At 40.2% G+C, this 117,847-nt stretch overlaps 2 protein-coding genes and 1 pseudogene across 3 annotated transcripts; all 3 read left to right on the forward strand.

The window, feature by feature from the left end:
- Positions 1-6,799: 6,799 nt before the first annotated feature.
- LOC118853088 (malignant T-cell-amplified sequence 1) lies at positions 6,800-7,681 on the forward strand. Its single transcript, XM_036762999.1, has one exon. The coding sequence runs from the start codon at positions 7,058-7,060 to the stop codon at positions 7,601-7,603; it is 546 nt and encodes a 181-aa protein (XP_036618894.1). The 5' UTR covers positions 6,800-7,057; the 3' UTR covers positions 7,604-7,681.
- A 16,385-nt stretch (positions 7,682-24,066) lies between these two features.
- On the forward strand, positions 24,067-27,449 carry LOC118854621 (annotated as a pseudogene).
- Positions 27,450-43,334: 15,885 nt separating this feature from the next.
- On the forward strand, positions 43,335-106,499 carry METAP1 (methionyl aminopeptidase 1). Of its 2 annotated transcripts, none has more exons than XM_036763311.1 (11): positions 43,335-43,519; positions 73,347-73,398; positions 83,326-83,438; positions 84,860-84,920; positions 87,858-87,949; positions 89,897-89,980; positions 93,081-93,219; positions 94,188-94,319; positions 96,440-96,583; positions 101,917-101,982; positions 106,135-106,499. In XM_036763311.1, the coding sequence occupies exons 1-11, from the start codon at positions 43,406-43,408 to the stop codon at positions 106,296-106,298; spliced, it is 1,161 nt and encodes a 386-aa protein (XP_036619206.1). In that variant the 5' UTR covers positions 43,335-43,405; the 3' UTR covers positions 106,299-106,499. The 2 variants fall into 2 exon arrangements, with proteins under 2 accessions (XP_036619206.1, XP_036619207.1); XM_036763312.1 differs by having other exon boundaries at positions 83,329-83,438.
- The last annotated feature ends 11,348 nt before the right edge of the window (positions 106,500-117,847 follow it).

The raw sequence follows: 117,847 nt of genomic DNA on the forward strand, positions 1-117,847 counted from the left end.
GAAAGTGAGGCTGCGGCGGGAGGGGGTCTCCTCCGTCTTGCGTTCTTCCTCTGCGTTAGAGCCGCCGGTGCGCCGCCGGCCCCCGGCTCCCCCGGCTTCCCATCATCCCCGTGGGCTCAGCTCACAGGAAGAAACCTCATTGGCTGGGCGCCTCCGCCAGGCTCCCGGGCGGCCTTCACTTGGCGTCGGTGGTTCCTCCCGGCACCCCGGTCCTCACGGCCGCTTTCATTCTCTTATCTATTTATTATGAACGCAAAGGAGCAGCGGGGACGGGCGGCCGGCGCGGGCGCGCGGGGCGGAGACGCCGCTAGCGCCGGCGCCTCCCGGCCATGCCTGCCCAGAGCGGGCTCTAGCAGCGGGGGCGGGAGTCGGCCTTCGGAGGCCCGTCTCTCGGTGCTCGCTGTCCGGCCGCGTCAGGCGCCTGAGGCCAGTCCCCCCCCCCAGAGCAGCACCCGGCGGCCCTGGTCACCCAGCGCCGGACTGACGGCCCGGGCTGGCGGGGCCTGGCTAACAATGAGCCTGGGCCTCCGGCCAGTCACTGCCTCGCGGGGGCCTCGGCTTTTCCCGCCTGCGGCCTCAAAGATGCTTTACCTCACAAGGGCGCTGGGCTGGGCTGGGGTGGGGGGGCCGCCCCCGGGGCAGCAGCCGCGGCCTCGCCCAACCACCTCTGGGAGGGTTAGGTACTCATGAACCCCCCCAACGATTAAAAAAAAAAAAAAACCCTGCCTAACCTCTCCCTCCCCCCAGGTAAGTCCCCCTCCGGTCAAAGGTCAGTTTCACTGTAACAGATCGTGGGGTTTTAAAGATCGTCGGCACCCTGAAAGTTGCCCCCAGCCCCGGCTTATCTCCCCCCTTTACCCCGGTCCCCAGGCTGAATTTTCGGTACCTAGACTGTTCCAGGTGGGTGCTATTACACATGGTCTGTTTATTAATAGGTACAGAAAAAGAAATCTGATAACGTGCTACCAAGAGGGGGCCTTTTGAGGAACAACCTGCCTTGCCACTGTTTCCCATGCTTTTAAGAACGTTGTCTCGGAAAATTATAACTCTGGCATATACCTGGCTGCTGTTACTGAAGCTGATGTCCGAGGCTGTGTCATACCTATTGTTGAGTGCATGATGGAAGCTGAATTGGCTTACACATAATTGGGGCTGTCCGTGAGCCCCAAAGTCATAGTCTTTTGATATTTAGATTGACTTTGAATATCAAAGGTAATGGATATATCAGACTTCCATTTTGTACAGATACATTAGATGAGTTCAGACAAAATAAAAGAGGGTAAAAAGATTTCTGTTTATAGAAGATACCATTCTTGCTTAAAATAGTAAATAACCTTTGATCTTACTAGTATTTTCTTTTTGATAGTGGCCACCATCAGACTATCTTCATGCAAAACACATAAGGCTGTTTTCATAATACCAGACTTTATTGCAGGAACCAGAGGAAGAGTGAAGCAAAAATGGAAATTCCCTACCTACTACCCATAAAATTGAAATCAGTTCATATAATAAAGGTTCTTACAAAGACTTCCCCTGTTGTTAATCATATCTTTCCTTGAATCCAGATCCTATTTCCATTATGAAAAAAAAAATTGAATTCTTGACAAAAGAGATCAATTTCTAATCACTCCAGCGTCTTCCTGGTATTTATGTATATACTCTCTACAGCTGGCTTTGTTTAGATTGGTTTTTTCAGTGTATTTTTAGTCTCATCTTTAATATTTTTAAAATGATTTCAGTGGATTGTAAAGTTTGTCAAAAAGCAGTTCATGCCTGTTTCTTTTGTTCCCCTAGTAGCATCTTCCTTGTCATCTCTGTTAGAGGGGATATTCAACACCTATGTTGATTTACCAATTCTCTGTTGGTATGTCCAGATAAAAACATGATAAAAGGTTAGGCATTCCTAGGAGCCTTGACTAAGTGCTCACAATTTGTTAGATTGTACCTGCTACCGTGTTGTTCCTTAGAAGTAAAGATAATGCTTATCCTGGAGGTAATTTCCAAGGATTTTCTGAGGGAATATCCAGTATTTCCAACTAGATCTTTCTTACTCCTTTTATATATATGACTCCCTCCTTTTATATAAAATAGTTGTGAACAATTTCAAAAACAATAATAGTAGACGAGTTAGAATGTTGCAGCTGAAAGGAATCTAAGATCGTTCACCTAGATCAGTTTATTAATCTATCCCAAACATCTTTAAATTCATCTAGAAGAGGAAGGAGTGATCCCAAAGAGTCAGCATGGCATCATCAAAAACAGGTCATGCCAGACTAACCTCATTTCCTTTTTTTGTCAGGGTTATTAAGCTGTTAAAATACGGCAGTGCTGTAGTTATAGTTTATTTAGGTTTTAAAAGCAAAGGATTTGGCATGCTATTCTTGTGGAAAAGATGGAGAGGTGTAAGCTATATGACAACATACTGAAGAGTTTATAGCTGGTTGATGGCTGAACCCAGAGAGTCAGCATTAATACCTTTATGTCATCTCAGGAGGAAATCTTCAATGGTATGCCCCAGGCATTTCATCAACATTTTGGATAAAGATAAGGTTGACATGTTTGTCAAATTCATAGCTAACACACATTGGGTGACATTCAGGATTCTGAAGGACCCTAATGGGCTAGAACACTGGGTTAAACCTTTTTTCAAGTTTTTTTTTTATTTAGATTTTTTTATCTTTACAACACTCAGCTCCACAAGTTTTTGAGTTCCAAATTTTCTTCCCTCCCTGACTGGGTTAAATCTTATGATATGAAACTTAATAGGAATAAATGTAAAGTCTTACATGTGTTGAAAAAGTGTCACAAATTGTAGATTCAATTGATAGCAGTTAACAATAACGTATGGCAGTCATGAAGCATGAATGCATGAAGAGAGGCATGTGAATAAGTAGGTGATTGTTCCACGTACTTTGCCCTGTTCAGATCACCTGTGTAGGGATTGTGTTCAGTTCTGGGCATGACATTTTAGGAAGGACATATCATAGGGTCATACCTAAAAGAGCTGGAGATGACTCAGTCCAGTCCCCTTATTTTACATATGAGGAAACTGAGGATCAGAGAAGATAAGTGACTTGCCCAACTTCACAGGGGTAGTAAGCCCCAGAGCTCTTGGCTGAACTTAAGAACCTCTACTCCGGGTGCCATCTTTTCCTCCCTTCGTCATTCTGCTTCCATTAATAAACTGTTGAGGGTCCAGAAGAAGGACAACTAAGATAGCGAAGGTAATTTGAAAAAAGGTAGGGATGTCTGCTTGGATAAGAGAAGACAGGGTAAGGGCATAATAACTATTGAGGCTGTCATGTGGAAAGATTAGTCAGGTATGTTGTAAAGGGGATTGTTTTTATTTCCAGATATGAGTTGGATCAGTGGTGGCTGAGGTTGAGGTCCCTTCAAGTTGTGAAATTCTTTGCCTTTAAATTCAACAACTAAGTGCCTACTAAATGCAGTGCTTAACAGATGCATACATTATCCTAAGCAGTGACAAGAAACAAAATGTTATTTCTTATGAAGGTCTTATATTTATCTGGAGATAGCCCATTTGAGAGTTATATATATTCTTTGGCTCTCTAGTTCAACTCACACCAAAGAAACCCAACATTAAGTAAATAAAAGATAACCAAGTGGGAGAGAACACAGCAACTAGGAATCTCAGAAAGGGCTTTGCACATCAATGGCACCAGATGTGAAGAAGAATGACATTTCAGACACAGAAGAACTTGTACAAAGGCATGAGAACAGACCTGGAATGTCAAGTTTGGGGTAAAATTGGGCAGAGTTTATAAAGGGAGAGAAACATGAAATTGGGGTGGGGGGACACAGTGAGGTTATGTAAGTGCCTGGCAAGAGTTTGCATGTTATTCTAGAAGCAAGGGCTTTAGAAAAATTACTTTTGCCAGCTATGTTGTAAATGTATTGGAAAGGAGGGAGACTAGGCACTTGGAGACCAAGAAGGAATCTGTTGTAATACTCTGACCAAGAGCTGATGAAGCCCTGAATGAGTTCCATGGCCTTGCAAGTGAAGAGATGGGACAGAGTCAACGGATGTTACAGAGGGGTCAGAAGAGTCTTGGATGACTGAGTTGAAAACCTGGATGACTACAAATGTTATGGTATCCTCAACAGAAACAGGGAAGTGTCAAAGAAGAGTTTAAAAGAAAATGTGAAAATCTGAATTGTAAGCTATTTTTGACAATTATTTACCCAAACAAAGTAAGCTTTCTCTCTGAGATAGGTTTAAGAAAATATGCTCTAATTAAAAATAACCTTTTAACCTAGGAAATGCAATTTGGATATAAATGTTTTTCTTTAGTCATAATTACACTATAGTATAATATTCGGTGAGTCACAGAATTTGACTGGAAGGAATTTTGGTGGCCAATCTAAACACCAAAGGAATCCCTACTAAAACATCTAGGAGGAGTCTTTACTGGAAGACCTACAATGATAGGGACCCCAGGACCTCCAGAGGCAGCCCATTCTGCTTTTAGACAGCTAATTGTCAGGAAATCTTTCCTAATACCAATTCTATGTTGGTTTCTTTCCAGTTTCCACACGTTGCATCTGATCCAACACTCTGAAACCAAACAACAGATTTGATAACCTCCCCTACATGATAGCCCTTCAGATACTTGAACCTCCCCTCTCCCCAATCATGTGCCCCCTGAGTCTTCCAAGCCAGACATCCCCATTTATTTCAGCTAGTCCTCATGCGACAAGAACACCAGCCTTTCACCACTCTGACCTCATTTTTATATTTTCCAGCTTGGTGACCAGAAACAAAGTCAAGCTATCACCTCTCTACTCCTGGAAGCTGTGCCTTTCTTAATTGGCTACTATTGTCACATTGCTGACATATTAAGCTTGCAATCCAGATTTGAATAGAATACCTAGAATTTTTTCTAGTCATTCATAAAAAAATATTAAGCAGCACAGAGCCAAGCTGTCCCTGGAGGTACTCCACTGGATACCTTCTGCTCTATTGATATTGAACCAGCTACTCTTGCCATCCATCCAATCAGTTTTGAGTTCATCTAATTGTATTATAGTCTAATCTGAATTTCTCTATCTCGTCTTTAAGAATAATGTTAGAGGTTTTATCAAAGTATGCTATTAAAAAAAGTTTTGCTAAGGATTGAGGTAAGCTGTATACTAAGAAAATTTAAGATCATTGCCCTCATCTAGTAAGGAAGTGGGAGTTAGTCTGTTATAATCTGTTCTTGATGAAGCCATCCTGGCTCTTTGTAACAAATCACCACTTTCTAAATATTTGACAGGTATCTTTTTAATGATCCTTTCTATAATTTTCCCTGAAAATTTGATGTCAAACTCACCAGCCAATAGTTTGCATACTTCTTTTTGAAAACTGGGACACTTGCCCTTCTCCAGTTTTGTGGTACTTATTCCATATTCCATGTTATTTCATACATCCCTGGCAGTGACTGCTCAGCAGTCCCATCTGCCAGATTTTTCTGGACCTTTGGGTGTGGTTCATCTGGGCCAGGTACTTTGAACTCATGGGCAGTGAGGTGCTGTTCTTACTCCTTATTTTGTGTATCAGCTCCCTATAAGTCATTTTTGTTCTGTCATTTCCAGTACAAAAGTCATTCTCCCTAGCAGAGAGAACAAACAAAATAGGAATGGGAATATTTCTCCTTTCTGTTGAGTGTTATTTCATCCACCCCAAGCAAAAGTTCTTGATCTTTTCAGTCTCTTTTTTTCTTCCCAATACCGTTTTCAAAAAGAAAAGAAAAAACCTTTCAGTTGTCTTAGCTTTCCTCATCAGTCTTAGTTCATTCTGAGTTTTAGCATTCCTGAAACTTTTTTCCAAACTGTGCCACACACTCTTATACTCCTCCTTTCCTCTTTTGTACATTTCTTAAGTTGGTTGGTGAGTTTCCTGTATGTTTATGTGTCTCTTGAGACATCTCATTTTTCCTCTTCATTGCAATATATTCCCTCTGTCTTCTGAATTGCATTCTTAAGCATCTCCCATTCTACCTGGTAGTAGCATTTTACTGTATGGAATCCTGTGTTAAATCTGCTTTCTACCTGTCAGACTATATCCAGATTTCCTCTCCTTTATCCTGACTCTGGGAAGAAGTGGTCGCTACCATTCTTGAGGGCTTCCGTCAGTGATTGAAGCCTTGGTTTCAGTACTGGGCTTATTCTTGTTTTTTGTCTCCTGTGTCCACTGCTAAGAGTAGAAGAATCTTCCGTGTTTGTAGTTATTCTCTATAGTAATTGATTTGGGTATGTACATGGGCTGTCTTCTCCCTTCCACCCTTTTTATTTAATTTGCTTGAAGAGACAAATTATATAATTACAACCTTTTTTTATGGCTTTTCTTCCTGACATCTAAAATGCAGCCACACTAGATGTGTTTTCTGCGTAGGATTCTCCCTCTCCCTTCCCCCGCATTTGCACGGACCGGCTCCCTCTCCCCGCCCCCATCCCGGAGGATCCCGCAACTCCTGGGCTCATATGGCAAGCCTTTCCCTCGCACACCGCCCCCACGTGGCTTGTTGGGACCGAGCTCCTGGCTCGGACTGGCTGCCTTATAACGAACGCCTAATAAATGCTTGCTTAACTGACTGGCATCAAGAAGGAAAGGTCGTTTGTTTGTCTAATTGAGAACTAAAAATGTTCCGTGTAATTTCTTGGCTATCTTTCAGGTGGTCGGTCTGCAGAAAGACTCAAAGTGAAAGTGCGCAGGCGCAGAGCCCTGGCTGTGGCGCGCGCGCGCGCGTGTAGTACTTAAAGCCGTAAAGGACTTCTCTACGTACGCCTGGGCTGAGAGCGCAGCCGTAAAGCGTGCTCCTGCACGCCGGCTAAGGAGGCGGGCGGGAGAGCGCGGCGTTTGGGGCTTCTCTCAGACCGGGCTTGGCTGAGACCAAGCGCCTAATGCGGGCGGCCTGACTGACTGACCGAGGAGGCCGCACAGTCCGTGGTCCCTTCCTCTGTGAGAGACTTGTGTCGGCCTCCGCGTGCCCCGGCGGGCCGTGCGCCCATCCCCGCCCGCCTCCCGCGCCACCCCGGCCCCGGCCCGCGTGCAACCATGTTTAAGAAGTTCGATGAGAAAGAGAACGTGTCCAACTGCATCCAGCTGAAGACGTCCGTCATCAAGGGCATCAAGAACCAGCTGCTGGAGCAGTTCCCGGGCATCGAGCCGTGGCTCAATCAGATCATGCCCAAGAAGGACCCGGTGAAGATCGTGCGCTGCCACGAGCACATCGAGATCCTGACGGTGAACGGCGAGCTGCTCTTCTTCCGGCAGCGCGAGGGCCCCTTCTACCCCACGCTGCGGCTGCTGCACAAGTACCCCTTCATCCTGCCGCACCAGCGCGTGGACAAGGGCGCCATCAAGTTCGTGCTGAGCGGCGCCAACATCATGTGCCCCGGGCTGACCTCGCCCGGCGCCCAGCTCTACCCGGCCGCCGCCGACACCGTGGTGGCCATAATGGCCGAGGGCAAGCAGCACGCGCTGTGCGTGGGCGTCATGAAGCTGGCGGCCGAGGATATCGAGAGGGTCAACAAGGGCATCGGCATCGAGAACATCCACTACCTCAACGACGGTCTGTGGCACATGAAGACCTACAAGTGAGGACAGGGCCGAGGAGAGGCGGGGTAGAACGAGGAATGGTGGTGATGATGATGATAATAAAGGAGATCTGGCCGAGGACTGGCGTCCTTCATCCTTCCTGAGGGACCCCCCCGGGAGAGCGCGCCGCCCCACCCCGCCCTCACCTGACAAGTGAGGCCCAAACTGGATGGGGATGGGATCTGCACCCCAAAAGGGAAAGCCCCGGGGATGGGAATCTGAACCCCCAAAAGGAAAAGCTCCCGGGATGGGATCTGCACCCCCAAAAGAAAAAGCCCCCGGGATGGGAATCTGAACCCCCAAAAGAAAAAGGCAGTGTCTTTAGGATCTGGACCCCCAAAAAGGAAGAGCCCCCCAGGGATGGGATCTGAACCTCCAAAAGGAAAAGACCATGTCTTTGGGATCTGGATCCCAAGAGGAAAAAAATGGTCTCTTGGGAGTTCATATCCCATCCCCACCAAAATGACCCAGGGTGCTGCCCGTGTATGTGCAGTGGGGAAGTGGACCTCCAACACTTAAGAGTTGTGTGACCCTGGGTCAATCGCTGAACTTACGTCTGCCTCATTTTCCTCATCTGTAAAATGAGGGGGGTGGGGCTGATAATCAGAGTGCATACCTACCAGGGTTGTGGTGAGGATGAAATGGAATGACAAGTAAAGCTTTGCAAACCTGCAAGTGCTACTATTATTTCCACCTGTGGCAGAGTGAAGATTTTTTTTTTAATCTCTTGCCCTCTTGACTTAAATCCAATGTTCCTTCCATTACACCAGGCTGCCTCCCTTGTAATCTATTTGCTACAGTAGAGATAAAAGCTAATGTTAGTTCCTAGTGTCAAATCTGAATTTTGAGTTTAATTACTACCAACCAATAAATGTAAATTTTCTCCCTTCTCACATATTTATTAAACTGTCAATAGTCTCATTATGAAATTGGCAGATCCACTGAAACCCTGGTAAAATTTATTATTTATACATAACTGTATAGGTTTTTGTTAACCACAATTAGGGCTATTAGCCTCCCGAAGTTTACATTCTAGCCAGAATATAAGAATACATGTTTAAAGTTAAGTAGAAAGATACAGAAATAGATGCATAAGTCTGACGTGAGTGCTATAGGAATTAATGAAAAGAGATCAGTATAGATTAGATACCACTTTGGGGAAATGTCTCACAAAGGAAATGGGATTTGAATTAAACTTTGAAGAATGTGTATGATACGGATGGGGAAGGAAGAATGTTCTGCAGTGCCAGGTAAAGACAGGAAATTCAAAAGCAGAAATTGTATACAGTTTCAAGGTGGAAATCTGATATATACACATACATATATACATGTGCATGTGTGTAAATATACATTGTGTATTACAGGTAATATTTTTTGCTGCTATGAAAAGTATCGGGGCCAATTTAGATTTCTATGAAACATCAACTCACTTATGGCTCTGATTTAAAATCTACAGAGGTATTTTTCCTCCCAACAAGGCAGATTATAACTTATCCTGAATGACTTGACCATATACTCCCATAAATTCATCAGAGTGTGTTCTCCTGCCTCCCTTACAGGTGCTTGCTTGCCCAAACATGATCACCTCATCTTTTTTATTTGATCTTAAGATCATAAAATTAAAACAAGAAGGAACCTTAGCGATCATCAAGTCTAGGTCCTTCAAAGCCCTCAAGCTCTAGCAGAAAGAGTGGGTTCAGTCTTGAAGGCTTCTCATAATAATATGTCTCCCCAGCCCCACTCCCCACCAAGTAACAAAGGTCCAATGTTCATATTAACACCAACATTTTTATGTTAGCAAAGAGCTAGAAACAACTGAGTGCCCATCAGTTGGGGAATAAATAACTTTTTTAAAAGGTCATAAATGTAATGGAATATCAGTAAAAAATGACAAATACGAAGAATTTGGAGAAAGATGGAAAGGTTAGCATAAACTGAAGGCAAAGAAAGTAAGCAATAGATGGGATGAATTTTAAAAGTCACCAAAAAGAAGTTAAATTCTACATAATAGAAAAAACAAGAGAATCGTCTGGAGAAGACATACTAAATCCTATTTCTTCATTTCAGAGAGATGGACAGAGAACAAAACAAAGTACTTACATTACATTGTCAAACAAGATGTATGTATTTGGTGTTTTTTTGTAATAAGAGAGGGTTTCAATCTTGGATGGGGAGTAGTAAATGATCTAAAAGACAAAAAAGTATAAAAACTTTGAAAAATCTCTTAACAGTCTACTAAGCGTTCTCAAACACCTACCAGCTGCCAGACACTGTGTTAAGCTCTGGTGGGGATAAAAAGATAAAAGTAAATCTGATTCATTGCCCTCTCCCAGAAATATTTATTGGGACCATTGGAATCCTGCTCACATCTTTTGGGGGCCCCTAAACCTCCAAGCTGCAAGTTTTCAAAGCATGTCCATGAAACAGACTTACTAAAGGCATATGAAGGTAAGAAAAGGGCATCTGAACACCTTTAGCAATACACAAGTTATAACTATTACCCATACTTCACTGAGAGAATGTGAAGCAGTCACCAGTGGACAGGTCTGGGTGTTGTAGCCTACGAAGAGTACTAGCACTGTATAAAATTTCCTGATCCAAGGTGTTTTTTTTCCCTTTTCCTGCCCATCCTTCCCTTGTTCTTTGCTTATCTCTTTCCCAGACGATAAGGGTGAATGAGTCTCATGGCTTGGAATTACCTGATTTTCTTTTTTAAATAACTTTTTATTGGTCTTCTGATTTTTTTTTATATTATCATAGTTTATTTTTTCCCAATACCTCTCCCTTTCCCCTCCCAGAGAGTCATTACATGTAATAAATGATATTTTAAAAATTCCCACCAAAAGGGAAAAAAATTAGCATAAGTGTTTTAATACATTGAAAAAGTCTGAAAACATACAATGTGCAACACCTGTGGACTTCCCACTTCTACGAAGGGATGGGTCGAAAGTATCCTCCCATCTCTTCATTTTGAGTCATGCTTGATATTTATAATTTTATTATGTTCATTTTTGATTTGTGTGTGTGATGGTTCTTTACATTTGTGTTATTGTAGAGCCATTGTGTATATTGTTTTCTTGGCGCTGCTTACTCCATTGTTAATATACATTCAACACATACATCATTTCTTACAGCATAGAATGTAATACTCTATTACATTCATATATCACAATTTGGTAGTCATTCCCCAGTCAATGGCCATCTGCCTAGTTTCCAAATCTTTGTAATCAAGAGAAGTGCTACTACAAATATTTTGATATATATATGGACTTTGTTCTTATCAACAGCTTCCCTAAGGCATAAGCCCAGTAATGGAGTCTCTAGTTCAAAGGATATGAACATTTTAGACATTTTATTTGCCTAATTCTAAATTGCTTTCCAGAATGGTTGTACCATTTCACAGCTCCTCCAACAATGCCTAAATCATTCCCCATTCAATATTACTAACCATTTTTTGTCAATATTGAAAATTTACAGGGCATAAATGAAAACCTCAAGATTGTTTTGATTTGCATTTCTCATTAATTTCTGATTTGGAGCATTCTTTCATGTGATTCTGAATACTTTGAAATTCTTTTGAGATCACCTGGTTTCCTGTTCAGAATTTCTGAAAGTTTATTCCCCTACTTTTTAATTTGTTTGGATATTTGCAATGTCTAATGCAGTTTCTAAAATGTAATGTTATCTGTGTTTTATTACATTTTCACTTGTTAAATATTTCCCATCTCATCTTCATAACCTTGATTTTCACCTAATTAAAATCCCATCTTCTATAGGAAGGCTTCCTCAACTTTTCTTAATTCTAGTGCCTTCCCTCTTGTATATTTGCTGTTTTGACTTCAGGATAAACAGGTTGTTTGTACACATTTGTTTGCTTGTAGTCTCCCCGACCTGATTGTAAGCTCTTTTAGGGCATGGACTGTCTTTTGCCTCTTTTTGTATCCCTAGCCTTAGCACAATGCTTGGCACATAGGGGATGCTTAATAAATGTTTATTGACTGAATACCTGCCTGCTTACTACAGGAACTTTATTTCTTTCAAAGGATTATAAATTTAAAATTGCAAAGAACCTTAGGAGTAATTCAGTCCAAGCCCCTCATGTTAGAGATGAGAAAACTGAGACCCAGTTTTAAATTATAAGTTTCTATAAAGTTTCTGTACTAAGCAGGACCATCCAACCGAAAAAGAAAAAATTTTTATTATTATGAACTTGACAACAAGTATGAACATTTCTTTGTACAAAGAACAGAAAAAGAGGATTATACATGACACTGTATATTGTGTACCACTTGGATTTTTAAAATGCGTAAAAGTTAAATTTAACTCGGTTCAAACAATGCCATGCACTCTTCTGGGTATTTTTTAAGATGTTTCACTAATATTCTTTTTTTTTTTCTGACACCACTACTCTCCCAAAACACCATATATCCAAAAAACAAAAAATGAGGCCCACTCTTATAACAAATAGGTATAGGCCTTGTCTGAAATGTATATCTCATTTTACACCTCTAGTCTACTATTTCTCTGCCAAGAGGTAGAAGGCATGCTTTATAATTAGTCTTCTGAAGTCATGAGATTGGTCATAGTTCAAGTCTTTCACAGTTGTTTTCCTTTACAATGTTGTAGCTGTATATATTGTGGCCCTGATTCTTCTCCATTCACTCTGCATCCATACGTACAAGTCCTCCCAAATTTCTCCAAAACCCTTCTTTTTGTCATTTTTACATCTCAATGATATTTCTTCTCACCTTGTTGCTGGTTCTTTGCTACAACAAAAAATGATGCTATAAATATTTTTGTGTAAATGTATCCTTTCCCTCTCCCTATTAGTGGTTATCCCTGGGTATGCAACTTTACTGACCTTTTGGTTAGAGTTGCAAACTAATTTCCAGAATGGCTGATTGATAGTTTCTATCATTAGTGGGCCTGTCCTCCTGTAGCCATGCTAACAATTGTCCCCAAATTTGTCATCTTTTCCAATCTAATAGGTTCTAAGTGGAATCTCTAAGCCCTTCATCCTACTTATGATGACTCTGGGGCCCAGAGACTTGCCCAGGGTCACAGGATAATTAACATATTGAACCCAGGTCCTCTGAAATTAAATCCAGTGCTTTTCCCTCACCCTGGCTTTTTCCTTTCCGTTTGCATACTTAACTAATGGTTCACCAGTCTTTTTTTAAAAATTTATTTCATTTTTATTATGGATTTAAACAGCAACAAACATAAACATGTCAATATACAAATGAAAACAAAAAAGGGATTATATATTAAACTGGGAACTTCCATTATTTAAAGTTTGGGCTTCCCCCCCTCCCCCACTGTGTGTAATTTGCATTTTTAAATATAATTCAAACTTCACAGTACAGTTCCAACACTTCCTGGCTTGTCTGTATCCTCTTCTGTTTTCTTTGGCTTACTTTTTAAATGATGCCTTGACACTTTTCTTCCTTTCTTTTTTTTTTTTTTGGTGTATTTGTCACTACTCTTCCTAACTCTTCTGCTCCCCCTCCAAAAAAAAGAAAAATAAAAGCTTTCCCTTGTAACAAATAAGGACTCTGAGACCCAAAGGTGTTAAATGACTTGCCATGATCACACAATAATTACCGAGCAAGAACTGAAACCAGAGCTAAATCCAGTTCTCTTTACTCTCCCTGGCTTTTTTCCATCTACTTACAAACATAGTAGAATTTCCATAATCTTGAAATAAACTTTGTTTGACCCTTCTGGATCACCTAGCACATGTTCCACATCTCTTCTGCCTGCTTCAGCAAACTTCTGGGAGGAGAAATTTCCCTAATGCCTCCACTTTGTCCTTACTCTCTGCTCATTTCTTTCCACCCCTACAACTCTTTTAAATTATTTTCAAAAAGGTCATCAGTGACCTGGTCACCAGATAAAATTGCCTTCTTTCAGTTGCTAACTACCTTAACCTACTCTCTCTAGCATTTGACACTGTCGATTACTCTCTCCTGCTGGAAAATCTTTTCCCTGGGCTTCAGAAACACAATATGCTCCTGGTTTCCTCCAAACTTTTAAACTGCTCCTTATCTTATTCCAAGCCTTTCAATGTGAGTCATGTCCAAGATTCAGTTCTTTGCTTTCTTCTGTGTCTTTACTTGCTTTACATTTTTTTTTTTACCATCTACACTGTCTTTATATTTTCAACTACCACCTCTACGCAAATGACTTCCAGATCTGTGTCTTAAGGTCTTACCTCTATTCTGAACTCCAGACAAATATCTTTTTGCCTGTTCCACCTCAGATTCCACATATTTAAAACCTAGAGCAGTAGCAAAACACTCAAATAGAAACAGGGGCCTCTAAACTGTACATAAGGATCTCTGAAGGCCACACTGACTTAGTTTTAAAATGCAATGTTATTTGTGCTTTATTATACTTTTATTTCTTTTATTAAATCATTCCCAAATACATTTTAATCTGGTTGGGGCACCACTCTGGAGTGTTGCTGGCTGTGTGTTTTATGCCTCTGGTCTAGCTCACAAACCCATAGGATAGGTATGGAACAAGGAGTTGAGGATAATCACCAATTTATAGTAGCCTACTACTTCACTGAGATCATTAACATAAGCTTCCCTAACTTCCCTCCCCCATTCCTCACACTTTCCCTAATGCCTCCACCTGATCCCTATTCACTTTCTTCTCAGTTCCTTGGAACAAACTTCCATCTCTCATTCCATCCCATCCCATAATTCCATCAAATCACAAAAGAAAAGGTAGCCCTACTTCTCAGGTCAGCTCCTCTACCCACAATGTTGATCTTTACCTAACTAAAAAAAGAAGCACATCTTCTGCAGGAAACCTTTCCCAACACCTCTTAATTCTAGTGCCTTCCTTTTCTTATTCATTTCCTATGTTTGTACATATTTGTTTGCTTGTTCTCTCTCCCATTAGATTATGAGTTCCTTGAGGGCAAGGAATGTCTTTTGCCTCTTTTTTTATCCCCAGGGCTTAGCAAAATTCCTGGCAAACAGTGGGTACTTAACAAATGATTATTGACTAAGTGAACCAGTTTATCTTTTCCCCAAACCCAGAACCTCTTCTCATTTCACTTTCTCTATCAATAGTACCACCAAAAGTCCAACCTCCCATATTTAAATCCTTGGGATTATCTTTGACTCTTTTCATCATTCTCAAATTGTATCAGTTTCCAAGTTCTGTAAATGCAACTTCCATATTATCTTGAACATCAGTCCTTTTTCTGTGCCCAGTACCAGCACCATACATAGCCTGGGCTTTCATTACCACCTGCTTGGTTTAACCACTGAGACAGTCTTCTTCACTCTCTTTCCCACCAATCTATCTGTCATACCGCTGCCAACACAATCTTCCTCACCTGAACATACCATACCTTTGCTCAAAAATCTTTAGTGCTGGGGCAATTAAATGGCACAGTGGATAGAGTGCTGGGCTTCGAATCAGGAAGACCTATCTTCATGAGTTCAAATCCAGCCTCAAACACTTTCTAGCTGTGTGACCTCAGGTAAGTCACTTAACTTTGTTAGCCTCAGTTCCTCATCTGTAAAATGACCTAGAGAAGGAAATGGCAAACCACTCCAGTACCTTTGCATTCTACACTCCAGCTAGACCCGACCATTCTCCCCTTCAAATACGTCTTGCCCTTTCTCAAGTCTGTACATTTGGCTACTCTATTTTTTATTCCTGGAATGTTCTCCTGCCCCCTCTTTTACTTGTTAAATTTCTACCTCTCCCTTAAAACTCTATTAAAATGCCATTTCCTCTAAGAGGCCATTATATCATTAGAAAAATAATAAAAGTCCTCTAGAAGAATCTTCAAATAGACCCTAGCAGGGCTATGGTGACATTTGATCTTCACCTCAAGAAGTGAAGTATTTTTTTTTATTTTTTTTGAGGGGGGAAGGCAGGGCAATTGGGGTTAAGTGCACAGCTAGTAAGTGTCAAGTGTCTGAGGCCAGATTTGAACTCAGGTCCTCCTGACTCCAGGGCTGGTACTCTACTCACTGCACCATCTAGCTGCCCCAGAGAAGTATTTTATACTACAGTTATTAGTGCTTTTGATATTTCCCTTGCCATACTGAGGGCTCCATGGGGGCAGGGTATGTATTACCTAAATAGATCTCTCTGGCACCTAGCACAGTCCTCTACACAGGATAGAATAATGCCTGTTTGTTAAATGGATGAATGAGTAGATCAGGGTTAACCTGAAAGGAATGTTAACTGCTGTCTTTTAGAACTGCTCTAGTATCAGGATTTACTTTACAGATTTGTTAATGAATAGTAGCCCCATATTCAACACAATATTCTAACAAAATTATCGTTCGTGTTAATTAGGATAGGACTACTGTGTAATTTTTACTAGAATCCATTAAAATCTCATAACCCCAAGAGACTTGTAAATTGCTATGCTATAATGGAACTTTAAAAAATTAGAATGTAATCTGGAACACCTATGGAATTTCTCATAATGAGATTTTAGGTACGTGCATTACTAGGATGTATAAATAGGAAGGCAGCATATTGGAACAATATAGTCATCTATTCTAATTAGCATTGGCTATATAGCCTTGGTAAGATATCACATCCAGGGTTAAGCTCTCACAACTGACAGCCGCTGGAGAACTTGGGGAAGATTCAGATGAGTGCCACAAAGGTGATGAAAGAATTGGGAAATACGACCAATGAACAGAGGCTAAAAGAAGAGATTATTTAGTTGGGAGGAAAGAAAACCAATAATAATAATAATAACCAAAAATAATAAATAGTAATAAAGAAAACCAATAATAATCTTCCAAGCAACGAGGAAGGCTTTCATAGATGGAAATCATATGTTCTTATACTCCACTGAAGACGTATTAGAAAAAGTCATCTTAAACTTGGAAGTGAAGGATTTAGCTTAGATTTGAAGAAGAATTTTCTGACCGTTACGGTTAAAACTCCAGAACATGGTCCTGGGGAGTTGGCTGAAGACTTCGCTTTGTTGGCTCATTGTCAACCCTTCCCTTAAAATAGGATCAAGTTTTGTCTGCCTAAGTGGCCTTAGCTTCGCCCTCCCTGTGAGCCTGGGATAGATCTGATGACTCATCAAAGTTATTTTCAAAGGAGTGACATGATTTTAGATTCTCCACCCCCTTGCAAACTTGTTGGGAAAATCCTTTATTTACTACTACCCACAGAGATCTGCTATGAATTGAGTGTACTGTGATCTGTATATGTCTCTCCATTGAGGGGACTACTGAAGCCAGATTTATACTGATATCCATCTTCAGGATCAAGTTAGTCTGTCTGCCCTTCCAGGTAGAGCCAAAGATGTTTTGTCACCAGATTTCTAATGAATCTAATTGTATTTAAGCAAAGCCTGTTGACTACACTGATATTCTGTTGTTGCTCTGGACGTGTAATTTCATCATCAGTATAGGAAATCCTGGTGTGGAAACTCTCTCCGCCGATACATGTTGGCACCTAATCTGTAACCCAGAATCTTAGAGAGTTGTCTTGCTCTGAAAGATCCCATGACTTCCCTTTGGTTACACATCTGGGATTTGCAATAAAGCAGGCCTTAAATAAGACAACCCTCCCATATTGTATTAGTAGATATTTAATATATAAATCCCTGTCACATAATTTTTTCCTGCTTTAAGTAAAACAATCCAACAAGCATTTACTTCTGCTATCCAAATGACAGTGATCTATTTTATCACTCCAAGCAAGTGTTCCTTAACTCTCTTCAGCCCCTTGATGATATCATTCCTCCAAAATAAAAAGAAGCAAGTCCACATTTTATGTTGAAAGTTAAACACATCTCTTAAAATCCTGGAAGTGACAAAAGCTGACAGGTTAAGTCCGTCCAAACTGCTCTGGCAAAGCAGTAACCTAAGGGAGAGAGGTACTTAAGAAGAGAGAAGGGAGGCTTCTCATCTCCTGAAGAATTCCTCTGGGACTTCTACAAGGTTGGGACTCTTTACTGTAAGGCACGGCTGTCCAACCTTAGGTTATCTTAGGGCCGTATTAAAATAAAATAATTATTCAAGGGCTGCACCCAGAATAAAAAATACAGTACACTAACAGAAAGTGGGAGAATGCGTGTCATCAATACGACAGGCTCAAAATGTGAAAGCAAACACAAAACAACAAAGTGACAACACAACAGTATAAAGGTAGGTGCATACTGACTAGTCTGCATCGTACAGACCGAACGCATCCTACAGATCGATTGAAAATTCTGTGCGATAGTTCTGTCAGTAATACTACTTAAAAACACCAAAGAAAATTAACATCAATGAGATTATTTATTAGTGATGGAATTAAAAATCTAATACGTATTCCATGCAAATTGTTGTTTTATTTTTTCTCTTGTGAAAATTAAAACCCATAGGCAGGCCACATAAAATCGCACTGCAGGCCGCATGCAGCCTGTGGGCCATATTTTGGACAGCCCTGCTGTAAGGGAAGCTTAATAAATGTCTGACTGGAAAGCAATTTGGAATTATGCTAAGAAAGTGACTAAAATGTCCATACTCTTTGACCCAGAAATCCAATTACTAGGTATTGATGTCAAGGATGTCGATGATAAAAAGCAACTGTCCCACAAGTAAACTATTTGTAATAAGGGTCGCTGGTTCATGTGCAATCTTCTTTTTCTGTTCAATTTCTCTCTCTGTCTCTCTGTCTCTGTCTCTCTCTGTTGTCTCTCTATACACACATATATATGGAAATCCTTGCTTTATTTGGTCCTAAAAATTAACAAAAAAAGGTTCCACATGCACCAAAATATTTCTAGTATTACTTTTTGTAGTATACAGAACTGGGAATTTTAAAAAAAAGCCCATGGATTGGACATTAATGCTAGTGCTTTTCCTCTAAGATGAGCTCTATTGTATATTGTCTATAACTTGTTTGGACACAGTTGTTTGCATGCTTTCTCCTGAATTGGATTTGCTCCATGAGAGCAGGGACTATTTTTTCCCTTTTGTTGTTTCCCCAGGGCTTAGCACAGTGCCTGGCACATAGTAAGTGCTTAATAAATCCTTCTTGATTTGATTGGGGAGTGCCTAACCCACCTGTGGTACACGAATGTAATGAGGTATCACTGCACCATAAAGAACAATTAATATGACAGCTCCAAAGAACCTTGGGAAAATTCATATGAACTAATACAAAGTAAAATAAGCCTAACCAGGAAAAATATACATGATGACTGTAACAATATAAATAGAGAAAAAAACAGCCAAAAAAAATTAAAACTGCTGTCAAATAATGATCAAGCTTGGCCTGAAAGAAGAGATGAGGATATACATTCCTCTCTTCTCTGCAGAGGTAAAGAAATATGAGTGTGAACAGCTACATACAATGTCAATGTTGGTTGATATGTTGGTTGGTTAGTTTTGCTGAACTGGTTTTTTCCTTATTCTCATTAACTTTACTCATCTTTCTCCCTAAACCTTCAGTCTCCCTGCCCTGCTCGCCACACACACCTTCTTTATTACTCCTACTTCCTCATTAGAGGTCAACACACCATCCTCCCAATCCCTCAAGCTCAAAATGTAGAAGTCATCCTCAACTCCTCCCTATCTCTCACCCCTCACATCCAAGCTATTGTCTTTCAACACGTCTTAAATACCCCACCTTTTCTCTGATACTGATACCACTCTAGTGCAGGTCCCCATCAGCTCATGCCTGAATAATTGGAATAGCCTGTTGGAAGGCCTGCCTGCATCAAGTGTCTCTCTACTGCAACCCGTCCTCCATTCAGCCAATAAAATGATTTTCCTAAAGCACAGCTCTAACCAAGTCATTCCCTACTCAATAAACTTCAATGGCTCCCTATTGCCTCCAGAATCAAATACAAAATTCTCTGTTTGGCATTCAAAGCCCTTCATAACTTAGCTCCTTCCTATCTTTCCAGTCTTGCATCTTACTTCTTGCCACAGTGACAGTGACCTTTTTGTTGTTCCATGAAGAAAATACTCCATTTATTAGCTCCAGACATTTTCTCTGGCTGTCCCCGCCCTCCGCCCCAACCCTCCCCCCCCTCTTGCTTGGAATGCTCTCTCTCCTCAAATTCACCTACTGACTTCCCTGGCTTCCTTTAAGTCTTAATTAAAACCTTATCTTGTACAGGAAGCCTTTCCCAACCCCTCTTAATTCTAGTGCTTTCCCTCTATTAATTATTTCCTATTTATCCTTTTTTATGTATATTTGTATATACTTAATATGTATATATTTATTTGCATGTTGTCTCCCCTATTAGGTCCTAAGCTCCTTGAGGGCAGGGACTGCCTCTTGCCTTCTTTTGTATTCACAGTGTTTCACACTAATAAAGGTGCTTGATAAATGTTTATATTGATTAAGTCAGTTAGGATAACTACCGTAAGTAGGACAAGTATCACCAACACACTGAAGGCAAACAAGCATAAGTCCTCCATCAGTTGAAGGAGAAGAACCAGGACACACTGAGAGAAAATCTCCCCAACCCACCACCTGGTAGCTATCTATCTATTTTAGCTGATCATTCCTTCTAAGAACTAAGATCTATTGTGTCTCTGAGGCCAGATAACTGGAAGTGTTACCAGAGGATTTCAATTTCTTCCCCTTTAAACTCTGCCTGCTGAGAAAAATCTTTAGTACCCTCTTAGTACTTCTCTCAAGTCTAACATAATATTTGTTTTATTTAGAGACAGAAGGCTGGCAGACAGAGGGTAGAGTACATTGATAGAAAAACAGTCGTTGTAAATAAAAGAACATTAACTTGCATTGTTCAAATGAGAGTGTACCCAGACAAAGGTATAGCCATTGTAGTCAGGTCCTGGAAAGAGTTGACTTATTGAAAGAAATGTCCATTCCCTTTGATATGAAGGATTCAGGGGAACATGGGAAAACTTATATGAACTGATGCAGGGTGAAGTAGGTAGAACCAGGAAAGAAAGGAAAGGAACAAACATGCATTAATCCCCTACAACATGCTATCTGGGTAGGTGGCTGTGCAGTGGATAGAGCAGCTCCTACAGTCAGGAACACGTGAGGCCAGAAGAATACAGCCCTAGACACTTCCTAGCTATGCGGCCCTGGGCAAGTCACTTCACCTCTGCCTCAGCTTCCTCATTTGTAAAATGAGTCCATGACAGCACCTACCTTGAAGGGTTGTCATGAGGATCAAATGAGATAACATTTGCAAAGCGCTTAGCACAGAGCCTGGTACATAGCAAGTACTATGTAAATGTTAGCTATTATTAAGAGTGCTTTACAAATTTATCTCATTTGATCCTCAAAACAACCCAAGGAGAGGTAGATGCTATTATTGTCCTCATTCTACAGTTGAGGAAGCTGAGGCAAACAGGTTAAGTGACTTGCCCAGGGTCACATAGTGTCTGAGGTCAAATTTGAACTCAGATCTTCCCAACCCCAGGTCCTAACAAACTGCTTAGGAAAAAGAATATCCACAATAACTACAATGTAAATGGAAAGAACAACTAAAAAAATCCTGACTGTGGTGTAATTTTAATAACCAAGCTTGACCCTAAAGAAGGGAAAAGAAAATGTGCCCCACCCTTTCCATATACAGAAAGAGGTAGAACAAGGCATTGCTGTCAAGCTTAGGTGATTATTTGGTTTTAACAATACTACTTTGTTTTTTCTTCCTCCTTATTTGGTTACAAGAGATGACTCACTGGGTAGGAGAGGAAATAAAAGTGATTTGGAAATGAAAGTGATACGAAACAAAAGATATCAATAAGCGTTGAAATATTTTAGAACACTGATTTACTTCAGCAGGATTTAAATAAAAATTTGATAGGAGTTGTATAACAATTTCATACATATTTCACATTCTCAGATTTAAGCTGTTAACTCTTATGACCTGATAGTCAACCAGACAATAGGTTCTGAATTTGGGGGACCAAAACCAGAGTCTGGTGATTTGAGGGGTATAGCAGGTTCATATTTTCTTTAGGGTCCCTTGAAGCTCTGAATCCCCGATTCCAAGGCACAAAGAATCACAAATATTATACATAATATTACTTGCTAAGTACATTTAGAGAGGTATAAAGTAGTTTTATGTGAAGTCCAAGCAGGAAGCAGGGAGCATGGCATAGTGAATAGTTCTGGACTTGGAGGCAGGAAGACCTGGGTTTGAACCTTGTCTTAGACTAGTGTGTGACCCTGGACAAGTCAGTTAGCCTTTCTAAGCCTCAGTTTCTTCATCTGTAAAGTGAGAGAGTTGGACGACAAGATAGCCACTAAGGCCTCTTCCAGCTCTAAAATCTATGCTCCTAATGGAAGGATCTCTAAGAAAAAAACATGCCATTTGGGGATTTTTAAAGGATGGGTAACAGTTCACCAGTAGAAGAGGGGAAGGGACAGGTGTTCCAGACCTAAGGAAGGGCATATACAAAGCCATGGGAGCATAAAGCCCTGTGTACATTCAAGAATAGATGATGCCAAATTAATCTATTTTTGTTTTCTGACGGGAATGGCCAAGATGGTAGTTCAGAGGGAAGCTATTTACGTAGTATGCCTCAATTTCAGCAAAATATTTGAGAAAGTCTCATTAGGTAGATTCCAAAATTGATTGAATGATTAGGAACAATGGTTTTTTAATGATCCTTGATGACTTGAAGGGAGGTCTGTAGTAGAAGCCTCAGAAATTTGTCCTTGGTCCTGTGCTGTTCAATATTTTTATCAATGAAATATAGTTGGCATATTAATTTTTCAGATAAGACTATCACTAAGAAAAATATAACTTAAAACAACACTGAAATTCAACCACACACTCATCAGTTAGAAAAAGATAAGCCTAAAAAAGAAAAATGGTGATTTTGGGATAGACTCTGTGTGGGAGGACAGGCATACTAACACATTCACTCTTGGTGGAACTGTGAAGTGGTTCAACCATTCTGGAAAGCCACTGGTAGCTGTACTTAAAAAAAAAAAGTCGCAACTGTGCATACCCCTGGACCCAGAGATCCTACTATCAGTGTGTACCCAAAAGAGATCAGAAAAAGAACCTGTACATACAAATATAGTCATAGTAGCAATTTGGTTATAGCCAAGAACTGGTGAACAAGGGGATGGCTATCTATTGGAGAATGATGGAACAAATTATGGTCTATCAGGGTGGGAATAGGGATGGAGGTTGGATCTATGCCTTCATTGGTACCCACAGAACTACCCAGATTAGGAAGCTCCCTGTCAACATAGGTCAGTAATATTCCATTTAATGGAATGTTATGGTGCTATAAGAAATGATGAAAATGATGCCTTCAGAGAAAGATGGGAAGACTGATGAATGAGTGGGATCATGAGAACAATTTCTATAAGGATTACGATAGTATCTTTTTTCAAAAATGAAAGACATAAGTACTGTGGTTGATGCAATGACTAATCAACTTCCAAAGACATAATGAAGCATGCCTCCCACTTCTTTTCAGAAAGGGGATAAATTAGAGGTGAAATAAAATATGTATTTTCGGACAATGTTTGACTTTGTTTTGCTTGATTATAAATATTTTTACAAAGGGTGGCTTCTATTCGAAGAGGGGTTGTTAAGGAGGTTAGTGGGTAGTGATGGTGATATAAAAAAATTGAATAAAGAAAAGGGAGCAAATGAATATTTAAAAAATACATAAAAGTCAAGAGAAGGAAGTCCAGAAAGGAACACAGGCAAGTCAGGCAATTTTGTTGGACTGGTGTTAAATTTAATATGTGACTTTTAAAAGAAAACTGTAATAGAGTTGAGTTTCATATATAAGAAAGAATGAAAGAAAAAGTAAAGAAGAAAGAGATGGGAGGGGAGAGAGACAGACAGACAGACAGACAGACAGACTCCATGACTCCCTCAGATCAGCAGAGAACCAAGAGACCAAGAGTCGGGGTAAGGGGAGCTCAGTAGGAGAAGCCGAGTCAAGAGAAAGTGAGAGACACCTGGCTCAGGTCACCTTTGCTAGTCAGGTATGAGGCACACAAACTCCCACATTAAGAAGACATGCTCTGAGGCAGCTTTACTTTTGGGGACAGCTCTCTGGAATTCCCTGTATTTAGGCTTTCTAATCTCTGGCAAATTCTCTGAACTGCTTCTGGTTCTCCCACCTGTCTTGGCCCTTCAGATCTTGGTGGCCTGGAAAGGGGTAGGAACTCCAAGAAGGAACACAGCATGACTTTTGGACTACACCTGCTCTCCTAACTCAAACTTTGCTTCCCTAACCACAGGCAAGGATTAAATCTTTCACTGCAGTTTGGAGATTTTCCTAATTACTAGCACAAGTTGCTTTGCCCAGGACAGAATATGACAGATTGATTGTATGGCAAATTGACAGACCACCAAGTTAGGGGGCTTCAGAGATTCTGGCAATAGGACAACCATTGTTCTCGGGCCTCTAAAAAACCCAGTCAAGTTTGTTATAAATTCCCTTCAGGTCCTGAGGCTACAAATTCCTGGTTTAGGCAGTGCTTAGAGGCAGAAGCCCAGGCCCCAGATGGCACTCAGCACCACTAAGGCTTTTTCATTGACTAAACGGAGAACCTCTCAGAGGTCTGGAACCAATACAACTTGTTTATGGACCTCCAACCCCTGGGATTCTCTGCTGGCCAGACTAAAATGGCTTTTGTGGGGTCATGCCTACTGGAGCTACTCTCTACCTCATGGAATGATGTGAATGATATGAAAGGGTTTCTCCAGGAGTCCAAGATTTTTTACAGCCTTCCTTTGAAGTGAACTTGCTAACTTTCCCAAGTCTTTTCCAGAAGTTTGGGGCCTTACCTTAGAGGTTTTCACAAAAAAAGGGTCAGACCTCTTATGTGACAAAGCAATAGACATTTTATCATGATATGTTCTCATCCATACAAGGAAAGGTCCGGAGGTTGAAATTATACCTCACAGAGTGGAGAAGATGAGGGCAAAGGTAACAGGGAAAGGATATAAGCAGGTAGGTCACCGGAATCTCCAGTACAGTGGTATTCAGGACAAAGCAGAGGAGGAAAAGGGATCAGTGATGGTCTACTAGAGGGGCTGACTTTGGACCTGCCATATCTAGCTCTTCGAGCTTGCAATCATTTCTCCCAAGTGATACATAGGATGGCTCTGGTCATTGTGACCTCTACATCAGGGCAACTTGCTTACTTATAAGGTAAGCAAGGAGTAATCAGTTTTATAGGGAATTAGGGGGATGGTTCTCTATCAGACATAGTTGATTAGCTTCCAATCTCTGATACCACAGGTACAGAGGTGTGTGATGGGCAATGAACAACTTGGGGAGAACAAGCATAAGCTATTAAAGTTTACCCCAAGAGGCAGTAATATTAGGAGATGTATTCAGAGGTCATGGACAAAAGTGATCCTTATGATCCTTATGCCCCTCCAAAAAACTAAAGCCACCCCCCCCTTTTTTTAACCAACACAATAACATTCACTTCAGCAGGCAAAAAGGAGTGTTCTGGAGTATTTCAGGTCCTTTCGCATCTTAAATTAGAATTTGGCATGGGATATCCTTACTTTGGTGGTAGATAAATTTAATCCGATTACTCATCCACCTGCATATATGTATCTACTCTCATAGTCACAGAGCACCCTTTGGCAGTTTCTAAGATTTTCCCAATGCAACTGCTAGGAGCCTGGTACATGACAGGAGAAAGGCAGTACATATGGTGGGTACTATGTCCACCCTTCATTTCAATCACAGAGTCCAGAGCCGAGAAGACATCCATAGAAAGCCCTGCCAACTCCTACCGTTATGCCAGCCCTCTCTACAGTCTGACCCTGACCCACAGTCTCCCTCTTCCTGACTCTAACCACCAGAGGCGCTCAAGAGCTAGGGCAGGTGCTGGTGGTGAAGTTGAATGGCCAACTGCACAAGCTTAGTTGGAACCCTCCAACTCAGCTGCCATGCTTGCCTTGGCTCCTCTTCTTTCTCCTGCTAGTGCAAGGCTTGACTTTGAGAGTAGCAATAGAAAACCCCCTAGACAGGACACTGGCTTTTCCTCTAAGTTGGGCTTTTCTCTAAAGATGCCTTGCTATTTTCTAGAAATTTGTGTTCGTCTTTTTCCCCCCAGTCACGTACATCTCTTCATGACCCCATTTGGGGTTTTCTTGGCGAAGATACTGGAGTGGTTTGCCAGTTCCTTCTTTAGTTCATTTTACAGATAAGGAACTAAGGCAAACAGGGTTATAAGTGACTTGCCCAGGTCACACAGCTAAGGAGTGTCTGAGTCCAGATTTGAACTCAGGACGATGAGTCTTCCTGATTCCGGACCCAGCACTCTATACGATGTCCCTCACTCCATAATAAACAACCCACTTTATCATTTTAAACCTCATCCTCTCTTGCTCCTTCCATCTTCTGACACATACTAAGACCTGGCCCTTTCCAGATGACACTGCCTCCTTGGTCATCCATTCAGGTACTTTCTCTCATACCTCTAATTCATTGGTCCTGGTGGGGGAGATGGAAATCTCCTTGTTCCCCTTTGTCACTACAAGAATCCTCTCTCTACTGCCTCTGCCCAGCAGCCTCTCCTCCTTTGAGGTTTACTCTAAATTTATCACCCAATTCAGATCTTAATAGCCCTTATATACTGAACCCTAAGGCACTGTCACTTCTTTTTCAATGAGTTGGCTGTCTGGCTCACAATATCCCTCTATACCCCAATTTTTGCCATCCTATTAAGGGACTTTGACATACATATTGATGTTCCCTAACTTCTTGCTTCCTCGGTCTACTCAAATCTCATGATTTCATTCTCTATTTCACCTCAGCTACACACAAAGGGATGGTCACATACTTGATCTTGCCATCACTTCCATGATCAAGAATTCTGAGATTCTTTTATCAAATCATAAACATTCATCATCCCATCTTTCCCTATGCCTATTCATCCTAACGATAGTCTTCAATATGACCTACAATCCCTCCACCTCTCAGTATTTTGCCAGCCTATCACCCCTGCTATGGCAGCACTCTCCTTCCCAATTCTGACCCCTCAGTGAACTAGTTCAATTCTCCATCATCCCTTACTTTCACAAGTAACTTGTTTCCTTGTTCTGTCATCAATCATGCCTTGCCAAATACCAACCCTGGATCTTGACGGAGATCACTTGATGGAGAGAAACTGAAAATCTCTTTAAATGACCTAATTTCTATTAAAGACATCTTTACAGTAAAAGAATCAGAGAATGGAGGGACCCAAGAAGAGAAAGATGAAAAGGGAGAATTTGTTAGCATTCTAACGGAACTTTGAGATACATATTGCAGCAACTCCTGACAAACTCAATAAGACTAGAAAAAAGGCTCATGAATGGGTGGAAGAAGCTCAGTTGATGTGGTAGAACAGCCAGTAGAGAAAACTGTAGATGATGAAGAAGAGAATCCTAAAGTCCCTGACAATGAAAATTAAGGAGAAGGAAAGCAAACTAAGACACTAGAGGATGTGTACATGTTAATTCAATCGAAAGTCTCTTGCTGAAGTAACTACATGCTGTATTGAACAACTACATTACGTAGCAGAGTGAATTCTTCATGGGCAAGAAGAGGAAAAACCAGCCCAGGACCATGCTAAAGTTCTAACAAAATTAGCTACTGCAATGTGTAATGAAGTGACCTCCTCATCTAAGAAGTTTTCTTATTTTTTAACTACCATTGGGAGCAACCAGAAGGCCAAACTCCTTAACCCAATTATCAGTAATATTTTGTTAGAGGGTGCCAATAGCACTACATACATCCAGGATGCTTTCCAGCTGTTGCTTCCTGTTCTGCAGATTGCACATATCCAAACCAGTGTTTGGAAGAAGAGCAGTAACAGCTGCCAGGATCCATCATCATGTAAAAGGAAGCCATGGCCATATTCTTATGGCATTTGTGGTTAAGGGGATGTCTTAAAAGAAAACCGTTCCATCAAAGGATACTACAACAGTTTTGCACAGACAGTATTGAAGATAAATGTTTGAAGACATTTCTCTTAATGTATATGGTTGGCAGAGCAGCTTTTTTCCCCAAATAGTAATTATTTTCTTCATATTAATTTATATTGAAACAGCAAGTATATTCAAAATAGTGTTGGCTTAAATATATTTCCATTGACAAAAATAATTCCTGTCCTTTAATTGGTAAATCATACTGTCTCAGGAATTCCCAGGATCCTGAATTCTTTAAATCCTGAACCCAGATAATTTCAAATTTCCCACTCTTCAAGCATTAATTTTTTAAAATTTTAACATCATTTTTATAATAAATTGTCTTTGAAAAGGGACATGGAAAGCACATATCTTGTAAAATTTTCATCTTATATAGTAAGGCAACATGGCATAATGGAAAAGCACCCACTGTACTGAAACAAAGGAAACTTTGGATGAGTCATTTGATTTCTCTGAGTCTCAACTTTCTCATTTGTAAAATAAGGTGATTAGACTAGATTAGAGGTTCTCAACCTCTTTTGTGTCATGAACTCTGCTAGCAGTCTGATGAAGCTTATGGATCCATTCTCAGAAAGTTTTCAAATGCATAAAATAAAATACACTCGAAACCAATTATATCAAAACACAGTTATCAATTTTTTTTTTCAATCCACAGACCCTGATCTAAGACTCCCTAGAACAGGTGAACTCTAAAATGCTATGATAATATACACTGTGCCTAATTATGTACTCAACAGATGTAATCAGATCCGTAATAAAGCCAAGAGCTTTCAGTTTGAGTTTTCCTATAATTTATACCTGAATCTGAAAAATATCAGTAGTATTCCTACAAAAAGTTTTAAAGAGTAAGGAAAATAGAGAACTTCTTTAATACTTGATTTCTTGTTAGATATATGTGTGTGTGTATGTGTGTGTATAAAATTGACATGTAACAAATCAACCTGGTGATATTAAATGATTTTTTAATGAAAGAAGAGATTTTTAGCTATTCAGTTACTTGCCTGAATAAATCAGAATTGATTTGATAAGTGCATGACAACATAGCTTTACCAGACTCTAAGCTCCTTGAAGGTAGGGACTGTGTCTTATTTTGCTTTTTATCCCCAGCATTTAACACAGTACCTTGAAAAAAATAGGTGCATAATAAACATGAATTAAATCAACATCAAGATTAACATTTTTTTTTACCATTCCAATGCTTTATTAACAGTTTGAAAGAAATGAACCCAACAAACCAGAGGCAATGACATGTCCCAGAAGGCCAAAAAAAAAGGGAAATAGATTTTATCTTACCTTTTTCTTTATTTTTTTTTAATCAAATGCATCTTAGCAAAAGTGTTTTAAAAAGAAAGGCTCAAAGTGTGAGTGTCAGCAAGCAGGGAGGGACAAAGAGAGTAACAAGTACTCCCTATACCACAGTATCTGCAAAAAAGTTCTCAAATCAGCTGCTGTTGCCCCAAGGCCTAAGCCTAGGATTTTGGGCCTCCCCAATTCCCAGAATTCCCTTTCTGCCCTTTGAGGCCTCTAAATTTCCACTTATGGCCCTTCCCCCTAACCTTTCCTCTTGTCCCAGCAACTACCATTCCTGGGATTAAGTTTAGAAGGTCCCACTCTCCTCTTCCCATCTATGAGTAAGGAAGTAAAGGGGACAATGAGGAGGGCAGGGATGATCCCCTGCATTCGGGAATTTTAGCTTTACCTTGCTAGGTATGATACAGCACAAAACTGTACCCTGTGCAGGGTGAGGGCACATTGCCTGTGGAGCATCCTACTCATGTGATTCCCCCTGCCTCCAAACCCTTAATCTGGACCTCCTTCTTCCCCCATGGTGCCCAGTTAACATTTGCACATTCCATGGGAGGAAACACAGAAGAGGTGTTTTTCTGGGTAAATTTCCTAAAAAAATAAAAACTTACACAAAAATAGATCCATTTGCAAAATGATTCCTTAGACAAGTGGCTCTGCCTTCCTTTTCCCTGGAGACTTGGAGAGAGAGGGTGGAGGCCTTGCACAGCCATATAATAGCTGTAACTTCAGGTGGGGATGAACTAAGGCAGTGGGTATAAGCAGTGAGGGGGCAAGTGGAGAAGACAGAGGTAGGGAGGGGACAGAAAGCAAGGATGCTCAGTTAAGCCGAGGGTAGGGAGGCTGTCCTGATGCCCTGTCCAGCAATGCCCAGACTCTAGGGCCATTTTTTCCTCAGGTTCCATCTCCATCAAGATCCCACCATCTGCCTCCTTCTGTCCTACTAATCTGTTGCTGAATGGAGATATAGAAGTCATGAAACTGACTGGGTCCACTACAAATCTGTTCTTATTTCAGTAGGCCCTCACCAGAGCAAGTCCATCCTTCCACTGCCTGATTAATTCTCCAAACTCTCTCTTCTCTCCTCAAGCTTTCCCTTCATACCAGGATCACAATTCATGCTTTTTTTTAAAACTGAGGCCCTTCACCAAGAACTCCCTCTTTTCATGTTACATCATCCCTGTCACTCTGTTCCTTCGTTCCAGCCCTCTGTGAGGAGGGGGACCTTTCCCTTGACAAAAGCCTAGGCTTCTCTAGTAGATTGCCTCCATTACCCAGACTCTCTCATCTGCAACTTCTCCTTTACTACCAGCTCTTTCTCTGCTGCTTACAAACCTTCCTAAGTCTCCCCCATCCATAAAAAAGACCTCAGTTGATCCTCCCTTCTCAGCTAAATTCAAAAAAGACACCTCCGCCCTATGCCTCCATTTCCTTTGCTTTTTTCTCACATAAAACCTTGGCAATCTAGCTTCCTACCACATAACTCAACTTTAACTGCTCTCTCCAAGGTTTCCAATGTTCTGCATTTCTTAAATGATTTTCTTAATTCTTAAAAGGCACTAAGAGCCTTTCCTCTCTGTTCATCCTTCTTGACCTCTCTGCAACCTTCGACACAGTTGGCGACCTTTTCCTCCTGGATATGTCCTCTCTCACTTTTGTGACACTGTGCCCTCCTGGTTCTCCTATCTGTTTGACCACCCCTTCTCAGTGCCCTTTACTTATTCATCATCCACAGCAAGCCCACTAACTGTGGGTCTATCCCAAGGCTGATCCAAGTCTTCTTCCCTTTTCTCTGTCATTTTATGATCTCATCAGCTCCCACTGATTAAATGAGCCTCTCTCCACAGATGATTCCCAGATCTACACAACTAGCCCTGGTCTTTCTCCTGAGCTCTAGTCATACATCACCAATTGCCACCTGGATATGCTAGAGGCATCTCAAACTCAACATGTCCAAAAGTGAACTCATTATCTCCTGCCCCTCCTCCCCAATCCCTTAGAAGCATTCCTATTGCTGGCAAGGACACTTAACATCCTTCCAGTCATCTAGGTTCATGACCTTATTTTTATCCATAACTTTCACTCTCACTCATCCTACACATCTAATTAGTTACAAAAACTTATCATTTCTTTATCTACAACATCACTTGGGTCTATTTCTTCTCTTTACTCAAATAGCCTTGTAAGGTAGATTTTAGTGTATGTAAAGTGGATTTTTGTTATTCTTTCTTATAGTTAAGTTCCCAGGATCCATATCAATAACAATCTCTTGTTCCTAAGTGTTAGATGAGTTCTCATGATCATGGTTCAAAACATTTCCAACACACTTGAGCAGTTTTATGTAAAGATAAATAATATAAACATTGTGCTTAAAATTGTAAATATCTACTGCAACTATGCAGTGAGATATAACAGTGAGATGATGTAAACTTGTGAAGCTATTGCTGGCAATATGCCTTCTTTGTCTGTTGCCCTATAAAGCAGGTGGGCACTGGTCAGTGAGTGGGGAACCCTTAGGGTTGAATGCACAAGCTGGAATGCCATGCATGCCTTGATTGGCCCTCATCTAGGCTTGGGGAAAATCTGTGTTTTCTTCAACTGGCTGCCTTTGAGGCTTGAGGGGATTTAGATTGACCCCATAGAGATGCAGAGGTAGTTGGCCCCCCCTTCTTGTTGGCCCCTGCAAGAAGGGTGATGAGGGAATACTGTAGGAGTTGGTGCTCCCATTATCAGCAACCTCTTTGAGAAGACTAGACTAGAATAAAGTCAGATTATTAACCCTTCCAAAGCTGTCTTCCTGCCTGACCGGATCACGAATGAACCTTTTAGAGGCTGGAGTCCAAAAACCTCCAGTGCTTCCCGTGTGTTATCTGTCTTACGAGCCTCTACCCTAGTTCAAAGCCTCATTCACTACCTCTCTCTGGGACTATTGCAGCAACCTTCTAATTGGTCGCTGCTTTAACTCTGTCCATTCCAATGTAGCCTTTGCACAAACGCCAAAACAATTTTCCTAGGATAGATCTCTAACCATATCTCTCCCTTCCCCTATACACCATCTAATAAACTCCTCTCCTTGGCATTTAAGGCCCTCTACACCCTCTTCTCTTCCTACCTTTCCAATGTTCTTTTCCATCGCTTCCCTGTACTGTCCGGCTAGACCGGTGTATGTGCTGTCCTGGACCCAGGACACTCTGTCTCCCATTTCCCTGCTATTGCACAGCCTCCTCCATGCATAGAACGTGCTTTTCTCACCTCTGCCTCCTGCAGGAGCCTTTCGTGTTCCCATCAGCTGCTTCTCCCAGTGTTACTTTGCATCTACTTTGTATGTATCTTATTTATATATATGTGTGTGTGTGTGTGTGTGTGTGTGTGTGTGTGTATGTATGTATGTATGTATAGATATAGATACACATCTATTTGTCTGCAGGTTGTCTCTCTATAGCACCCCCACTGAGTTAGTTCTTTTCCTCAAAAGTCATTTACTCTGTGCTGAGACTTGATTGATTCTGGGATCTTGGGCTCAGGAATCTCCTAGTCACCTCAATACAAAAAAGGCCTGAAGTGGGGCCTAACTGAGGAGCTCCAGTTGGGCTCTGAAGCTTTGGACTGAAGTCCCAGTGGTATGACCCACACCAGAAAGCTATGCTCAATTGAATCAATGCAGGGATCATGTTTAACATCCTTCACTGGCTACAGCTAGATAATTCTGGGCTAAATGCTCTAAGTGGGTCATTTCCTTCCAGCCTCAAACCTAAACTACCAGGGGACTGGTCTAAGGCAGGCCTTCCCTACAACATTCCCCCACTGGAATTAATTACCTGCTGGCCTAAAGGCCTATTTTTGCTTTTTCTTTATATCCCCAGTGTTTACTTAGCACAGTTATTGGCACATAATGATATACTTTTTTGTGTGTGGAATAAGTAAAAGCCATTGAATTTATTAACGCCTTTTGGTCTTTTACACTAAGTATTTCCCAACATGATTTCCACCTCTGAACCCTCTACTGCAACAAAAAAATAACCAAACATATAAGCAAAACCACCAACAAAAATACCCTATCTTATAGTGTATACAACATTCTGCACCAGTGTATTTAAGATAATATACTTAGGATGAAACAGACATCAAATATAATATATAAATACATACATATATATACACACACATACATATATGCATATATATTTATTTAACAAAGATGCAGATAAGGCTTTTTGCATGTTTCCATAGATATTTAAAAAGTTTAATTTACAACTTTTTCATTTGCACATCAAACTGAATAACATTTTAAAAATTAGAATACGTTGTGATATGTAATTTATTAAACTGAGTAAGATATGGGAGTATTGTACAAAGTTTATAAAATTCTGACTACTTAAGAATTTTTTGTCCCAATGTGCTTAGGAAGACACATTACTGTGGCTAAATGCTATTACAGAAATGCTAATTGAATTGCAAATGTTTGTGATTTATCAGGGCATACAATACTCCCCAAATTTCATAAGCAAAAGCATCTGTTATTGCTGTAATCCACCATACTGGAGAACTAAAGAGAGGATTGGGGTTATATGTACATATGTAAGAATATAATGCATGAAATTTATGGTTGCAACCTATATGTGCTTCTCACCCAGTGTTCTTTTAATTACTTCATCATTCAGCTAAAACAAATAGCAAAAACTATTTTTCTGCCATTATCTGGGAATTCACATTTGAAAATCAAAGCACTTGAACCAAGGTCAAGCTATCTCCTCAAAGTAGGTCAGGCAATTACTCAACAAATCTGCAGGTCAGACATTGGCTCTGCATGTAGCATTTTGATTGTTTGTCCTGGCTTTTTATAGCCATGTCTCTTGCAATCTCTAGACTTTGAAAGTTTCTAACATTTTCAGAAAATAGCAGAACAGTCGGTATGGTTTGAAACCTGTACTGTGACTGTGTCCTCGTTTTGTACTGTATCTAAATCATAGGTTCACAGGGTTGATATGGAAGTAACCTTGGGAGGTCATCTTTCATAAGCCCCTCGTTTTACAGAAAATTGAGGCCCAGAGAAATTAAATGATGTGTCCAAAGTTACCAGTTAGTAGCAGAGCCAGGATTCAAACCTAGGTCCGCTGACTCTAGATATACCATGCTTTCCACTGTGTTATGAGAAACCTTTATTAGGAATCTGGAAAGTAGCTGCTTGGTATTTAAAGTCCAGATCAGATTACTTATGTAAGATATATGGATGGCTGCCTTCTAAATATAAAGATAACTTGGCTCATGTGTGGCTTGGAGAGATGTCCAGTCTGGGATCTGGTTCACCCCTCTCTGAGGAGGAGTACAATTTCCTATTATAGGCAATAGAAGGAGGGCTAGTGGCTGGATGCTCACTCCTCTCACCTGTCTCCAAGAGGGTTATTGGGATGGAATGGTTAATGATCCATCATGCTTCAAACTAGCTTGGAGAGGGAAGATACTAGCAGCTGAGGGGAGATTATAAAAGGTGGTAGAAGGTGCTGCTTGAAATACACCTTGAGGGGCAGCTAGGTGGCACAGTGAGTAGAGCACTGGCCTTGAAGTCAGGAGGACCTGAGTTCAAATCCAGCCTCAGACACTTGACACACTAGCTATGTGACCTTGGGCAAGTCACTTAACCCCAATTGCCCTGCCCTCCCCCTGCAAAAAAAAAAATAATAAAAATGATGCTCTCATAGGTCTACACAAAAAAATATGATGAAAAAAATACACCTTGAAGGAAAAGAGAGATTCTATGAGGCAAAATTGAGGGAGAATGTTCCAGATATGTGGGAAAGCCCATGCAAAGGCTCAGAAATGGGAGAGTGAGTGAAAGAAGGCCAGCTTGCCTGGATTATAGAATATGGGCAGGAAAGCAATGTCCAATGAAGATGGAAAGATAGGATGAGCCCAGTTGTGCAAGGCTTTAAAAGCCAAGTACAGGCTTACCAGCACACTGCTAGCTTAAAATAAGGTGGTAATGGTGTGATAACGAGTTGGCTATAAGAGATGTGGAAAAGGAGCTGTGGCAAGGTTTGTCAACTGAGTGAATATGCAGATAAGGAAGAATAAGGAGTTGAGGTAATGTCAAGGTTTTGAACCTGAGAGACTGGAAAGATGGTGATGTCTTTGACAAAAATAGGGAAGTTTGGGGAAAGGGAGCATTTGGGGGGAAAGATGAGTTCAGTTTTATACATGTCGAGTTTGCAACTTTAGAATAATCCTCAATTCTTCTCTCTCCCACATCTCCCATATGACGTGTTAATTATATCTCAATTATATCTCTCCACCTGTTCCCTTCTCTCTCCTCACATGGCCACCACCCCAGTTCAGGCCCTCAATACCTCTTGCCTGGATCATTGCATAATAGCCTCCTAATTGGGGTCAATACTTCCAGTCTGTCCCTTTACAATTATTTTTCCAAAATCATTTGGAATAAGCAATGAGTACCCCATGTGCTTGATTTCTAATTTTGAAATGTGAAAAGAAATCGAGGATGGCTATCAAATTGGGTGGACCCCTTGTGGAAATTTTTATAGGACATGGACTAGAATTGCATAGGATGAGTTGGCATTGCCAAGAGACCATCCTCCTCAAATTCTAACCGAAATCTAACTTTGAAGTCACTCTTCCTGGTTCTCCCAGTCATGGTCAATCATGCAAATTAGAGAGATTCTTAGGATGCAAAAGCTATGTAAATGCATATGTATCACACCAACAACAATTTTCCCATCACTATGGTACCTGTGGAAGATAAAGAGAAGTACCAGGTGACCACTATTGTCCTCGTGAGTTAACTATCTTGTTGGAAATACAAGAGCAACATATAAAATGATTAGCAAACAACATGATGCCACATGTATTTAAGTAAAAATTCATGACAGACTTATAATCCTGTAGAATTCTATAAAGGGCTTATGCCACTCTTTGCATGAAAAGGCTTGGTATCAGTATAAACATATGCTTCAATATGATCCTCCAGTAGTGATGTGGAGTTGCCCTGAGCAGTGCATCTTGTCCCTCTTCAGAGAGTCATGAAGTCTCATTGGTGGAAGGGATCCTAGAGATCATCCAGTCCAACCAATTCCTTCTGCAGCACAATTACATGGTATGAACACTATCCTGGAATGTTCTCTCTTTTCATCTCTGCATCTTGGAACCCTCAGCTCCCTTCAAAGCTCCCGTAAAGAGCCACTTCCTACGAGGGGTATGTCCTGATTCCCCTAGTGGTTAGTGTCTTTCCTCAACAACCTTGAATATGTAACAATTAGAGCTGGCCCCAAAGTGGCCTCAAGAGAGAGGCTCCTATTAGGATCACAGATTTAGGGCTTGAAGGTATTTTAGGCTGTGCCAGGATCACTGTTCTAACCCCTTCCCTAAAGCAGCTTAGGCTAGTTATTCCTTAAAAGGTATTGAGACACTCCTTGAGTCTTCTTGGCTCAGAGTGCTCTGATTGGTGAGGTGATTTGCAGGGTATCACCTTAATTAGAGAGCAGTCACAAAGAGCTTGTGGGACATTCAGAGGTTTAACTGGTGTGTCAGGACAGGTAACGCAGAGAAGCAAACTTAGCTCAGCTGAATCAAGTTAACATCTCCTCAATACCTATCCTAGTTGAGTACCTAGATGGCTCCAGAGAAGAAAGTGAGGTTGGTGACTTTGCACTCACTTAAATCAAATTCACTTGCATGTCATGGCATCACTTCCCTGATGTCGCGGTCCTCTTTGAGAACAAAGGACAAACAACAACAATCCCAGTGAAATATCGTTCTCTTCTTTAGATAAGTAAACCTCTTTTGGTTCATTGTCGTGTGACTTACTGGTGCCTCTTTTTTTTTTTTCATTGAATTTAAACCACCAAGGGACTAGTTCGGTAGCATGCTAGAGCCATCTTGTATTGAATTTAAAGGGCTGATTGTTAAACTGTGAGTTAAACTGATGTGTTAAATTGTAAATACCTTGGAAATCATCAAACTCTAACAATTAGGGCTTCATTTAATGTTTTGTTGATTGTGTAGACTTTAGAAGGTGATAGAGAAAATGTTAGTAATGCTTAAGTAATGCTAAGTAATCCTTAAAAGTGTGTCCTATGTACATTTTCTTTTTGGAGAACTGGTCATTAAATATTTACCAGTACATCCTTGGCCTGGCTTGAGTCAGGCCTAGCCCAGGAGCTATCAAGTTGACCCCCCTCATTTTACAAATGAAAAAACTGAGGCCCACAGAGGTTAAGTGACTTTCCTGGAGCCATACAGATAGTACGGGATGGAGGTAGGATTGGAACCCAGTTCTTAACTCCAAGTTCAGTGCTTTATTCATGGCCCTATGCTGTCTCTTCATTTGAGATCTTTAAGGCCCTTGAGCTAAATGTTCGGTGGAGTCGGGATTTTCAAGGGCAGAAGAGAAGAGGGAAAGCATCCTAAGCAAGTGTTCCTACCACATTAGTCAGAAGGAATTTCTGTTTGGGGACTGAAGCTGAATTGCAAGGGGTTGAGAAGTGAGTAGGAAGCAAAGAAGTGGAGGCAGTAAGTACAGGCAGATTTCTCAGGGCTTTTGATGGCCAGGGTGAGGACAGTTATAGGATGATCGAGGGGATGGTGGACTCAAGTGAAGGTTTGGTTTTGTTGCAGGTTTGGGAAGATTTGTGTAGGAGTCAAATAAAGACCCAATGGATAAGAAGAGATTGAAAAAGTAAGGGAAGTGGGATGATTGAAGAGGCAAGCTGCAGGAGATGGAGATGGAATCAAAGGGCCAGAAGTGGAGGGATCATCCTTGGTATAGAGAAAGGATGAAAATGAGGAGTGACATTGGGGGATCTGAGGCATAAAAATGGGGAGGAGAGGGAGCTCATGGTGGATCACCTCAAGTTTTCCCTTTGAGTATGAGAGTCAATCAAGGAAGAACAAAAGCATTTCTTTGTAGCAGTGAGGGCTGAGCTAAGATCAAATAATAAATTTGTAGCAATCTGTATGGTTGTGTGACTTCCTACAAGGGTGTTCAACAGCACAGAAGCAAGAATGGAGAAGGTGAATGAATGGTGGGAACAATCTAATGTTGGGATTTGGAAAGGGCTGAGAGGGGACATGGTGCAGCCTGGTGGTACAGTGGATAGAGCACTTGGCCTGGAGTCAGGAAGACTCATCCTCATGAGTTCAAATCCAGCCTCAGACACCTCCTAGCTGTGTGACCCCAGCCAAGTCACCTCAACCTGTTTGCCTCAGTTTCCTTATCTGTCAAATGAGCTTGTGAGAAACATGGTTTTGGCGATCACTGGACTTCCTAGGCAGGGCCAAAGTCCTGAAGAAGAACCCTGTGATAATCCCTAGGGAAGGCTGTACAGACCACAGGACTCCCAGAGGAAGACCAAGTGGTAGCCATCCCTTAAATCTGTGGGGATCACAGGGCCTCCTAGGGATCAGACCCTAAGGAAGACCCAAGTGATGGCCCCTTAGGATGGCAGTAAGATCACAAGGCTCCTGAGACAGGGCCGAAAGTCCCATGTGATGTCCCCTTAAGAAGGCCATACAGACCACAAGGTTCCCTAAGGGAATCCAGAGTGGTAGCCCTCTTAAAACCGCAGTGGGGATCACAGGACACCCCAGGACAAGATCCAGGAGTAAGCCTGGCGAGCTTTTGCTGCCTGTTGCTTCCCTTCACTTGACCCTAGGAAAACCCATGTGATTTGCCCATTCACACCCGAAAAACTCAGGACCAGAGTGGGCAGAGGAAGGCATTATTATTATGCTCCCCGGGAGAGTGGGTGTAATGCTCACAGGAACACTCACACTGATACAGCTCCAGGAGCAGGGGTAACCATTCCCTCCACTCCTGCTAGAGTCATGGTTAGTTTACAATCTTTGTTTTTTACATAGTTTTCCTAGGTTATACAGTTTATATAAATAGGATAATAAGGATACAGAAGCAAAAGTGAAGTTAATTAGATTTTCCTTGTCTTAGTTTAGGATTAAACTATATTCTTTTACTTCCCCTACTTTCCCTCTTTAACATATGCAAATGATGCAAATCAGTAGGCCTGGATTCTTGACCAAGACCAGACCCTAGATAAGCTTGAACAGGTTCAAGTGGGTTTGGCCTCTCTAATTCCCCAGACTGCCTTCTCAAAAAGCATGCACATGCGTACAAGCCTCTGACCTCTCACCTGACCGACCTTGAGGCCTGGTCTCTGCTAAAGCTGGGGTGGGGGAGGGCAGGGAAGCACACCTTTAGTTCTGTGGAAACAAAACTCCTCCTCCCATTTCTTACAAGCTGGAGAAGGAAATGGCGAACCACTTCAGTATCTTTGCCAAGAAAATCCTAAAACAGGTCACGAAAAGAGTTGGACATGACTGGAAATGACTAAAAAACTGAGAAAGGAGAAGACAAGGACAAGAGATTCAAAGGTAAAAGATATCATAAGGTTGAATTGGTTCAACTGTTATCGGGATTTCAGGAAGGCAAACCAAGAACAATTCTAGTTGCTCATTCTATGTGACAATACTTCAAATACTTAGAATTTGATTTAGAGTCAGACAACTGGGTTTGAATCCTGTCTTTACAACTTTGGGCAAGTTATTTAGGGCCTCCATTTTCTCACCTACAATATGAGGGCCTGGATTAGATGAACCCTCTCTAAAAGCCCTTCCAGTTCCTGTGATTCTTCCTGAATACAGCTGTGGCATTGTCCTTAAGTTTCTCTTCTCTAGGGTAAACATCCAATCAATCAGTCAATCAATGCTTATCAATCGCTTACTATGTGCCAGGCACTGTGCTGAGCACTGGAGATACAAAAAGAGGCAAAAAACAGTCCCTGCCCTCAAGGCCCCTTATTATCCTCGTCATCCTTTTCTGGACACGTTCAGTCCCTTCCTTTTTGGACAATATGTCGTTTAACCTATAGTGAGCAATACCTAAACAGCCTAGAAAGACAGGCTGGAGACAGACTGTGAAGGGCTTAAATGCCAAACAAATGAGTTTGATATTTTATCTTATAGGCAAGGGGAGGCCACTGAAGCTTCTTGAAAAGAGTCATGTGGTCATTGCTTTGATGAGACAGGATTCAAACCCATCCACCTGACTCAAAATCAAATTCTAAATATTTCAAGCATTGTCATGTAGAATGAGCCCTTTCTAAATGCTCTAGGCGAAGGTAGGTGTCCCTAAATGGTCAGTCTTGAAACTAGTCTCCAAGAATGTCACTACTGGCATGTATCCTTTGCCACAATTCATAAGGAGACCCAGTTAGGAGGCCATCCTCACTGAGAGTCTCCCTCCCCTGCCTTTTAAGATCCCCAGTCAACTGTACTTTCAATACACAAATACACATACCTCACTTGGTGATCATAAGACTTGAGGGAATCAAGAAAAACATCTTGAACCCTTGTTCTATGTTGATAGGATTCCAGGACAGACCACTTTGTGAAAGGGGAGCATAAAACAAAGAGTAGTACTTATTATAGTCTGAAACAACAGCTGGGAGATTATTCCAATCCCTAACATAACCAGAATATTTACAAGCTGTTATCCCACTAGTAGGGAAGAACAAATTATCTCTGAAAAGGACCAATTTTAGACATAGTTAAAGAGTGTAAATTTTTGTCATTTTGATCTTTCTCCTGTTTTGTGGACTCAGACTGAGATATAATTGGAAATAATTCCTTTGAAAGTCAAATGTTACAGCAGAAAAGGCGCTAGATTTGTGGTCAGAGGACCTGTATTGGAATCCTGGCTTTGGCAGCAATTGAGCTATGTTTTCTTTAAGGATGAGTGAATTATGTCAAACAAAAATAGGAGTTAGAAAGGGCATTCCTCCATCAATTGGGGAATGGCTGAACAAGTAGTGGTATATGATTGTAAATTGGATATTATTGTGCTATAAGAAATGACAAGCAGGATGATTTCAGAAAAACCTAGAAAGATTTACATGAACTAATACAAAGTGAAGTGAACAGAACCACAAGAACATTATACACAGTAACAGCAATATTGTACAATGAAGAATGGGGAATGACTTAGCTATTTTCAGCAATACAATGATCCAAGACAATCCCAGAAGACCAATGATGAAAATTCTATCCACCTCCAGAGAAAGAACCGATGTTATCTGAATAGACTGAAGCATACTGTTTGTTTTTTCTTCTCTTTCTTTCTTCCTTTCTGTCTTTCTGCACAAAATGACTAAGATGGAAATGTTTTACATGATTGCAAATGTGTAACCTATATCGGATTGCTTACTGTCTCAAGGAGGGAAGGAGGGAGGGATAGAATTTGGAATCAAAACTTAAAAAAAACAACGATAATGAAATGTTAAAGTTTTTAAAATGTAATTGGGGAAAAAAATGAGACATTATTTTAAAAAAAGGTGGTGGTGGTGGTGGCATTCCTGGCAGAAGAAACAACATGAAAGGGCAGAGGCAGGAAATCATAAAATATGTTTGGTGATCAATCTAGTTTGGCTGGAATACAGGGGAGAAGAGAGGAAACTCTGTGGGATTAGATTGTGAAGGGCTGACTTGGACTTAATTTGATAGTCACACATAGGTAGAGAGGCAGTGTGGAACAATGGGGTAGATGGAGTTATGAAGACTTGGGGTCAAATCCTTCCTCTGACATATTCTGGCTGTGTGACCATGACCAAGTGCCCAAGGCCACGCTTTATAAGTTACAGAAGTATTGCCAATCTGCTTTGTTTCCTTATACAGAGTCCCTCGCCTTGATGAAATTACAGATTTACTCTAAAATGCAGAGACATCAAAGGGTTTGAGGAGAGCGGGAACAGGATCAGAGCTGTGCCGAAGGAAGATTAATTTGGCGGGTGGTGTGTAGAATGAAAGGAAGTAGGGGGCTACTAGATTAAGGGATAAAAGGAGATAATATTTGTAATGCACAATATAAATGCTAAATATTATTTTTAAATCCCAAAGGGTTTAGAGATTGTGAGGGATTGAACTGGGGTGGTACTTGTGGGTTAGAAAGGAGGAGGTAAATATGAATCATTTTAAAGGTCTTATAACTAGAGCAATCTTTTTTTTTCTTTTTCTTAAATATGGGTTGAACCAGATATCGAGAAAAGAAAGTTTTGGCATAGTTGATGCCAAATGTGGAAAGTGGATAGCTGGCCTGGAAATCAGGAATGTTTGTCTTAAAGTCTTGCCTCTGACACATACTGGCTGTATGATCTTGGGCAAGTCGCTTAGCTGAGGCCCCTGGCAAATCTTTAAATGCCTGTTAGATTGAAGGACATTCTGCATGGATAGAAGGAATTTTCTCAACAGCAGGGCTTAGTACAGTACCTGGAACATGGCAGGTGCTTAATAAATGCTTGTTGACTTGAAAGACAATATAATCATAGGTTTTTGGCAAAAAAAAAAGACAAAAGTGGAAAATAAGTCCAGTGCAAAAAACCAAAAGATGATTGGTCTCCTTGCTGTTCTTGAACAAGACAACACTCCACTTCCCAACTCTGGGCATTTTCCCTGGCTGTCCCCCATGCCTGTGACTCTTCCTTTCCATCTCTGCCTAACTTTCAAGTCTCATCTAAAATTCCACCTTCTAGAAGGTATCTTTCCTAATCTAGCCACTTCCCCCTAAGACTAACCCATTTGAGCTGGTCTAATTTGTGTGCATGCAGTTGTTTTATATTGTTTCTCCATTAGACTGTGAACTCCTTTAGAGTCGGACTTTCCCTCCTAGCTTTCTCTGTAGCCCCAGTGCTAAGAGCCTTGCCTGACACACAGTAGATTGTGAACTCCTTGTGAGCTGGGGCTTTTTCCCCTTTCGCTTTTCTCTGTATCCCCAGCGCTTGGCACACAGTAGGAGCTTAATAAATTTGCATGTCGTTTCCCCTCATCAGACTGAGCTCAGAGCGGGCCCTGTTTGTCCTTTGTCTTTCTCTGGATCCCCCCCACGCTGAGCACACCGTAAAGACGGACGACGCTCTAGCAGAGCAGACGGCTTGCTGCCCCGCCCCTCCAACATCTCCAGGGAGGGGGCACACAAACACGTGCTTACGTGAGCCCTCATGCCCCAGAGCAGCCCTTCCGGGGCGGGGCAGATCCCTGGGCAGGTAGCCGAGAGCGGCCCCGGTTCGCCGCGGAGGAAGAGGGGAGGGGAAAGAGGAGGACCTACGGGGCGGGGCCGAGATGGGCGGGGCCTACTGACGCTCCGGCTCAGCCGCGGGCTCCTCCTCCTTCCCCGCCCCCTCCCCCGGCTCGCCTGGGGCTCGGGCTCCGCCCCGCCCCTCGCCGGCTCCTCCTCCCTCCCCTTTCGGCTCTCCAGAGGTTGCTGCTCGAGCTCCGGCCGGGTTTCGCCTCCTTCCCCGCCCCTCCTCGCGCATCCGGCTCCCCTGAGGCTCGGGCCCCGCCTCCGGCACGAGCCCCGCCCCCCGCCGGCCCCTCCTCCTCCGTCCTCGGGCTCGGCTGAGGTTCGGGCCCCGCCCCATCCCCCCACCCCCACCCCCGGGCCCCGCCTCCGAGGGCTCGGCAGAAGCCCCAGCTCGGGCTCCGCCCCCCGCCGGCCCCTCCTCCTCCGTCCTCGGGCTCTGCTGAGGCTTGGCTCCGCGGCGGCCGCGGCGGCAGCGCGGAGCTCGTGTGGCCCGAGCGGCGGCAGCATGGCGGCCGTGGAAAGCCGGGTGTGCGAGACGGCGGGCTGCAGCAGGGAGGCCAAGCTGCAGTGCCCCACCTGCATCAAGCTGGGCATCCAAGGCTCCTATTTCTGTTCTCAGGTCAGCCCCGCGCGGACCTTGGCCCCGCGCGCCGGGCTCCCGAGGGCGGGCGGTGCAGGACCCCGGCCCGCGGAGGCGAGGGCAGGGCGCCGAGGGGCGTGTGGGAGGGAGCGCGTGTGTCCCGGAACAGGGGCGTGCGCGCGCAGCCGCCGCAGACCATGTGGAGCGGGGGGCCCCCTCCTCACCCCCACCCGCACCCCCCGCGGGGAAGGGGCTCGTGGAGCAGGGACCCTTGGGCTGCCCCCGCCCGGGTCACGTGGCCGCCGGCGGAGGCGGGGGTGGGGGTGTGGAGGGAGGGAGGGAAGGGTCGGTCCGCGGCCGCGGGCCTTCCCAGACCCCTTGGGCCAGACGGGCGGCGGCGGGGCGCGCGGTCCCCGCTCCGGCTGAAGTTCGCGGCGGCCAGGCCGAGAATTGCAGGAAGCGGGGCCGGGAATTCCGGCCCAAGCCCGCTCTCCCAGGCCGAGAGCCTTGAGGGACCGGCGGGGACTGCGACCCCTCTCACTCCCCCAACACACACTTTACCGACGGGCAGACTGAGGCCTGGGGGCAGCAGAGCCCGCCCCTCACTGCTGACCCAGCACTCCCTTCTCTGAAGCCTCTGGGCCTCGATCAACTTTTTAAAAAAATTGGGGTGGGTGCGGGGGAGGAAGCCGGGTCTTGTATGCAAAAGCTTCGAATTTAAGTGTAAGGAGATAAGTGCATGAGTCACCTTGCCCCGTCCCTGGAGTTCCCTTTCTTTTCTGCCCAAGGATGGGCTGGTCTGGGCCGGTCTGGGCTTATATAATGGGTGCTGGTGTATTTTAGTAAGTTGTGCCTCGGAGGAGAGCCCAGCACCCGGTGATGTCATTCTGCCCGGTTCTTTGCCCTTTGTCTAAGAACTCCACACTTAGTGTTAACACTTCTTTTTGGGATTGAATAAGCTCAGGGAATTCCTCTTGAGGGCTAGGTGACTTGGCCTTTGTTACACAACTAGAGTCAGAGAAAAGACTTGAATCCAAGTCTTGACACTGAGCTTGGCTCTCAGCTACCACACGGCTATATTCTATTCTTGGGTGCCAAAATATTGACAGAATTCCTGACTTCCGATTTTGATTGCAGTTGAAAGTTTATTGAGGACAAGTACAAAGCTTTAACCTGTACCTTATCAGCAATGAAACCATGAGCTGTGCTGCTCAGGGTTACCCAAGACAGACAGGCATAGTAGAGAGTTCTGACAGACGTGATCTACTGGAGAAGGAAATAGCCAACCACTCCAGTATATTTGCCAAGAAAACCCCATGGACAGTATTATCATGGAGGACAGAAGGGCCTGGCATGCTGTGGTCAATGGGGATCACAAAGAGTCAAGACACAACTGAACAAGAACAAGCAAGCTTTAAAGAATTGGATTAGCAAATCTTGGTTCAACTCCAGTCCCTGACAATTGACAGCTACATGACCATGAGCAAGTCACCCAGCCCCTTTGGGCCTTCCTTCTGTCATTTATGAAATGGTGGGGTTTGGTAATCTTTAGGGTTCTTTCCAGCTCTGAACCTACAGCACTGATCACCCACAAACCCAGAGTCTGACACCCTTTAAAAACATGAACCTCCTGAAAACTATCTCAGATTCAAGATAGATCCTTAAAAGTTCATTTCATGGTACTGTGATCATGAGAGAGAGAGAGAGTGTGTGTGTGTATCACACACGTGTGATGTTATCTACATGTGAATGATCATAGTATAGATACTATATATGTATATGATTCCTGATACCCCTTAAAACAGTGCTGCTCCCCAAAGGTATCCTGTGTTCAAGGAATATTTTCTAAGGTCACTTCCAGCTCTCTATATTAATGATCCTATGATAGGAATATTAAGTAAGCAGTTAATAACTGAGGACTATGGAAATATATTTAAAGTGTTTGGAAAATTATGTAAGGTTTTTTCCAACGTACTGATTTGAAACTGGGGGGAGCTTCACATTTGATTTTTTTTAGTGCTTCTTTGATACTGCTGCTGATATCCCTGACTTGCTAAGTTATTTAGAGTCCACTGGTTAATAAGAGTTTGTTGAATTAAATTGAAAGCACCTTAGTTCAGACATTTGTTACCTCTCTTAGTGCTGGTCTCTCTTCCCTCTGGTGGTCTGCACACAGCAACCATTTTCATCATCCTAGAGCAGAGCTCTGATGATTATCATTGCCCTCTTCAGATTCTCAGTGGTTCCACGTTGTCTATGAAATAAAAGTCCAAGCATGTGTTAGGTTTTTCCACCTCTGTGCTTTTGTTGATGTTCTTCCCTTCACCTAAGCCCCTCTTCTTGTATAAAAATCATAACCCATTTATTTAGGTGACATCATAAGATTTTGAGTTGAAAGGGACTTTAGAGATCATTTAGTCCAGCAGTTCTCAAAGTGTAGTCTGGGGATTTCTAAGACCCTTCTCTGGGCAATCTTTTTTTTTTTTTAATTTTTAGTTTACAACACACGGTTCTACATAATTTTGAGTTCCAAATTTTCTCCCCTCCCTCCCCCCTCCCTCCCGAAGACGGCATGGAATCTTATATAACTACCATGTATAACTTCGCATTGAATTAATTTATACACTAGTCAAGTTGTGGAGAAGAATTATGACCAATGGAATGAGTCATGAGAAAGAAGAAACAGAACCAAAAAAAAACAAACCAAAAACAAAAGAGAAGAAAAAAAGGCGAGCATGAAGTGTGCCTTAATCTGCATTCAAACTTCATAGTTCTTTCTCTGGATGTAGATAGCATTCTCCATTGTGAGTCCTTTGGAGTTGTCTTTGTACCTTGTGTTGCGGAGAAGAGCGAAATCTGTCAGGGTTGGTCCTCACGGAATCCATATATCTGTGGTTGTGCACAATGTTCTCCTGGCTCGGCTCCGCTCACTCAGCATTATGTCGTGTAGGTTTTTCCAGCTTGTTATGAAGTCCGTATCATTCCCATTTCTTATGGCACAATAGTATTCCATTACCTTCATATACCACAGCTTGTTCAGCCATTCCCCAATTGATGGGCATCCCTTTGATTTCCAATTCTTGGCTACCACAAAAAGAGCCACTATAAATATTTTTGTACATGTGGGTCCTTTTCCCGCTTGTGTGATTTCTTTGGGATACAATCCTAGAAGTGGTATTGCTGGGTCAAAGGGTGTGAACATTTTTATGGCCCTTTGGGCATAGTCCCAAATTACTCTCCAAAATGGCTGGATCATCTCACAACTCCACCAGCAATGTAACAATGTTCCAATTTTCCCACATCCTCTCCAGCATTTATCATTTTCCTGTTTTGTTATTTTAGCCAATCTGACAGGAGAGATGTGGTATCTAAGAGTTGTTTTGATTTGCATTTCTCTAATCAGTAGTGATTTAGAGCATTTTTTCATATGCCTATAGATAGCTTTAATTTCTTCCTCTGAAAACTGCCTGTTCATATCCTTTGACCATTTCTCAATTGGGGAATGGCTTGCATTCCTATATATTTGGCTCAGTTCCCTGTATATTTTAGAAATGAGGCCTTTATCAGAGATACTAGTTGTAAAGATTTTCTCCCAATTTTCTGCTTCCCTCCTAATTTTTGTTACATTGACTTTTTTTGTACAAAAACATTTCAATTTAACATAATCAGATCTTAAGGTCAAAACTTTTCACAATGGGGCAGCTAGGTGGCACAGTGAATAGAGCACCAGCCCTGGAGTCGGGAGGACCTGAGTTCAAATCTAGCCTCAGACACTTGAGACACGTACTAGCTGTGTGACCTTGGGCAAGTCACTTAACCCCAATTGCCCTGCCCCCCCCAACCCAACTTTTTATAATACCAGGATGTTTTTTTCTGATATGTAACCATTGGTAGAGCTAATGACATGTCTAAATTAACACTGAGTAGTACAACAAAGATTAGAACCCGGGACTTGTGAATCTAAATTCAACACTTTTTCCACTAGACCATCCTGTATCAGAGCTTTCTTTAAGATACCAACAGATGATGTGCAATCTCTTCTTCCCCCCGCTCCCCCTTCTCCTATAGTACTTAATATAGTAACACTTCACTTATTTGGAATTCAGCGATAGGGTAACCTCACTTATCCTGAGTATAAATGAGAACCAGGAACTAAGTGAAAAATCTCTTTGGGTATCCCCATCCTATCACCAGAGTGAGTATCTGGAGATGGGAGATGAGAGAAGGGAGGCAAATTGAGTAGGGAGTGGGGCATTTTTAGCATGTCCTTAGAATGTCATCCAAAGCCTGCCTCTAATTTTGGTGAATTACTTTTTAGGTGTGAGTGAATGGGAGTAGTTGTAGGTCATGGAAGTAGTTTATGCTGCTGAAATTATTCTGAAAAAGTTTAACACCCTCAGGTCTAGACCAGTTTTTTTTTAATGTTTACCATCCTGTGGCACACTTTTACATATTTTCATTGCCGGTGGGGCAGAGTAAAATCTTCTACTTAGCTGAAACACTCAAGCCCTTACTACTAGAGGAAAAAAGATAGGATCATCTTGACAGCTTTGGATTTTTATTTATTAATTAGGCTTTATAAAAACTGGATCTGTGATTTTATCAGTGCTGGGAATTCCCCTTACCAAATGCAGATCTGCACCTACTTTGCGGTTAATTGTCAGGAGTTGCCTGGTGAGAACTCAGTCACCAAACGTTTATGAAACAACTGCTATGTACCAGGTACTATGCTAAACACTGAGGATTCAGAGGCAGGCTGAATATTACCCTTGCTCTTGGGGAGTTCACAGTCCGATGGAGGCGACAACATGCAAACAACTGTACAGATATTTACAGGACAAATTAGAGATAATCAGCAAGGCAAGGCAGTAGCATTAAGGGGGATCAGGAAAGGATTCTTGAGAAAGTGGAAATTCAGCTGAGACTTGGAAGAAGCAAGGAGGAAGCAATGAGGAGGGAGGGAGTTCCAGGCATGGGGGAAAGCCATTGAAAATGTCTGGAGTCAGGAGATGGGGCAAGACGGTCAGTGTCACTGGATCACAGAGTAAATGGGGGTCTGTAAGGTACAAAAATGGGTGTGTGTGTGTGTGTGTGTGTGTGTGTGATATGATCTGACCTGCATTTTAGGAAGGCCAATTTGATAGATGGGTGAAGGATGGATTGGAAAGGGTAGAGTAAGAAGACCAACCACCAGCCCCTTGCAGCAATCCAGTCATGATGAGGGCCTGCACCAGGGTGTTGTCTGTGTCAGGAGAGAAAGTGAAGTGATAATAGGAAGGTAGAAATGACAGGCCTTATATAAGGGACAGGGAGAAATGGCTTGTTGAGGATGACCTGTAAAATGTAAGGGCAACTGGGAGTTTGGTGGTGCTCTCACTTAGCTAGCATGTGACCAATATGAGACTTGAACCCAGGTCTGAATGACTCAGACCATCTCAGATACTGCTTCTCAATGAATTCTTGATAACAATAGCACACCCCTTCTTGATTCATTTTAATGCTAATAGGAATGCTTTGTTGAGAATTGAGTCTGTTTCATTCTTTGAAAAGTTTTATTTTACAGTGGATTAGAAAACAAACAAACAAAAAAAACCTCCCACCTTTCTTTTGGACCCTGTCTTTTCCCTTGTCTTTCTGGTTCTCTTGCATAGTAAGGAAAAATATTCTTGTTCACACTTAATAGATAGAGTCCCAGGCTCTACAATTACTAATCTTTTTATTCTCTCTTTTGTTTTCTGTTAAGTCTGCCCTGTGCATAAGAAGCATCATGCTATACTGCATGAAGCTAGGCATTTTCCCCTAGGGTATTAATTTGGCAACATCAACTAAGCCCTTCTTGGAACAACTTTTGTTGAAATCCTCTGTTTCCTTGTTATAAGTAATAAATACATTCATGTACATCACTCCTTCTTGGCTGGGGACAGGAGGAGGCTGACAACAGTTAATGAGCACCTACCACACCAGGGAAACAGGTGCTGGGGACACACAAAGGCATGAGAGAGACTGGGCTTGTTATTAAGCTCAGCAGAATGCATGCATAAGTAACAAGTCAGGGTAGCCTAGAATAGTCATAGTTTACACTTGTATCTTTATGGTTTACATAGCACTTCTCTCTACCCCTGGTGTACACAGTGCTGCTACTATTATTCCCATTTTACAGACCAGGAAACTGAAGCCCAGAGCAGTTAAATGACTTGCCTGTCGACAGGGTAGGCACAGATGAGTTGTCCTTTTTTGAGGCGGTGGATTATGCAAAATTTTGAAGTAGTTGTTGTTGTTGTTCAGTCATTTTTAGTCATGTCCAACTCTTTGTGGGCCCATTTGGGGTTTTCTTGGCAAAGAGTGCTTGCTATTTCCTTTTCCAGCTCACTTTACAGATGAGGAAACTGAGGCAAACAGGGTAAGTGACTTGCCCGTGGTCATACAGCGTAAGCGTCTGAAGCTGGATTTGAACTCAGGTCTACTTGACTCCAGGCCTGGAGCTCTGATCCACTCTGCCACCTATCTCAAGATTTTGAAAACAAGGTATATATGTATTAATAGAGAGAAGGAAAGAAGATATTCCCCTTGGAAGGAATGGTGTGTTCCAAGGAAGCCAGGATCAGTTAAGAACTTGGTACCTGTTAGTGGAAATAGAGAGCTTTTCATATTAGGTTTTGCTATGCTAGGCAGTAGTAGTGAGCTACTGTAACTTTTTTAGGCAGGGAAATGACTCGACGGAGGAAAAAAAAAAGTACGCATGGTACTATGGAGGGAAGTGTAGACTGGAGCAGGAAGAGACTAACTAGAGACAAGGTACCATGGAGGGAAGTGTAGACTGGAGCAGGAAGAGACTAACTAGAGACAAGGATGGGAAGATCCTAAAATCAGGCAGTGGCCATGAGGAGAGATTTCCTAGGAAAACTTGGCACGTCTGGGGGAAGAATTAGAAGGAAGGAGAGGAGTAAAAAGTTGGTTTCAAATATGGAAGACCAGGAGAATGGTAGTGTAGGTGGCAGAAAAAGCCTGATGTCTTTCTTAGAAACTTAGTGTGAGAAGAGATGTTGGAGAACATCTAATCCAACCTGCCCCTGAGAGGAAATCCTGGCTTGTGATATTCCGTGGACAGACATCCACTTTGCCCAGAAGACTTTCTGTGCTGGGACACCTTCAGAGGCAACCTATGCCATCTTGGATTACTTCTTATCATTAGGGAAAATTTCCCCTTATATTAAAGTCTAAGTATGCCTCTCCGTTATTATGTAAGACTAAAATATCCTAGATTGAAAGCTAGAAGGGTCATCCACAGTAGTGTCAAACTCAAATAGAAATGATTCCTGCTAGCTGCATATTGACTAGAACATCATAAATAAACACTATCTATATTGTATTATGTGTTTATGTTGTTAAACATTCCAGTTACATTTTAATTTGGTTAGGCCTGGGGACCATGAGCTTGACAACCTCTGATCTAATCCAACTGATAGGAAACTGAAGCCCAAGGAGGTGAAGTAATCTAAGGTCACACAGATAGCAAGGGGCAAGAGCAAGGGTTCAAACCTGGCCTCTCCAATCTCTGATCCAGCACTCTTCCAGCTAAGCCATGCTATTCTGTTGAGCCGAATAGAAAAAAATCTAATGTCTCCTGAACAACTTTTTAAATACTTGAAGACAGTGATTTCTACCCTGAAGACTGTTTCCAAGCCATTTATGTACCCTTGATTCCTGTACCAGATTTTTCTAGAACATGTCTCATCCCTTTATAGTAATGGTCACCCTTCTTTGGATATATGCCCATGCCTTGATCTATAGACAAAACCCATTCTACAAGAACTCCAAAAGGTAAAAGTCTATAATGAAAACCTATCTCCATTCCAGTCATATTATATTGGGAGGTTCCTCCCCCCATTTACAAAGAGGTAGCTTGGGAACACAGTAGAGCTAGGATTGAACTTGGAATCAGGAAGACCTGAATTCAGATCCTGCCTCAATCACATATTAGCTGTGTGGCCCTGGGCAAGTCACTTAACCTCTCTCAGCCCCATTTTTCTCATCTATAAGATAGGCATAATAATTCCTACTTAACAGTTGATGTGAGGATCAAATGAGATAATGTGCAAAGTGCTTTGCAAACCTTAAAGACTATCTATCTATCTCTCTATCTACGTAATATATAAATATATATGCATATGCTGTTATTATAAAAGTATTCCTTTCTCATCCAGATATGCTAAAACAACACATTCCTCAAAATCAATTAATAAATATAACTTTACCTAAAGGAGAAAACAATGGTGAGAGTATTGGGAAGGCAGAATGAGTCAGTCTGCTGCCAAAGGTGAAGGAGAGCATAACACAAAAGAGTAAGGTAAAAACAGAATGAGTATCAAGGCACAGCAGAAGGTTTTGTCATTTCATCAGGCAGACTAGTTGGCAGCAGACTAAGCAATGGAAATACTTAGCAGGTGTTATTTTCTGCTTACATTATGCGTTGTATCTATTCCTCTCTGTATGTGTATGCCTGTTACATGGAGGAATTTGTCTATTATGATGAAAATAAGTCCATATAATAAAAAATAGGCACAGATCAATGTTCATTAAAATGAAAATTCATAAATCTGCTGTCCAGACAGTGAGGGATGGATTTGCCAATATCCTTCCAGCTTGTTTTCTAAACTAATCTTTTAACTGAACTTCCCAGATCTAATGTGGCTCATGATTATTTGTAGAGGGCCCCATGAGACCATGAGATATGAAAAACCATCCAGTCTGCCCAACTGATGGGTTAGTGGCATTACCTTAGTTCAGCTATGAAGAGTCTTGTTGGGGTTTTGATGAGCTGAGTTCAACATAATTGTGTTTTAGGTGTTGAGTTAAGTATCTTCTAGACTGTTGGAAAGTTGGGAGAAGAGAAACCGTGAAGGGCAGTCAGGGATTATTTTATGCCTATTATACTAATAGATGTAGAATATGTATATGCATGCTATATATATTTCATTATATCTATCCTGTCATACTAATAGAGAGATGTAGAAGAATTTTCAAGAAAGTAGGATCTTTTCATCAATAATAAAACAACTTCTCTTTTGAGTACAGGATAGCCTTTATTTAGTGTCAAGTCAACAAGCATTTATTAAGGACCTACTGAGTGCCAAGCATAGTGCTAAATGCTGGACATACAAAGAAAGGCAAAATACAGTCTCTGCTCTCAAGGAGTTCACAATCTAATTAGGGAGACAACATGGTGATATACAAAAATGATATTCAATATCTTGATACACAATCAATCAACATTTACTAAATGCTTGCTGTGTGTTAGACATTGTGCAAAGTGCTGAGAATATAATACAAATAAAAAGAAGGACAATTCCTGCCCTCAAGGGCCTTACAATCAAATGGGGGAAGGTAGCGCTGAAGAGGAGGGAAGCCAGGCAGCTGGTAGGAAATAAGGAGCTGACTATATTGGGCTTCCTCCTTAAGTGGAGGTTTTTGGAGCTCGTGGCTTTGCCCACCACGCAGAAAGGCAGAGGATGCTGATGAAATGTGAGTCCCGAGGATGATTCAGTCTTAGAGGATGATGAGGTTTCTAGAGTGTGATGGAGGAGGCCACACTTTTATGCCCAGGATAGAGTGCTGAGAATCAAAGAGGAGAGGCCCAGGTATTAAGGGGGATTGGGAAAGCCTTCTTGTAGATGATGGAATTTTAGCTCAGACCTGAGGGAAGGAAGCTAGGAGGTAGAGATAAGGAAGGAAAGAATTCCAGGCATGGGGGACAGCCAGTGAAAATTCGCGGAGTCGGAAGATTGGAGTATTTTGTTCAAGAACAGCAAGGAGCCCAGTGTCACCAGATTGCAAAGTTTGTGGAGAGGGAGTAAAGTATAAGGCACTTGCCCCAACCATGACTTGGCCTCTTAGTTCCTTCTCTGAAGGGGTCAAGTGTTGATCCTCTTCCTTCTCCTTTGATATTTCCTGCTTTTCAATGCCCAGTTCAAAAAATCACCTCCTCTATAGAGCCTTGCCCAAAAGCCTAAAATAATCTCCCCTCTCTGAATTCCTATAGCAAAAACTTTAAAAATTCTGATCTCTCATTGTGTAGATGAGAAAATTGACACTCTTAGAGTTAGTGACTTATCCATGGTCATCCCAGTGGAAGGTGGCAGAGCTAAGATTCAGAGAACACAGGTTTTTTCACAACTGATATAGTATTTTTCACAAGGTCTAGTGGAAGATAAAGAACAGGAAATGGGCTATTTGGGAAGCTAAAAAATCTTAAGTTTTCTTCACTATTTTAATGTTAACCAGAATGTCATAACCAAATCTCCAAATTTAAATAATTAACGATTCTTTTAACCTTTTATTACAAATATTGGCTATCTGGAACACATTGTACCTATCTGTAGTTTTATACCTATCACATTTGTTTCTTAGTAATTATTGAAATTCAGGAGGTACCTCATTGTTTTGGACCTATTTTAACCTTCGAGTCCTCTCTGTGTATACACACCTTCACATCAATTAAGCTTACCTATAGAGTTGCCTTCACTTTTCTGTTCCCACCCGCACCTATTTTTCTATATTCCATTCAGGAACCACCTTCTTTGTAAAGATAATCTGCCCTTTTCTCTTGACCAAATATGTCACCCAATAAAGTTGCATTATTTAAGGATTATTTATTGGAGCAGCTAGATGGCTCAGTGAATAGGGCACTGGGAAAGGAATCAGGAAGAGCTGAATTCAAATTCCACCTTAGATACATACTAGCTGTGTGACCCTGGGTAAGTCACTTAACCCTGTTTGTCTCGGTTTCCACATTTATAAAATGAGCTGTAGAAGGAAATGGCTAATCACTCAAGTATCTTTGCCAAGAATACCCTAAATGTGGTCACAAAGAGTCAGAGGTGACTGAACAACAACCGTACTAACGCACAGAAGACGGAGCCTCTTTGGGTTGTAGAAGCACTAAAAAAAGATTCTTTTTCTTGTAATTAGGCCAAAAATATGTATTCCCCCTGGTGTATTGACTGAATTGTATGAAGGAGAAAATCTGCCTTGCTGAAGTCTGGGTTTTTAGGAATTTTTTTTCAAGTCACAAACATAAGTTTGACTTACTTTACAGATAATGTTTTCTAATCAGCCAATCTACAAGCATTTGTTTTTTTTTTTTTTAACTATTGTTTATTTATTTAATAATTTTAGTTTTGAACATTGATTTTCACAAGAGTTTGAATTACAAATTTTCTCCCCATTTCTACCCTCCCCCCCACTCCAAGATGGCATATATTTTGATTACCCCGTTCCCCAGTCAGCCCTCCCTTCTGTCACCCCACTCCCCCTCATTCCCTTTCCCCTTACTGGCTTGTAGGGCAAGATAGATTTCTATGCCTCATTGCCTGTATATATTATTTCCTAGTTGCATGTAAAAACTTTTTGTTTCGAACATCTGCTTTTAAAACTTTGAGTTCCAAATTCTCTCCCTTTTTCTCTCCCCATCCACCCTCCCTAAGAAGGCAAGCAATTCAACATAGGCCATATGTGTATCATTATGCAAAACCCTTCTACAATACTCATGTTGTGAAAGACTAACTATATTTTGCTCCTTCCTATCCCCCTTTATTGAATTTTCTTCCTTGACCCTGTCCCTTTCCAAAAGTGTTTGCTTTTGATTACTTCCCCCAATCTGCCCTCCCTTCTATTGTCCTCTCTTTTGTATCTCCTTCCCCCTTCTTTCCTGTGGGGTAAGCTATGCAATTGAGTGTGTATGTTATTCCCTCCTCAGGTCAAATCCAATGAGAGCAAGATTCACTCATTCCCCCTCACCTGCCCCCTCTTCCCTTCCTACAGAACTGCTTTTTCTTGCCACTTTTATGTGAGATAATTTACCCCATTCTCCCCCTCTGAATATATTCCTCTCATCCCTTAATTTGATTTTATTTTTTTAGATATCATCCCTTCATATTCAACTCACCCTGTGCCCTCTGTCTCTCTATACATGTATATTCCCTTCAGCTACCCTAATACTGAGGTCTCATAAATTATACACATCATCTTTCCATGTAGGAATGTAAACAAAACAGTTCAACTTTAGTAAGTCCCTTATGATTTCTCTTTCTTGTTTACCTTTTCATGCTTCTTTTGATTCTTGTGTTTGAAAGTCAGATTTTCTGTTCAGCTCTGGTCTTTTCACTGAGAAAGCTTGAAAGTCCTCTATTTTATTGAAAGTCCATATTTTGCCTTGGAGCATGATACTCAGTTTTGCTGGGTAGGCGATTCTTGATTTCAATCCCAACTCCTTTGACCTCTGGAATAATCATATTCCAAGCCCTTCCATCCCTTAATGTAGAAGCTGCTAGATCTTGTGTTATCCTGATAGTGTTTCCATAACACTCAAATTGTTTCTTTCTGGCTGCTTGCAGTATTTTCTCCTTGATCTGGGGAGCTCTGGAATTTGGGACTTGGTGCAGTCAGCACAATGTCATCTCTCAGCAAGCACTTGTGGAGGACTTCATCTATAGGGAATCTTTTGATTTGGACTTTGCATTGCCTTTTCCATGATTATGGCAGACACCTGGAGAGTATACATCTCTTTGTATTATGCCTCATTTAATATTAATGATCTGAGAGTAATTAAACTAGGCTATCTCTGTTAGATCATTAAAGGATTCCAACCTAATTTGTATAAATGCATGGGTGGCACCTTGTTGGAGGAGAACCTTTAAGACTTCATTTACTTTACTAAATCATTCTTTTTTTTATAGTCAACAAACAATAAGCATTGGCATCTTGTATTCTGTGTGGCTTTTAGTTACTTTGAAGACATTCAATGTGATCTCCTGTGGAATATTGCTTGAACAAACTTTCTTACTCCCATCTAATACCCTCATCAAGGGTATACTTCATGTATTCATACATTATTATAAAATCATACAGATGAGGAAATAGGCATTTAAGTAAGTAATTATGAGTGAACTTTTGTCACCTTTTTTTGATAGATTTTTTTCATCTATGCCTTTACCATCTTCTCCTTCAGATACCTTGAGAACCAGTCCCTCAATGCCCTCACAATTATGTTGTCTATAGCATAGATTTTATGTACTATTGATCTAGTCCGGCTATTCTTTTCTTTAGTATCACTTAGACTGCCTCTATAAACACATTTGAAACTGTGCTATAAGAATGTAAGTATGGTCCTTTGATGGTGAAAAGAGTTTGTTCTAGAAGTCTTTGCAGATCTTTTCCATTCTTTTTTCTCTTAGTATTTTTCCTTAGAAGCTAATTCTTAAATATTAGTGATGACTGCTCATATAGATGTCTTCTCAAACTTTAATTACATTTGCTTATCTTCTACTATATCTCTCTATTTTATGAGGGAGGAAAAGAAAGGAGTAAGCATTTGGCTAGTAGTAGTAGACATATAGTGTCTACTATGTGTCAGGTACTATACTAACTGCTTTACAAATATTTCTTTGGTCCTCACAACGGATCATATAGCTGTTTCAGTTACAAGGCATATCTTTTTCTTATTTTTTTTCATAGCTTTGTGTTTAGTCTTTACTCTTAAGTTGCTAGGTACACTGTATATTAGTATACATTTCTTAAGTAATAGGTTATTTCTTGGCTGTTAAAATCAGTTAACCAATAAGCATTTATTATTACATTCTGGGCTAGGCATTGTGTTTAGCATTGGGATGTAATGACAGAAATGAAACATCACTTGCCCTCAGGTGTGGGGAAAACACCTTGCCCTCCTAAAAGTACTGGCATTAAATGCCAGAGGAGTTTGTATTTGATCCTAGAGGGAACCACTGTAGTTCATTTTTAACAGAGGAATGTAATGGCTAGACCATTGCTTTAGGACAATTACTTTGCTAGCCGTAAGGAGGCTAGAAGATCAGTTGGGAAACTTTTTCAAATAGTTCATGCAGGTAGTGGTAAAGGCCAGAACTAGGATAGTGGTTGTGTGGTCAGAGAGAAGGGGATAAATGGATCCAGCTTGTACCAGACTCTGGTAGTTAAATTTTCACTGTGAGCCTTACATGTCTGAAATTGGCAAATACTACAAATCAGGGCTTAATTAATTTTTTTTTTTGGTTATCTAGACTTGAGAAAGTGACTGAGAAAATGTTAATGCAGATTAAATCTAAAAGTGTGTTAATCTTTTCCAGGGACCCAGTTGTTAAACATTTACCATTTACCCCTGGAAGTGATAGATGTTACAGAGTTTGAATAGACAAGACTTAGTAACTGATCGTTTTGTGAAGAGTCTAGGATGACTCATAGGCTGCAAACCTGGGTGACTGGAAGGCTGGTGGTTTCTTTGACAGAAATAGGGAAGATTATAGGAGGAGTGGGTTCAGGAGAAAAGACATTGGGTTCTGTTTTGGAGATACTGAGTTTGATATCCTATCTGAAATGTCCAAGAGACAGTGAGATTGGACTGGTATTCAGGACAGATACTAGAGCTGGATGTATAGATCTGAGAGTCACCTGCTTAGACATGATCATTGAACTCATGAGAGTTGATGAGGTCACTGAGTGTGTAGAGAGAAAAAGACCCAGGACAGAGCCCTGAGGTATATCTACACATGAATGGCATGTTTGTTCCTGCAAAAGAATTTCATTTCTGGAATATAGAAAGGAAAAGATGAAATAGTCCTAGCTCACAAGAAATTTACATTCCACTAGGAAATGGAAAATAGGGATGTGAAAAATGCATTTTATTTCTCTTCTATTTTTAAAAATACCTTTTTTTTTTAACCTTTTGGTCTTTACAGTATGGCTTCTGATTTTTTCTTCTCTCCCCCTCTCATTCCCCCAGCATTTGAACTTTCCCTTGTAATGGAGGAAAAACAGTCAAACAAAAACAACCAAAGAGTAAATATGTATGTACCACTCTGCCCCTACCCTTCCTACTTTTCCATCCCAGGAGGGGTATATACTTCATCATCTTTAACAATATATTTGAGAAACAGTCAATTCAGTGATTCAAGGAATTAAGGAGTTTTAATTTGATTTTTTTTTTTCAAATTTTTAGGTAAAATTAAAATATTAGAAAAACAAGCTGGAGTTTGGAGGAATATTGTTGTCCCTATCAAGGCATGCTGTTTGCTGTAGATAAAAGAATTAAACATACCTGTATTTTGTTGGAGACATTTAATTGAGTGTTGAAGAGCCATTCATCCTTCAGTTTTTGTTTTTTAAGGACATGTGACAGTGAAAGGTGGCCTGCAATGTGTCCACACTCTGTCTTGCATTGGTTTGAAAAAACAACTCACCTGTTAAATTTATACAAGCCCTTTGGAAAATAGCATGTTGAGAAATAGATGCTGGCTGCATTGGAGCTTAGTTGTAGGTCATTACTTTAAGGAGCTTCGTCAAGTCCTCCCACCTCATTTAGTTGGACATACAGGGCGGGGTGTTCCTAAAGTATGGACACGTAGGCAGTTGATGGCAATGTGGAGTTATTGCATCGAGTTCATGTGAATCTTGCAAAGTGCATCAACCTTTGCATCACAAATAATGGAAATCATATTGAAGATGTTATTTGTTAATATTCCAATTAAATAAAAATTTCATTCATTTCATTTCTTGAAAATACGCATTTTTGCTGTGTGTCCAGACTTTCGGAACACCCTGTAGTTCTCTTAACCTGTTAGTTATAGTTGTATCAATCATCTTCAAGTCATTACATGAGATGATTTAATTTTGGAAACCTTGAGCCCCATCCTTTTTTCATGTGAGGAATTTTTATTTGATAATAATATCTTATGTGTAGTTGGTATGCAATACGTTGATTTTATCCAGTTCTCCTGCTTGGTGTTTTCTGACAATTCTGTTCAAATCCAATAATGCCCAGAGTTATGAAAACACAACATGGTAATAATGGTCTTTAGCAGCAGTTTCACAGACACCTGCAATCCAGGATGAAGGTAAATCTCCTGAACTTTAATATCAGAGCCAACAATGAGTCCTTCCCCCTCCTTCCAAAGAATAACCCAAAGTTAGATATGAAGAAGACAGGATATCTAGAGTTCAGAATTTGCAACCCTAAAAGGACATTTTAAAATTACTTTTTGTAACATTTTGACAATATGTGGCCTATTTATTATTTAGAGGATCGTTTTCCCTTCTTCGTCTTTCCCCTAAAAAGGGACATTAGGGAGAGCTGCTGTTTTTTTTGTAGCTGATATTGGATGTATTAATATCTAACCCCTCCACTCCTTAGTTTATTAGTGAGTCTTAGAGATTTAGTCATGGACCTACAGCTAATGTCAGAGGTAATGTTTGAATCCAGGTCCTTATGATTTTAAATCATTTTTTCAAGTCATCCTTTTCAGTCTTGTCCTCTGCATGTGAGCTCCCTCCCTGAGGCTCTGAACTCTAGTATGGGAGCTTTCACCTTTATGTTCACCTGCACCAGGCCTATCTTTACATTCCAACCACTTATAAACTGTAGTTTAGTAGCACGTTGCCCTTTTTGGTTCTTCTTTATGTTTTGTCTTCCCTCATTAGAATGTAAGCTTTTTGAAGGCAGAGACTATCTTGTTAGCTTCAGTTTGTATCCTCAGAACTTAACACAGTACCTGCTCCTTAATTCATCCATTCATTCGTTGATTCATTGATTCATGTCCAGCACACTCTACTGCACTGTTCTGTTCTTTGAGTATAATAAAAGGGTATTGTAATGCTTGGGACTTCTTTGTGAATCCTTTTCTCTCCTGTCTAGACCTGTAATTTCATTAGGGCTCAATGTAAATTGGGCAGCTAGGCAGCTCATGGATAGAGCACTGGATTTGGAATCAGGAGCTCATTCTCATGAGTTCAGATCCAGCCTCAAACACTTAGCTGTGTGACCTTGGACAAGTCACTCAACCCTATTTGCTTCAGTTTCTTCATCTGTAAAATGGGCTAGAGAAGGAAATGGCAAATCACTGCAGTATCTTTGCTAAGAAATCCCCAAATGGGGTCACAAAGAGTTGGACACAACTGAAAAATGATTGAAATCAATGTAGATTGTTAACTCTTTTACAATCTTTGTTCTTAGATTGTTGCCTGAGACACTAAATGGTTAGGTTACTTTCTTAGGGTCACCCAGAGGCAAGATTTGAACCTGGGTCTTCCCAAATTTGCAGCCTCTCCTCTCTGTTCACTGTTCTAAGCTGCCTCTCCTTTATGTCTCCAGAGTCTATTCAATGAATTTTCAAGTTATCCAGGAAAGATAAAGTGAATAAACCATTATAGTTCTGGTGTTAGGGTTTTTAATTATATTTTGTTTTTTAGAAATTTGGTAATGCTTGTTCATTCATTTAAAATATTTGACTAACCAGAAAGCCCATTCCTTTAAGCATACCTGAAAATGTGTCATATTTAGTAGGTGCTAGGTTAGAATGACTATTCTTAAAGTGAGAGATACTGCTTTGATGAAAACTCTCTTCTGAAACTCCCTGATTTTATTGCTGAAAACACATTATAACTTAGTTGGCATGGTCTGGAATAGAAGATGTATTGGCAACTCTCTTGAGTTTGGGCTCCTACAATGGCATTTTTTCTTTTCCTTTTTAATTTTACTAATACCTGCCCATTCAGTGTTCATTTCTGTTTGCCTTGAAGAACAAGCCCCCTGGATTTGGAATCCAGAGTGTCAGCTCCAGATTCAGGCTCTGACATTAGCATCTTCACTGTCCATCTCAGTTTCATCAGCAGCAAAATGGGAACAATAACACACCACCTACGTTACTGGATTCTGAAGAAAAGTGTTGTAAACCTGTTATCGTGGCGGCTCTTTGGGAAGGTTGTGCTTGTCTTTTCAACAGTGAAGTCAGAGACCTGGCGTAGAACCTTGGGTCTGCTGCTTCCTGTCTGTGTCCTTGGGGAAAGCACTTCACTCCTATGGCTCCGTTTTGCAAACTGAGGGAGTTGGAGCAGGTGGCCTAAAAAAGCCCCTCCAGCTCTAAATCATCCCATAAGTCCCTCAGGAGAGGGTCAGGGACTCACCCGTGTCTCATAAACAGTAAGGGGCAAGGCTGGGCTTGAACTCCCAGATCTTCTGACTTCTAAGTCCATTATTCTTTCCCTTGTGTTTGGCCACCTCTCGGTGCTCTTGGAAGTTGTATTCCTGAAGGAGTAATTTTCGTACTTGTAAGAGGGATTGCATTTGGGCAGGATTACTTACCTGCTTTTCATCAGTTACCAGTTAATAATAATTTAATTATCAAATAGTAATAGTTAATCAGTTAATAATAGCTAGCATTTATCTAGCATTTTGAAGTCTGCAGAGTGCTTTGGACACGTTATCTCATGTGGTCCTTAAAACAGCCTTAAGAGGTAGGAACTGTTACCTCATTTTATATAAATGGAGGGCTCCAAGGAGCCAAGTGACTTCCCCAGAGAGACACAGCCAGTGGGTGTCTGAAGCTAGATTGGAATTCAGGTCTTTCTGACTCCCAAGTCCAGTGTTCTGCCCACCATGCGACCTAGCTGCTTATAATAACGAGCCTTTACTAATTGCCATCTGTGTGCCTGGTGCTATGCTGGACATTGGGATTAGATACTAAGACAAAAGTCAAACAGACCCTGTCCCAGAGGAGGTTATATTCTATCACTAGAGACACTGTTAGTGTCTATCATTTCTTTGGGCTAGGGAGGACGGCATTAGCAGTCTGAGAGGGATAGAATGGTCTCATCAGCAGTTTGTGTTTGAGCTTATTATAATAGAATTTCATTACTGCATTCATTAGTTTGGCTTTGCTGTGGATAAAATCTTTCCCTTTTTTTTATGTCTTGTAATCTCACTGGTGTGTGGGAACCTCTTTCCATTGATCTTATCTGTAACTTGAGAAGAGTGCCAGAGTTGCCAGGGCACTGAGAGTGCCAGTGTGGGAGGGAGGATTGGAACCTATGCCCAAAGCATGCCCCGCCCTCATGGGAACAAGATGTTTCAAACAAACAATATTTGAAAATACATACTTTCAAAAATAATTTAGTTGGAGCTTGGTTACTTGCTTTACAGAGTATTCCCTTTATAATTCCTCTGAGTGAAATGCTCCCTCTGAACATTAAAAAGTAAAATTCTAGTGACAGAAAATTCAAATGACACTTTCTCAGTCTGTATTTGTTGGGTAAGTACCAATTAGCTCTATAGTGAAAGCCTCCTGTAACATACTTTGCTTACAAGGCAAGATTAGTTCTCTTCCTGAATACCTAATCATAATAATGACAAAAATCTTTATAGTACTTAGTTTTATGTTATTCCATCTCATTTGATCCTCACAACACCCCCCCGGGAGGTAGGCGCTGTCATTATCCCCGTTTTTACAGATGAGGAAGCTAAGGCAGACAGAAGGGTAGAGTTCCTTGCCCACAGCCACACAGCTAGTAAGTATCTGAGGCCAGATTTGGACTTTGGCCTTCTTGGCTCCAAACCCAATGCACCACCCTGCATCACTGGGTCTCCTGTATTTGTAAAACTAAAATCTGACTTCCAGTCCGTCGTCCATAGCGAGGTCATATTCATCTTGTTAAAACCCTACTTAAACCTGCTTCTTCTCTGCCTAAAAGTCTTCTGTAACTGCATTTCTCAAGTACCCAGAAGTCAGAAAACCTGGCTTGTTCTAGATCCTGCTCTGCTGCTCATTAGCTGTGTGCCTTTGGACAAACCACTGCACCTCCCTGGGCCTAGTTTCCCTTTGGTAAAATAAGAGCATTGGATGAGATGAATTCCAAGGTACCTTCTGGAACTAACATTCTGTGACTAAGTCATAGCATGGCTTTTTACTTTGAGGCCTGTGACCTTGTTTTTTAAAAAAAATTATTGCTAATTCCCTAGTTAGGCAGCTGGTGGCACACTCTGTATAGGGCCCTGGTCCTGGAGTCAGGCAGACCCGAGTTCAAATACAGCTTCAGACATTCAGTAGCTATGTAACTTTGGGAAAATCATTTCACCTCTTTGCCTCAGTTTCTTCACTATAAAATGGGAACGATAGCAGCATCTACTTTAAAAGTTTGTTGTGAGAATTAGACGAGATATTTGTTTAAAAAAAGTTGTTAGCAATATGTCTGGCATCTAATAGGTACTATATAGATGCTTATTCCTTTCTTTTCCTTGCCTCCCATTTAATTGATTTCTTTTATAATCCTATGTATTTTATTTTATGTATTTAAAACATTCTAAGGAGGAGTTCATAGACTTTAACAGATTGCCATAGTTGTCCACCACACCAAAATGGTAAAGAAACCCCCCCTTTCCCTACCAGGATGTGAGGGAAGCAATGAAATAGCGGAGGAAGGTAACACATTACAGATGGTTGGTGTCTCACACACGCACACAAACACAAACACAAACACTCATACTTCCCCCAAAAGCCCCTGATCTTTCTGTTGCCTGTTTTTGCCCTCTCCTCTCCACTCACTTGACACCTAATCATATGTTGTATTGGTTCAGCTCTTTGAGTTTTTGCATTCTTGTTCAGCCTTGCCTGGGTCTGTCTTTTCTCCATTTATCTAGACTTTAAGCCTCTTGATAAACAAGGACCTTGCTTCTCACTTTTTTGTATTTTCCTAAGCATTTAGCCCAACACTGAACATAGCAGACAAACTCAGATTTGTTTATTTGTTAGATAAATATATCTCGATGTACCTAGAGACTTAGCTCACATCAACATAAATATTGTACAGTGAGAACTGACGTCAGCTCAGTTGTGTAGATACAAATGCTTGGTGGGATAGTTTTCGATAATGGAGTACAAGAAGTGGGATGACAGTGGCCTAAGGAATCATGTACTCTTTCTGACCTAATTAGATTGATTATAGAAGGCCTAGGGTAATCTGAGAGAAAAGCTTTTTAGAAATCCTCACTGTCCTTCCCATACACAAGGAAGATAGTATGGAGTTTTAAGAGATGGAAAAAAGAGTTTAGTTCAACCCCTTCATTTTGTGGATGGCAAACCTAGGCGCAGAGTTCGCTTGGTTTCTCCAGAAAAGACAACATGGCAGAATGGATCATGCGTGGGCCTCTGATACCTTCTGGCTGCTGGGCTTCCCTTCTGGACAGGTCATTTCACCTTATGGTGCTGGAGGTAGAGGCTCTCCAAGGGTGGACCAAGGGTCCACCAGGTCAAAACTGTTGACGTGCTAATACTGAGACAGTTACTTCCTCATAATCCACATAAATAAAAGCACTTTGTGTGTGTGGGAGGGGGGAAGAGCAGCCTAGATAATTAAGAGTATAGAAGGCCCCTGAGGCTAAGAAGTTTTAGAATCTTGGCCCTGAATTGAAGAGGATGAAGCCTTCTGTGACTCCACCTAGTCTTTAATGCCCATCTCTTTCCTTAGGTCTCAGATCCCCTTTTTTGCACCTCTCATCCAATGGTTATTTTGTGTTTCAGTTAATTTGGGGTTATAGCACATAATCCCCCTTAGATAGTAAAGGTCATTTGGGCAGTGCCAGTGTTTTAACTCAACTTTGGACCTCAGCCGAGCACGTTGCCTCTGCCCTCAGCAGGTAGGGAGATAGTAGATAGATTGACATAGCCGGTGAGCCTGCATCTCCATGACCTCCTGGCTCTTCTCTCAGTAAGACCCTCTATCTCTCCACTCCAGGCATCCTCTCTGGCTGTCCCTCATGCCTGGAATGCTCTCCCTCCTCTGCTCCAACTACTGACCTCCCTGGCTTCATTTAAGCCTCAGCTATAATCCTCCTTAGAAGCCTTCTCCAGCTCCAGTGCCTTCCCTCTGTTCATTATTTCCCGTTTATCCTGTATAGCTTGCTTTGTATATGTTAATTTGCATGTTTTCTCCTCCATTAGATTGTGAGCTCCATGAGAACAGGGATTGTCTTTTGTATCTTTTTGTATCCCCAGTGCTTAGCACAATGCCTGGCATGTGTGGGCATTTAATAAATGTTTATTAAATTTAATTATTAAGTACTTACTGTGTGCTAGAGCACTGTGCTAAGCCTGGGGATACAAGTAATCCAGACAAATCCAGTAATCCCAGGGGTAGAGACCATAGTTCAGGTGAGAGAGCATGGTATGGAGTTGTCTGGGAAGGATTTAACAAATGTTTAATTTAATTTTTGTTCCTTTGGCAGGTGGGATAGCCTAAATTTATCTGGCTTTAAGAATCAGGGTGGTTTGGCTAGTAGTCATAACAAAGTTGAGATGATGTTTCTAGGAAGAGCAGTTATACCTTCAGCGTGAAGGATCCCCAGAGAATGAGTATAAACTATGCTTAAAAAATTTGCCTTTCCTGACAAATCTACCAGGCATTGGGGCTGTTCATTGTGAAAACATGATGTATAAATGTGGGACATTTTTAGGGTGACTAAAAGGGAAAGTCAAAACCCAGGTTACCAATGAGCCTAGTTAAGGAAAGCAAATCCACACGTTGGTCATGGCCAGAAATAAATAAATTGTCTTGTTTTTCGTGATTTCATAGCTACGTAGATCATTGAATGGAGGACAGTAGTGTTAAAAAAAAGGTGGGCTCTTGAATCAGGGAACGGCTTATGATTTTTTGAAAATGTAGTTAACTTTCCCTAACGTAGTTTAGTCAGCTTTCCTCTTCCTTTTCAAGTCTGGCCTCAGCTTGTTTATTTGTTAATACTTAACTCAGGTACATACGCTAACTCACCCATCCAACTTCTTGTTATAATCTGGATAGTATATCATCCTTTATTGGCTTGGTTGTTTTTCTGTATTGATAGACTCATCTGTTCGAATGGCTATCTTATTGAGGAGACTTTGGAATGTTTCAAAGTCCCTTCTTTCTGATCACTCCGTTTCATCCTTCTGTAGGACAGTTCTCCGGGTCATTGGGGAGTACTTTTCACAAGCCTGGGCCCTGTCTCCCTTGACAATTGGTTATCAAAGGACCGTTGAATGAGGTTATTCCCATAGTTGTGTCTGTCCTGGATCTTGCATACTTTTTAAATGTACATGAAAGACAGTTGTGGGAAAACCTTTAAACCTATATTTTGCTCTGCTGAGTCAGGTGCCTTTGGTGGGGGAGGGGTAACTGACAAACAGTGGAATACATTAGTTGTTAGTGTGATATGAAATGTAGCTTGCTGCAAAAATTAACTGTTGAGTGTTTCCCTCTAGTTTTTAACAAGGATATCCTTGATTTATGTGTAGACCACTTTTATAGCAATTTTATGGAGATGTGAAAGTAGGCAGATGAAGTGTTGTTTGCTGATACTTTCTCACATTTGCCTTGGGGCCAATAATACTATCCAAGAATTTCACCATTCTTTTGAAATCCTCCTCTTTGAAAAAAGCAATGCCTAACTTTTCTATGATTTTGTTGCTTCCAGCATAGATTTCTTTTGGTCTGCTTTGTCACAGCCACTAGCACTCTTAATTTCCTCTTCTTAAGAGCCGTATCATTCCTTCTTAGAGCATGTTAGGAACTGTGATGTTGAGTTCAAATATGATTGTTACACTATCATTGATAATTGCTACAAAAATACTGGCAAATCTTTTCTAACAACAACAGCAACAAGTATGCAACTTTAATTTTTGCAAACTGTTTCCTCCCAACAACCATATGAGTTTGGGTAGGACATATATAATTTTCTGTATTACAAATGATGAAACTGGTCATTCAGGGCTTGAGTGCCTCACCTGTCTAATGTTAAAGCCACCTCTCCTGATCTGGAGCCATTGCTCTGTCCAGTAGGTCACATTGCTCAGGTCTTCAGTTTCATGTCTGTTTAATCTTCCAGTCCTTTTTTCCCCCACAGTTATTCTGGGTATGACTTGGCTTAGATGGGTTTCACAGCAGTCTTTTTGACAGACCTCTTCACACTCCTGGTTTTTATAGTGACAAGTTAGGAATAAGATCTGTGATTTTGTTGATAAGTAGGGAACCTCTGTGGTGAAGAAGTTCCATCTACAAATACAAATCAGCATGTTCTCAGTAATTCCTTATTCTTGAGAGAGTTGCCTGGAGCACTGAGAAGTAAGAGGGCAGTCACTAGCCCATGTGTGTCCTAAGTGGGACCTGAACCCAGTTCTGCCTGATCACAAGGCTGGCTCTTTAGTTGCTACACCACCGTCCCCTTCTGTAATATTGCACAAATGAGCTCATTCTCTCCAATAGTTTTGTCCTTGGCTATCATATCTCTCTCTCTTTGTCAAGAAGATCAAAGCTTGGCCAACTGGGATAGTTCTTAGGCATTTTAGGCCGTTTCTCCCTTCACAACATCTCTTGCATCTAAGTCCTTCCCTACATCCTCACAGCTACCCCTTTAGTTGAGGCTCGTCACCTCTCACCCAGTTGTTGCAGCAGCTTTTTTATTAACTGTTCTCCCTGTTCAGTCCGTCTTACACTCTTGTGGCCATAGTAAATATTCTTTTAGCACAGACCTGTGTGACTCCTATTCTCCACAATGTCCACCCAGGAACAAACATAAACATAAACAAACATAAACTCCCCTGTTTTTAATGCTACCTGGCCCAAACATTTTTCTCACATACGACCCCCTCCATCTCTTGTCTCATCTCTTTGCACTGGCCATGCCTCTTGCCTGAAATACACTTCCTCCTTATACCTCTGCCTCATGCAGTCCCTTCCTTCTCCCCACTCCAGTTTTATTGATTTTTTTCTTACATTACAAATACTTACAGATAATGCTTGCTTCATGAGAGGTCCCTTATAACAAAATAAAACTAATAATACAGTGATAATATCTGAAAGTTCAACGTTTCATATCTGTAGCAACCTCAGCCACCCCACCCGCATCTCAATTGCTAATGTGATTTAAATTTAAATACCTTTTTGGCATATCTGTATCAGCTTTATGCTTACCTTGTATATGTTTTTATGTGTACTTGTTGTTTCTCCCATTAGCAAGTAAGCTCACTGCAAGTAGGAATTGTTTCACTCTTTGTACTTGTATCCCCAGTGCCACCAAAGTGCCTGGTACGTTGTTGTTGAGTCCTCTCTGACTATTAAAAGGCCATAGGGTTTTCTGGTAAAGATAGTGGAGTAGTTTGTCATTTCCTTCTCCAGTGTGTCCCCATTTTACAGTTGAGGAACTGAGGCAGGTAGGGGTTAAGTGACTTGCTCAGAGTCACATAACTGGTGTCTGAGGCCAAATTTAGACTCAGATCTTCTTGACTCCAATCCCAGTGTTCTATCCACTGTACCTCCTAGTAGCCCCCGAACCACTTAACTGTGGTGCTTGGCACACAGTGGGGTTTTAATAAATACTTGTTGATTGGTTGATATGCCCAGTGTCTGGTTTTTGGTGTGGTTTGGGGGGGGTGGGTATGGAGACTGGCACACACGGAAACCTAACAGGGTTAACCTAACCTTAGTGAGGAAAACCCATGTGTTGAGAGCAGCTCTCAGCTCTGGCCTGCAGGTCTTTATGTCTTTGGTCTCTCACCATTTCACTGCTGCAACTTCCCTTTTGATCCTCCTCACCCTTCTGCACAGATCTTCTCCACACTGAATGAAACACTGACAAGCTCCTTTACATCAACGATCACCCTTTACAGAGTTTATGCTGTTCCCTTAAGCCTGGGAACTGCCAAACTCTCCAGTTTGGCTCTGGGCAACACAGATCTCTGGATTGTACTTTGTCAGATCCTCTCAGCCCAGTCTCAAAGCAGAGCATAGCTCAAGGCAAAACCCCAGGTTGGCCGCTGGGGCAGAGTAGACCCACCCAGGCAGCTCCTCACTCAACTGGATTGCAAGATGTCCAGTAGGTTCCCAATCTGTTCTTAGCACCAAAACAGATGCAAAGCCCTGCTTCTCCTGATTCCCTTTGAAACCAGAGAGGGCAGTAGAGGGCAGCTCTCAAGCCTAGTGGCTCATTCAGCCTTGCCCCTAGCCAGTCAGCAGGCTCCCCAGCAATGCAGTGGAACCTTGAATGTTGTCTTCTTTGTGGGTTCTCCTGGTTGCTTCTTATCTTAGTTCCTTTACCATTGCAATTTTGTTTTTGTTTGTTTTTTCACCACTCCAGAGCCTTAAAGCAACCTCCTGGTGATCAGTGACTCACCTTTCTCTTCTGAGGCAAAACTCATGAAATCCACCTGACATTATGAATTAACGATCTTTATTTTTCCAATAATCCCCAAGCAGTTACTTGATTTGCCACTTGGTGACACCAAGGAGTCAGCTAGGTGATATTGGTTGAGTACTTTGCCTGGAGTAAAGAAGACCTCGGTTCAAATGTGACCTAACAAAGGTGACTTAACTTCTGTCTGCCTCAGTTTCGTCATCTGTACGTCTATACAGTTAAAACACCTACCTCATAGGGTTGTCATGAGATAATATTTGTAAAGTGAGTCTCAAACTTAAGTACCATATAAACTTATTGTTGTTAATTAGCTCAAGAAGCACAATGCCCTGTAGCCACAGTCATTGCTTCGTCCACAAGCAGATTCTTCTCAGTCCATCCACCTGAGAGATGAAACAGTAAAATACAATATGACTTTTAGACCTGTGCATTTCCATTCCACTTCCCAATGATAGTGACAGACTAGCTGAATCCATTTTGAGATTATCAATAAATAACTATTGACTGTCTATAAAGTTTTAAATAGTATATTTCTTAGTTAAGGACCACTGACACGTTAGAGCACCAGATCAGGATCCACAATGATCTCAACAGGCCTAGAACATTGGACCACATAAAATAAGATGAAAATTTAATAGAAATAAATATAAAGTCATATACTTGGCTTAAAAAGAGAAACGCATAGGTATTAGATGCGACCTATGTGTGCTTAGATTTCAATTTTCCTGAAGATGTAGAGCTTTTAGTAGACTATAAGCTCAGTATGTGTTAACATATATTGTTGTTGTCACTCAAGACCAGATTAAGAGAGGAGGCATAGAAAGTAACAAAGAAGTTAATAGCCCTGAATTCAGTCTGGATCAATTCCTATCTACAGCATAGAATTCTGTTTTGGATGGTCATTTTAGCAAGGATATTTATTTGCTGGGAGAGCATTAGAAAAGGGTGGTAAACTGCCCCAAGATTATGTTAAATTTGTCAGTGCTTCTCTGGTTTGTTTTTCAAGAAATAAGTGGGGAGGTGGTTGACAAATTTTTTTGTTATGAACCAATTCCTTTTGTATACAGTGCAAAAAAATGTGAAGGAGTAGCAAAATGACATCATATACTGTGGATTGGAAGTTTTACTTAATCAAGGCAATATAGTCTATATAATCTTTTAAGAAGTTTTACACATAAATCCCAGCAAGCTATGGACCATGTATTAAGCCTTTCCCTTAATACTAATGCCTTCCCTCTGAGATTCTTTGCAGTTCATCCATCTATGTCTTGTTTGTATCTAGTTGCATGTTGTCTCCTCCATTAGACTGTGAGCTCCTGGAGCTCACACTATATATAGCTCTACTATTTTTGCCTTTCTCTGTATCCCCAGCACTTAGCATAAGGCTTGGTACATGGTAGGTACATAATAAATTCTTCTTGATTTGACTGTCATGGCCATAAATGGCATTCCCAGTGCCCCTTTACAGATTATTCAGAAAGACTAAAATAAGCATTTTATGCAGGAACACCCCATTTCTGTTTTCACTAGTGTATATGGAGGGAGACCATTCTAAAATATATTTCGAATCTCAGGGAAAGGGACGGGACTTGTGATTGCTTTGGTGTAGGGAACTCCTAACACTCCTTACCAAAGCCTTCTCTGCAATTTCTATTCTTAGAGAGTTGCCTGAGGCCCTGAGGTTTGAATGACTTGCCCCATCATAGTCACTGTGTGTCATATTGTGTAAGAACCCTTATCTCCTTTTTTCAGGGCCACTAGATAGCAACTACCTCTGTCTAATTCATAGTAGCAGAATTTGAATTATAAATTTAAAGAATGCTTGCATTCTTCCCATCCCCAATTCATTCGTTGTAAATTGTAAAGTTGAAAAAGCAGCGAAAACTTGATTTTCTTTTCCAACTCGTGAAGAACTACAAAGAGGAAGATGAGAACTGAGAACTGCATAATCTTATTTTAAGCTGCCTAAAATAGTATTTTCCATTTTTGTTAACAAGTCCCTCGTTTTATATAGTATTCATATAGTTGAGGAGAGGGGAGAGAGAAGAGAATTTATTGTAAAAAAAAAAATCTAGATTATATAACTTTGTTGTGCTTAAATGCACCGAGTTATGTATGTTGTTTTTGGTTTTGCATACATGATTTTGTCAGTTACTTTTTATATTTTTATTTCCCAGGAAAAGGCAGTACCAGCGAATAGCAGTGGATTTAGTCATATTAAAAATCTGCCAATATTTTTAAAAACTTCTATATCAAAGAGTAATAGACTCCTAGAACTGGAATCTTACTTCTAGAAGTAAGTCATCTGTCTAACTCAACCTGCCTCCCAATGTGGGGTCTCTTCTACAAATATCCCCAAGAATGACCACTTCCAAAATAGCCAACGCATTTACCTTTTACATTTTTTCTTTTCTTGATTTTTGTTACATTTGAAACTTAATAGTAGTGGTGGTAAAAACAAATAAGAAATTTGTGCTATAAACTCCATGTAGGGGATGGCATTGTTAAAGCTTTGTTTCTCCATCACCCAAGAAATAGCGTGGCATAGTGGATAGAGATCAGACCTTAAAGTTAAGAAGATCTGAGTTCAAGTCTTAACCTCAGACCCAAACTGACTTTGTGACAGTGGGCAAGCCACTTGATTTCTCATTATCCCAGGCAGCTCTCTTAATGCTATATATGTTAAAGTTGCGTTGTTAATAGGTACCTATAGTAGAAGTTTCCACACACTACTGTGTTTTATACAGATGAAATCATAGATATGAAACCTCATTGCCCAAAAGAAATTCTTATTTCCTAGCAGAATGCATTCCACATAGTAGGCATTTAATAAATATTTGTTGGACTGAATGAAATAATACTAAAATAACAGCCTATAGCTTTCAAAGTGGTTTAGCATATATTAATTCACATCACATCATTTGATTCTCCAAGTAATACTGTGAGATAGGGCAGGTAATATCTTAGTTTTATAGATGAGGAAGGAAACTGAAACCCTGAGGAATCAAGGGACTTGCCCACAGTCACACACCTAATTAATGAGAGACAGAGCCAGGCCTAGAATGGGGTTTCCTGACTCCTGGTCTGCCATAGTTGCCTTAATGGTACTCTCATACAGTTAGGCTAAACATTATTTAAGTAGTGTGATCATCCTATGCCATTCCTCTTCCCTGTTCATCTCTCTTATTTTCTGTTTATTTTGCACATACTTATTTATGTTTCCTCCAATAAGGTGTCAGCTCCTTGAGAGGCCATTTTCATTTTTCATTTACAGTATCTCAGATTTAACAGGCATGTGGTCAGTGCTCACTAATGGCTCAGTCGGTGACTGATGGAGTTGCCTTTCCTTTCGTCTTTTCATGACCTTTGGGTGTTTGAAAATGGAGTATCTGTTTATATTCATGTGAAAGCTCTTGCTACAGTTTGAATTACTTGTATGGTATCTTGAGCTCTGTGAAGGAAAGTATATACAAATGTAGTGAAATAAACTGTAAACCATTTGTATTTCAAATTAAATGAGCCTTGCATAAAATCATTGTTATAATTTCAAAAATGATTGTACTTAAAATAAAGGTATATGAATAGAATGAAACTATACTAACAAGTATTCAGTAATATGATTTTGACCTCTTTGAACACTATGTTATTACCAGTGGTTTAAGCTTAATCTGCTTTTTGAAGTGAATATTGGAACAGATGTCATGAATATTTGTTTTTTCCCTAAGATTTTACCAAGAGAAACTACAATTACTCATGGTCTGTTTGGCCATGTAAGCGATCAGAGCTCTTCTCATTCCCCAAAATTTCAGTGTATTTCTACTAAGGAAGGTACAACACTAACTTTTATAATATTTGCAATTTTAGGAGTGTTTTAAGGGAAGCTGGACCACTCACAAGTTACTACACAAGAAAGCAAGTAAGTAAAATCACATCTCTCTTCAGCTAGTGTAAGCAATTCTATTCAGAATTTTAGTCCCCTAGAATGTAAACCTCCTTGAGGGCAGGTACTTTTGTATTTTATTTTGTCTTTGTATCTGTAGTACCTAGCAGACAGAGTGCCTGACATGTAGTAAGTGCTTTGTGTTAGGATGGATTGGGTTGAATTTTCCTATCACAGGAAAAAATCTCTTGTTTTGCTAAAGGGAATACACTTGGTATTATTTTCATAATGATTCTGAGCTAAGATTTGTAGAATGTGTTGTTCTTTATATAAAAATGATTTAATGTGTGCACAGTGCATTGAAGACCTTACAGTTCATTATCAGGGGTTCTTAAAACCATGTTTGTGTTATGGGCCCATTTGGTAGTCCAAGGAGTCACCCCAGTGGACCCCAGTAGTTGGCCAGTTACATCATATAAGTGTCTCTATAGACAAGAAGACTGCGACCAACCATGTGACCAATCTAATAGCTGCAGTAATTCCAAAGTGCTAAGCATAAACAATGTTTTGAGATACCTATATCTCCATCTGTATAATATCATGTGATGTAAAGCTATTTGTAATTTCTCTTGGTGACAGAATCATAGGCATGCTAATACTACTATGGTTTGTCACCTACATTTGTGATTGAAGAGCATGCCTTATTTCCATTAGAGAGTTCGTGAAAATAAGGAGTTAGATATTCTTTTTTAGGTACTCCTAGTTGTGTACTTATATACACAAATAAAGATGGATAGTTTCTCTCCCTCGCTTTTTCAGTCTTGCAGCTCATTTTTTTAAACAAATGTCTTTGTCTCTCCCTGTCATTTCAAAGAAATGTAGCTGAAGAAAATAAACTGTAGCCATGTTTGCTAGTGTCTGTCTCATTCCTCTCCTATAATCTGCCACTTCTGAGTAAGAGGTACACATCCTACTCTCAGTCTTGTGAAGTCAAGGTGACAGTGTCCTGGTGTTTTTAGGATTGTTCTTTTCTTGTTATTGTAGTCATGGTCTACATTGCTCTGCTCCTTCTGTTTACTTGCTTATGCATCAGTCTATACAAATTTCCCTAAGTTTTCTCTGAATTCTTTATATTTGTTTCTCATGGTAAAGTTATATTTCTTTCTTACACCATGAAGCAGTTTCTTCAGACATTCCTCAAGCAGTGGGCACCTACTTTGGGACCTCAGCTTTGGTATGGTGGCCACATTGGTTATTCCCCCCATGGATGGGTATAGCCCATTGGGCAATAGCATAATAATATCCCACCTGTTGGGAACTTTTTTTTTCTTTTTTTACTGAAAGAATGTATATCTTGTAGCCAAAGTGTAGCAGAAAGCATTAGACATCATTAGCCAGCCTCATTTCATTCGTCTTTCATCTGAACTTATCCATTGTTAGAATTGTTTAATGCCCTCGAAGGACCTTGTGATATTCCACAGCCATCAGTATAGAGTGTGCTTCTCCCTCTAGCTTCCCTATCTGAGGTGCTTTGTCAATCAGTCCAAGGAGTTGTGGTTATAAGAATGCATAAGCCATGACCACTTTTGGAAAACCAATCCATGGTGGTGTCATCATCCATATATGAGGGCTGCCACAATTTACAGTTGTGGTGGTTGTTGTGAAGCCACATCATTTCACACCTGTTAGTTAAAGTATCCATCTGTCCCATGATCGCTTTTGAAAGAGTTGGCAGATTCTGATCAAGTTTGATATGCTGCTAAAATATACCCTTAACTTCTATCTGTGAATTCAGTAGTCAGCTTGAAACAAGGTGTTTTCTGTTTGTCTTCATTTTGTCTTGTTTTTAATGGGCACACTTTCTCTAGTTACACAGTTCACCACTTGGATGTCATCTTAGATTCCTTCCTCATTTAGCCCACATTTCCAATCAGTTACCAATTCTTGTCATTTTTTCCCTTACAACATCTCTTGTATACCTTCTCTGTACCTCTAATCAGCATCTGTGTCATTTACTGCTTGTGTGACCTTAGGCAAGTCATTTAACCTCTGGTCCTCAGTTTCCTCATCTGTAAAATTAAAGACATTAGACTAGATGGTCTTTGCGGTGCCTTCTAACTCCATAGCTATCAGTGTTTCCAAACAATAACAATGTTTGATGGGCTAAGTCTTTCCTGAAGGCTGCAGCTTCACTATTATTACATTTTAATGTCAGGAAATTACTTAGAATATTATTCTTGTTCAGAAAAACCAGGCTAGTGGACTGAATGACCCAGCTGTTAAAGGAGAAAATCAGAATCTAGATTTGGTATACTTTGGGTACGCCCTAAGATTGTGAGTTAAGGTGAAGCTGTCTTGACCTTTTCCAGGATTGTAGGGATGTTCCAGTGCTATATCTACTAGATGTACTTAGATATGTAAGAACTTTTTGTGCCTCTTGTAAGCAGAAACCTCAGTGAGGATTTTTATCTAATAACACATTTGAAAGATAATGTTCAGCTATTTAATAAGCATTTATTAAGTACCTTTTTGTTGTTCATTCATTTTAGTTGTGTCTGACTCTTCTTGACCCCCATCTGGTATTTTCTCTTTTTTAGCCGTCATTTATTTATTTATTTATTTATTTATTTATTCATTCATTCATTCATTCATTCATTCATTCATTCATTCATTTACTTATTTAATGTTTTTAGTTTTCAGCATTGATATTCACAAGAGTTTGAATTACAAATTTTCTCCCCATTTCTACCCTCCCCCCACTCCAAGATGGCCTATATTCTGAATGCCCCATTCCCCACTCCACCCTCCCTTCTGTCACCCCGCTCTCTGCCCATCCCCTTTTTCCTTACTTTCTTGTAGGGCAAGATAGATTTCTATACCCCATTGCCTGTATATCTTATTTCCCAGTTGCATGCAAAAACAACTTTTTTTTTGAACATCTGCTTTTAAAACTTTGAGTTCCAAATTCTCTCCCCTCTTCCCTCCCCACCCACCCTCCCTAAGAAGGCAAGCAATTCAACATAGGTCACATGTGTATCATTATGCAAAACCCTTCCATAATACTCATGTTGTGAAAGACTAACTATATTTTGCTCCTTCCTATCCTATCCCCCTTTATTCAGTTTTCTCCCGTGACCCTGTCCCTTTTCAAAAGTGTTTGCTTTTGATTACCTCCTCCCCCCTCTCCCCTCCCTTCTCTCGTCCCCCCTTTTTTAATCTCCTTTCTCCTTCTTTCCTGTGGATTAAGCTACCCAATTGAGTGTGTATGTTATTCCCTCCTCAGGTCAAATCCAATGAGAGCAAGATTTACTCATTCCCTCTCACCTGCCCCGTCTTCCCTTCCAGGGAACTGCTTTCTTGCATTTTTATGCGAGAAAATTTACCCCATTCTATCTCTCCCTTTCTCCCTCTCTCAATGTATTCCTCTCTCATCTCTTAATTTGATTTTTTTTTTTAGATATCATCCCTTCATATTCAACTCATCCTGTGTCCTCTGTCTATACATACATACATAAATATATATGTCTCATGAATTATACACATTATCTATGTAGGAATGTAAACAAAACAGTTCCACTTTATTAAGTCCCGTATGATTTCTCTTTCTTGTTTACCTTTTCATGCTTCTCTTGATTCTTGTATTTGAAAGTCAGATTTTCTATTCAGCTCTGGTCTTTTCACTGAGAAAGCTTGAAAGTCCTCTATTTTATTGAAAGTCCATATTTTGCCTTGGAGCACGATACTCAGTTTTGCTGGGTAGGTGATTCTTGGTTTTAATCCTAGCTCCATTGACCTCCAGAATATCATATTCCAAGCCCTTTCATCCCTTAATATAGAAGCTGCTAGATCTTGTGTTATCCTGATTGTGTTTCCCCAATACTTAAATTATTTCTTTCTGGCTGCTTGCAGTATTTTCTCCTTGATCTGGGTGCTCTGGAATTTGGTGACAATATTCCTAGGAGTTTTGTTTTTGGGATCTTTTTCAGGAGGCGATCAGTGGATTCTTTCAATTTCTATTTTACCCTCTGGCTCTAGAATATCAGGGCAGTTCTCCTTGGTAATTTCTTGAAAGATGGTGTCTAGGCTCTTTTTTTGGTCATGGCTTTCAGGTAGTCCAATCATTTTTAAATTATCTCTCCTGGATCTGTTCTCCAGGTCAGTGGTTTTTCCAGTGAGATATTTCACATTGTCTTCCATTTTTTCATTCCTTTGGTTCTGTTTTATAATATCTTGATTTCTCATGAAGTCACAGGCTTCCACTTGCTCCAGTCTTCTTTTTGAGGTAGTATTTTCTTCGGTGGTCTTTTGGACCTCCTTTTCCATTTGGCTAATTCTGCCTTTCAAGGCATTCTTCTCTTCATTGGCTTTTTGGAGCTCTTTTGTCATTTGAGTTAGTCTGGATTTTAAGGTGTTGTTTTCTTCAGTATTTTTTGGAGTCTCCTTTAGCCAGTCGTTGACTTGTTTTTCATGGTTTTCTCGCATCCTTCTCATTTCTCTTCCCAATTTTTCCTCTACTTCTCTAAGTTGCTTTTCCAAATCCTTTTTGAGCTCTTCCATGGCCTGAGACCAGTTCATGTTTTTCTTGGAGGCTTTTGTTGTAGGCTCTTTGACTTTGTTGACTTCTTCTGGCTGTATGTTTTGGTCTTCTTTGTCACCAAAGAAAGATTCCAGATTCTGAGTCTGAATCTGAGAGCGTTTTTGCTGCCTGGCCACGTTCCCAGCCAACTACTTGACGCTTGAGCTTTTTGTCTGGGTATGACTGCTTGTATAGTAGAGAGTACTTTGTCCCAAGCTTTGGGGGGCTGTGCTGTTGTTTTCAGAGCTATTTCTACGCAGCAAGCTCTGCCACACCAGCGCTTCTCCTGCCCCAAGAACCATCAACCTGGACTGGGACTGAGATCTAAGCAGGCTCTGCACTCCTGCTCTGATCTGCCACTTAATTCCTCCTATCAGGTGGGCCTGAAGCAGGAAGCAACTGCAGCTGTAGCTCTGGAAGCAGCCTCATAGCTGCACCATCTCCTCTTTGCCCCCCCCCCCCCCTCCAAGTGGTGACTGATCACCAGCTCCTTTCACTCTCTCCCTGCAGTTTTTTCCCCCACTAACCTTGTCTGTTGTCTTTGATGTTTGTGGGTTGAGAAGTCTGATAACTATATAACTCACTGATTCAGGGTGCTAAGGCCTGTTCTGCCCAGCTCCCAGTCTGGCTGGTCCAGGCATGGCCCACACTGGGCTCTGCTCAACTCCTCTCTCAGCACAATGCAGTAGACCTTACGCAGCAACCATCTAGGCTGTCCTGGGCTGGAGCCCTGCTTCCCTCTGCTATTTTGTGGGTTTTGCAGTTCTAGAATTTGTTCAGAGCCATTTTTATAGGTGTTTGGAGGGTCTTGGGGGAGAGCTTTAGTCAAGTCCCTGCTTTCCAGCCACCATCTAGCTCTGCCCCCATCTGGGATTTTCTTGGCAGAAATACTAGAGTGGTTTTTTAATTTTCTTCTCCAGCTCATTTTATAGATGAGGAAACTGAGGCAAGCAGTTTTAAGTGATTTGCCCAGGGTCACATAGGTAGTAAGATTCCTCATTAGGCCAGATTTTAACTCAAGAAGATGCATCTTCTTGACTTCTAGATCTGGCACTCTATCCACTGCCCCACCCAGCTGCCATTAAGTGCCTACTGTGTACAAAGACAGAAATGGCAACTAGCATGTGTATAGCACTTTATGATTTGCAAAGTGCTTTGCATGCTGTCACATGTCCTTCCAATCTGTGAGGTCCATGCTATTGCTGTCCTTTTTTTTTCCAGAAGGGGAAACAGGCTGAGGGAGGTTAAGTAACTTGCCTAGAATTACACAGGCAGTAAGTGCCTGAGGCAGCTTTTTCACTTAAGTCTAACTGACTCCAGGGCAAGTATTTTATTCTCTGCCCACCTACCTGCTTCTTGAGCTTATGATTTCATCGTGTTAACTTGAGTTTTTTCCTCCCTTTCCCCACCTTGTTCTGTAGGAATCCATTAAAAGACCTTTTTATGTGGAGTTGATTCCAGTTTTCATTCAGATTTAACAGTCTAGGCCATTTGTTTTTATTACACTGAAGGTGAAGAGCCAATGAGCTGAATCTCTTTGCGTGTTTTCCTGGACCACCTGTATGATAACAGCATATAAGCATAAGCAAACACATTTGAACCATCAATCTCCAAGTGTGAATAATGCCCAAAAAACTCAGTAGAATCTGCTACACATTAGTCTTGCTTATACATACTGCTTTTGATTGCTTGATTTTTTTTCACAGGCTTGTTTGTGATTCTTCTTTAAAAATGGACCTGGGGGAAAAACAGATTGTGGGAATGCAGGACCAGCTGGAAGCCCAAGAATCTTTTATACTTTTTTCTCTAAACTCAGGAATATATTAAATGCAAAAAGCCCATATCCTATTGTTATTCTGTCCTTGCTTTCTGGTAAAAAATTACTCTTGAGGCTCATGTTTTGGACTAGAATTGCTTCCTGCCATTTACAGTTGCAGCAGGAATCCAAGTTGTTTGCATTTCGATCTCTTTTTCCTCCATGCTTTGGCCCTGCTGGCAGCGAAACATTGTTCAGAGCTCATGTTTGGGGAAAAATGACAGTCTGATTGTTGTCACTTAATATTCATTGTGGCTGTCTTCAACTCTTAGAAAGGAAAGTCAGAAATTGAGTAGTATAATGTAATTTAATAATAACCTTTCTGCTTTCAGTCTTGTTTTCACAGTTGGTGGTTGTTTATGTTTTTTGTTTCTTTTAATTGTTCTGAACTCAAAATATGTCCTCTAAGACTTTTCAACCCAAGGTAGACTGAGGTAGAGTGGAAAGGGCACAGGACAGGGACTCGAGATCTTGATTCTAATCCCAGCTTTGCCACCAACTAGTTGGGTTATGTTGGCAAGCCAATTCACTTCTAGCCTCAAGATTTTCATATGTAAAATTGTATGAGATGATGTTCCAATTCTACAATTCTACCTTCTGTGTTCTATACCAACTTATAGTGTATCAATTGCTAAAAAAACAAAAATTGAGCTTTTCTTGTATAGGTACAAAACTGTTTTGTCTTAGCTTATTTTATATTTTAATTAATAAGCATGTACTTTTTTTGTTCCTCAATTTAAAAGAAAAACATAAAAGCAAAACCTTTGTAGCAAATATGCATAGTCAAGTTAGACAAATCCCTACATTGCCCATGTCTGAAAAATTGTGTCTCATTCTACATCTTGAATCTATTCTTAACTTTCTAAATATGTTCTGACCCCCAGTAGCATGAGAATTATGGGAATAGAGAGATTTATCCCTGGCAAGAGAGGGAAGGAGGTGGTTCTCTGGTCATTCTGAGGTGGGGGAAGGGAGCTCAGGTTAGTTTCCTAAGCATTCCATTTTTAGTTCTCTTTGGTTGGCTAGTGTGTTTTGACACTGCTGTAGTCTGTTTCAGAATGTGTACTTCTTAAGAGACTGAGTTATTATATATTCGTATCCACTAAATATTTAGAATTAAAAGCTGACACCTATATTAATCTTTAAGTGGTTTTATTTGGAGGGGGGATTCTTTGTTGTTGCGTGTTGGTTGGTCTCACTACCACAAGTCTTCACTACTCCAATCCATTCTCCACTCAGCTGTCAAAGTGATCATCCTAAAGTGCAGGCCAAATGGCTCCCAGTTACGTCCAGAATCTAATGTAAAATGTTCTGTTCAGGTTTTAAATCCCTGACCCCTTCCTACATTTCCTACATTCCCTACCCCACTTCCTACCATCTTTTATGTCATGTCTTCTCCTTTAGATTGTAAGTTCCTTGAGGGTGGAGACTGTCTTTTAATTAATTGTATCATTAGCACTTAGAACTGTGCCTATCACGAAGTAGCTGGTTAATAAAAATATTTTGTATTAGATTGGATTTCTAGACTTTAAACCCTGCATCCTCTGCAGTCTAGTGAAACTGGTCTCTCCACACAAGACTGTCTGGTTCTGGACATTTTCACTGGCTATCCCGCATGCCTAAATTGTTCTCCCTCCTCATCTCTGCCTTTTACCTCCCCTGGCTTCCTTCAAGTTCCATCATGTAAAAAAATCCACCATTTTAAAAAAAAAACAATTTTGCTTTATTTGCCATCCCTAATTCTCTTCCTCCCCTCCCATTTCCTTACTCATTAAGAAGAAAAGAAAAAAAAAAACAAAACTCATTACAACTATACACAGTTAGACAAAACAAATTTCCACATTAGCCATGTTTCAAAAAAACAAAGGCAAGAAAAAGAGGAAAAAATATGCTTCCATTTCCATCTCAAAGTGGATAGCATGTTTCATCATAAGGTCTTTGGAATTGTGGAGGGTCATTGTGTTGATCAGAATTAATAAGTCTTTCAGAGTTGATTACCTGCACGAGATTGCTGTCATTTGTATCAGTTGTTCTGGTTCTGCTCACTTCACTTTGCATCAGTTCATACAAGACTTCCCAGGTTTTTTGAAACCATCCCCTTCATCATTTCTTAAAGCACAGTAGTATTCCATCACATTCACATACCGTAACTTGTTCAGCCATTCCCCATTTGATGGACATCCCTTTAGTTTCCAATTCTTTGTCACTACATAAGGGGCTGCTATAAATATTTTTGTACATACAAGTCCTTTTCCTCTTTATTTGATCTCTTTGGGGTACCGATCAAGTAGCAGTATTGCTGGGTCAAAGGTTAGACACAGTTTAACAGCCAAACCCTACCTTCTTCTGCAAGACTTTCCCAGTCACCTGTAATCTTTAGTGGCTTCCCTCTGAGAGTACCTCCAGTTACATTGTGTATTGTTTGTACAAAATTGTTCCTGTGTGGTCTCTCCTCTCTACCATTAGATTGTGAACTCCTTGAGAGCAGGGACTCTCTTTTGACTCTGCTTAGCAACATACTTGGTATCTAATAGATGCTTCAAAAATGCTTGCTGACTTGTCTGTGCTGCCCTGTTTGTCCTGTTTGTGTGGATTTGAACAGTCAGCTCAGAAAACAGGGCACCATAGTCATAGCTAGGCAATATTTTCAATGTTTCAGGTATATCAAAAGCCACTTGGATAAACCTACGGCAGATTTTCAGTTCTGTCTTTGTTTTTGGAGAGCTTAGGAATCTGAGCTTTTAGTTAGTCTAGAATTCATGGTAAATGCTTGCTACATCTATTATTTAGGAAGGTTTTGCTCTATAATCTGAAGTTTTAAAATAAACTCATGTGTTTGCATGTGTGTTATTGGTGTCTTTTGCTTTTACATCACGTTCATTTTCCACACTCATTGCTGGTGTTGAACCACTCCTATGTACAACATGAAACAATTTAAAATATATAATATAAAAACCATATCTAGTAGTGAGTAAGTGTATCAGTATTCTGTCCTACTGGCCTCTCACCTTTCTTATGGGATAGGGAGAAGTTATGTTTTGATGTGCTTCAAACTTTGTTGTAAATTTTTCCATTACTTAAAATTCAACTTAATTGTCATAAAATATTGCTCTTATTTCTACTTATTTGCTTTGCATCCTCATCCATCATTTCTTGGTAACCAGTAATATTCTAAAATAAGCTTGGTATAAATTGAAATAATAGAAGCAAATGTATGTGGTACTCATGCATGACAATACAATAGATAGCCATTAATGGGACATTATTGTGAATTGTTACATTGAACCATTGGGGAGAAAATTATAATGCTGTTTTCAGAGTTTGACTTGGGCTTAGAAGCTGTGTCCACCAATCTAGGTGGGGTACTGGAGGCCAGTGATGTAGTAATAGACAGATTTGCTCTATTTTTCTTTTTTGTGTCTACTGGTTCTTAAGTTTTTTGCCTTACTGTTGATAGCTTGTCTCACTGAAAAGAAATGTTTACATTTTTGTGCATGTTAAATGAACAAAATTTTAGTATTTAAATGTTTAGTTTAAGCATTTATTTTTCATTAAATATTTCTCTTTCTAGAAGATGAAAAAGCGAAAAATGAAGTTTCTTCTTGGACTGTGGAAGGGGATATAAACACAGATCCTTGGGCAGGTTATCGATACACTGGTAAACTTAGACCACATTATCCACTGGTGAGTAAATAAAGTACTATTTTAATTTTAAGTAATAATTACATGTCAGGTGAAAAATTTCAGAACTGTAATTTGCAAGATTGAAATCACTTCCTATGCTTGTGTTGCCCTCCAAATTTTTTTGAGGGGACTACTTCAATTGTCTTTAGCACTTTAAAAATACATATATTTTGTAGATATCTCTTATTTTTGCATTACTTGGTTCTCCCTATGTATCCTTCTTCTTCCAGAGGGCCATCCCTTATATTAACAAAGAATGTTTTTTAAGAAAAAGTTTGAAAGAGGAAGAGAAAAAAATCCAGCAACTGTCTTATTATTTTCTTAAAATAACTTAATGATCTTTTTAACATTTAGATTTCTAACTGTATCCTTCCTGCTACCTCTCCTTGAGAACCATCCATTAATACTAAGTTTTTTAAACATTAAAAGAAGAAGACAAAAATTCAGTAAACATGTTATTTTTATTGTTTCATGGTATCTCTTAAAATAGTTTTTTTCCACTTTAGACAGTATTAGATGTGCCAGAACTTTGAGATTAAATGTTAGCATTTTCAGTTTTTCTCAAGTGACAATTTTCTGTGACAAACCAGATGATTATCAAAATACTTATTTTAAATGACTTGATGGTTTTATCTTTGGTCCAGCCTTGTTTGCAAACACGGTAGAATAATGAGCAAATTAAAAGGCACAACAAAATAGCTAATTCCCAAAGAAAATAATTCTTTCTTTTCCTTATTCTGAAGGGATATAGGACAGAATTTTTGTTTATGTTGCATGGAACAGTCCTTTCTGCTGCTTCCTGGCAGCATAGAGTGGGAGCTAGAAAACCGGACTTGCAGGCGAGTGCCAGGGTTCTAATTCTACCTCAGACTCTTGCGTGTCGTGTGAGCATGAACAGGTCACTCAGTTTCTTATTCAGAGACTTACGATTTTATTCATTTGCAAAACTTGTAAAGCTGTGAGCAAAATGCTTTGCAGTACACAAGCAGGGCAGTTTTTATCATAGTGTGTGGGATTTATTATTTGCTTTTTAAAAAAGGAAACACTATGAAGTGGAGTTTTAGAGTCTCACACAGAATCCTCTTTTGGTATATGTCTGGACATCCTTCTTCTCTCCCCTGCTTTTTTTTTTTTTTTTTTGTATTCAGAAAAAAATTCCTTTTGCTCCCACAGTGTTTTGCAAGCCTCTAAGCATAATATGAAGAATTGTTCTTGCTACTGTTATTATTATTAAGCCCCTCTTTACAATTTAAATTGTTAGTATCAGGAAAGAGAAATTTGCATCATAACAAGTAAGTGATGTGTTAAATAAAATTTTGGGATGAACAGGTTTATTTTTTCTTCGGTAATAGCTAATTCAAATAATGAATACTAATTGAACTTTAAACTTGTTTCTGCTCTGCACTTTGATGTTTTTTTAGATGCCAACTAGACCAGTGCCAAGTTATATTCAGAGACCTGATTATGCTGATCATCCTTTAGGTAATTTCAGTTATATATCTTACTATTTATTTAGTCTTTGTATTTGGTGGCTGCCACTAACAACAGGAATTTATTTTGCTTGTGGTTTCTTGTGTACTAATCTGAAAAATATACAAATTTCATTGCCTAATTCAATTCACTATTTCATTTTATAAACTCCTTGTTTATCTCTATGGTATAAATTTTAATTTTTGCTTTGCCTGATAGCATGATTGCAAGTTGTGCTTTTTTGGATTTACCTGATGCAGAATAAATTTTCTTCTAGCCTCTCATTTTTATTCTCTGTATGTCTTTGCTTTTTAGGTGTGTTTCTTGTAAGCTATAGATTTTGGGGTTTTGTTTCCTTAGTCTGTTGTTCTCTTTAATTTTGTTGGATTGTTTAACCTATTCACTTTTAAAGTTATGCGTGTTAAGTTTATATTTTCTTACATTTGTGTCTCAATTTTTTTTTCTGAATTAGGATTTTTTGGTTGTTCTTTTTTTTTAAGGCAGTACTTTGTCCCTACAATTATTTTGCCTAGTCTTTTTTTTTTTTTACTATAATCCTATTATCACAAGAGCACCATTTTATTTTAGAATTAAGAATTGAAAATCAGCATTTTCTAGTCTTCCCCCTTCCCCCCCGCCAATAATAATTATTACAGGATCTGGGAAAAATCTTTCAGCTTAAAAATATGATTGTGCAACTAGTAGTACATTTGTACCCAGCATCATAGAGTAGGCAGTGTGATATAAGAGAAAACACTGGGTCTAGGTTCAAATTGAAAGTTCAAATTTGTGTGAATTCCAACAGACCACTTAAACTCTGTGACACTCAAGTTTCTTTCAATAGTGTGAGGCTGTTTGATTGGATGATCCCTAAAGCAAGGGTTCTTTACTTGAAGCCGTGACCTTTTTTTAATAACTGTTTCACCATAATTGATTTCCTTTGTCATCATGTTTATTTTGTTTTATTTTATATTTTAAAGAAACATTATTATGAGGAGTCCATAGGTTTTCCAGACTGCCAGAGGGATCTGTATTAAAGAAAAAAAAAGTTAAGAATGTTCCCTCCAAAGTAACTTCAATCTTTAGACCCTAAAAACCTCAGCTGTATTTTGGATTATTTCAAATTCTAGACTATTGTCAATCAGCAAACAGCCAACAAATATTTATCAAGCCCCAACCTACTATGTGTCAGGCACTGTATTAAGCTCTTGGGATGCAAAGAAAGCTCCTTCCCCAAAACAAATCAAAAAGCCAGTTCCTGCTCTCAAGGAGCTTATGTTCTAGTTTAAAATGTAGTTATCCCTTCCACATCCTGACTTTCTCCATTGTGATTTTAATGTATTGTGGGTCAGCATAAGAAATTAAATGGGAAGTTTTGAGGAGTTTTGTGGAAGCCGCAGATGGCACAGAGCCTATAACCAAATACTTAACCCAAATTTTACAATAAGGTACCATAAACACCCCATAAAAGAAAAAGAAAAAATTCAGACTTCTTCTCTGGTATGAAGGGAGGGTCAAAAAATTTTACATGGATCTTCAAATCTCGGGAGTGCCATGCCCCTAGCTCCCATGATGTGGAAGGGATACCTGTATTTCCAGAGAATAAGGATCATATGTAAATAAAAATAGATGTGATTTTTTTTTGATGCCTTAAGAATGACCTTTATCCAAGAAATAGTTTATTTTACCACATACAGTATGAGCTCCAAATAAGACCCAGCCCACCAAGGAGGGGCTAGAACCAAGGGGTTGGTCTAAACTGGAATAGTAGAGACCAACAATGGGTTGTATTGAAGGGGCTTGTTGGCATGGGGTGGGTGGGGGACTGCCAAAGTGACCACATCTGAAGAGCCTATAAGTGCTATGAGCACAAGTAGAACAAGTTGAGAGTGTGAGGAAGGCAGAGTCAGCATTAACAACTCTGATGAATAACCAGGGTTATGACTTCTTCCCAGGGCAGTTGTTGCTTTCTGTTGTTTTTGTGTTCATTGCATGTATTAGAAGGCATGCTTGTACTCAGGGAGAGGCAGAGCCCTTTGGGATACAAGGTGGTCCCAGTTAAACTAGGAGAGACTTGGACTTGGAGAGGGGAGTTCTTTCATAGTTTCTAGGAGATTGCACCTAAATGTTTAATGGCAGGATTTTTCTCCACTGTTTTCAGTCTTTCGAAAACATGATGGATGGCATTTAAATTGGTAAGACAGTCTTTATAAATACACTTTGCTGAGGAAGAATAAGATTTGATTCTTTAATTTTCTAGACAGAATCCTTATTTTTGTCCTAGGAAAGTTTTAAAAAACTTAATAATTTCACTTTAAGTAGAATTGAGTTTTTGCAAATGAATGAATGTGGAATAGCATTGCTACTATGGTAAGGGTTAGAAATGTGATGTCACACTAATTTTTACACTGTAGCCGTATATCATTTAAGACTTTTCATACACCTTGCTGAAGCAGTCCGTAGAAAAGTAGGAAAATGCTGTTGGATGGATTGTGTGATTGAGTGCAAACTTTTTCAAAAATGAATTATTATGTACTTGTATGTGTGTAAATGTGGACCAGAAAAATTAATTATATGAATTCATCAGAGATGGCTTTAAAATACAGTAAAACTTTACAAAGTCAGATTAAAATACTACTAAAGAGAGTTGTTTTGTTCCTATGACAATAACTTGAACTAAAGCTAGTGGGGATGATAGTTGGGGATAACAAATACCTAAAAACAGACTGATTTATTGGTTATTTCTAGCTTTAATCCCATTTAGATAACTTGCTGAGGGCAGCCCACTTTTTCATAGTGCAAAGATGAAAAATTCCGTCCAGCTTCTCACAACATTGTGGAATCTAAATGAATGAGATTTTATTGTAATATCGCCAGTGGCTTTGCTCTGTCACTCACTACGTGTCTGCTCTCCTTCCCGTTCTGTATTGGTTTTATGTTTCCTTTTAGGAATGTCTGAATCTGAACAGGCTCTCAAAGGTACTTCTCAAATAAAAATACTTTCCTCTGAAGATTTAGAAGGCATGCGGTTAGTGTGTAGGGTAAGATTTTTTTTTCCTTTTTTTATTGGTTTTGATATGTTGAAGCAATCATGTAGGAAGTCAGCTGTTTAGTAGTTTTATGAAGGATCAAGAGTTGCATTGTAAGATTGTGGCTCCTAATGCAGTAAGACGAAAGATATTGATTGATATAATGGTTTGATGCATCTGCTCTTCCCCAGCTTGCTAGATAGATAGCTTGTTATTTTAAAATAGAAATAGCAGGTAATCTGACATGGTCCATTTTCCTCCAGTTCTTCATGTTTTAAAATAATGGGTAAAATCTTACGATACCTCACCATTTTAAGTCAGCATAACAGAAATAGGGCTTTTTTTGTTTGGAGAAGCTTTCTTATCTGGTTTCAGACCTGTTTGCTCTTTCCAAAGTTATCAGTCTTCTTATTTGCTAAACATGGTGGCCTTTTCTCAGGCCTTATCCTTTTTTACTTCTGTGCAGCTCTTGGTACTGCATACTTTTTCTGCATACTCAACTTTTCGCTTTCACAACACTGCTACTTCTTATTTTTCCTCCTCTTTGCTACTTCTGCTGCCTAACCAGGGATATCTCCCAAGGTTCTTTTCTGGGTCCTTTTTCCTTTTGTCTTTTCTTCTTTCGTTGATCTCATCACTTTATACATTTAGACTTATCGTACTGAGCTCTAGTCTGACGTCACCAGCTGCCTGCTGGCCGACCACCTGGATGGTTCTGTAGGTAACTCTACGTCAACATGTGCAAAATGGAATTTGGTATCTTCACTCCTAAAACTGTCTTTTCAGTTCCCTCTTTCTTCTGAGGATCCCACCATTCTTTCAGTCATCCATATTTTCTCAATTTCTGAATCATCCTTGACTCGTGCCCTATATTTAATGAGGTGCTAAGTCTTTTGAGTTCTACCTTCTCATCTTTTCCCTTCTTTTCAGTCAAATAACCACCAACATAGTTTATCCTCCTCAGCTCTCTGCAGATCTGTTTCATTCACCTGTCCAACAATATTCTGTGGGTCCCTGTTGCCACTGGAGTAAAATACACACTTTCACCCTGGCTTTAAAGGTCCTTCAGAGTTTGATTTTTTTACTTCTCTATACTTATTTCATATTACTCCATTCACCCATTTTATGTTCTATCCAGTATAGGCTGTCTGCTTCAGCTGTCCCCCCAGGCCTGGAATGAACTCCCTCCTGACTTTAGTGTCTTAAAATTCTTAGCTTCCTTCAAGGCTCATCACTGGTGCTACTTCTTCCAGGAAATCCTTTCTGATTCCTCTAGTTATTATTAATCACTCTCCCCCTCCTCAAGGTAAATTACTCATCAGTGTAAACGTAATATTCACCTTAGAATATAAACTCCTTGAGGGCAAGGAAAATTTTTTTACTTTTGTCTTTCTATCTCTAGCACCTAGCACAGTGTTTTCCTGGTCATATGCACTTGATAATTTTTTTTTATTGAATTGTTGAGGGATAAAAATCATATTAGGGGTTGAATATATTGCATTATGTCATCTGTTTTCATAGCTAATGTGTTCAGAGCTTATAGGGTGTAATAATGTATACTTAGTGTATCATACTAGAAGAACTCACAAAATGTACCACTAGTACTTCAGAAATCACTTTGTTAGATGATTGTGGTTTAGATTATCTAGTTATCTTTCTGGGCATATAAATTTTTTCTCAAATTCGATTACCTGCTTTATAGTGACCAGTTCATGTTTCAGGAAGACACACACACAGAGTAAATAAAATGCCATTTCTCTTTTAGAAGGATGGATGGCTACTACTTGGACTAGTTTCAGAAAGGTTAATGAAGTTTTTTAAAAAATTCAATCTTCTCTCCCTATGTAGATAAAAATTAATTTTCCCATTTCTTTATAAAATTTAAGGCAGAGTGAAAAGGATGTCATTTTTTGTTTCTGTTGCCTTATTCTAAATATGCTCTTGCTGACTCCTTTACAGCTTGCGAGGGAAGTGTTGGATGTTGCTGCGATGATGGTTAAACCAGGTGTAACTACTGAAGAAATAGACCATGCTGTCCATTTAGTAAGTTAGCTTTACTTTCATATCTTAGAGTTTGTCATCTTCTCTTTTCTATATCCTGAATTAGATATAACATGAAAGCTATATGGTCTTTTAAATGTTGGGGAGTTTAATTCAAAACCGGTTTTGACCATGTGTTGTCGTTAAGCACCTGTGAGCCCCGCTGTTCAGTAAGATGCTGATGTATTAGTCTCCCACAGTTTTATGTTTGGAAGCCTTAAAAATCATTCCTTTATCACTATCTGAAATAAAGAATGCTGTAGTTAATTACAAAGTAGGATTTTCTCAAATAAAAATACAGCTGCTCGTAAGATACACATGTGGCAGAAGAGAGTGCTTTAGCTTAAGGAACATTGTTGAAACGGCAGATTTTTTCACATCTTGGTTTCATTTATTGTGTCATTGTGATGCTGTAACCACTATAGCACAGAAAAAAGTCAGAGTTTGGTAGATTTCTTTTTTTAAAGATGTAAACTTATTTCTAGTTTTGACATTTTAATTAAATAGAAGTTGGCCCACCAAGTTAACTCCCTCTCTCCTTTTCATATGGAAGATTTTCTGAGTCAGGCCCTGAGTTTGAACCAAACATGCTCCACCCCCCACCCCCCACCACTTACTAACTCTATGACCTTGGACCTTGATTGCCTTATCTGTAAAATGAGGAGGTTGGACTTTGGTGCCTCTAAGCTCATCCTTTCCAGGTCTAGAGCTATATTATTATAATTCTATAAAGATGAGACTTCATATTTTAAATAACAGTAATATAATAATAATACATTTTCATCGCTTTAAGTTTTGCAAAGCACATTACAAATATTATGTCATTTGATCTTTACCATAATTCTTTGACATCTGTTGTTATTATCCCCATTTTACAGATGGGGAAATTAAGACTGAGAAATTAACTGACTTGATCCAGGTCACACAGCTAATAGGTGTATTTCTCTGATGTAGATAGATATATTCAGCCAGCTAATGCTTTTATTTATCTAAAGTGGGTAGAAAGATCTTTGTTATAAAAATATTCACGTTGTCTAGGAATAAGCAATACTCTTTGGGAAGCCAGGAACGTTTTAATTATATTTTACATTTATTTGGTCTGAATAAATGGGTAAGTCCCCTGAACAGAGCAAAAGGAGTACAAGGACTCAGAGGGACACCAGTCCTTTTATTGACTCCCACTTTCAATCTTCTATCAGGCTCTTCATTGGCCAGATGCAACCCCCTGACTGCCTACATCATGCCCTCCTCAAATGGCTCATTTAAGCATGCGTACAAGCCTCTAACCTTTCACCTGACCAGAGGCATGGTCTGGAACTAGTTCTGATCAGTCACCTGACTTCTGATTCTGCTAAGGGGGCAGGGGGAAGGGTTACTTTCAACTCTTTGGAAACAAAACTGCTTCCACTGTTTCTTCCATCTTCCATCTGTATTAAATAGTTAGATGACTTAACCTGACTATTTCCACTTAGAGTGAAATTCAGCAAGGACATGTCAAAATATTACTGTAAACTGAAAATTACCATAGGATCATCTGTCTGGTGACTTTGTCCCTTTTGCTTCTGACAGTCTGAATTCATGACATTAAACTAAATGGCTGGATAGATAGATGTCTTAGTATTGCCTGTGTTTCTAATATATTGTTCCCCTTCCACTCCCTCCCAGAACCATTTTATGGCACAATTAACAGAGAAAAAAAATTAGGGTTCAGCAGAACTAACCAACAGATGGGCCAACCCCAAAATTATATGTAACCTTCCACACTAATAGCTCACCAGCTTTACAGAGGAGCAGGGATACGTCCTCATATCTCTCCTTTGGGGCCCATCTTGACTATTTACATTTACATACATAACATACAACAGTTACATTTCACAGCATTCAGTTTTAGTTGTGTTGTTGTTTACATCTATATTGTAGTTTTGTTGATTTTTTTTTCTTCTGGATTTGTCGTATATCATTTTACATCAGGTTACAAAAGTCTTCTCAAGATTCTCCATCAGTTTTTTTAAATATAAATTAGATTTTTATTGTATTTTTTTTTTTAGGAGAGGATTTTTTTTTTTTTTGGTTTTTTTTTTGTTTTGGTTGTTCTGAACTTGACAAATGCTCTCTCTTCTGTATTCTGCCTTCTGATGTCCTTGGCTTCCTTTAAGTTCCAGTTAAAATTCCATCTTTTATTGGAAGCCTTCCCTAACCCTTCTCGATCTTAGTGTCTTCCCTCTGTTAATCATTCCCTCTTTATCCTGTATGCAGCTTGCTTTTTATATATTTGTTTGCATGTTGTCTCCTTAATTAGATAGTGAGCTACTTGAGGGCAGGGTCTGTCTTTTGCCTCTTTTTGTATCCCCAGTGCCTGGCATATAATAGATACTTAATAAACATTTATTGATTAATTTACAGACATCAATGAACATTTTTGTTATTTCATATAGCTCGATAATATTCCTCTACATTAGTATAATAGAATTTGTGTAGCCATTCCCCACTTCAGGAGAATCTACTTTATTTTTAGTTCATTGCTACTATTGAAATACTGTTACTATAAATGTTTTGTTACATAGGGGGTCTTTCTTTTTATCATTGACTTCCTTGGGGTACATACCTAGCAGTGGGATTTCTGGGTAAAAGGATAATCGGCATTTTAGTCACTCCTGTAACATAATTCCAGATTTCCAGGATGGTTAGATTATGAATGCATGGCACCGTAAAGCTTTTCCTGTCTTCTTTTATCAACCCTTTGCCACAAGAGAGAGGTGCCACAGTCCAGTGGAAAGAATGTCGCATGTGGAGTCAGAGAATCTGGCTTCACATCCCACATTTTCTATTTACTGCCTGTGTGACGAAGGGCAGGTCACAGAACCTCTCTGGGCCTCAGTTTCCTAATCTGTGAAATGGGGGGGGGGGTGTTGAACTATACTCAGCCTTTTCCAGCTTTAAATCCGCATGAATTTAAGGGTGGGCTTAAGCCACAAAAGTATTGTAATAGCAGCAGTTGTTCTGAAATCCTTCAGGTTGTATGGCTGAATAATTACTAATTATGTGTCTTGTCTTTTTTCACATTCTAAATTATTTTCCTTTCATATGTTTTTGAATGTTTTAGGCATGCATTGCAAGAAATTGCTATCCTTCTCCACTGAATTATTACAATTTTCCTAAGTCATGTTGTACTTCAGTGAATGAAGTTATCTGCCATGGAATTCCAGACAGGAGACCCTTGCAAGATGGTGATATTGTCAATGGTAGGGAATACAAAATTATGACCTCTCCACAGAGAAAATCACTGAAGCAAAAATGAGATCTCATCTGGGTGGGGCAGGCCGGTGTGGAATATTACAAATGGAAATTTTTCCCCTCACTTTTTCTCTACCTTTAGCTTTAATGCTGTTCTATTTTTTTAAAATGCGGTGGTAAAAGGTAACCCCTTTTAGGGATGATTTTGTGATTGTTTCTTACGGGTCATTTGCATGCTTACCTTCAGGAAACCCTCACCATTCAATGAATTCATGATTCATGCCTTTTTTGTTTTTTGAGTTCCTAGTGATACTTTTACATTTCTTATTCTTAAACTACAACGTCATTCAGAGTGGCCCAAAGAAAGCAAATCCTCATGTAGTGCTAAACAGAGGGCAGGGTTTTACTAGGGATGCATCTCTATTGGCAGCTTTAGAACATATTCCCCCAACCCCCTTCCCCCGTGCATGGCAAAAGAAGAGTAGGGGGATCTCTGGGTGAAAGGGTATAGACATTTTAGTCGCTTTCTTAATGTAGTTCCGAGTTTCTAGAGTACTTTGATCATGGCACTTTAAAACTTCTTATATCTTAAATGGTGAGCATAGAGATATAACTTAAGTATTACAGTGTAGTTATTATCACTTAGCCTAGATTTTTTTCACCTTTTTTCCAGTCCCAACTTTTAAAATTAGAACTTTGATGCAATGAAAATTATCCCCCTTTCTGAAATGTGAACCCAGTCAGTGTCGTGTCCAAATGATTAGTTCAACTAACATGACTTTTTTCTTTTTACATTTGATACTGTTGCCTTAGGAGAAAGAATTTTATGCTAGATGATGACTTTTTCAGCTTCATCATTTTTTTTGGAATGTGTAGAAGCTTTACCTTTTCTATCAAGGATCTTTGTAACTAAAGCAAAGCTCTAGCTCTCAGAGGACAGATGTGACATGTTTAACTGTGAGTTTTTCCTTCTTAGTGGATATCACTATCTATCGAAATGGTTATCATGGGGACCTGAATGAGACGTTTTTTGTTGGAGAAGTGGATGAGAGTGCAAGAAAGCTGGTCCAGACAACTTACGAGTGTCTGATGCAAGCAATTGATGCAGGTGAGGCCTGGTGGCAGTGACCCCTGATGGCAGGAGTTGTGTTGTGACTCCTTCCCTGCTCTAACATTCTCCAACCAGAATCTCTGCTTGGATGCATGTGTTGGGAGCTCTTTCCTTTGTAAGCCAGCCCATATGTGATCTCTGTCTCCCTCTGACTTGGACTTCATTCTGCTGTGCAAAGAAGCACATTAGCCTTCTATTTCCTCTTTCACAAAACAACACTTGAAAAATTTGGAGTTAGCTGTCATGTCCCATCCAAGTCTTCAAGCTGAACAAAATTAGTTTTCTCAAAAATGTTCAGCCTTGTCTTCATGTTCTTTTAGACATGCTGTGGTTTTAAGTGTCCACCTTAAAGTGCTGTGCCCAGAACTAGGCAGAATACTCGAGATGTTTTCTGCCACTGCACAGTACTCAGTGAGATTATTAACATCCCAACCCTGACTTTTTTAAATTTTGTATTCAGACTCTTGATTTTATTGAGCTATACCTGTTCTTCAACATAGAGTCTTAAAGAGTTGCTTGGGGCATGTAGAACTTCAGTTGCTTCGCTGGTCACAGTTAGTATGTGTCAGAAATGGGGTTTGAATCCAGGTCCTCCTTACTCTCTGAGACCTGTTATCTCTCCACAGGTGACAATTGATAGATATACATTTACGTGCTGAAACCTTCCTTGGGAAGAAGAACATTTAAGCAAATCCAACTGTTACAGCATTGTTCCCAATCCAGTAAATATTTGTGAAGTGCCTAGGTGCAATAGTTAGAGCACTAGGCCTGGATTCAGAAAGATTCATCTTTCTGAGTTCTAATCTGGCCTCAGACAGTTACAGGCTGTGTGACTCTGGGCAGGTCACTTAACTCTGCCTCAGTTTCCTCATCTGTAAAATGAGCTGAAGAAGGAAATAACAAGCCACTCCAGTCCAATATCTTTGCCAAGAGCCAAGTGGGGTCATGAAGAGTCAGACATGACTGAAACAACTGAAAAAACAATGAAATTGCTGTGCTAGAGGAAAGGATAATTATGAACAATTTAGAGCAGCCCAGGAAGTCTGAAGAACTGATGCAAAGTACAGTGAACGAAGCTAGAAAAACATGATCCACAATGAGTATGATGGTGTAAATGGGAAGCACACGAGGCAGTGCTGTGATTTTTTTTTTTTTTTAATACTTTTTTATTTTTTGGAGGGGGGAAGGCAGGGCAATTGGGGTTAAGTGACTTGCCCAAGGTCACACAGCTAGTAAGTGTGTCAAGTGTCTGAGGCCGGATTTGAACTCAGGTCCTCCTGACTCCAGGGAGGGTGCTCTATTCACTATGCCACCTAGCTGCCCCAAGTGCTGTGATTTTAATGATAAGAAATGAGAAAATGTACCTCCTTTCCTTCTTTACAGAAGTTGGGGACTACGGGCAAAACATTGCATTGCCTTGCTGTGTTAATTTCTGGGTTTTTTCCCTTTTTCTTTTTTTACAAGGGATGAATCACTGGTTAGAAAAGGAGGGCTGAGGAATTTGGAAATGAAAGTGATGTGAAAACATAAGACAGCAATAACTTTTTTTAAGGAGGCTAGTGAACAATTTGCTTATTATATTCCAGCTTGTCCCAAGAGTGATATAGGCTACCACAATCAGTGTCAGAAAATCTAGCTTCTGCCTTACGCACTGTAGAACAGTAGTTCTCAAAATGTGACTAGCCATCCTTTCAAGGGGTCTTTGAGGTCAAAACTATTTTCATAATACTAAGATGATATAGTAAATATGGCTAAGTATAAGCCACATAAACAAGCTCTTTGCAGGGGTCCTGAATAATTTTTAATAGTGTAAGTGTGTGAAGGGATCATGAGAACAAAAAGCTTAAGGATCATCGACGTAGAGCTAACGAAAGGACTGAAAGAGATCCTCCTTCAGGATGCTGAAGACTCTCACTTTAAAGCTGTCAGTCTGGGGAATAGGCAGGCTCTGACAGAGATCCTGGAGTAGGGGCATGACAGTTTCCCAGCCTTTCTCATGGACTTAGAGCGGAGACATTCTGTTTCTGCTCACAAGTTAACAAGAGGTGCCTCTAAATTGGACTGTATTGTGTGCTGTTGTGAGTTTTTTTCTTAGTGAAAGGTCATTTCTTTTACAGTGAAACCTGGAGTTCGATACAGAGAGCTGGGAAACATCATTCAGAAGCATGCCCAAGCAAATGGTTTTTCAGTTGTTCGAAGCTACTGTGGACATGGAATCCATAAGCTTTTCCATACAGCCCCCAATGTACCACATTATGCCAGTGAGTACTACCTATGAGCTTGAGATGTTGGGTATTAAGTCAACAAATTTTGAGTGGCTACCATGAATAAATGAATATATTAATTGTAGTTATGTACCAAGCACTGTGCTAAGCACCAAGTTTACAAATAAAAAAAGCTGTCAGGGAACTTTCTGGTTCCTGGTTGGGTGTTCTTTGTATACTGGGTGAAAGACACTAGTAGATTATAGATTGAAATTTAGAAAAACTTTTGTTCTTACTGCCTACTGTCAGAGACAGAAAGTTACCTTATGGACCTGTGTCCTTACCTATAAAGGGTTAGGGTTGGACTTGGTAGTCCCTGATATTCTTTCCAATGCTTAAGAAAAAATTAATCAAAGAGCACTTATTGAGTACTTACTATGTCCATTGTGCCCAGCATCTGCTGGGATTACAAAGATAAAGCAAAAACAGTCCCTACCTTTAAAGAATTTACATCTGCTTGTTGAAAATAATTTATGTACATGAATACCTACAAAATAATCACAGAGTAGATGGAAAGTAGCTTAAAGGAGCTAAGAAAGTAGCCTTAGGATTGCATGTGGAGGCAGCTGAGGGACCAAGAAAGACCTCCTGAAAGATGTGGTGGACCTAGGGATTCTGAGAGTTGGAGCCTGGGAGAGAGAGTGTTCCCGGCATGTGTCTGGATTGTAGAGTGCATGGAAGGAAGTAGAATGTCAGAAAAATGGAAAGGTAAGAAGAGGTTATGAAAAGCATGTGTTAGATTGAGTTTATGTGGAGTATCTTATTTGTGGATGCAACCCAGGCTTTAGAAAAATCACTTTGGCATTGAATAGAGGATGTTTGGGGTGGGCAGAGACTTGAGGTAGGAAGATCAAATAAGAGGCTCTGTCCAGGTAAGAGATGATAAGGGCCTGAATAGGGTGATAGATAGGGTGGTGGCTGTGTGCATGGGGAGAAGGGATACAGGATGTGACAGGAAGACAATATGGAAAAGACAGTACAACTGATTGGATATGTCGGGTGAGTGGGAGAGAAATGAGGCAAAGGTAACACCATTTGCAAACCATGGTAATTGGAAGGATGGGCATGACCTCTGTAGTAACAAGGAACTTTGGAAGAGGGAATGTTACAGGGGGAGAGATGAAGAGTTCTGTTGGGGACATAATAATAGCTAGTATTCATATAGTGCTTACGATGTGCTAGGCACCATGCTAAGCACTTTATGAATATTGTCTCACCAACAGCCTTGGGAGGCAGGCACTATTACTATCCCCATTTTACAGTTGAGGAAGCTGAGACAAACAGGTTAAGTGACTTGCCCAATGTCCCCCACCTAGTAAGTGTCTAAGGCCAGATTAGAAATAGGTCTTTTGGCTCTAGGCCCAGTGTCTATCCACTGAGCCACCTAGCTGCCTCATGTGTTGAGTTTGAGATGCCTCTGGATCATCTAATTTGAAATGCTCGGAAGGTTGTTGGCAGTATGTGACAGGAAGTCAGAAGAGAGACTAGCACTGGAGAAGTAGATGTGTGGGAATCATTTGTATAGTGGTGATAACTGAACCCAAGGCCGCTGGTGAGGTCACCAGATGAGAGAGTATAGAGAGAGAAGAAGCAGACCTAGAACAGAGGCTGTGGGGTCCCCACATTAATGAATGTGACACGAATAAAGGCCAAGGAAGGAGATTGAGAAGAGTCAGACAGGAGGAGGACAAAGACAGATCAACATCACTCACACCCTAGGAGAGAGCCCTAGGAGGAGAGGAGGGTTAACAGTGCTGAAGTCAGGGATACCAGAAGAGGCATTTGTGGCAATTAAGAGATCATTGTTAACTTTGGAAAGAGAAGTTTCAGTTAAGCACAGCAGCAGATGCTTCAGAAAAAAGCAAGAAGAGAAGAAATAGTGGAGCTGGGGCAGTGCTTCTAGGTGGCACAGAAAGAGCTGGTAGATGGAGAATGAAGATTTAAGAGACTGGAGACAGTGGTCGGTGCAGTCTGTTGTGGGAGATGGCAAGAGTAAGGGACTGGCTCATGATCAGAGACAGGTGTGAAGGAGGAGCTCATGGGGAGGAGGAGAAAACGGGAAGCCCTGGCCTCAGTTTTCAGTTAGTAGGAGGCAAGATGTTCAGCCCAGTGGATGGAGTAAATCATGAGAGACTTGAGAAAAAAAGAAAAGGCTTGGAGCACTTTCTGTTGTGAGCGGGACAGAGAATTAGGGAGGAATAGTGGAATTACTTTGTTTCAGTGAGAGCAGAGTCTGTGACAAACTGGAAGAAATGTGTGACCAATCACAGTTGTATGATTTCAGTCAGTTCCCTTCAGTAGCACATGAGTAAGAGAGAAGGGGGCAGCTGGTGGGTGTAATCCAGGGTTGGGGCTTTGGCAAGGTGTGAGCGGTGTATAAAGGAAGAGGGGAGGAGAGGGGTTTCAAGACTAGAGCAGTGTAGAGTTGAAATGGTCCACCAAGGGTTCAAGGTTGGGAAGAGAAGAGGGGGTAGCTATGACAGGGGTGATGGCTTGTCATGAGAGATGGTGGGATGGGGGGGAGGGGTCACCATAGGGATGAAGAGTAGATTTAGAAGGAGTGAAGCCTAGGGAGAGATGGAAAGATAAACTATCATGAGAAAATAAAGGAATTTTTTAAGCAAGAAATTAGAACATTTGTGGGTGATAGCAAGGTCAAGGATGTCATCCTTGTGCTAGCTGGGTTAGAATAGAAGAGCAGGTCATGAGAGTTGATTTGATAGAAGAAATGGGAGTTTTCAGATATATGAGGTAATACCATCACATATGTGAAAGTCCCGAGAGTTGAGTTGGGACAAAATGGAAGGCTGTGAACCAGGCAGTGAACTCATTAAGAAAGGAGAGAGAATATCTAGGTCAGAGGACAGTAGCTATCTGACGCTGGATTGTGTGATAAAATTGGATTGAAGGAACCTCCAGGGAAGAAAGGTTGCTGATTGATGGTAGTAGGGGAAGAGCAAGGAGTATTGTGACTCTCCCACCAAGATGGGTGAGTTGGGGCTTAGAAGTGGAGGTGTTCCCAGGACTTGAAAGGGTGGCCAGAGAAACAGCAATGTCAGGAGGGAGCCTGAAGGTGGTAGGAGCAAGAGACAAAGTGGTATAAGATCTCAGGAAGTTTCTTAAGTATGGAACGGGAGTTGCAGAGGCCTAGTGTAAGTATGCATTTCTGGAGTGGGATGTTATTGGGGTAGAGATGAGGGGATCAGACAGATTAGATTAAGGAGAAGGCTTGTCTTCTCTGTGTTCAGTATCACAGGGATGGGGTAAGTTGAAAGGATAGGACCATGCTAACCATTGGGGAACAATACTAGGCAGGGTATAATAGTGAGGGCCACTGCCTGACCTGTCATACCGCTGTGACTAGCAGCCGTCAGGAAGCCTACCTAATGGCAGGTGTGAACATCTAACAAGGAGACTGGAGGTGATTTATCCTTTCCTTCCCAATCCCTACCCCAACCTCCAGCAGGGCCTGGTCTTCATTGTGCTTTCTGTCAGGAGGCCTGAAGCCTATTAGAGAAGCAAGATCCTTGATGCCTAGGCATTTGGTTTTCTTAAAAGTGAGACCCACAACAAGACATCAGCCATCTTTTCACATTTCTAGGAGCTGATGGTGCAACAGGCATTTTCAGTAGTCAGCAGTGACTAAGTTTTAAAGATATGGCCTTCAAAAGGAAATTGTCCACTTATGATAAGTACCTTACCTTTAGAGGCTCATAGGCCTCTTACTTAAGCAAAGGAGAGATGTTTGTGCAGTGTGTGTGATTTCCCCTGGGGCTCCTGCAGCCTCCCCCAGTAGTCTCCCTTCCTCTTTTTTTTTTTTTTAACCAGACCTACTCTAGGTGAGGAATTCCTTCTGCCAATGGAGATCGGCATGTGCTCTACAAACTTCATGTTCTTAAGATCTGCCTGGGACCCTGAGTGGTTGTGATTTGCCTGGTGTTGCACAAGCCCCTTCAAGGAGGCATGAACACCACGCCTTCATCAGTCGCTAAGCCCTGCCTCTTCTGATTCTTACCTTCCCAGCCATATTATTTCTGTAAAGTGTAAATGAATGATCCCTGGATGTATAAAGTTAGGTTATAGGTTTCCCTTTTTCGCCTTCCTGCTCCGATGAAGTCAGGGGTGGAAGGTAAGAATAATAATACTGTCCTGTATTTGCATGGGCACTTAACAGTTTTTATAGGGCTTTTACATAAACACTTGAAGACTGGGAAGCTGAAAACTTGAAATCCAATGGCTTGCCCACCGCCACAGAGCAAGTCAGTAGTATTACTGGAACCAAGCCTGGAACCCAGGTAGCCTGACTTGTTTTTACTGTTTTTTATTGCTCCCATACTTCCTGGTTTGCTGCTTCCCAGACTGACTACCCAACAACTTCTTTTTTTCCTACTGCATATATAAAATTCAACATGTTGCTTTCAGAGCGTTCTGGAATTTCTTACATATTCACATAACCAAGAGAAGCTAGTTGTAAAAATCCAGAAAATCTAGTCTTACTTGGAGGGTTATTAATAAGCAACTGAGATAAAAAGTGAACATTTCCATCAAGTTCTCATGACAGCTGGAAAGCAGTAGATGAAATCATTGCTTTATCATTGGCAGTTGTGAAGAAAATGCTGCTCTTCTGTCCCTAGAATTAAAGGCTACCCTTCAGCTATCTTTTGGTAATACTTTAGAAATTACAGCTTTTAAAAATAATATTTTTATCATTTAATTAAAATGTAAAATCAAAAAACATAAAACCATTAACCCATGCAGAATAAAATCTTATGCCAGTAGGAATGGTGCCCCTTTCTCCTCTCCTCTCCCAAAGCGAACAAAAGCAAAGACTGTTCTCCCATTTCCTCCCAAAAAACCAACAAGAAACAAAACCAAATACAAAGGCTATTTGTTCTCCAAAGGTGGAAGGCAAGGATACTTGTTTGGTCTGAAATATTTGTCCCTTTCCCATTTCAAACATTTACGGCCAGACAGATAACGGGAAACTGTCCTTGGTCCCATAATCCCCACTCAAGCGCTCAATGTTTCCCAGGGTTGAGCAGCTGCACTATTTTTTTTTTCCTCCAGGAGAAGCTATGCCTTAGCATATCTGAAATAAAGCTCAAGCACCCTTTGCTATTTTGGAAAATGTCATTTTAAGTACTGAAATGTATTTGTAGAAAAACTACATCTGGAGGATGGAATAAAACATTAGTTTAAGGATCATTGATATAAATATTAGGTGTTTATTCTTAATTCCCTTTCCCAGTTATCTACTTCATAAGGTAAGACTTAAAAGAAGACTTTGCATCTTGAGATTTGTTCATTTGTGTTTCATATTTTTATTCCAGAAAATAAAGCCGTTGGAGTGATGAAGCCTGGTCATGTATTTACAATCGAACCTATGATCTGTGAAGGTGAGAATTAACAATATACGATAGTTGTCAATTAGAGGACAGCTCTTTGATTTCTTGATTGGTAAACTATTTCTTGCCCTCCACTTTGACCTCACTCTTCAATTTTATTTAGAAGAACAGAAGAGAAGAAAGACTTGGTTAGAAAGTTGTCACTGCTTATCAATAGGTAGGAGAATATATTCCTGTTGAAGTCACCCCCAAGAATTCAGGTGTGTTCAGATCCATTAAGAGACCACAGCTCTAGGCAAGAATTGAGTTTTGTGCATGTGTTGAAGGGTGGCAAGCAAAAGTTGGCAACCTCTGTGGTGTCAGGAGGTGCTAGGGCCTTGGGAATGAAAGGTAATTGCCCTCTTGGGAGGTCAGTGGAGACTTTGCCCCTTCCCTGGGTTTCCTTCAGATTGTAAATACTAGTAAGGGGGTCAGTGTCTTGCTTGTTCCGGTCTCAGTGAAGGAGTCAGATCTGGCTCAGCCGCCTGTCTAGCCATGGCATCAGAGCAGCAGACACTCCTCCACTATTTCCTTCCACTCTGTGTTCTGAACCCCTAAGGGCTTTGTCAGCTTGTTCCAGGATATCTGTGGCTATAGCCTGTACGGATAGTGATTCCACATGGGACTTTCAAAACTGTCCAGCTTGTTTGTGATTCCTTCTGGACTTCATGCTTTTCCCTTCCACACAATATTTAACAAAAAGGTCAACAGGCCCCAAAGGGGGCACCCGCTTTGGCAGGGCACTCTGGTTCACCTCTCTCTGTTGTCTGGTTCTTCTTGGCTAGGCCTAGCAGGGACATAAGTCAGCCCTTCATTCCCAAGCTTATCAAGCCCACTGTGGTTGATCTGGCAGTAAAGCCAGCGGCCCTATCAGCAGTTGCCGGTTTGCTGCTTGTTTGGAAGATGCCATCCCTGTACCTAACATTAGAAATCAGAGTGCTCCGGAGCATCCTTCCAAAGTCAGGTGTTGTGGCACTGAAGGTATTCTATAGTCTGACTTAGTTGAAGGCCACTTGGGTCACATAAAGTAGTAGCCCTTGTCCAGAACATTGTCTTTTTTCCTTTCTTGGCATCTTCAACACTGCTCATCCAAGATCTGGCAGGACTAAGAGGTTTATCGTCAGCATTGCTTTGGCTGCATTAAATAAGGAACTTTCACTATTTATTCTGGCCATCTCATTTGATTGTTTCAGCTTTGTGATTCTTCCTATGAGATCTTTAGGATCTTAGGACTGACAGGAGAGGTACTTGCTGCAAATTTTTTTTTTCGGCCTGCTGAAGACTGGCCAGGGAAATTAGAGAATAGGAGGCATTTTTTCTTTATTTAGGTGTTTGTGTGGTACAAGAAGACACTTAACTGACCTAAGGTTTTTTTATTACTAGGTTTAAAGCCAATTCTCTCTGTTGTGATTGTAGATTTTGCTGGGAGACGGCTTTTCTTACTCCACTAAAGTTAAATATGTATATAGAGTTGAGAGTAAATCATTGTCATTAGGGAGTGGATACTTAGCTTGGAGACTTTAACTAAGGTGTGGCAAAAGCTTTTTACCTAGAAAAAAGAAACAATAGTCTTTAGCAGATATTCATAAAATGCCTGTTATGTGCAAGGTACAATGCAGGGTTACTTCCTGCTCTCAAGGAACATCAGTCTAAGAATGTAGAAGTTATTTAGAGCAAACATACAGCCCTGTGTCAGATCTGAGGTTTAAAGCTGTTATCTTTTGGAGATTGAGTTGGGATGCTTGAGACCCTAGCTGGGGTGGCACCATGAGGCCTTCTCTGGGCTCCCCTAGTCTTTCCCTGTCCATATATGGTGTCTGAGGCTGGCACTGTGCCTTTTGTCAACAAGGCATGTTTAGTTCACAAGGGCGAGCAAACAGTTTGCTAATCTAACAGGGCTTAAGGGTTTAGATAATCGCAAAATAAAACAGTCTGTTTTGTGATGTTGTACAACTTCATTAGAACCCAAGTGTTCAGAATTAAAGGGCTAATATGCATAGAGGTATTCCTAGACAAGTAGTCAAACATTCAGAGATTTTTATTATTTTATATATTCCATTTTATTATCACAATAAAGGTAAATGAAATCCTCCCAGATTTTTCTGTGAAAAAGTTATTAAATTGAAAAACCCAGCTGTTCAGTGATTTAGACATTTATCAAAGCATGAATTTCTTTCTCTTATGCTTCTTCATATTTTCTTTTGAGCTGAAGATTGCAGTTTAATAGAAATGTTATTTCATCTGTTCTTGGATTTTTAATCTTTGTGAAGCCTAGAAATAATCTTTCACCTGAGATTTGTTCAGAATGAATAATGTATCCAATCTTCTTAATTACCTGACTTCTATAAAGGAAATTACTTTATAAATACAGATTATTATACCAGATGCCAATTGCACCAGATTTTTTCTCTCTTCTCATTCAGTCTATATCTCATTCTCCTGCATTGCCTTTATTTCTCACTTTCTTTTGTTTCTCTCCAAGCTATTTCTCCTGCCCTTTTATTTCCTTTCTTTATTCTCTTATTTTTCTCTGTTTATTCTCTTTATCATATTGTGTTTTCTCATGTCTTTTCCCCTAGTTTTTTCTCTTTTCTCTACTTACCAGTCAACTATCTTCTCCTCTTTCCTTACTTCCTCAGTTGTCTCTCCTCCTTACTTAAGTAGCGTGGTCTTGAATGGTTCTGGACTAGATATATGGTCTCATCGAGTATTTTATAGTCTCCGTGCATTTTCTGATTAACTTAAACTGTCTAGGAGCAGTTCTTAGTTATTTTTTCTAAACTTTTAATAAAAAATATTTGGCATGTTTAAATTTCACATGCCCTATGTAGTTTACTTAAAGGGAAGGCACTCCCCCAAATCCCGTTCATCTTTTAAGAAATAGCAGTGATTATTCTCCCCAGTTACATGAACCTGGGCAGCTGTATCATTACTTAAGGAAACTGGATATAGATGTAGATGGAACCAATCTGATAAAAGCCGATAGCTGTATTCCCCCAGCACAAGGAGGCTAAAGCAGCCTTGCAACCCTATCTTACCTTACCTGGTAAAAGGAGTGGGACCAGAAAGTGAGTGACAAGGAGCATCAGATAATGCTTGAAATATCATCTATATCTGTAGAACTTCCACACACAATTAAAAAATAGAATTGGTTGATTTAGAAAAGTTGAATTCATGGCAGAAAATCTCTAAAGAAGTGAATGAGAGATTAACAGATTTGGAACACACAAATTCTGAAGTAGAAGAAACTTTAGCAAAAGAAAATCAAAAGGCAACAATGTTTTTAAAAGAGAAGGGAGAGAAAAGGAGAGGACAGAAATTCTATTCAAGCCAGAGTAATTGTCCTTGCAGACAGGATGTGCAATGATAACTTCAGGATCATAAGTCTCCCAGAAGAACATAAGCCAAATAACCTAAATGTCAGGATGCAAGCAATAATGCAAGAAAACTGTCCAGAACTTGTGAATGCAGACTGAAAAGCATTGTTCAAGAGATTACACAAGTTACAGCCAGGAAAAGAAGAAAGACCCTATATCAAACTCAAGTGAAAGTTCAGTAATGTTTCATTTTATCGAACACACCCTTGCAGAATCATCTGCTTAAAATCATTTAATTGCTTTTGGAACACTCACTCCCTGTTAGGATTCTCCCTTCCAGCCAGTCAGAGGTGAACCAAAGAGGTACTTCTATAAGCTGAATTAATCACAGACTTTTTCCTACTCTGTCTGATCATTTCCCTAACCCAGTGGGGCAAAGGGGAGAGGAGACTGAGTGCTCCTTAAGTGGATCGATCTATGGCCCCTTCTGGTCACCTCTCCAGTTCTTCAGCCTTTCACCCAGTGAACCTCTCAAGTTAGGTGGTTAGCCCTTTGCTAAAGGATGGAAAAATTCAGTGGAAAGCATTATTGTGGAATTGATAGTTAAATAAGACTGATGAGGATTTCTCATCCAGGTGACACCATGGATCTTAAAGTATTGTCCTAATATGATTTTGTAACTTGTAGTCTAAAGAGAGAAGGGGGTAAGGTCTCAGCATAATTCCACAGTAGTATCTGGTGAGTTATTCGCATAAATGTATTGACCTGGAAAATTTATGCTTGCCAAGTTACAAATACTTCTCGCACGTGTTTTTCAACTTGTTCTGTATTTTTTGTTTTTTTTAAGGTGGATGGCAAGATGAAACGTGGCCAGATGGTTGGACAGCAGTGACAAGAGACGGGAAACGATCTGCTCAGTTCGAGCATACCCTGCTGGTCACGGACACTGGCTGTGAAATCTTAACCCGGCCCCTCGATGGTGTGCGTCCTCACTTCATGTCCCAGTTTTAAGTTCTCCTGAGATGACACATCTAAATAATCTCCTTTGACTGTACTGTGCATCTTATTGAGAGTACAGAATAGAGGAGGGTATTTTATCATTTGTTTTCATTGTCTATAGCTAAGAGAAGAATACAGCGTTGGGTGTGTGTACATTCAAGAACTTGTGGGTCTGAAAAAGCAGTGAAGAATAAAAAAATTTTTTCTCTACTCCTTTCTTCTCTCCCAATACCCTTCATTCCCTGCTTCCTCATTTGCCTTTTAGACATCTTACCTTCAGCCAGCTTACAAGTTGTTTCTATCACTGCTGTGACAGGTGGCAGTGCCAGCTACTTTCCAACTGAATGTTGTTTGTAAATGAAAATTCTTGACACCTCAGCCAGATTTTTTGCACCAGATTTTTTCTAAAAAGTTATATATATGTACATATATACTTGTGTGTGTATTCATGTGTGTGCATATATGTGTGTGTGTGTGTGTGTGTATGTATATATATTAAAATCTCAGAGACCCACATAATTGCTTACTAGGTAACACTTTGGACTGGGACTGACTTTGATTCTGGTCTAAGGGTTATATAGGATAGAATGTAGTAAGGAATGGTCCCACTCTCTGTTATATGATATAATTCTCAATTAGGGAATTTGTTTTATTTTCTTCTTCCCCACTCCCTGCCTTTTTCTTTTTCCTCATGCTTTGCCACCCCTGTTGTGTGCTTGAGAAACCCTCAATCCATGAGACTTGCTTCTCAGCCTAGACTCTTAGACACACCAGTGGGGGCATGCATCAGATCCACTTTGGAAAAAGTCACTGGTCTTTTCCCTGCTTATGACAGAACTCCCTGTCCACTAACAGTGGCTGGCTTTTCTGGGCCTAATGGATCGATGCAATATATTGCTATTTCAGACCTACCTTGTATTGGAATTTAAGCCAAAGAAGGATTTACAGACTCCTGTCTTCTCTTTTTTTTTATTTCATGAGCCTACCTAGGGACCGTCATAGTTGTGCAGATTGCACTGGAAGAAAAGATGTGAAAAGACAGGTCTGTTACACATACCCAAATTATACGAGGAAGAAAAATAAAATACTGTTTGGATGTCTGGTGTAAAATTGAATGGACCTAGTATTAGTATGGAACAAACCACTGTAGCCCACGAGGGCATTGAGATTGTCCTCAGCAGTGGGGTGAAGCTTTTCCCCATACCTCTGGTAATGCACTCCATGTGGGAAACAGATACTCCCTTTGGGTTTAAATAGGTTACTGGACTGGAAACTTCAGCGTTGGTGGGGTTAGGGATCCTAGTAGATTATTGTTGCCCCTTAAGCTCTAAGAGTCACCTCAGCTACCACTCTGATATCTCTATTCTTCCAAATCCTCGAGGCCCACCCCCAGTAAGTAAGTAAATAAAGTTGATGAAGACATAGCAAAACATAAAATCACAGTCACTAATGGTCACATTATTCTTGGGGGTCTGATGACAACTTATATTGTATTTGGCACCACTAAAACATTAACCTTACAAGAAAATGTCTTCTTTTCCAGAGTGCCTCAGACCTTTATACAAAAAATGTGATTGCAGTTTCTTAACTTTCTTATTGTTTTCATGATTCAGCAAAATGACCTCTTGGTACCAGGTGGGTTTTGGGAGGGTTGAGGGTAGGACTTGTGTGAAGATTTTCATTACACAGAATGCGGTATTTGCGAACGTAATGTATAGCGTTATAAATGGCCACACAGTGTTGGCTGGGAATTAAAAAGAAGAAAAACTGAATGATGATCCTACCACACAATCGTCTGCTTCATTATGGTTGTTTAGGGAAGGGGAAAGCTACCTTTCCCATCTAAATAAAGCCACAATACTTCTTGGTGGCTGTAAATTAAAATTGTAGCAACAGTTGGGGTGTTAACTAGCCTCCGTAAGTGGAAAAATTATCTGCTTTTGGGAGGTTGTCTAGATTAAAAGGCAGGCAGCTACCTGAAGTTCATCACCAGAGAGCAAGCCCAAAGAATGCATAATCTTGGAGGAAGGGGTCTTAGTTTTTATTGAGAGCCTTTATTTTTTTATCACCACCATTTTCCAGTGTCTCTTCTTTTCTTCTCACCAAAAGATATGACTCTTTTTCTTTTAATGATTTTTTTCGCAGTTTCTGGAGATTTTTTTTTTTTGTGGATCAGACCATAGATATCGCATGGATTACATCCCAGGTTTTTGTATCTTACTACAGTTTGGTAAAGGTATAGCTTTGGTCTGAGAAAACATCAGCAATTTCCAAAACAAATTTCCCATGTTAAATTTTTAAGGATCTCACATCCATTTTGGTGAATTCATATGCCTCTGGTGAGAGACTTAGGCCTTTGCCTGTCTTTCTATCCCTACTATTACACTTATAGTCATGGTTTTCCCTTAATTGTTTTTAGTGTCTCTCTATAGGGGCTTACATATTACAAACCACTATAAAAATGCTGTTTGCCATTGTCACAGTGATTTACCAAGCAAGACTTCTTTTAGTGATCTCATTTAATTTTTCCTAAGGTTCTTATTTTTTTAAATGTGTTTTATTGAATGGCTGAGCACTCAAAAGTGAACTTCTGGTTTTGATTGGCTTTGATTAAAGTTGAAGGAGGAAAGTTCTAGTCTTAAAAGAAAATGCACCTGTCTTGGAGCCAAGTTTCTGGCAGCTCTGAAAATTCCTTCATTGAATGTGAAGCCGCCATGTATATAGAGTGGTGGGCTTGTTTAGAGTAGGGGTTCTTAACCTTTTTTTGGTTCATATCCTGTTGGCTCTCTGGTGATACCTATAGAATTCTACGTATTGTTCCCTGGATTCATAATTGGAAGACATTCTAAATTTTGGTTAAATGCTAGTGAAAATAAAGTTGCAGTTTCTTCCTCAGTTCAGACCCCCCCAAAAAACAAATCTATCCACAGACCTTGGGTTAAGAACCCTTGCTTTAGAGATTCGGGAGAAAATTTGATACCTTGTCATGATGTATGTCATAATTCACCTGTAACGGGTCACTGACCACATTTGACTTTTCTTTGAAAGGAGCCTACCAAGCTTGCTCCATGAATGGACTGAGATGAAATGCCATTAGGAAAAATACTTGAGACCATCTAGATTCTCTGCCTCCTCTGTCTTTCCACAAGAGTGGAAGGCAACATCTGGACTTTCAACACTTCTGGAGCCTCAGGACTAATGTGCCAGTACTCAATATTAAGAGTTACGTGTGCTTTCCAAATGAACACTCCTACGCCCTTTAGTTCTGAAGAAAGCATACCTTTTCATACAAAGAACTTGTGCTGTTAGTTGTGGCTGAACTGTTTGGACTCTTTGAGGATCAAGGAACTCTTGGCTGCCGTGGCTCCAGCTGCTCACTGTGTGACTTCCCCCGCCCCCCCCACCTCACCTTTCAAGAGGTGCAATCAAGATTTTGCCAGAAGAAAACTGGAATACCTTGTAAGGGTCTCCACACCCTCCTCACCCTTGTGATATACTCATTGGTCTGTTGCCTTTTGAAAGTGTCCCACCAGGCTCTCCCGATACTCTGATATACCGTTAATTTGGGGGACTATGGGTGAGCAATAGAACTATTTATATGTGGTAGTTTTATGAATATTTATGAAAAATACAATGTGTGTGCGAACTTTTATCATTATTACTATTGTTTTTCTGAAATGTGCCAAAAATCATCCCAAAGAGGGCCTCCTGGTGACGTTTTCTCCCATCACCGTAGGTCTTTGTGGTTTCATAGCATTTTAATAAGTGGTGATAGCACACTCGTTTCAAAATATATCTTTAAAGGTTTTAGTAGAGAGAAAAGTGAACATTTCAGACATGAACCACTGAGATATCAATAAGTGTGGAAAACAACGAAGAGCCCAGTCAGCTTCCAAGTCTTTTGTCATCTTAGAATAGTACTCTGATTTTTCTTTTTTGATTTGTTTTTGGACGACTTGAGATCCTCTTTGCTGCAATTATTACAAAAAATAAATTTAACAGTTATTCCAAAGTAGTCTGTCTTTTAGAAATAGCATGGTGTAGTAGTGGAATTAGGCATCAAATATGTGGGTTCTAGTTCCAGCCTTGCCACTGTGTGGCTATGAATCACAGCTTCTGTGCCTTCCTAATTTCAGTAATGAATGGAGGGGGTTGATTAGACCAAAGGTGTCAAACAGGCAGTTAGGAGCTGCCAGAACCAGAGTAAAATGTAATTGGGAAATAACTAACAATTTTTAAAAATATGGCATACATGGTATTAATACGTAGTATTCTAAGTGGATGTGGCACTAGCATGGATCCTTAACGTATGGAGCCCCATTTCTTTTTGGGTTTGGCATCACTGGTCTAGATGATCTCTAAAGTCTAAGTTCCCTTATTCTGGTAGTATCAGCAAATCTTTGATTTCATTTAGGTTAGAAACAATGACTTGGTTTTACTTTAGTGGGTCCTAATTAATGTGAGATTTTCATCATGGTCTGTACATTTGTTACAGTGTCAAAATCACCTTTTATGTTTTCTTGTCTCTCCCTTTTCCATATAAATTACATCATTGATTGGAAGATTATATACTGGTTGTTTGAAGTTCGTTTCACTTAATTATCTGGCTTCAATGACATTTTGCTTCTGATGACTTTTTTCTGCAAGAAATTTTATTTTTAGTCCTGTACATGTTGAGAACCACTCTTTCAAATACACAACTTAGACATAAACTCGGCACTCCTTTATGAGCACGTAGCAAATGATGACTGCGGCTATTTTTGCGTAACAAATTTAAATTTTGATTTTTACTCTTAGAAGATTTTACACTGTTACAACATGACCCTTGGTTTCTCTTTTTGCATAAGTGGTAATGAGAATGTTTCCATAAACATCTGAACTGGGTCTTTCAGTTTCTCAGTGAACTAGTATTGGCTGCGACTGAAATCAACAGATGTTCCATCCTAGAATTAATAAGCATCTTTGGATATGAAATGGCCTTTTCGTGCCTGAGACTTGTTTGCAGTGCAAAAGTAATAAGTTTGTGTCACAAGAAGCTCCTTGAGACCTTCTTGGTCAATTGTCTAGTCTCTGTTCCAATGATACACTTACTCCCTTAAATAACTAGCATTTGTTACTGTAATGTTAAAACAACTGAGAAATTGTTTTCAAACTTGATTTTGTGATGTCAACCTGGTTTAATTCATTTATATGCTCATCTATGCATCAGACAGTTTTTCTACTAGGCTTGGTTTTTCTTTTTTGTTGTTACAAAATGAAATCGGATGAAAAATGAATGAAACTTGAATCCTTTGTACTAGGGAGAAAAGAGACTAAATTGGTATAAAAAGAAGAATTTTCTCAAATGTAGAGAAATGAGGATTGGCAGGTTGGTTTGTTTTTTAAGCAAGATTTTGCCTTACTATCTTGTGCAACAAATCTTAGTACTGTTACGGTTGAGGATTTGGCAGTATGCCTGATATAAATGGAGGTAGTCTACCAATTTATATTACCAGTTCTTCATAAAGAAACAGCTTTTTATATGTATAGATACATGTATATATTGTGTGTATATGTATATATGCACAGGTACATGTAGATTCTTTTTTCAACAGATACCATACTCAGTTTTTATAAAAGTGAGCATTTCCATGTCCATTCTGACTGATGGCTCCTAAAACAAATCTTTGCTGATATAGATAATAGCAAATTCCATTGGACAAGAAATCCTATGCGATGGATGTCACTTGTCCAAGTAGCCAAAATTACTCAACAGGGATGGCTGTTCTGATATTTATGTATATGGATCTCAATGTTCTGTACATTGTTAAATATTCAATAAAATTTGATGTGTTTTTCAAAATGTGTTGGGTGATTGGGGTTGATATACAGAATCATAGCGCTGGAGTTGGAAGAGACTATAGAGGCTATCCCATTTCTTGCCCCTTTCCTTATAGATGAGGAAACTCAGGCCCGATGAGGTTCTGTTGCCTAAAGCAGCAGAGCAGGATTTGAACCCAGGTTCTCAAATCTAAAGCCAATGTTATTCCCAATGTCTCACGCATATGTGTTTGTGGTTCCTGACCAGATTGCCAAATTACCTGTAATGATTTGCTTTAAAAGGGGATTAACATTGGGCAATGGGGAATTAGCATTATAATTTGACCAAGATTATCAACTGAACAAGTGTCTGAATACTGACCCAAAGCATCCCCTTTTGCCATATTCTCCAGTACAAAGTGTTTTGGGATGTAAGGGGGCTAGTGGTTAACCTCCTGGGCCAAGGAAGGGTTCAGAGATTTAAGGCAAGATGAATTATTTTGCTGACTAATTATTAGCTGAGCTTGGAATATAGTGTGTTAATCAAAATAGGGTATTTTACGGTTTTCCCTATCATTACATTTTAGGAGTCTGGATCTGGGCATTTATCTCTTCCACTCTGTCTCCCTTCTGCCCCAACCCCACCCCAAGTTAAGATTTGCAGTTTCGTGTGTAATCTTTTTTTTTTCCTATTGTACTTTGTTATGGAAATGCTTGTTTTATTTCTTAAGTTTGGAATAAAAAAAAATTTTAAAAACTGGGGGAAAAAAAAAAGATTTGGGAGGCATCTGGCATCCCACTGGAACTGTGAAGTCATGCGCATGTTAGCAGTTAGATCACTGATAACTAACTTTAGAAACCTTTTAGCCTAAAAGGGCCAGGCCTCCCATTGCATCCTGAGCCATCTCTAGTCATCCTAATGAATATCTGGTCACTGGACCTAGGTGGCTCTGGAGGAGACCTTGCACAGCCTTCCCTCACTCAAATCAAAGTCAACTGCAAGTCATGTCATCATTTGCCTGATGTCATGGTCCTCTTTGAAAACGAAGGACAAACACAACCTCCATCCCCCAAATACAGTGTCTCCAAAGTCTGGACACATAGGCAAAAATGCATATTTTGAAATATTTGGAATATTAACAGACCTTAGCCCCCTTGACTTCTTTTTCTGGGGTATGCTAAAGGAGAAGGTGTACTTAATGAAAATCACAGATGGAACACACGATTCAACACATAAAGAGTGATTGTGCTAAAACTGATGGCAATATGGAGTTATAGCATCGAGTTCCCGTGAATCTTGCAAAGCACATCAACCTTTGAACCACAAATGATGGAAATCATTTTGAAGATGTTATTTGTTAATATTCCAATTAAATAAAATGTTGAAAATTTCATTTCATTTTTTGAAAGTATGCATTTTTGCCTGTGTCCAGACTTTAGGAGCACTGTATACATATGTACATATTTAATATATACATAACATATGTGTATGCACATGTATGTATATTCCCTCCCCAAATCAAAGTGTTTTGAAAAGCATATCTAAGAATGTTTTTTAATTTAAAAATTGTTTTAAAAGGGATGGAGACATAGCATGCAATTTTGGAAAGCTACAATGTTTATATGAAAAGTTGGCAAACCTATGAAAAGTATACCCCTTCTGTGGATTTTAGCAATAGGTTTTTATGCTAATGGGGTTAGAGTTAGAATGGATTTCCCCCCTACCTAAATGGAATATTGTATATATGCTGTTTTAGCAACCTATACACAGAAGCACACCTATCTTCAGATAGCCATTACAGCTGTTTACAGAAATCTTTTAACTACTAAAAGGCATTTCCTTTCTTGCAAAGGAAGGGAATTGGGCATACAGTATTATATATGCTGTCAGACTTTTGATTAATTTTTCAAAATTGATTTTTTCTCATTTCCTTTATATTGTAAATACAAATATTTTTATTTCTTATAATAAATATAGAAATATACTTTTATTTATATTTCTTTATTACTGTTACAGGGGATGACTGATGGGGTAGAGAAAAGATATATTCAGAAGTGAAAGTAATCTAAAAGAGTATTGTGGGAAGATTTTGTTGTGCTAGAACCCAGAAATACCCTCCAAAGGCACTCCATCAGGCTTAGAGAGAGGCCCCACTTTACTTGGCCATAAAAGGAATTACCTCTAGACCCTCCTACACAACCCAAGAATCTACAGAGGGACCCCTGGAGTCTTGTAGGGGTCCTGGGATAGACAAACCAGGGCAGGTTGAGAACAAAGCAGGGAAGAACAGAGTGTAGGCCACCCCTGAGCTCCATAGTGCCTAAGCCCAACTACGTCGAACCTTTCTCCCAAGATCTGTAGCAACAGGAGGGCTACCTTGGGACTTTTTGTTCGGCCCAGGGGGACCCTCTCCAACCAAGCCAAATCACACCAGAGCCCACCCAGGGAGAGCCTTCCCCGAACCCTTGGCTGGCCGCCTGAGCCTGGCTCCGGAGGGATGAGACAAGCTGTTCTGGGCAGGTCCAGCACTTCTGGAAAGAGAGCCCGAGGCTAGTTTTGTCCTTTTAGGGCTATATCCCAGCCTTAGTATAGCAGAGAGAACAGCTACAGGGTGATTCTGTAAGACCCAGTGGTAAAGAAGCCAGCTAATTATAATAATGGCTAAAGTACTTGCTATGTGCTGGCCATTGTGCTAAGTATTCTATAATTATTTCATATGATTCTCACATCAATCCTGGAAGTTAGGTGCTGTTATTATCCCCATTTTTTTATTTTTATGGGGGGTGCGGAATGGGAGGGTGAAGAACTGGAAGGTTTATTATCCTCATTTTACAGATGAGGAAATTAAATCAAACAGAAGTTTGGGCCTGACTTGCCCAGTGTCTGAAGTCAGCTTTGAACTCAGGTCTCCTGAACCCTAGGCCAGCATTCTATCTGCTGCACCACCTAGCTATCCAAGGCCCTAGACCAAATCCAGACTGAGCAGTGCCTGAAGCCTGTGATGGGAGCATCCCCTGAGCGCAGCAGCAGAGGGGATGGACCTCAGGCAAAGCCTATAGCAGGGAGAAGTCTAAGAGCCCTGTAAGAAGCAGGAGCCTCCAGAAAGATCCCTGGAGTCACTTGAGGGAGGTACCTAGTCTGGCTCATTGCTCTCAGGGGCCAGCAGGCAATGAGAGTAAGCCAAACCTACGCTATGCAGTCATGGAATTTGACACCCCTTCTTCTCCTTGAGCAAACCAAGGAAAACTACAACCACTACAATGAAATACTGTAGTTTGAGAGATACTCTGAGGATAAACCCAAAGAGGACAGTAATCCTACAGCAAGTACAGGTAAAGCTTCAAAGGAAAAAAAAAACCCTCTGGCCACAGGAACTACAGGAGTACCTGGAAGAAAGGGAACCAGAGACTTCAGAATGGAAAAGCTGGGAAGGAAAGAATTGCAAGGAAAATTGACAGCTTAGAACATTTGATAGGAAACCTCACTCAAGGACTGAATGCTCTAAAATTAGAAAAAGCTGATGAGAAAACAATAATCAACAATACAAGAAATACCACTTCTAGGGCTGTATCCCAAAGAGATCATGAAGATGGGAAAAGGACCCACGTACGTGAAAATATTTATAGCAGCTCTTTTTGTGGTGGCCAAGAACTGGAAATTGAGGGGATGCCCATCAATTGGGGAATGGGTGAACAAGTTGTAGCATACGAATGCAACTGTTGTGCTATAAGAAGTGATGAGCAGGTGAACTTCAGAAAAACCCAGAAACGCTTTTTTTTTTGGAGGGAGGAAAGCAAGACAATTAGGGTTAAGCAACTTGCCCAAGGTCACACAGGTAGTAAGTACATCAAGTGTCTGAGTCCGGATTTGAACTCAGGTCCTTCTGACTCCAGGGCCGGTGCTCTACTCACAATGCCACCTACCTGCCCCTTGAAAAGACTTATATGAACTGATGCTGAATGAAGTGAGCAGAACCAGGAGAACATTGTATGCGGTTACAGTCACTCTGTGAGAAAACTAACTATGATAGACTTAGCTCATCTCAGCAATGCAAGGTTCTAAGATAACTCCAAAAGGTTCATGATGGAAAACACTATCCACATCCAGGGAAAGAATTATGGAGTATGAATGCAGATCAAAGCGTACTATTTGCTCTCTCCCTCTCTCTCTCTCTGTCTCTCATTTTGTTCCTTCTTTCTCATGGTTCACCCTATTGGTTATAATCCTTCTTTACAACATGATTAATGTGAAACTATGTTTAATATGAATATGTATGTACAGCCTATAGCAGATTGCATTCCATCTTGGGGAGGGGAGAGAGGAGGGAGGGGAAGAAAATTTAAAACTCAAAAGCTTATGGAACTGAATGTTGAAAACTAAAAATTAATTAATTAATTTAAAAAAGAAATATCAATATAAGATCAAAACTTTGAAAAAAAAGGAAAGAACATCTAGGAAGTATAAGTGACTTAGAAAACAACTCAAGTAGAGGTTATCTGTGAATTATTATCAGACTCTTAAAATTATGATCAGAAAAAAAGTCTGGATATCTTATTTCAGGAAATTATAAACAAGAATTTCTCAGGACTCCTAGAAAAATCGATAGAACCTACAAGTCACCTCTAGAAGGAAATCCCATAATGGAAGCTCCCAGAAACATCATAGGCAACCTCCAGAACTTCCAGGTAAAAGAAAAAAATATATACTACACAGTCAAAAAGGAGTTTAAATATGGAGCCGCCACAGTAAAACTTATATAAGACTTTGCACCTACTATGAAAAAGAAGAGGTAAGCTTAGAATATGGTCTTCCAAAAGGTGAACTATAAAGGTTTATAACCTTGCAACCAAAAATAGCTTATCTGGCAAAAATAAGTATAAATCCTACAGAGGAAAACTGGACCTTTAATGGAATAGAGGATTTCCAAATATTCCTGATGAAAAGACCAGAACTGAACAGACATTTGGAAATGGAAATGCAGGCACCAAGAGGAACATAGGAAAGTCCACATATTTATATAATTGAGAGGAATATGTGGGGATGAATTAATGACCTGTTAGTAGGAGGATAAGAAATGTATTATCAGAAAACTGATTTATTTATGGGTCATAGAGAAAAGTTAAAATGACAGAGAGTCTGTAGGTAGGTTTGTTCCATTTTAATGGCCTCAGGACAATATAAGGGAATATACCGGAGGAAAGTAGGAAGAAGGGGAAGGAAATCTATGTTGGATAATTAAGATGCATAAGATTGAGTATATAGGTCTAGAGGAAAAGACTGGGGGGGAAAGCATCCTAAGAGTCTCACTTTCATCTGAATCAGTAAAGGAAAATTGAATACAATTACACACACACACACACACACACATATCTTGGTATAGAAATACATTAACCTCAAAAGGGAACAGGAACATGGGAAGAGTAGAAAGAGACCTAAGAGGGATGGTAAAATAGGTAAGGTAGTAGATCAATATTTTACTATTCTTAATTTGCTTTATTGCTATACTCCAGCGGTATTATGCAAATTATAACTCATCCCTACTTTCTCATTCTCTTTTTAAAAATAAATTTTTATTGATATCTTTTTTTTTTACTGCAACAAAACTTCTCCCACTATCTCTCCTCCACTCCTTCCAAGAAAGCCATCCTATATAACAAATAATAATATTAAAGGGGGAAAAAGGGTGGGGGGAAACAGCAAAACTGAGAAATTTAAAAAGTCTGAAGTATATACAATTTTCCATGGACCTCCTGCCTCTGAC

Source organism: Trichosurus vulpecula, chromosome 6 (assembly GCF_011100635.1).
Source record: "Trichosurus vulpecula isolate mTriVul1 chromosome 6, mTriVul1.pri, whole genome shotgun sequence".
Classification (NCBI taxonomy): domain Eukaryota; kingdom Metazoa; phylum Chordata; class Mammalia; order Diprotodontia; family Phalangeridae; genus Trichosurus; species Trichosurus vulpecula.

What these genes read in the sequence shown, in the direction of transcription:
- LOC118853088 (XM_036762999.1), top strand. Translation starts at nt 7,058, where the DNA reads ATGTTTAAGAAGTTCGATGAGAAAGAGAACGTGTCCAACTGCATCCAG.
- METAP1 (XM_036763311.1), top strand. Translation starts at nt 43,406, where the DNA reads ATGGCGGCCGTGGAAAGCCGGGTGTGCGAGACGGCGGGCTGCAGCAGG. An exon ending in TTAGACCACATTATCCACTG is followed by an intron (nt 83,439 to 84,859) that starts GTGAGTAAATAA and finishes ATGTTTTTTTAG; the next exon opens with ATGCCAACTAGACCAGTGCC. An exon ending in CGAACCTATGATCTGTGAAG is followed by an intron (nt 101,983 to 106,134) that starts GTGAGAATTAAC and finishes GTTTTTTTTAAG; the next exon opens with GTGGATGGCAAGATGAAACG.